Source organism: Dromiciops gliroides, chromosome 2, assembly GCF_019393635.1.
Source record: "Dromiciops gliroides isolate mDroGli1 chromosome 2, mDroGli1.pri, whole genome shotgun sequence".
Classification (NCBI taxonomy): domain Eukaryota; kingdom Metazoa; phylum Chordata; class Mammalia; order Microbiotheria; family Microbiotheriidae; genus Dromiciops; species Dromiciops gliroides.
This window is the reverse complement of record NC_057862.1, coordinates 269,497,699-269,641,877: the sequence shown is the minus strand read 5'-3', so window position 1 is coordinate 269,641,877 and position 144,179 is coordinate 269,497,699. Positions and strand designations below refer to the sequence as shown.

General features: G+C 36.8%; 1 protein-coding gene across 1 annotated transcript; it reads left to right on the top strand.

Moving 5' to 3' along the window:
* The first annotated feature begins 42,537 nt into the window (after positions 1-42,537).
* LOC122738710 (peroxiredoxin-1-like) lies at positions 42,538-117,019 on the top strand. Its single transcript, XM_043980653.1, has 4 exons — positions 42,538-42,688; positions 109,053-109,114; positions 116,443-116,753; positions 116,794-117,019. Exons 1-4 carry the CDS (start codon positions 42,538-42,540, stop codon positions 117,017-117,019), a joined length of 750 nt encoding a protein of 249 aa, XP_043836588.1.
* The last annotated feature ends 27,160 nt before the right edge of the window (positions 117,020-144,179 follow it).

Sequence of the window (144,179 nt, the reverse complement as noted above, 5' to 3'; positions counted from 1 at the left end):
CCATATAAGGTCACAAAGAGATGGACACAACAAAATTTACTGCCTTCAAGTATTTGTCTGTCATCAGAGAGTATTATGTGTTTCTGTTGATGTGAGAGCTCTTACAGGCTTTCTAATAAGAATGGCTTTATTGTTTGTCTATTCCCCCATTCCCTCTGTGTCTCTGGCTTTTTTATCTTTCTTAGTTTTTTTACTCCCAGCTTAGCAGAGCATTATCAACCTACAGTAGGGTTTGACTCCCCTGGTGATGTGGCCATGACCATGAGATAATAGTCGTTAGTTGTCTTTTTCATGTATATTTGTGAAGGGGAAGGATCTATTTAAGTAATTTCCATTAGAGAACTCTAGTATCTATGTGATTTATTATTCTTTTTTTTTTTAAGTGAGACAATTGGGGTTAAGTGATTTGCCCAGGGTCACAGAGATAGTAAGTGTTAAGTGTCTGAGGCTGGATTTGAACTCAGGTACTCCTGACTCCAGGGCCAGTGCTCTATCCACTGTACCACCTAGCTGCCCCATGATTTATTATTCTTGTGAGATTTATCTGGTCTTGTTGAGCACTTAAGTATAATAGTATACCAAAATTAGAAAATTTATTTGTTTTGAGTTTAAAACTATATGTGAAAGTAAGAAAATATATCTGAATGCCTGAATGAATATGTATGCATGTGGGAAAGTATTATATATACATATATATTATATATATACACACACACATATACATATGTGTGTGTTTATATAATTGAAAAATAGTTTTATGTGAGAAGTCTTATCATGGCTTGATCAAGTAGATTAAATAAAAAGATTTTTCTATCTGTGCCTATGGGCTATCTGTGCCTACTTGTTTTGATATCATTTGCAGCATCAATTAACTTTAACTTATCATCAGTTTTGGAAGGAGTGAAGGATGATATGATTTTAAAGAAAGCTTTCTAAACTTGCCAAATATTTAGGTTGTTTTTAGGTTTGTTTGGGTTTTTTTGCAGGGCAATGAGGGTTAAGTGACTTGCCCAGGGTCACACAGCTAGTAATTGTCAAGTGTCTGAGACCAAATTTGAACTCAGGTCCTCCTGAATCCAGGGCTGGTGCTTTATCCACTGTGCCACCTAGCTGCCCCAAAAAATATTTAGGTTTTAAAGGTCAAATTTGTAAATTTCCTCTGTTCATTCTGAATAAAATGTTCAATCAGAATAAAAAGGGCAGAAAACAGAATTCAGAGAGGTCTCTTTTCCACTGTTCTTATAAGATACTATTACCTTGAGAATGTAAGAGCTAAAATTTTGGCTATGCTATCTAAAATCTAATGAGTGGTCGCCAATAAATTACAAGCTTTAGCAAGAGTTAGACTTTTAAGCATTTATTAAGGAGTATAAGAATTTGGTAAAGAGAGAGAGAGAAAAGGCCTAGATTCATCTATCTATTAAAGGGAGAGAGCATTCCTAGCTCTGCTCCCTGCCAGAGTCCACCAGAAAGAGAGTAAGTCAGAGCGCCAGGCTCCCCCTTCTTCCTCCCACAAGCAAATGTCACTTCCTGACACCAAAAAAAAGACGCATGGTCTTGCCCTCAGAGACCTTCACCACATGGCAAGGCTTTTCTTTTCTTTTTCTTTTTCTTTGTTTCTTTTTTTTAACAACAAACATTTATTTTATTTTCCATTTACATGTAAGAGTAGTTTTCAACATTCATTCTCATAAGATTTAGAGTTCCAAATTTTTCTCCCTCCCTCCCTCCCTTTTCTCCCCCCTCCACAAGATCACAATCAAGTTATGTATGTACAATCCACAAGTGTTCTTTTTATCAGTTCTTTCTATAGGGGTGCATAATAAGCTTCTTCATTAGTTCCTTGGCATTGTCTTGGATCATTGCATTGCTGAGAGTAGTTAAGTCATTCACAATTGCTCATTGAACAATACTGCTGTCACTATGCACAATGTCCTCTCAGCTCTGTGGCGGAGCTTTTCTACAATAAGTCTCCAGCAGGTGGCGTCATTCCAATCTTACAAGAAATAGGAAAAGAAGCAAGAATTATTATTATTTCATATTATTTAATTATTGTATATTGCTTTGTAATAATGTAATACATTTTAATTCACTATATACTATATTTTTAATTTATTATGCTATATTATTATATTACTAGTTCTCTAAGAAAGAAAAATACTAAGCACATAGATTATGTAGTGCTTTAAGGTTTTCAAATCACTTTACTTTTATTACCTCATTGGAAAAGTCGCAAAAATGTTTATACATTGTGAATAATATTTAATAATTATATATAGGTATTTTTATATAACTTAAAAATTAAGTAAATCATCATGAAGTTCAGTATATATCTTTATATATGTGTGTGTATATGTACATATATATCCTTACATATACTGCATCCAAGACCATCAACAGTTGTCCTGATAAATATCTTGCCACTGAACCCAAGCAGATCCAGAGGAAAGAGTGAGGATGGTGACTTTGCACAGCCCTTCCTTGCTTAATCCAGTTCTTCACTGCAGCCACAATTCAAATGAGGGCAGCAGTTCTTGGACATGACCTGGACCTTCAAGATGCAGGTGATGATCATTCCGCCATATGACCTTGACTTTTGACCCCTGACTTAACATCGACCCTAACCTTTCAGGGACTTTGTCCTCTCCTTTTATTTTTAACCCCTTCGTAGCCCATAGCTCTCACTATTGCTTTTTGTTTTTTGCTTTTTGTTTTTGCAGGGCAATGAGGGTTAGGTGGCTTGCCCAGGTTCACACAGTGTCAAGTGTCTGAGACTAGATTTGAACTCAAATTCTCCTGAATCCAAGGCCAGTGCTTTTTTTATCCACTGTGCCACCTAGCTGTGCCCCCCCCAATTTTTGATCTTAACCAAGGCTCCCAATTTTTTTTATATAAATAAAAATGTTTATTACTTTTTTAAAAAGGGAAAAAAGGAAAAAAGAAAAAGCTTATTTAAAATAAAATAATTAGAACAATTTGGACAAATTAATCTATTCTATCACATCTGTCTATGTACCTATTAATAATTAACAATACTTATTTTGAACTTCCATTTTCATTTTCTTTCACAGAAGCCATGAATGCAAATGAATGTACACACGTTAATTATGTACAAATTTGTGTCTTTTATGCAATTTTACGGAATTTTATTTTGAATTTTAATATGAATTTGGAGTAACTGATTTTGATAATCTTCTGAAACTAACACTTTTACAACTTAGGACTTACATTAACTTAGTGGAAAGCTTAATGATTTCTATGGCTACTAAGGGAGAATAACATTTTCCTCTGTATCTACCCAAACAATACCAAAAATGTCATGTTGAATTTGCAACAGTGATTGGGCAGCAGTAGGCATATATTTTTTTTTGTAATAAAGTATTTTATTTTTTCCCGTTACATGTAAAGATAGTTCTCAACTTTTGTTTATACAAGCTTTCCAATTTCAGATTTTTCTCCCTCCCTCCCCTCCCTCTTCCTCCCCTAGACAGCAGGTAATCTTATATAGGTTATTTATATATATATATATATATATATATATATATATATATATATATATATATACACACACACACACACACACACACACACATACATATATATACATATATATATACAAAATAACATTAAACATATTTCTGCATTAGTCATAAGAGAAAAATCAGAGCAATGACAAAAAAAAAACTCAAAATAGAAAAACTACAGTACCAAAGACAAAAGAAATAGCATGGTTCATTCACCATCTATACTCCACAGTTCTTTTTTTTTTTCTTTCTGGATTTGGAGATCCTCTTCTATCATGAGTTCCCTGGAACTCTTCTGTACCATTGCATTGGTGAGAAGAATATAGTCCATCACAGTAGATCAACACACAATGTTGATGATACTGTGTACAATGTTCTTCTGGTTCTGCTCATCTCACTCATCATCAGCTCACGCAAGACCCTCCAGGTTTCTCTGAACTCCTCCTGCTCATTGTTTCTTACAGCACAATAGTATCCCATTACATTCATATACCACAACTTGTCCAGCCATTCCCCAGTTGATGGGCATCCCCTCAACTTCCAATTCCTTTCCACCACGTAAAGAGCAGCTATAAATATTTTCGTACATGTGGGTCCCTCTCCCCTTTCCATGATCTCTTTGGGAAAAAGAACCAAAAGTGGTATTGCTAGGTCAAAGGGTATGCACAGCTTTATAGCCCTTTGGGCATCATTCCAAATTGCTCTCCAGAATGGTTGGATCGGTTCACAGCTCCACCAACAATGCATTAGTGTTCCAATTTTTCCACAGCTTCTCCAACTTTTATTATTTTCCCTTTATGTAATTTTAGCTTGGAATATGATATTCTGGAAGGCAAAGGAGCTTGGATTACAGCCAAGAATCTATTACCCAGCAAAAATGTGCATTCTCTTTCAGGGGAAAAGATGAAAATTCAATGATATTGGGGACTTTCAAGGTTTCCTGATGAAAAGACCAGAACTGAATAGAAAATTTGATCTTAACATACAAGACTCAAGAGAAGTTTAAAAAGGTAAACAGAGGGGAAAAAAAGTTACTCAATTAGGTTAAACTGTTTACATCCCTACACGAGAAAATAATACTCATAACTCTTAAGAACTATAAATGTATTTGGGCAGACAGAAAGACTATACACAGAGGGTATAAATATAAATTGTCTTTGATGTGATGATACAAAGAAAATTAAGGGGTTAACAAGGGAGTCTATGGGGAGGAGAGGAAAGGGGAGGTGGAATGGGATGAATTATATCATATGAAGAGGTGAAAAAAACAAGCTATTATAATAGAGGGAAAGAAAGGAGGGTGAAAATTGTTTCAACCCTACTCTCATCAGATTTGATTCAAACAGGGAATAATGTATATGTTCATTGGGATAAAGAAACTTAGCTCGTTCTTTAGGGAAGCAAAAGGAGAAGGGAAAGGGGGCACTGATAGAAGGGGGGACAAAAGCAAGGGAGAAAAGGATAAAGAAAAGGGAGGGGGGGTGATAAAAAGGGAGGGCAGATTGGGGGAGGCAGGGGTAAGAAGCAAAACGTTGGTGAGGAGGAATAGGGTGAAAGAAGGGGGGAAGGTACAAAGGGGGTAAAGAGAATGGAGGGAAATAGACAGCTAGTAATAATAACTGTGAATGTGAATGGGATGAACTCTGCTATAAAACAGAAGTGAATTGCAGAGTGGATTAAAAACCAGAATCCTACAATATGCTGTTTACAAGAAACACATTTGAAGCAGAGAGATACACACAGAGTAAAGGTAAAAGGCTGGAGCAGAATATATTATACTTCAGCTAAAGAAAAAGAGCAGGAGTAGCAATCCTTATCTCAGACAAAGCACAGGCAAAAATAGATCTCATTAAAAGAGATAAGGAAGGAAACTACATCTTGCTAAAAGGTACTATAGATAATGAAGTAATATCAATATTAAATATGTATGTGCCAAGTGGTATAGCATCCAAATTCTTAGAGGAGAAGTTAAATGAGTTACACGAGGAATTAGACAGTAATACTATACTAGTGGGGGATCTGAATCTCCCCCCTCTCAGAATTAGATAAATCTAGCCAAAAAATAAATAAGAAAGAAGTGAAAGAGGTGAATAGATTACTAGAAAAGTTAGACATGATAGATGTCTGGAGAAATTGAATGGGGATAAAAAAAGAACGTACCTTTTTCTCAGCAGTACATGGCACATTTTCAAAAACTGACAATGTATTAGGGCACAAAAACATCATAGTCAAATGTAGAAAGGCAGAAATAGTAAGTGCATCCTTCTCAGATCATGATGCAATAAAAATTTCATGTAAGAAAGAGCCAGGGAAAAGTAGAATGAAAATCAATTGGAAACTAAATAATTTCATTCTAAAGAATGAATGGGTCAAACAACAAATCATAGAAACAATCAATAGCTATATCCAAGAGAATGACAATAATGAGATGACATACCAAAATCTGAATGCTTACATGAATAAAAAAGAGAAAGAGGAGATTAATGAATTGGGCATGAAACTTTAAAAGCTAGAAAAATAACAAATTAGAAATCCCCAATTAGATACTAAACTAGAGATCCTGAAAATTAAAGGAGAAATTAATAAGATTGAAAGCAAAACAACTATAGAATGAGTCAATAAAACTAAGAGCTGGTTTTATGAAAAAACCAATAAAATGGATAAAATATTGGTTAATTTGATTAAAAAAAAGAAAGAAGAAAAACAAATTATCAGTATCAAAAATGAAAAGGGTGATGTTACCACCAATGAAGTGGAAATTAAATCAATAATTAGGAATTATTTTGCCCAACTGTATGTCAATAAATTTGACAGCTGATTGAAACATACTATTTCTTTTGTTTTTGGTGCTGTTGTTTTTCTATTTTGAGGTTTTTCTTCATTGCTCTGATTTTTCTCTTATAACATGACTAATGTAGAAATATGTTTAATGTTTTATATATATATATATATATAACCTGTATCAGATTACCTGCTGTCTAGGGGATGGGGGAGGGAGGGAGAAAAATCTGAAATTGGAAAGCTTGTATAAACAAATGTTGAGAACTATCTTTACATGTAACTGGAAAAAATAAAATACTTTTATCAGGGAAAAAAAAAGATTGAAGGACAAACAATAATCTATATATTGAACTTTATGATGATTTACCACCAATTGATAACACATTTGCAAATGTTATTAATCTCTGACATTCTTTTCTGACAACTTTCACAGCAGCAGAAATCAGAAAATATATGAGTTATTATATTCTTTTTACTGTTCCGTCAAGGAAACATTTTGTTTCTTGAGGAACAAAAGGGGGGACTGTAATGATTGGAATGATGCCACCTACTGGAGACTTGCTGTGGAGAGCTCCACCATGAGGAAAATGCCTCAGAGGCATTGTGGCTTTTCCTTGGCGTCAGGAAATGACGTTTGCTCATGGGTGCTGTCTATCAAGTCTACCAGCCAATCAACTGGAGGAGCCTCCTATGGTCTGGGAGGAGACAGGAAGGAGGAAAGGGAGCCTGCGCAGAGAGGGCTGGCCTTTTTGGCTTCCGGACTTGATGGTGGTGGCGGGAGAGGACTTCACAGGAAATTTGAGGAAAGATAGGAATGCCAGGCTGTTAGAATTCTGTTCTCAATCTTTTTCTTTCTATTTTCCAATAAACCCTTAAAAACCTAAACTCATTTTATCAGTGATTTTTAGTCAGTTTCCCCCAAACTGGGGGAACACATTAGAATCCACATTTAGAATCTTAAATTACACAGTTTTCTTTACTGGATTTCCCCAGGATGAGAACCTAGAGAAATTTCTACTCTATCTCCACTACAATCTGTGCACTTGGGTCCAGAGCAGAGAAAGCCCTTAAAGGGTAAATGCCTTCCAAATAACCCCTGAGCCAGAACAATTGGTATTTCTACTCAGTGCTCTACTTAATCCCAGATCAGACTTTCTTTCTAAGAGAAGAATCTATTGTACATCATTGTAAGCTCCAAGACAGGCAATAACCTAAAATCAATTTATAAAATGGTGTTTCTGTGTTTTATGATATCACTATTTGGAATGGAGTATAATTCCTGGGCCTATAGATCATGAAAGGCCTGCAGTCTCTGGGAAGAGTGTTAATTTCTGAATTGTCTGCAAGCTATGCCATATGGACTTGGCAAAAGCACTCTGATTTCCTACACATAGTCAATGTTTAATTGGGGAGAGAATATAAGGAAAGGATATGTGATTTCTCCCCAGTTCAGTTGATGCAGTCCTAGAAGGGTGGTGAGTTTTTAATGTATAAATAAGATGTGTCTGCACCTTATTAGATATGAAACTATTAGACTAGGTGAAGAAAGTACAATTGGCTTAGCAAACAAGCTAGCTCTGAGAGTTTTAAATTGTTTGATAAATTTCAACACTTTCAGTTAAAGAGTTTTTATGAAAGAGTCACCTTTGAACTTCTACCAGAGAACCTAATAGGATTTCTATCATCCCCTTTCTCCTGTTAGTGGAAATCATCCAAGCTACTAGAAGAGTAAGAGACACTATATCTTCAGTGGAACAGACTGGCAAACATACCAAGAAATACCAGAGGGAGGAAGCAGCTTCAAGGAACATAGTCCCTGGCAATCTAGATTGAATATGAGTAGAGGAGTAGACCCTAGAAGCCAAGAAGAAGAACTCAGTAAAGGGAAAAGACTTCTAAGTTCTATGGTACCAAGAGTTATGAATTACTCTTTTCTTTCCTTGTGTATATCTTATATGTGTGGCTTGCTGCTAGTACATTCATGTCAGGAATGATTTGTATTACTACCTTAAGACCCAACCTGCAAGTGTGAGTGTAAGTTAAGGGAGTTCTTATATATTATTCTTTTTTTCTAATATGCTTTCTAAAATTATGAACACATCCAGATAAGAGATAGAGAAAAAATTTCAATAAGAAAACAAATCCTATTTATCATTTCACCAATTCACAATTAATCTAAAAGATATTTCTTCAAAAATTGAAGGGAGGTTCCCCCTAACCAGTGACCCTCACAGCAGCCAGCCTATAAGATGAAAGTTCCTTGGGTCTTGGAACTAGCTATTGTCTTAATCTTTCCAGAATTTTTCTATTGTTTCTATGATTCTTAGGTCTACCAATTCTTTAGGACTGAATTTTAGCCTCTATTTTCTTTTTCTGTTAGACTTATCCAAAAGTGAGAGAAACTTATTGAAGTTCCCTGTTAGTATGGTGTTACTATCTATGTCTTCTTGTAGCTCAGATCTTTCTTTTATGAATCTGAATGCTATAGCATTTGGAGTGTGTAAGTTTCTTACTGATATTGGTTTATCGATTATTATTCTTTTCAACATAATATAATTTCCTTGGAATTTTTTTTATTTTTTGAGTGTTTGTTTTTGCTTTGTTAGATAGAGTGTAACTTCTGCTTCTTTAGGTTCACTTGTAGCATGATTTTTTTTTCTTCTCCTCAGTTTTATTTTGTGGATGTCTTTGTCTTTTAAATGTGTTACTTATAAACAACAGATTATGGAGTTTTATTTTCTTGTCCTGTCTTTTGCTCTTTTTCATTTGATTTGATTACTTAATCCATTCACATTCAAAAGTCTAAGAGTTAGATTTATATTTTCCTCTATTTGTCTTTAATACGGGGTTTTTTCAGGTTATTACTTTTTCCCTTCTTTTTCTATTAATATAATATCCCTTCAGTCCCTTTTGCTACTTTAATCTTTTTTCAAAGTGGTCCTGTTCCCACTGACTCTCATCCACTCACCTGATTCCTTCCTTTTTGTTATCCTTTGTTATCCTTTTTCTTTTCAGGTTTTGTTTATTCATACCTTTTTTCTCCTGTGTTACATAATTTTTATATAATCTCCTGCTTATATAATTTCCCTTTCTATTTTCCTCTCAGGTAGTTAAGTAAATTCTCCATTTTCCTCCTTGCTTTCAACTAATCCTGTTCATTAGGTTTATTTTCTTTTTTGCACCCCTTTCCAAAAAAGAATTTATTTCACTCTCTTCATTGCCCATCTTCTCTTTCTGTTTACTCTAGGGCATCATTCTCTGAGTCATAATCCCCATAATCATCTGGCCTCTCTCTTTCTCTCTCTCTTCTCTGTATTCTTCAAATAATCAAAGCTTCCAAGGTATCCACTCTAGGCTTCTCAGAGAGGATATTGCCCCATATTAGGATCCCTCCCCTATCATATCCCTGATTATACTTCCCACGGTGATCTATTATGTCCCCTCTTACTTGTTTCCCTACATTTGCCTCAAAATTTCCTCCATAGGACCATCCTCTCTCACTTCCCCAAATACTAATTGTCCCCAGACATTCTAATTTCCATGTTTCCATGTAGGAAGAACAGACCAAATTTACCAAATTCACCAAATTCCCCAGGCCATATCTAGTGTAAGGTCCTCACCTCCCTTCAAAGACCATATCTCTTCATCCATGGTAGATTAAGCAGTGAAATCCTTCCCACCAAAATAAAGACTCTTTCTTCCTCCCCCTGCCCATTTTCAATCTTTCCCAACTCCTCACCCACTCCCCTCTAAGGTTTTTCTCTTTCTGAGAACACATAGGTCACATTTCCCTTATTGCTAGCCCTTGATTTGACCATAACACATCACACACTCCTTTCTGTCCCGAGGCTCCTCCCTTCCCCTTTCATGTGCCCTCCCATCTTATAATATAGTTTCACAAAAAATAAATACATTTATTCACCTGTGGACAGGGAATCATCAGGTTTTATCTATAATGTCCCCTGTCTGCCTTTTCACTGTTCTATCTACCCAATTTCCACTTTCATCACTGTCTCCTTGTATCTTTAGAAAGAAGTCTCTTATTGGTCTCTCCATTGTCATTCTGTATCTTGTATTTCTGTTATTTAGAAAAGTAAATAATCTACAATTCTGGTTTTCTTTCTTAAAATGTTTAAAATACCACCTTATTATTGAATATCTGTCTTTTCCATGTGTACTTAAGCTCAGATTTGTAGGGTAGGTCACTCTGGGATATATGCTGGGCTCTATTCTTCTTCTGAACACATTATTCCATCCTTCTTATGTTTTCTAGTGGGTGCAGAATAATCTTACATTATTTGAATTCCCTTTCCTTTGCATTTGAAGGTCTTTCTCCTTATGACTTACAAAACTTGTACTTTCTGCATGTAGCCACTATATGTTTTAGGATTTTTCAGTCTTGGTTTTTTTCCTTGAGGTCAACTGTGAATTCTTGCAATTGGTATTTCATTCTCTATGTTTAGAAGTTCTGGTTATTTCTCTTCTGTTTTTCCTTCATTTCAGTGTTAAGGTTTTTTATCTTATTGTGCTCTTCTGTGAGACATATGATTCTTAAGTTGTTGCTACATATCCATTCTTTGAGACCAATATGTTTTGCTTACACAATGAGCATATTTTTAATTTTATTGGTTTTTGCTTCTCTTTTTCTAGATTGTCCTTTACTTCTATTGCATTTCTATTCCCCATGTTCTCCCTTTTGTTTCTATGGTAAAACTTGCCATCGTAGATTCCTGTTTTTTTTTCTTTTCTGCCCACTATTTTTGATGTGCAGAACAGAAGTTCTGTTCTCATAATTTAAATTTCTCATTTGAATGATTCAGTGACAGCATGTTGTGGTTCCATGTTCTCAAAATACATAGGGTCCTCCGGTTCATCATGTATTCCTTTCGTTTGACATATTTATTCCTAGATGTCTGAACTCCTGTACTAGCTCTAGAAGACCATATTTTCTTCTGTTATACTGTGTGTTTTTTTTCTTGTTGATGAGTCTGTTGATGTTCAAGATCTCATAGTTTTCTTCTTCTTGAGATCCTTGATAATTTCAGTCTTGCCCCCCTCCCCAACCCTATCACCTATCACTCTCTTTCTGACTGCTCTGATTGTATTTTCTTTTTAGGATAGATGTCAAAGCATCTCGGCCTCCTCCCACACTAAACAATTCACAGTTCACCACCCTAAATCTCTGCCCCAAGTCACTTTTGGGTGGTCAAAACGAGCCCTAGATGAATGTTATGCTCTTTCAGGCTTAATAGAATGCTACAAGCCCCTCATATACACATAGTATCTAGCTCCCATTCTGTTAATGTTATAGGATTGTTGTCCTAGCTTTGATTCTGTTGGTGCTATAGGGTTGTGGCAAGCTTTTTCTCCTGAGATGTCTATCTCAGCCACCTGCCTATCTGAGCCAGGGAAAAATATGGGGGGAGAGAGAGTATTGATTCACTATCTATGGTGTCTTTAAGCATAATGTACATTCTCTACTTGTATCTTTTTATCATGCCTATTTTTGCTGTAGCTTTATTGGAAATCATCATTGCTACTTCTGCTTTTTTTTAAACTTCACCTGAAGGGTAATATATTTTGCTCCAAACTCTCATTTTATACCATGTGAATCTTTATATTTTAAGTGTGTTTCTCACTTTAAAAAAATCACTGAATTCTGCTTTCTTGTCCATCCTGCCATCCTCTTTTGTTTTATGAATTATTTAATCATTCATATTCACAGTTACAATTATAAATTATATATTTCACTCAATCCTATCCTTTTGTATTTTTCCTTTCTTTGTCTCTATCTCCTTCTTTACAAATGAAATGGCTGTAAAAGAGAAAGAATTTACCTAATACTTATAATGTATAAAAGAAAGTCTCTATTTCCACTCCATTGCCCTTCTTCTTCCTCTAGTCTTGCCCTGATCATAAAGTTGTTTTTTTTTCTTTTATACATAACAGGGGTCTGGCATGTGTGTAGCCCACCACAATGTTACTTCCCATGTGAAAGATGCTGGGGAACCTATTTCCCAAAGAGTCATGACAACATGTAATGCAAGTGGCTTGGGGTGATTTTGGAGCATATAGAGATATTTAGCAACTTGTCCTGGTCTGCTAAACACATAGTTAGTCTTTTCAGGTTGGAATGTTATTGAAACTGAGGATGCCTTCAAAAGGCCTCAGCCAATTAGAGACTTGTTTTTTCTGCTCTTGGTTTGATTCCTTAATTGGTGGTGTCTAGTGAGAAACAATGCTATAAGGGGAAAAGTCATTGGGCCTTCACCTACCAAGGACAGTATGGAACACCATAAAAATGAAGCTTGATCCTTTACTTGTGTTTGTTCTTTTGTTTTAGGTTTAGAAGATTAATCTTTAATTTATGAACGCATGGATTTTGAAAAGTCAAGAGTGTGAGCTATCCAGGCATCAGAGAATCTGAGAATTTAGGGAGTCTGGGAATCAAGTCCAAGCTGTAGATTTGTAGATAGTTTAAGCATCAATATACTGAAGAGTGAGAAAAGAACATTTGAGACAACAGTTGAGATGAATGTGAGCAAAAAAGATGGTGAGGGTCTTTAGAACTTAACCTAAAGCTAGACTCTATGTTAAACTAAAATTGTTCTTTTGTTTTGTTTTGTTTTTACTAGCTCAAGTTAAAATTCTGCTTGGTAAAGCCAATGATAAAAAAATAATTTCCTAAGTCATCTCAAAATAACTTTACATGCTCCCTCTATATTAAAAGGACCCTCTGCTCTTGACAGAGGAGGATGTATGGTTTGGATTCCATCCTAAAGTATCTTAGCCCTCTAGAGAGAGGTTCCTTTTCACATATAACTAGTGTTATGTTATATTCTACAAGGATTTTGAAACAAACATGAAACCATTTTAGCACTGCTAAATAGGCCACTCAACATTGAACTTTCCAAACAATTCCCTTTGGCTCTGTCTTCTAATCAATCAAGCCAGAAGGCTCATCCCCTGGCTTAGTTGTTTTCTCTTCCAAGAAATTTTAGGCTTCTACCCATTTTCCAAATATGAAAATAGGATATGAGTCTATTCCAAGTATTTTCAAATTGAAACAGAGTTGAAGGTTTAAAAACAGTTCAAAAATCAAACAAATATTTGTGCTGTTCAACTTTTCTCAATAAAAATCATAGAAAGCACTGAAGGAGTCCTTCCTAATTGTTTTTCCACTTGCAATTTTGACCTTCTGAAAAACAACAGTTTTGAGAGTTAAGTAAACACATCAGCGCCCCTGAGTTCTCTGATTTAATTTAAAAACACCAAATGAAAGCTCTACCCCTTCCCTACTTAAAAAGAGAGAGGGGGACAGGGTGAGGAAATGATGGAGAGAAGGCTGTGCCAATTCCTGAAGATTGTATAAAAGTTAGCTTTCATTGGAACATTTTAGCTTATATCTTTCTTCCTATAAGGGTATATAGCACACCCCAGAATCTCAGTGATTTTGATGAGGTTTCAGCATACATGGGACAATGGCTTTCTATCAAAGAGTGTCATAACACTCTATCAGAGAGTGTCATAACAAAGACCTTTCTAATTGATGTGGAGAGCTCTGCAAGGGCATATTAGCTGTAAGCGATCGTATCACCTCTTTCTAAGGAAAGGGAGAAAAATTTAAATACACAAAAAAGACAGAGATAATTAATCTCATTCTTAGCAACCCACCACTATACTGCCAGATCATTGTGACAGTTATGAAATTCAAGTCAAAATATTTAATTCAACAATTCCTTTGAGTAGTAGACACAATTTTAGGCACCCTGCAGTTAGGGTGCTGAACAAGAAAAGTCTTTTTTTTTCATCTCCCCAGCATTAGCACATATATGAAGCCATTTCAAAAGCTGGCATACAATAGAAATAAGGTCTTCAGAGAGGATAAGGTTTCTGCTATCTCCAACTCCTCCCTCTTGCTACTAAACCCTGAAAAGCTTCCTAGGATCTATATGCCCTACAGAGTATGCTAGAGACTGCATAAAGCCAGCTAACCTTAATACTAGAACCGCAACTCAAAAAAAATGGAAGACTCTGATATAGCTTATAAATGCCACAAATTGATACTTAACTAAACCAAATTAATTCAATTCCTTTACCCAAGATAAACTCTTAAGTGTATTTGTTGGGGTAGGGCTGAGAATAAGGAAGGTTGGCCAAAGGGTGAATTAGCCAACAAGGATTTTTTTTTCAATTGCCTTAAGTTTTATAGGCATAATCTTTTCTTCATTGTGACTAGAGCTTTTAGTTTTCATATTTTTATCCTTTTTTCTGAGCCTTTTCAGTGGCAGAAAACTTCAGCTTACTTTCCAGTTCAGATTCCTATCAGACCCTTCTAATCCTCATTTTTATTCTTTCTAGTTAGTTATCTAGTCTTTGATCCTTTGTAGCAGACCTTGAACTTTATTCTTTATTCAAATTGAAAACCCAGTGTCAAGAAATGTAGCCGTCTTTTTCCTGCGGTTTTTCCATGTTTTGCTATTATACCTGGAAGGAAGAAAGGAAGGCAGGAAGGCAGGAAGGCAGGAAGGCAGGAAGGCAGGAAGGCAGGAAGGCAGGAAGGCAGGAAGGCAGGGAGGCAGGGAGGAAGGGAGGAAGGGAGGAAGGGAGGAAGGGAGGAAGGGAGGAAGGAAGGAAGGAAGGAAGGAAGGAAGGAAGGAAGGAAGGAAGGAAGGAAGGAAGGAAGGAAGGGAGGAAGAGGTAGAAAGAGAAAAAGAAATATAAAATAAAGAAATAGATTGAGGTAAAGGAAATAAGAAAAAAGAGTTAAAGGGAAAGAAATAGAGAAAGAATAAAAGAAAAAGAAAAGATTAGTGTTCCTGTGCCTTCATTCATATTTTCTATAGAATCAAAGATTGTTTTTGTTTTTGTTTTTGTTTTTTATTTTAAATGAGGCAATTTGGGTTAAGTGACTTGCCCAGGGTCACACAGCTAGTAAGTGTTAAGTGTCTGAGGCCGGATTTGAACCCAGGTACTCCTAACTCCAGGGCCGGTGCTCTATCCACTGCGCCACCTAGCTGCCCCCTAGAATCAAAGATTTTTAAAGGTAGATTAAATGCTGATAACACTGATTTTCCTCTTTGGAGAATAATGTTTCATTACTCTGTGTTCTTTTTCTTGCATATTTCTTTAGCACAGCCTTTTCCCCCTCTCAAAGCTCCAGAAAACAGTACCACATGGCCTTTTCCATTTATTGATTTACACATCCTAGTTAGATTCAGGACCTGGGGAAATTATTCTTCCTCAGGCCAGTGTTCATCATTCAACTTAAGAACCCTGATCCTGCTCTCCAAAAATGTAATATGGTTAGAAAGTGGATTTGGAGTCAAAGGACATGAGTTCAAATCTCGAAGCTCACTCTACAGGTTTCATAATACACACAACAACAACAATCCACACATTCATCTGGTTCAAGATTTGAATGAAGTTAATATGACATATCCTAAAGTAACATGATGACTTTTCCTATAAGATCAACTTCCCCAGCATTTCCAAATAAATGTTTAACTATCAGTAACCACTGCTGCCCCATTACCTAACCCTTTTCAGTATGATGACCAAGATGTTTGTTCTAGGTTCATGCCAGTGTTTATGCAATGTACACAATGCCAGAATGTGCTGGAGGGAAATGAGTTCTCAAAAAGCTATCTCTGTCCACTAGATCTGCTACATTTTAAGCTATCAGTACTCAATTCATCTCTAGGTTTGTTGTCTGTATGAAGTTATTCAATTACACTCTTGGTTCAACCCCAGCACACTGGAAACTTTACCTTCTTCTATTTGTATTTCAATACACCAGTCATGTGAGTATGCCATAATAGAGTTAAACACACAAATGTGGTTTAATTGTATACACACAATCTGAATACCAAGAAAAGAAAAGGAATTAAGCTAAATAAATAACATTATCCTGAAGATTAGCTACCTGTGTGGCCATTCCTAGATTTAGATAGCCCCTAATTTGGCATACTTCGAAACCAAGAAATCCTAGTTACAGGTAAGTTACTTAGACTAAATTATTCCTACTAAAAACATCCCTGTCATCTCTTCCATATCTGTATTAAGTATTGCCCATATGATTTACTACTTATAGCCTCCTGAAGGATCAAAGTTTAGTCAGTGATGGGGTGGAGGACTTGGAACGTGAGGAAATTATTTCTTCTCTGGCCAATGTTCATCACTTCTTTTATTGTTACCCTCCATGGGCTCTTCCAAACATTTTCACCCCTCCTTCCCCCATTCTCTCAGCTAAGATCCTTGACTCATATTTTATAGAAAAAAAATTGAGGCCATTTGCCATGAACTCCCATTTCTCCCCTCTTCGTTATCTCCTATCCTTCAGAAGGCTTTTGTCACTATGTCATCCTTCACCTCTGTCTCACATAATGAAGTGATCTTACTCCTTACCAAGGCTAATCCTTCTACTTGTTCAAGTAATCCATTCCATCCCATCTCCTCCAATAGACTGACCCCTCTGTTATCCCCACTCTATGACTTATTTTAAATCTTTTTCTTCCTACTGGCTCATTTCCTACTGCCTATAAACATGTAATGATTGGAATGATGCCACCTTCTGGAGAATTGCTGTAGGAAAGCTCCAACATGAGGAGAGGGCCTCTGAGGGCAGGACCATGCGGCTTTTCTTTGGCATCAGGAAGTGATGTTTGCTTGTGGGAGGAAGAAGGGGGAGGCTGGCGTGCTGGCTCACTCTCTTTCATGTGGACTCTGGCAGAGAGCGAAGCTATGAATGCTCTCTCCCTTTAATAGATAGATGAATCTAGGCCTTTCTCTCTCTCTTTACCAAATTCTTATTCTCCTTAATAAATGTTTAAAAGTCTAACTCTTGTTAAAGCTTATAATTTATTGGCGAACACTCATTAGATATTTTAGACAGTATAGCTAGAATTTTAGCCCTTACAAACATGTCCATGTCTCCCCATTCTGAAGAAACTCTGATCCTTCCATTCCCATTGTCATCCTGTTTCTCTTCTCTCTTTTGTAACCAAACTCCTCAAAAAGGTAATATATAATAGATGCCTTTACTTTATCTCCTCTACTCTCCTCTCCTCTTCTCTCTCTCTCTCTCTCTCTCTCTCTCTCACACACACACACACACACACACACACACACACACGCACACACACACACACATACAACCTAGCTTCTGACCATACCATTCCACATAAACTACTCTCTCAAAATATGCCAGTGATATCTTTCTTGCCACATCCAATGGCATTTTTTAATCTTCATATTCTTTGACCCCTCTGCAGTCTTTGATGCTCTCCACTCTCTCAGTTTAGGGGACACCCCTCTCTCCTAATTCTCTAACATATCTGACCACTCCTCAGTCTCCTTTGGTAGATACTCATCTAGACATCTATGAAGGTGGCCTTCAGGTTTGTATCTCAGGCCCCTTTATCTTTTCACTATTTATTATATCCCATATCAAATAGGCTGCCAAGGCCTGTACATTTCACCTTTGCAATATCTCTTGAATACAGTTCCTTCTCTCTCCTCCAGCACTGCCACCACTCTGGTAAAGGAACTCATTGCCTCACACCTAGACTATTGAAATAGCCTGCTGGTGGACTGAACTGCTTTGAGCTTCTCCCCACTCCAATATTTTCAACCACTAAAGCTATTTTCCTAAAGCCCAAGTCTGATCATGTTACCCACCCATCCCACCCCATTCAGTAAACTACAGTAGCTCCCAATTCCAAAAATGCTGTTTGGCATTCAAAGCCCAGCTTAACCTCACCCTCTTGTACTTTTTCCAATCTCATGCCTTACTGTGTGCCACATACGCTTCAATCTACCAACACTGGCCTCTCTCCCTTTAAGTCACTATATGTGGTCTCCTTTGTTGTTGTTTGTCATTTTTTCTTAAAGAGGACCATGACTTCAGGAGGTGATGTCATGACTTGCAGTGATTTAAGTGAGGGAGAGCTGTGCAGAGTCACCAGGCTCACTCTCTCCTCCAGAGCCAAATGCAGATAATCCTGGATGTTTAAGGCAATCAGGATTAAGTGACTTGCATGGGGGCATACAGCCTAGTAAGTGTCAAGTGTCTGAGGCTAAATTTGAACTCATGTCCTCCTGACTCCGGGGCCAGTGTTCTATCTACTGTTCCACCTTGCTGCCACCTAGCTGGTCTCCTTTAAGTCCAAACTAAAATCCTATTTTTACAGGAATACTTTTCCAACCCATCTTAATTTTAGTGACTTCCTTTTTGTTAATGATTTCCTATTAATCTTGTTCTGTATATATGTTTGCATGTTGTCTCCTCTATTGCTATGTAAGATACTTGAGGGCAAGGACTATCTTTCGTCTCTTTTTCTATCCCTAGAACTTAGCACAGTGCCTGGTAGATAGTTTATTTGGGGCAGATAGGTGATGCAGTGGATAAAGCACCAGTCCTGGATTCAGGAGGACCTGAGTTCAAATCCAGTCTCAGACATTTGACACTTTCTGTGTGACCCCAGGCAAGACACTTAACCCTCATTGCCCCACCAAAAAGAAAATGTTTATTGATTAGAGGCAGAGGACATTAGTTTGAATGCCCCCTCCCTTTCAATTTCTATTTTATCTTCTGCTTCCAGAATATCAGGGCAATTTTCCCTCACAATTTCTTGGAAAATGATGTCTAAGCTCTTTCCTTAATCATGGTTTTCAGGTAGACCAATAATTTTCAGATTATCTCTCCTGGAACTATTTTCCAGGTCAGCAGTTTTTCCCAAAAGATAGTTCACATTGCCCTCTACTTTTTTTTTTTTTAGTGAGGCAATTGGGGTTAAGTGACTTTCCCAGGGTCACACAGCTAGTAAGTATTGAGTGTCTGAGGCCAGATTTGAACTCAGGTACTCTTGACTCCAGGGCCAGTGCTCTATCCACTGCACCACCTAGCTTCCTGCCCCCCCCCACTATTTTATTCATTTGGATTTGCTTTGTTGTGTCTTGGTTTCTCATAAAGTCACTAGCTTCCATTTGTTCAATCCTAATTCTTAGGCAATTGTTTTCATTAGAGAGCTTTTATACCTCCTTTTCCATTTGGCCAATTTGACTTTTCAAGCTGTTGACTTTTTTCTCATGTCTTTCCTGCATCACCCTCATTTCTCCTTCCATTTTTTCCACTACCTCTCTATCTTCAAAGTCCTTTGTGAGTGCCACTATGGCCTGATACCAATTAATATTTTTCTTAGAAGCTTTAGATATAAGGGCCCTGAGGTTAGCATCTTCCTCTTAGGGTGCACCTCAATCTTCCTTGTCACTAAAGAAACTTTCTATGGTCCTCACCTTTCTCAGTCTGCTCACCTTGCCTTTCTTTTATTTGACATTTAGCTCCTTAAAGTGGGGCACTGTTTCCAGGCTGCAGTATCCCAAGCTTCAGAAGTCCCAGGTGGCATGATTTAAGGAGGATCAGGTTCTTCACTCATCTAGCCTATTCCCTGGTCCATAGATGACCCCAGACCAACTTGCTAATTAACCATCTTTGTGTGTTATAGTTGTCAGCTCCAATGAGCCTGTACCCCTCCCCAACCTGGGCCACTGCTACTCAAGCCTACCTCCTGGTTCGAGCATGGGTGAAAAACCCAAGTTCTGCCTCAGCACCAGCATAGACCCCTGTAGTCTCCCCCCTTCCAAGGGCTCAGCCCTCTCACCAGACTGTGAGCTTAGTTCCAGAAGACAGAGGCTCTGGGGGTCTCCTTCTCTGGTGAGGCCTTCCTGGGATTGGATTTGTGTCAGGGTGACTGTGGAGTTGGACTCCACTCCTGTCTCAGCACAGCAGCTCCCTCCTTCTGACCTTCCAAGCCATTCTTGGCTAGAAGATGATTTCAATACATTCTTCTGTGGGTTTTGCTGCTCCAGGCACTGTCCTTTGGCATTATTTTGATGTTTTTTGGAGCAATTTTGTCATGAGTTCGAGAGCTCACTCAAATGCCCCCTCTCAATATATGAAATTGGACAGATTATTTTATCTGTAGTACCCTTCATTTTCTCATCTGTGAAATGAAGGAATGGGACTAGGTAATTTTTACTTTAATGGTGTTTGATAAATCCAAAGATCCAAGTTTTGGGGACAAAAACTCATTATTTGACAAAACTGCTGGGAAAACTGAAAAATAGTATGGCAGAAACAATGCATATCCTACAGCATATCAAGATAATGTCAAATTGAACAAATGATTAAGACATAAGGGGTGATGCCATAAGCAAATTGGGAGAGCATGCAATAGTTTAGCTGTCAGATCTATGGATAAGAGAAAAATTTCGGACCAAAAAAGATAAAGAAAATTTTACAAAATGTAAAATGGATCATTTTTATTAAATAAAATGAAAGAAAGTTTTGCACAGGCCAAACCAATGTAACCACAATTAGAAGAAAGGCATAAGGGGCAGCTAGGTGGCACAGTGGATAGAGCACCAGTCCTGGATTCAGGAGGACCTGAGTTTAAATCTGGCCTCAGACACTTGACACTTACTAGCTGTATGACCCTGGGAAAGTCACTTAACCCCAATTGCCTCACCAAAAAAAAAAGAAGAAGAAAAGCATAAGGGGCAGGTAGGTGGTGCAGTGAATAAAGCACAGGCCCTGGATTCAGGAGGACCTGAGTTCAAATCCAGACTCAGACACTTGACACTTACTAGCTGTGTGACCCTGGGCAAGTCACTTAACCCCATTGCCCTGCAAAAGAAGAAGAAGAAGAAGAAGAAGAAGAAGAAGAAGAAGAAGAAGAAGAAGAAGAAGAAGAAGAAGAAGAAGAAGAAGAAGAAGAAAGGCATAAAACTGGGGGGAATTTTTATGGTACAAATCTCTGATAAAGACCTCATTTCTCAAATATGAAGAGAACTGAGTCAAATTTATAAGAATACAAGTCATTCCCCAATAGATGAATTGCCAAAGGATATGAACAAGAAATTTTCAGACAAAGAAATCAAAGCTATTGATATTTATATGAAAAAATGTTCTAAATTACTATTGATTAGAAAAATGAAAACTGAAACAACTCTGAAATACCACCTCACATTTATCAGTTTGGCTAATATTACAAAAATGGGAAATGATAAATTTTGGAAGGGATAAGAAAAAATTCATTGACCCCGGATTAAGAACCCCTGATGTAAATTCAACCATGATTCTCTACATAATCATGTTTATAATTTCTTCTCGCACAATAATATTCCATTTGATTCATGGAACCATGCCTTATTTACCCATTTTCCACATGGAAATATACTTTTTTTTCCAGTTGTAAGCTACCACAAAAAGTGCTGCTAAAATATTTTGATGTATATAAAGCTTTTATTTTTGTCATTGATCTTCTTGGGTTATAACTCTAGCAGTATAATATCTAAAATGTGGACTTTTTAGCCACTTTATATGAATAAATCAAAATTAATTTCCACCATAGTTGTAGTAATTCACTACTCCACCAGAAATTCACTAGTATAACCTTTTTTCCCACAACCTCCCCAGTGTTTAATATTCCCAACTTTAGTCATTATTGTAAATTTTCTGGTTGTGAGGTGGAGTCAAAGTTGTTTGGACTTGGATTTCTCTAATATTAGTAATTTGAAATATTCTTTCATGTGCTTGTTAAAGTTTTCCTTTCTTTTTTTTAGAAACTTTGTTGGGGGCAGCTAGGTGGCACAGTGGATAAAGCACTGGCCCTGGATTCAGGAAGACCTGAGTTCAAATCCGACCTCAGACACTTGACACTTACTAGCTGTGTGAGCCTGGGCTAAGTCACTTTACCCCCATTGCCCTGCAAAAAAAAAAAGAAAGAAAGAAAGAAAGAAACTGTTGCTATTCTATGACATCTCTTGGGAAATGGTTTTTAGTCTTATTTATTTCCATCAGTTCCATGTACCTTAACTATTAAACTTTTATCAGAGATATTAGATGGAAAGATTTTTCCTCCAGGTGACAACTTCCCTTCTTATACCATATGCAATACTTTTGTTTGTTCAGAAGCTTCTCAAGTTCTTATAATCAAAATTATCTATTTTGTATTTTTTTATAGTTTCCTCTAATACCTTTTTTGGTTAAGAATTTATATCCTTCTGAAGCCATGAAGGATATATGAAATGCTTCTCTTCTAATTGTTATATGGTGTGATCTTTAATATTCAAGTCATATATCCACTACAGATTTATTGTGAAATATTGTGTCAGATGTTAGTCTAAGCCTAATTTCTTCAAGACTACTTTAGTAGTTTAGTTTTACTGAGAGTTCTTAATGGGTAATTGATGTGTTTTCCATTGTCTACTCTGTTCATTTACTCTTCTATTTTTTTTAACCATTATTTAATGGTTTTGATGATTGCTACTTTGTAATATAGTTTAAGGTCTGGGAGTACTATTCTGTTTTCACTGTTACCATTTCCCCCACTATTTTCCTAGATAGTCTAGGATAATTTCTCCCTCCAAATGATTTTTGTAGTAATATTTTTTGTTGTTTTGTTGTTGTTGTTGTTTTTTGGAGGGGGGGGTTTCAGGGCAATGAGGGTAAAGTGATTTGGCCAGGGTCACACACCTAGTAAGTGTTAAGTGTCTGAGACTGGATTTGAACTCAGGTCCTCCTGAATCCAAGGCCAATACTTTATCCACTGCACTGCTTTGCCCCCTCCAAATGATTTTTGTTACTTTATATATCTCTAGAATTCATCCCTTGGGTAGTTTGGTTGATAGAGCATTAAGTAAATTAATTTACCAACTATCATTTTTATTATATTTTCAGGATAAAACCATGAGAAATTAATTTTTCTCCAGCTATTTAAGTTGATCTTTATTTAAGAAGCATTTTGTAATTGAATCTATGTAAGTATTGACTTTACTTTGGTAGACTGATTACCAAATATTTTATTCATTTTTTAGCCATTTTGACAGGGACTTGGCTTGCTATTATTGATTCATAGGTGTGGTTATTATTTTATAGAAATACCATCTAGTTTATGTTTATTTTGTCTTCTGAAACTATTTCCCAATGAGTATCTTTGCTGATTCCCTAGGATTTTCAAAGCAAACCATCATGTCACCAACAAATAAGCATCATTTTATCTCCCTTTGTCCTATCATTAAGGCTCTAATGTCTTTCTCTATATTTACTGCTATAGCTACCATTTGTAGAACTATATCTATCAAATTATGATACGAAGAGTGGGTTTTACTCTGGTATTTGTCAGGACAATTTCTGTTGTGCACTAATTATGTATAGTGCTTTGGGGTTTTAGATAGATACTTTTTATCATGTTAAAAATATCCCACTATATCTATACATTGTAGAGTTTTTAGCATAAATGAGTTTTCTATTAAAATCATAAAGTTTTAAAAATTGTTTTAATATGATTATGTTCATTTTTTCTAAAATTGAATCATCCTCTCTTTCCTAGTATATATCCAACTTGAATAAAAGGAGTTTGCTTAAGTACTTTCTCAATTTTTAAATTTTATTTATTTATTTAGAATTTTTCCCCATCTTACATGGAAAAACAAATTGTAACATCAATTTTTAAAACTGTGTTCCAAATTCTCTTCCTTCCTCCCTATTCCCCCTTAGGAACTCAAGCAATTAGTTATATATGTGCAGTCATGCAAAACATAGCAGACAAAAAAAAACTTTAGAAAAAGGAACTAACAACAACAACAGAATATACTTCCATCTGTATTCAGATACCATCAGTTCTTTCTCTGTAGATGGATTACATTTTTTCATAAGTCCTTCAGAATTGTCTTGGATCATTGTATTGCTGAAAAGAACTAAGTCATTCACAGCAGATCATCTTACAATATTGCTGTTATTTTTTATACAGTACATTTCACTTTGCATCAGCTCATGTAAGTATTTCCAGATTTTCTGAAAGCGTCCTGCTCATCTTTTTTTAATAGTAAACTACATTTATATAGTACTTTAAAGTGAGATTTCCTTGCAAAAAAACCCCATGAGGTTGATTATTGCAACAACAATAATAGTGTTAAGGGCTAAAATTCTAGCTAAACTGTCTAAAATATCTGAGTGGTCGCCAATAAATTATAAGCTTTAGCAAGAGTTAGACTTTTAAGGAGAATAAGAATTTGGTAAAGAGAGAGAGAAAGGCCTAGATTCCTATCTATTAAAGGGAGAGCGCATTTCTAGCTCCCCTCTCCACCAGCGTCCTCAGGAAAGAGAGTGAGACCGAGCACCAGTCTCTTCCTTCCTCCTCCCACTAGCCCGCGTCACTTCCTGACGCCAAAGAAAAGACTCCTGGTCTTGCCCTCAAAGACCTTCGCTTCATGGGTGGAACTCTTCTACAGTAAGTCTCCAGCAGGTGGCGTCATTCCAATCATTACAATAGCTAACATTTATATAGTACCTTATACCTGACAAAGAATTTTCTTCACAATAGCCCAGCAAAGTACCACCACCATCATCATCATCTTACATTGCTCTTGCCTCTGCTTCAAACTTTTTCCCAGTTACTATTGCTAATTGTGTTTCCCTCTATCCTATTTGCTCCCCATGATATTTATTCTATTTTCTATCTTCCTTTACCCTTTCCCGCCTCAAAAGTGTTTTGCTTCTGACTCCCCCTTCTCTAATCTGCCCTCTCTTCCTTCATCCCCCCCTCTTATCCCCTTCCTCTCCCACTTCCCCACAGGGCAAGATTTATTACTATACCTACTTGAGTGTGTACGTTATTTCCTCTTTGAGCCACTTCTGATGAAAGTAAGGCTCATTCCTTCCCCCACTACCGCCTATCTTCCTCTCTACTCCATAAGTTTTTTCTTGCTTTTTATGTGAGATACTTTATTCCATTCCACCTCTCCCTTTCCCTTTCTACCAATGCAATCCTCTCCTCCCTTAATGTCATCATGGGGCAGCTAGGTGACACGGTGGACAAAACACCTTCTTGGATCCAGGAGGACCTGAGACTAAATCTGGCCTCAGACACTCACCAGCTGCTTGATCCTGAGCATGACAACCCACCCTGACTGCCCCCCCCCAAAAAAAGATAAACAAAAAATAAATGCTTTACAGATATCATCCCTTCATAATCAATTCACACCTGTGCCCTCTGTCTAAATCTTTTCCCTTCAGCTGCCCTAATACTGAGAAAGTTCTTATAAGTTAGAAGTATCATCTTACCATATAGGAATGTAAACAGTTTAACCTTTTAACCTCCCTCATGATTTCTTTTTTCCTTTTTACCTTTATATGCTTCTCTAGGGTCTTGTATTTGAAAGTCAAATTTCCTATTCAGTTCATATCTTCTCTTCACAAATTCCTGAAAGTTCTCTTTTTCATTGAAGTGCCATTTTTCCTCTGAAAGATTATAATCAGTTTTGCTGGGTAGGTGATTTTTGGTTGTAATCCCAATTCCTTTGCCTTCCAGGAATATCATATTCCATTCCCTCCAATCTTTTAATGTAGAAGCTGCCATATCTCCTGACTGTGGCTCCATGGTCCTTGAATTGTTTCTTTCTAACTGCTTGTAATATTTTCTCCTTGACCTGGGAGCTCTATAATTTGGCTATTATATTTCTGGAAGTTTTAATTTTGGTATCTCTTTCAGGAGGTGATTAGTGGATTCTTTAAATTTCTATTTTACCTTCTACTTCTAGAATATCAGGGCAATTTTCCATGACAATTTCTTGGAAGATGAGATCTAAGCTCTTTTTTTTTTTATCATGGTTTTTAGGTAGTCCAATACTTTTCAAATTATCTCTTCTGGATCTATTTTCCAAGTCAGCTGTTTTTCCAAGGAGATATTTCACATTGCCCTTTATTTTTTTCATTCATTTGGATTGGCTTTATGATTTTTCATAATGTCATTAGCTTCCATTTGCTCAATCCTACTTTTTTTTTAGTGAGGCAATTGGGGTTAAGCGACTTGCCCAGGGTCACACAGCTAGTAAGTGTTAAGTGTCTGAGGCCAGATTTGAACTCAGGTACTCCTGATTCCAGGGCTGGTACTCTATCCATTGCGCCACCTAACTGCCCCTCAATCCTAATTGTTAAGCAATTATTTTTTTCAGAGAGCTTTACCATTTGGCTTTTCAAGCTGTTGACTTTTTTTCCCTAACTTTCCTGCCTCACTCTCATTTCTCTTTCCATTTTTTCCTCTACCTCTCTTACTTTATCTTCAAAGTCCTTTTTGAGCGCTTCTATGGCCTGAGATGAATTCATATTTTTCTTGGGAGCTTTGGATGTAAGAGCATTGACTTTGTTATTTTCTTCTGAGGGTGTATTTTGATCTTCCTTGTCACCAAGGAAACTTTTTAAGGTCCCCATCTTTTTCTGTCTGTTTATATTGCTAGCCTCTATTTTTACTTTTAATTCTTTCTTAAAGTGGGACACTGCTTCCAGGATGCACTGTCTCAAGCTTCAGGGGGTCCCAGGTGGTATGATTTAAGGAGAGGCACATTCTACACTCACCTAGCCTGTGCTCTGGTCTGTAAATAACCCCAGGCCAACTTGCTCTTTTGGGGGGGGGGGGTGGGCAATGAGGGTTAAGTGACTTGCCCAGGGTCACACAGCTAGTGTCAAGTGTCTGAGGCTTAATTTGAACTCAGGTCTTCCTGAATCCAGGGCCGGTGTTTTATCCACTGAGCCACCTAGCTGCCCTGGCCAACTTGCTCTTTAACCAGAAACAAAATCCTGTTTCCCTGTGGTTGCAAGCTCTGGGAGAACCTGTACCCCACTCCCCCCTGGGCCCACCATTTAAGACTGCTTCCTGTTTCCCAACAGGAGACCCCTATAATCTTTCCCCTCCTCTCCCCCCCCCCGCCAACTGCCCAGCCCTCTCACCAGACCATGAGCTTAGTTCCAGAAGAAGCTGCCACTATAGCCAATTCAGAGGCTCTGGGGGTCTCTTTCTCTGGCACAGCCTGGGGCTGAATCTGCACACATGGCAGCAGGGCTGTGCTTTGCTCTCACCCTAGTACAACAGACCTTTCCTGTCAACCTTCTATGTCATCTTTGGCAGAAAAATGATGGTAAAATAATGGAATTTGGCAGACACTTAGAGATCCAACCTGAATGACCTAGTACTGTTTGGGAAACTGGCTAGGGATGATTGAATATGGCCCACACCTATCCTGTCCTGAGTGATGTATGCTGTTGATGTCAGGGGAACCACTTCCCAATCCAGCTTGAAGGACCTCCCTTTTGGGGGAGGGGGAGTAAAGGTATAAAAAAGAATGCTCGCTAAGGGGAGCTCTTCTTTCCAGTTGGTGAGGTTCCAGGGAGCGGACTAGAGAGGGGTTTGCCTGTTGGTTTCTCCTGTGAGCCTTTCCGGTCTACTTTCCTGTGGGTTTTTTCCTGGTAGTGCTAGCTGCACAGCTGTTTCCTACTGAGCTACAGACCCCAGGTGGTGAGTTAATGAAATGAGTCCAGCTCCTTGAATTAGATGAGCTGGAAGTAAGTTTGGGGATTGTATAGGCCTTTGCTAGAGCTAGGGAGCTCATCCATTTTTCTTTTTCTCTATTCCCTTGTCCTTGACTTTATTAATTTCACCTTTGCTGTGTATTTTATTCCCATTAATAAAACCTGATTTATTTGTGAAAAAGAGGCTATTAAGCTCCTTTTCTTTTTGGCCTGGGAGAAATAATTTTAAAAGGCAGTTCAGAGGGGAGGAAACTTTGGACCTAGAGGTCCCTCATTATTTTCTGAACCCCAATATTATGACAAGCCACCCAATTAACTCTCCCCATATTAAATTTGGCCTCTACATAACCAAAGGATTTCCTCTTGGATAATTCATGAAATCCTTTACAGTTGGAATGAATTATATGAGATCTCTATGCAGTGTTCTGTTACATTCATTATTTTATATTTTTGAAAGTAATTCTCTAGTATTTTGTGTGTTCTCAGTTTTGTTGGCATATAATATTGTATCTGTTGGTGTTCAGTTGGTTCAATTGGTCCAACTCTTTGTAACCCCATTTGGAGTTTTCTTGGTAGAGATACTGGAGTAGTCTGCTATTGCCTTGTCCAGCTCATTGTATAGATAAGAAATTGAGGCAAACAGGGTTAAGTGACTTGCCCAGGGTCACAGCTTGTTAGTTACTGATATCAGATCTTAACTCAGGAAGTTATGCCTGACTTCAGGCCTGGTACTCTACCCACTGTACCACCCAGCTGCCCTAAAAAACCGCATAGTACATAATGCATAGCAGATTTTGTTCATTCTTATTTCTTCTGATCTTGTGATTTCACCGTAATCATTCTTTATTTCATTTATTTGATTTCCTGCCATCTTTTTTAATTAAGGTATCTAAATGTTGAACAATTTCATTAGTGGTTTTTTTTTTAAATCTTTTGATTTTCTTCATCAGTTTTATAGTCTTTGGACTTTAAATTTTATCAATTTCTTCTCTGATTTTCAAGGTTTACCCTTTTTTTAATCATGGGGGCTTGTTTGTTTATTAAGTTTCTATTCTTTAAATACATATTAAGTTCATTAATCTCTTTTCCTATTTTGTTGGAATGTTTTGGGGGATTTAATGTTTGTTCTGAGTACTGTATCTCAAGAAATTTTGGTGTGTTTTCTCATCATTATCTTTGTCTTTCATATAATTTAACAATTGTTTCTATCATTTATTCTTTAAGCCTCTCATTATTTGAAATTTTAAGTATCTACTTATATCTGTGTCATTTGTTTCTGTAGTCTGAATTGATTACTATTTTATTTTTTATGATCTGTAAGGGTTTTTTCAGTTTTTTCTGACTTTTTTATGTAATTGAAAGATCTCTGTGCTCAAATGGTCAGTTTTGTTAAAATGCTTTGGGATACAGATAAATATGTATGTTCTTTAATAATCTCATTTAAAGGTGAAATAAGTCTTATTTCTGTAATTTCTCCACTCATTTGTTCAATTCTATATTTTTCCATTTGTTTCTCCTTTCTTAAATTTGACCAAAACTGAAAGAGTAACATTAGTCTGGTTGTATTATTGTTGTGTTACTATCTGTCTTTTTGTAATTCAGTTAATTTTACTCTATGATTTTAGATACTATAACATTTGAAACTTATTTTAATATTGATATTGGTTCATAGTCTATGGTTCCCTTAAACATAATTTCTTTGACTATCTCTATTTATATTGGAAGTTTTTATTTTTGTGTATTTTTTCTGGTTGCATGATAGAAACTCTTGCTTTTTTGGATTAACTTGATAGGTATTAAATTTTGTTCCAGCCTCGTATTGTTATTCTATGTGTATCTTTGTTTTTTTAATATGCTTCTTATTAGCAACAGATAAAGGGTTTTATTTTCTTGTTTATCCTATCATTTTTTTATTGGATTGTTTAATCAATTCACATTTAAAATCGTGATCTAAGTTTATATTTTTCCATTTGTATATCTAGTATTTTGTTTTGTTTTGTTTTTGTTTTTGTTTTCTGCAGGACAATGAGAATTGAGTGACATGCCCAAGGTCACACAGCTAAGTATCAAGTGTCTGAGGCTGCATTTGAATGCAGGTCCTCCTGAATCCAGGGCTAGTGCTTTATCCACTGCACCACCTAGCTGCCCCCCATATATCTACTATTTTAACTACAATTTTTTGTTCCTCTTCTAAGTCAGTTATTCATCTTTAAGATTAGTTTTGCTTAATTTACTTTAATGAAACCCTATTCCCATAAGTTCTCTTCCTCTTTCACCTTATTTCATCTACCCTTTACCTGGTTTTTAAAATTTTGCAACAATTTCTTTTTCTTTTCCACTTCTCTTTTTCTTCTAAATGGTTAGGTCAAAATCCTCCCTCCTCTATTCCCACCTTCCTTCCTTTATACTTGTTTCCCTCTGTCTTATTCTTTTTTTTTTTTTAGTGAGGCAATTGGGGTTGAGTTACTTGCCCAGGGTCACACAGCTAGTTAAGCGTTAAGTGTCTGAGGTCGGATTTGAACTCAGGTAGTCCTGACTCCAGGACCAGTGCTCTATCCACTGCACCACCTAGCTGCCCCCCTCTGTCTTATTCTAAGGGGGAATTCTTTTATTTTGTTGTTTTCATTAATTCTTTTCCCTATTCATTCATTAGAAACTATAGAAGGGAATGGAATAATATATTCTGAAAATCAAAAAACCTCAAGATACAAAATAAAATGTTATGCCCTAAAAACTAAAACCTTATAATAAATGGGGGGGGGGCAGATATCCCATAAAATAGAGACATTTGAAGCAATTATGAAAAGGATACAGTTTTGAGTTTATTTGAGGTGCAAACAAGCCAAACAACAGAAATACAAGAAAGGTAAATATGTCTACCAAGGAAAGCATAAGTAATAAAATAAATTACTCTACCTCTAGAGATAATTTGGCATGAGTATAATAAAAATAATAATAGCAATAATAAACAAGATTATTAGGCAATACTGGATAGACTTATATGAACTAATGTATAGTGAAGTGAGCAGAATCAAGAAAATGTTGTACACAGAGACAGCAATATTGTGTGATGAACTCTGAATGACTGCACCATCTAGCTGCCCCAACTTAACTATTCTCAGCAGTACAATGATCCAAAACAATCCCAAAGGACTATTGATGAAACATACTATCCACCTCCAAAGAAAGAACTGATATTGATGGAAAACAGACTGAAGCATGCTATTTTTCACTTTCTTTCATTTTTTTATTTTGTTCAAGTTTTCTTTTACAAAATGACTAACATGGTAATGTTTTACATAATTGTACATGTATAACTTATATCCGATTACCTCCTGCCTCAGGAAGGGGCAGGGGAGGGAGGGAAGGAGGGATAAAAATTGGAACTCAAAACTATAAATAAAAATGTTTATTATTTTTTAAAAAGATAATGAGGCAGAAGAGTCAGAGGGCATCTGAGGGGGAGGAGTCAGAGGCTCTCTAAAAAAAAAAAAAGAAAAGAAAAAGATAATGAGGCAAAGATGGTGGAGGAGAGACTGTGACTTCCACAAGCTCCAGATAAACCCATCCACTCATGTCCAAATAATGAGGTTAAAATTTAAAAAAAAAAACAAACAGAGCAACCTAATGCACATAAGAACAGAGTGAGACTATTTCTCAGCAAAAGAGGGCAATTCTGATCATCTACCGATCAGGCTGAACAGTTAAGCATGCAGTCCAGACCCAGCCAGGAACAGACAATGCTTCCAGCACCCACCAGAATCTTCAGCACCAGCAGCTTCTGAGGCTCTGATCATGGACTGGTGAGGGGGTTCGGCGGTAGGCTGGGGTGAAGAGGCAGTCTCTGCTGTAGTTGGGGCAAAGCGCCCTGGGTCTGAACCAGTGGGCTGAATTGAGTGGTGGTAGCCCAGTGGGGGAGGGGCACAGGCACATCGAGCTTCTGACCATAGAGAATCAGAGTTCAATCAGACTTCTGTTTCCAGATCAAAAAGAAAGTGGTCATGGTTACTCACAGGCCAGGCAGGCTGAGAAGAAGCCCAATCACCCCTGGGCCACGCTGTAGCTCAAACAGTGTGTCCTGGAAGCAGTGCTACACTTTAAGAAGGAGTTAAAAGCCAAGAAATAGTCAGCCAGGATGAGTAGGCAGAGAAAGCAGTAGAATATCAAAAACTTCTTTGGGGGAAAGGTAGACCACAATACACCCTCAGAAGAAGAAGATAATAACAGGGTCAAAGCTCCAACATTCAAAGCTTCCAAGAAAAACATGAATTGGTCTCAGGCCATGGAATTACTCAAAAGGGACTTTGAAGAGAAAGTAGGAGAGATGGAAGGAAGATTTAGAGAGATGGAAGAAAGAATGGAAAGAGAAATGAGAGCAATGCAGGAAAGTCATGAGAAAAAAGTCAACAGTTTGAAAAGCCAAATGGGAAAAGAAATAGAAAAGCTCTCTCAAGAAAATAATTGCCTAAGAATTAGGATTGAACAAATGGAAGCTAGTGACCTTATGAGAAATCAAGGCACAGTAAAGCAAATCCAACTCAAAAAAAAATAGAGGGCAATATTAAATGTCTCCTTGGAAAAACAGCTGACCTGGAAAATAAATCCAGGAGAGATAATTTTAAAATCATTGGACTACCTGAAAACCATGACCAAAATAAGAACTTAGAAACTATCCTCCAAGAGATTGTCAGGGAAAATTGTCCTGATATTCTGGAAGCAGAAGGCAAAATAGAAATTGAAAGAATCCACCGATCATCTCCTGAAAGAGATCCCAAAAGGAAAACCTCCAGGAATATTATAGCCAAATTCCAGAGCTCCCAGGAAAAGGAGAAAATATTGTAAGCAGCTAGAAAAGTGGAATTCAAATACTGTGGAGCTCCAATAAAGCTAAAACAAGATCTAGCAGCATCTACATTAAAGGACAGGAGGACATGGAATATGATATTCCAGAAGGCAAAGAAACTGGGACTACAGCCAAGAATCATGTACCCAGAAAAACTGAGTATACTCTTTCAGAGGAAAAAGTGGGACTTCGGGCATTTGTGATGAAAGGACCTGAACTGAATAGAAAATTTGACTTTCAAATACAAGACCCTGGAGAAGCATAAAAAAGTAAACAGGAAAAAGACTTCATGAGGGATATTAAAAGATCAAACTGTTTACATTCCTACATGGAAAGATAATACTTCAGACTCATAAGAACTATCTCAGTAAAGAATTCACAAAAGGCACAGGTCTGAACTGAATATGAAGGGATGATATCTGTAAAGCATTTATGTTTTGTTCTTTGTGGGGCAGGCAGGGTGGGGTGTCTTATGTCTGGGGCCAGATTTGGGCTTGGGGCCTCCTGGGTCCAGGGCTGGTGCTTTGTCCACTGTGCCACCTAACTAACCCATTATGAAATCTTTAAAATAGGGTTGAGGTGTAAGAGGAATAGACTGGGGGAAGAGGAAAGGGAGAGATGGTCTGGGGAGAGGTAGTTCACATGAAGGAGACAAGAAAAAAGCTTATGGAGGGGAGGGGATGAGGGGGAAGGAGTTGGGGAGTGAGTAAACCTTAATATCATCAGAATTGACTCAAAGAGGGACTAACATACATACTCAAGTATGTATAGTAATAGATTTTTGCCCTGAAGGAGGGGAGGGAAATAAGTGGGGGAGGGGAAGGAGGGAAGGGCAGATTGGGGGAGAGAGCAGTAAAAAGCAAAACATTTTCAAGGAAGGTGAAGATGTTCTGCATTACTGAACAAGTATGCCATATTGAATTGCTTGAATTCATAGGGAGAGATGGAAGAAAGAATGGAAAGAGAAATGAGAGCAATGCAGGAAAGTCATGAGAAAAAAGTAGGGAGGGAGGAAAAAAAAATTAGAACACAGAATTAGCTCAAAGACCTTAATCTCATCAGAGTGGGCTCAAGGAGGGAGTAACATTCACATACAATTGGGAGGAGTAATCTATTTAACCCTACAGGAAAGTAGGAGGGGAAGGGTGAAAAAAGGGTGAAAAAAGGGAGTGCAGAGCTGGGGAAGGGACAATCAGAAGTAAAACACTTTTGAGGAGGAATAGGATGAAGGGAAAATAGAAGATAGAAAATAGAGTAAATATCATGGGAAGGGAATAGGATGGAGGGAAACAGTTATGATGATTGATTATAATGGCAAAAGGTATGGTACCTTCTTTGCTGGGCTATTGTGAAGAAAATTCTCTGTCAAGTTTAAGGTACTATATATAAGTTATGATGAACAGGATATTATCAGAAAATCCTGGAAAGACCTACATGAACTTAAGCAGAGTGAAATGTACTGTATACAAAATAACAGCAATAGTGTAAGTTGATCTGCTGGGAAGCATGTGGTTATTTTCAGCAAGGCAACGATCCAATATAACCCTGACGGACTTATGAAAATTGCAACCCATCTACAGAGAAAGAACTGATAGTATCTGAAAACAGATGGAAACAATTTTTTTTAATTTTTTTTCCTCTTTGACAGTTCCTTAATCTGAAGTTTTGTTTTTTTGACTGTTTTCTCTCACAACCTAGCTAATGTGGGAATGTTTTCCATGACTACTCATGTATAACTTATTTTGGATTGCTTTAGTTCTTGTGGGTGGGGGTTGGGAAGGGAGGGAGGAAGAGAAGTTGGAACACAAAGTTTTAAAAATTGATGTCAAAATTTGTTTTTACATATATTTTGGAAAATAAAATTCTATTCAATTCAAAAAAAAGACAATGAGGCAATAACATAGGCAATAGGGAAGGGAAATATAGTCTATCCTGAATTTTTATTTTTTGATTGTTGCTCTATGTCCTTATTTATTCTATGTTTAGAGTCAATGGGCTCCTACACAGAAATAAATCTAAAGTCCAAAGCTTAAGCTTCATCTTCTTGCCATCCTTGTTTTTACTATTTTGCCTCATTCTTAAAAATATCAGCTAAAAAATCTTAAGTATTAATTCATGAGATAAGTAATGAGGATAAAAGCATTAACCCATGACTGAATCTTTTCTGTGACAAATTCTACCCATCTGCCTTCCCCATGATAACTATTTCTCCTATTTGTCACACAACCCCTCTCTGCCCCATTTCCTCCCATCCTTCTGGGTTCTTGACCCAAGAAGTTTCCATTTCCCTTCTCCTGAGGCAAAATATTGTCCAGAGAGGTACAAAATACTCTCAGAGGAAATGGTCAACCTGCACAGACAATTTCACATCCTCTCTCAGATCAGTTCTTTTAAAAACATAACTTTCTATTACAGATATATGCCTTTTCCCCTCAGGAGTATTCTTCAGAGGAATCCCATCCCACTAATGTTTCAAGACTTCTTCCTTTTCTTGCCTCTGTTTCAATATCTCTATCCACTTTTCCCATTTTTTCATAACTTCTCTCCTTGCTGGGGAACTACAGGAGTTATTTTCTCTTTGTTGTTTACCATAAATTTAATTAGAATGGGGGCTGCTGGGTGGCTCAGTGGATAAAACACTGGCCCTGAAGTCAAGAGGACCTGAGTTCAAATCTCATCTCAGACATGTTCTAGCTGTGTAACCCCGGGCAAGTCACTTAATCCCAATTGCCTTAAAGAACATCTGGGGTCATCTCCAGTCATCCCAATATATATATATATATATATATATATATCTTGCCACTAGACCCAGATGGCTCTGGAGGAGAGAGTTACATTGGTGACCTTGCACAGCCTTCCCTCACTTAAATCCAATTCACTGCAAGTCATGATATCACCCAATTGCATAGTCCTCTTCAATAACAAAAAACAACTTCCCTTCATTTCTTAATTTGATAAGAGTCATTCTTTTTTTATGTTTTTACAATAAATTATCAATAGTAGTGGAGTAATTTATTTTATTGCTTATTCTTTCTTTGGTAATTTTATTTATTGACTTTTCTTGTCTTTCTGTTCTTAGGAGCATTTGCACTCAAATAATGTTTACATGTGGATTTATTTTTTTCCAATTGCTTCAAATGCCTCTCTTTTGTGGGATGTCTGTCTTTTTTTCATTAATTATTAGATTCAAGTTTTCAGGGCTTACAATTTTGGGCTATAGCTTAAGCTTTTTTTAAATTTTCAGAATACATTATTCCATTCCTTTCTGTAGTCTTGTGTTATTAAAGATTCTTTTTTTTTTCTTTATGGATTTTTATCCTTACTGCTTGCAAAATGTTGTGTTTGTTACTGGGAGTGTCAAACTTAACCATTATGTATCTTAGAATTTGAAGTATAGAGTTGTTTTGTTTTTGTTTTTTTCTGGAGGTAATATATGGATTTTTTTCAACAGATGATTTATTTTTTGTATTTAGAAGTTCATTCCAGTTTTCTTGGTGTTTTTACACTTTGGTGTTTTGCATTTTTTCCCATATTCTCCTGGGGAACTTATGATTTCTAACTTATCTCTGTGGATCCTATCTTTGAGATCAATGTTTTTACTGATATAGCAATCAAGTATTATTTTAAGATTATAATTATTTGTTTCTTTTCTAGATTGTCTTTTATTTCAGAATATCTGTAATCTACCTAATGTTCTGTCTGTAATTTCTTTGAAGAGTTTTGCCACTATGGTTTCAGGGTTTTTACTCTGTTAATTACTTGTTCTGTTTTCTAATATTTTCTCTTATGTTTTCCATTTCTCTTTTGAACCATTCTGGAATATTCTATATTTGTGCCATGTACTCTGAACTATCATGATTTGGTTCAGCTTCCTTTGTCTTGTAATATTTACTTGGAGAAGTTTGTGATTGTTTTAATAATGATTTGGTGTTTCTTTCTATTTTGTATCATTTCTATTAATTTACTCCCTTATGCACTGCTTTTAATTAATTCTCTGCCTCTTGAAATCTTTAGACCTTTTAATGCATATAATTCCCTGTCCCTCAGTCTCTCACTCCTCCCACTTTGATGGTGGTTATAATTGCAAAGCTGCCTTAGCTTCTTCCAAATCATCTTGTGACTGTGATGAATAATATTTACAAATGCTTCTCAGAACCACTGTCTTCTCCCTCCCCAAAAAATTCAGGATATGCAGACCTCTTCTCCCATCCTCCTTCATCAGGGATTAGTTTTCACTAAAAAGAGATAAAGCTGCCTTATGAGTCCTATTGGCTCTGGCTTTACCAATGTGGTTTCCTGGTTGCCTGAAGGCATAAAAGAATATCAGCCACAGGCAGTGGGGATTTCTTTAACTTGGTGGATTTCTGAAGACCATGTGAATTAACATATCTTTCATAAATTCTGCCCTGATGACCACCTGCATTTCTATGTGGAGGTAAAGTGTGTGTGTGTGTGTGTGTGGGGGGGTGTGTGTGTGTGTGTGTGTGTGTGTGTGTGTAGAGAGAGAGAAACATCACACTTATCCTTTTTGCATAGCCTTGCCTTTTTAAACATTCAATGACTTGCAAGTGCTTCATTTCATCCCAACAATAAACCTGGAATAAGAGAGGGCTGTCATTAGAGCCACCTCTGATATTTTGGGATACTTACAGCTGATTAGGACAAGATGAGATCAATCTCTTTCTGTCTATTCCTACCCTACTGCTTACAAATATACCCATGTTTTCCCCATCGGGAAAAGATTCTCAATATATCAATCCCCATTTTAATCCCATCTCTCTCCTGTCTTTAGTGGTTAAACTTCTTGAGAAGGTCATCAAAAGGTTATCTGGGCACTTCTTCCCCACTCACTTTTCTTAGCTCTTTACAATCTGGCTTTTGATTTCAACTCTTCTACTGGAATTGTTCTCTCCAAAGTTAAGAGTAATCCAAAGTTGCTTTGTAAATCCAAAAGACTTCTATCAGTTCTCATTCTTCTTAACCTCTCTACAGCCTTTGACACTGGCAATCATCCCCTCCTTCTTGCTAATCTCCTCTCTAGATTTTGAAGACACTACTCTCTCCTGGTTCTACTATTTATCTCACTGTTTCTTTCAGTCTCCTCTGCTGGATCTTTATCAAAGTCATACCTGCTAACCGTGGGTATCCTACAAGGTTCTGTGTTGGCCACTTTTCTCTTCCCCTTTATATTATTTCAGTTAGTGACCTCAATAGCTCCCATTGATTCAATTATCATTGCTATGCTGACAATTATAAAATCTACTTATCCAGCTCTAACCTCTCTGATGACCTCCACTCTTATATATCCAACCACCATTTAGAATCTCAAACTAGATGTCCCATAGATACTGTGGGGACCAATTTTTAATTGGGGAGTGTTAGCTAAGTGGCTCACTGCAATATTGGGGCAAGGAAGGAGACCGGCAGCCTCCCTCAAAACAGAACAGGATTTATTTTAACAAGAATGAACTTTAAAAAAAAAAACCACAAACAGGATCAGTAGGATCAAGGGAAAGGAAATAAAATGGGGAAAGGGAAATTATACAACCTGAAAAAATACCACCACCCAGGAATCAGCTGAGAACACAGCAGAGTTCCTGTCACCTTCCAGCTTCCAGCTAGAATGGCGAATTCTCCTCCCCATTCCCAGAAAACCCCACATAGCCCCCAGCCAATTGGCTGGCCACTCTGCCAGTCACATGACTGCCCTCACTAGTCTTCCAAGAATTATAATTTTGCCAGGTCCTTGTAGGCATCGGCGAGTGGTGATGACGCGAGGTGCCAGTGCCATGGCAACGGCTACAACCAGTGGGTGGAGCACCATGCGATTTGCAGAGCCCCAGGCCAGTGCGCTCCAAGGAATAAAAACCTAAAATAACAATTAATTCTTTACGATACCTTAAACTTAATATATCCAAAATTGAGCGTATTATTTTCTCCCCAAACCCAACCCCTTCTAAACTTCCCTATTACAATTAAGTTCACCACCCTCCATCTAGTATACAAGGCACAAAACCCAGATGTCTTCCTTGACTTCTAACTCTCTCTAACCCTCATATCCTTTACAATATTCTACCTTTATGTCCATATACATTTCCATTTGGAGATGAGGGGGGAAATGTATCAAGAGAAGCTAAGTTACCACTGTATCCTTGTTGCATATTGTTACAAAGGATGTTAGGGCAAAGTAAGTCTCCTTTTGCTAACTATCCAATGATTTGCAAGAGCCTCATTTTATTCCAACATCAAACTTGAACTAAGAGAGTACTGGTGTTAGACTTACCTCTGACAATTGCTCTTAGTCCCTGCCTTAAGGTAGCTTCTAGGGGAACAGAACTGAATCCAGCTATATTTCCTTCATGCCCAGCATAACCACTGATAATGGCCCTTTCTCTCAGTTCTACCTGTTACTTCTTTCTTCCTCTGGCTACACTGTCAGCTTCTGCCATTTTCACAGATATGGGGGTGGGGAGGAAAGTGGGTGTCCTTTCTGAAGCCTTGTGGCCTTGTGTTTCTCTAACCTAAGAACTAATCTCTCTCTCTCTCTGTCTCTCTGTCTCTCTGTTTCTCTCTCTCTCTCTCTCTCTCTCTCTCTCTCTCTCTCTCTCTCTCTCTCTCTCTCTCTCTGTCTTTCATCAAACTAGATGACTCTTAAATTTTCTTCCAGTTTCAAATCTCTGATCCTATAAACTTCCAGTGAAGCTACTCATGAGTTGAGCTCTCTTTAACCTACTCATTATTTAGGCTTCCATTGTAAAATATGCGTTTTTTATTTATACTCCCCAAACTTATTACTATTTCTATTGTGCTATGCTCTATAAAGAATTTATTTAAAAAAAAAATTTTTAAAAAGGGGCGGCTAGGTGGCGCAGTGGATAGAGCACTGGCCCTGGAATCAGGAGTATCTGAGTTCAAATCCGGCCTCAGACACTTGACACTTACTGGCTGTGTGACCCTGGGCAAGTCACTTAACCCCAATTGCCTCACTTAAAAAAAAAACATTAAAAGAACTTATTATTCCTGCCTCTTTATATTTATTTGCAATATCTCTTCTTCTAAACAGTCGATTATGCTATAAACTTATTTTGAAATGTGAATGTATGCCAATGCAATTGATATATTAGGTAACCATTTGAGTTTAACATGAATTTCCCATTTGCTTGCTCAATCTCTGCCACTGGAAACAGTGAAAATCCAGACAACTGTACCACTTCACAATTAATTATGAGCTGTAGTCCTTCTGAGGCCCATGTCTACAAGCAAACCAGATCTTCATCAAAGTGCCATGTTTATTATGTAACTTCTGATGCCATAAGATCTGTGGGCAAAGGAAAAATGGACTGGTTCACAGATCCCTAACACTTTACACCATGGTCAAGGCCTTTGCCTCCTTACCCCTCAAGTCAAGATTTTCATCCTGTTTATCAAGAAACTATGTATTGCTTAACCATTTAACATGTCTAAAACTGTGCTACTATTTTTATTAGGCCTCAATTTTTTTTAATATGTCTGATGAAGTTTTGTGTCACTGACCCTATATTCCCCTTAAACTCTGTAGTTTTTATTGGGAAATGTTGCATAGCATGGTGCTTTTTCTTGTGTAATACTAGAACTGACTTTGCATGGTCTTTTTTGGGCAAAAGTTCTATGGTTCATCCATTTACAACCTTCAATAAATCTTTTAACTCTGCCTCCTCAATATCAATAAGTCAGTTAATAATCTTTTAATTTTCTACTATGTACTATTCACTTTACTAAGCACTGGGGAGAAAAGAAAGGCAAAAGATAACCACTTCTTTCTATGAGTTAATCATCTAATGAAGAGACAATATTAAGGAAACAAAGTACAAATAAGATATATAAAAAATTAACTGGAGCTAATACACAGAGTAAAGGCACTAGTATTAGGAGGATTAGGGATGGTTTCAGTAGAATTTGAGCTGGGACATGAAGAAAGTCAGGGAAACCAGTAGGCAGAGATAATTAAGGAAAATGTTCTAGGCATGGGGGTGAACCAGTAAAAATACTTAGAGTCAGGAGGTAGAGTGTCCTTTGCAAGGAAAAGAAAAGAAGACAGTGTTGCTGTTTTGCAGAGTATATGAAGGGGAGTAAGGTGTAAGAACACAGGAAAGCTAGCAGAGGACCAGATTATAAAGGCCTTTAAAAGGCAAACAAAGGATTTAATATTTGATCCTAGAAGTAATATGGAGTCACTAGAGTTTGCTGAATGGGGGATAATATGATCAGAATTGTGTTTTAGGAAGATCAGTTTGATAGCTGAGTGGAGGATGGACTGGAATAAAAAGAGACTTAAAGCATGGAAATAAACTTGCAGACTCTTGCAATATTCCATTTGAGAGATGATGACTGACTAACTGACTAAAGAGAAGAAAGGGAGTACATAGAAAACAACTTAGGAAGATAGAAATGGCAGGGCAACAAAGAATTGTATATGGAAAATGAAAGAGTAAAAAGCCAAAGATGATGACTAAGTTCTGAGCTTGGGCATGTGACAGTTAGAATCTGAAATGGTGGAGGAAACAAATATTTGAGCTTCCAAGCATATTGACGGATTAAGCAATGCATACAAATTGCATAACGAATTGGGATCAGGACCCTTAGCTGGAACTGGACCCCAAGTTCAGAGGGAGAGAGATTTCATGCATTAAAAGAGAATAAATAGCAGAATATAAACCAGAATACAATATTAGGTAATCTGACTTCTAATTAGAGGAAAGATTAAGGACTTTCCAATTTGGGAGGGGGATGGGCAAGTTTCTGTAGTTGAGAGGAGAGGAGAGCAAGCAGGGTACTTTTCCAAATGTGAAATAGGATGTCACTCATTTTCCATGATTAACAAGCAGATGGAATTTACAGGAAAATGAAACTTAAGTCTCAGAGTCATTTTGGTTCACATAATTCTCACAATTCTCTCATACAAGGGGATAGCAGTACTATTGACAATAGTAAAGAAGTCTGGGGGAAAAGATAATGCGTTCACTTTTGGACATGTTGAATTTAAGTTATCTACATAACATCCAATTGGATAACAGTTTGTTGTTGTTGTTCCTGTTGTTGTTTTGAACAACAGTTTAATGTGTCTTATAGGTAGTTAGAGATACTAGCTGACTAGTGGTCAAGGAGTTAGGGATACACAAGTAGGTCTGAGAATCATTGGCATAGAGATTATAACTCAGTCCATGAAAACTTAGGAGCTAACCAAATGAAAGAGTAAAGAAGAATAGGAGAGGAACTAGGACAGAACCTTAAAATACATCCACCATTAGTGGGCATGACCTAAATGAAGATTTGCCTTTGTCTTAGGAGTTGTTTCAGCATGATAGAAACATCAGACTAGTACAGTTATTTTAGTGATTACAGTTCTTTTTTGAGTATAGCCAAGTGGGAGATTTGGAGGAGGAACATCAGCAAAGTGAAAGTAAATGTGATGAACTTCTGTCTTACCCATCTTACCCATGCACAAAGGTGGTAGAAGAGAGGAAAGGGATTTCTGGAATATTTAGAGGGTAACTCTAGAAGAAGTAAGCTCAAGTTGTCTGAATGAACCATTACACAGGATTCTGCAGAGCCTCTCTTTATATTAGGCAGGTGGGCAGGGTTCACGAACGTTAATAAGGACTCATGGTGGGAACTAAGGGAAGCCCTCTAATTATGGTTTTGGGGTTTTGTTTTTGTTTTTGTTTTTTTGCCTAGTCATGGCTCAGAAGGTTTGATTTTTTCTAAGGGAAAGAAGGCATCCAAAGATCCAAATGGATCTAGAGGACCACAGGAAACACTCTCTAGGGTGGTATTATCTTTATCTTAAGGCAAGATCAAGCAAAGGAGACTGACAAGGACTGGAAAGAGCAGTGTCATGTAAACCTTAAAATAGGAAATATCAAGAAGAAAGTGGTCGAAATGTCAAAGATTTCAGGGAAGTCCAGAAGGGTAAGATGTGAAGCCATTAGATTTGATAATTAGGAGACCATTTGAAACTTTGGAGAAAGCATATTAGTTGAATGATGGAGTTGGAAACCAGGTTGCAGAAGGTCAAGAAGACAGTGAAAGGAAATAAAGTGGAGGAACTTTTTGTAAGCAGTCTTCTCAAGAAGTTTAACCATAAAAAGAAGGAAAGATTAAGGGAGAGTTTTTTTGAGGATGGAGGAGACATAGGTATGTTTTTATGCAGTAGGGAAGCAACAAATAGACAAGAAGAGTTTGAAGACTGGTGAAAGAGCAAGGATGGTAGAGGAAGAAACCTCCTGGAGAAGACAAGATGGAATAGGACAACTTGAGTGTGTAGAGAGCAAGAAGAAGGGCTACTTATTTATGTGATACAGGGATAGATAGTAGTAGAAGTCATCTGAGTGATAAGAGATGTAGAGGAAAGTAAAGGGAGCTCCAGATGAATGATCTCAATTTCTTCAGTGAAAAACCTATTCTCTCTATGGGAAATTTGAAGATAGATGAAAGATTTGTAAAAGCTACTGTGCTAAGTAGGATAGTGAATTGACTGATGAGTGTCCTGTTGTGTGCACGAAATTGAGGTTATGTAAATGTGTAGTGGACCCATTCAGTCTAGTTTTAATATTTTTTTTCCATTTTTATTCGCTATTAAGAAATGTTTAATTTAAAGGCTGGCAGTGACCTGTATTCACTTTGAAAAATTGTTTAGTGCTTTAAATGCTCCCAAGCTTCTCCATTTTCTAACATCAACATCCTAGTGATGCTATCTGGCTGAAAATAATGGAATCTCATTGAATCTTTATAGTGCCTATAGACTGCAACATATTACCAATTCAATGAAGAACAGTGTTAAATATAATATCCAAAAGATTAATAACCAGAAAAGAAGGTGGATTGGCATCAAGAACAAAAGAAAACAGAAACACATTATCCGTGTAATGTTGAGAGATTTATAAAAAAGCTTCCATTATATTGGGTAGACATCCTCTAGAGGTTTTATGAGATTGAATGGTCATGAAGTTAATTTTCTTAAGTCCATGCCTTGCTTGACATGAATATTCCTATAAAGTAGCAATTCCTTTCCATATTTTTAGGATGGCTAAGGGGCAGATCAATTTTTTTCTCAGGCTATTAAGTTCCTTAAAGTTTTAATCAAATGTCCAATTTATTTTATTCTGAATTATTTTTTAAATTAAATTTATTGAAATTTTTAAACCAACAAAATTGACTCAACAACTAGTCATATCTAAATTAAATAACTTCCTTGACTAAACAATGACATCTTTTCCATGACTCCTTCTAACTCCCCAACAAGATTCTTTGTCCATTGATTCTCATTCATTTTCATTGTAAGTAAGTTTTCCATTCTTGATTGGTTTTTTTTCACTTTGCCTTATTTTGTAATTTCCAGATTTCTTTGTATTCTTTGTATTTGTTGGTCTTGATGATTTTATAGTATTCCATTAAATTAATGTACCTGAATTCATTTAGCCACTCCCCTACCATTGGTCATTTAGTTTTTTGTAGTCATATATATTTCTATGGGCAGCAAGGTGACTGAAAAATTCATCTTCCTGAATTTAAATCCTGCCTCAGTCACTTACTAGCTGTGTGACCCTGGGCAAGTTGCTTAAACCTGTTTGTCTCATTTTCCTCATCTATAAAATAAGTTGGAGAAAGAAATGGCAAATCATGCCAATATCTTTGCAAGTAAAACTCCAAAGGGGGTCAAAAAGAATTAGACAGCACCAGCCCTGGATTCAGGAGGACCTGAGTTCGAATCCAACCTCTGACACTTGACACTTAATAACTGTGTGACTCTGGGCAAGTCACTTAACCCTCATTGCCCTGAAGAAGAAAAAAAGAATTGGACATGATGGAAAAAGAACTAAACAAAATAAAAAAATTATATTTCTAAGAAAGCATTTGAAGATATAACTATTTTTATTGCTTTGTTTGATAAGTGATTTCAAAAGATAGAATTATTATGAAAGAACATGTGTAAGGGGCTAAAATTCTAGCTATACTGTCTAAAATAACTAATGAGTGGTCACCAATAAATTATAGCAAGAGTTAGACTTTTAAGCATTTATTAAGGAGAATAAGAATTTGGTGAAGAGAAAGAAAAAGGCCTAGTTTCATCTTTTAAAGGAAGAGAGCAGGGCAGCTAGGTGGTACAGTAGAAAGAGCACCGGCCCTGAATTCAGGACTACCTGCATTCAAATCCGGCCTCACTTAACACTTACTAGCTATGTGACCTTGGGCAAGTCACTTAACCCCAACTGCCTCACCAAAAAAAATAATAATAATAATTTTTAAAAAAGGGAGAGAGCATTCCTAGCTCTGTTCTCCGCCAGAGTCCACAGGAAAGAGAGTCAGAGCGCCAGCCTCCCTCTTCTTCTTCTCACAAGCAAACATCACTTCCTGACGCCAAAGAAAAGACGCATGGTCCTGCCCTCAGAGGCCCTCTCCTCATGTTGGAGCTTTCCTACAGTAAGTCTCCAGCAGGTGGTGTCATTCCAATCATTACACATATTTATTTTTGTAATTTTTGCCACATACTACCAGATTGCTTTCCCAAAAGATTCTACATTTTACCATTCCCCCAGCAATGATTTTATCCTCATTTCAATTCAGATTAGGATGTTCTGATGGCAATAGTTGCATTATAGAAAATTATAGATCAAAACTTAGAAGATGAGCATTATCGAGAAAGCATTTAGAAAAATAAAGAAGTGCCCATAATTTTTTAAATAGCACAATAGTTTTATATGTCCATGATTTTAAAAGAGAACCTGAGTTTGGAATTCCAATGGTTCTAATTATTACTGTTCACATCACACTTTGTTGTAGCTCTTTAGGATTTTTACTGGGGATTTTTTAAAACACCCCTTTATTCTGTGGCTCATCTGATAGGATATTGTTTGAGAACTTATAGCAAAAGAGTACCTGATATTTAAATAGAGGCAGTCAATGCTCATGGCTAGACTGTAGTAAAAATGACAATATTAATCTGTCCAAGTCTATTTCAGATGTTTTAGGGACTTGGAGGCCCTCATAGATGAGATGAAGCCAACCAGAAATGATAAAGATATTTTTATTGTGAGCATTTTAATGCACAGAAAGGAAATTTTGAGTCACTTGAGACATTCAGGAGCATAGGAAGTAAAAGAGTAGTCTAGAGCAAAAGATATGTCTAGATATCAATTACTAAAGAGACAGGGATACAGATGGGACTCAGTCACAGGAGGGAATAGGATATATCAAAATTTCAATAAATCAAGAGACAATAGTACATGAATGCCCATTATTGGGTGTTGATATTAAGTCAGGGGATCAATGATTTCATTAGAGGTTACTACTTGGGCTTGGTACATTCAGGTAATTTCAAGCTCTTACCATCCCTAATTGTTTGATTAATAGGAGACCTGGGTCCTTTGTCCTTCACACAGCAGAGCAGCTTGACATCCTAGGATGGCCTATACACTATGATAGCTTCCCTCCTGGGTAATTAATGCATAACAGGGAATAGGACATGAGTATGTTTTGATGCTATTCCTGGATTGGGAGAGACTGGATAGTTGGCCTCCAGGATCCTATAATGGAATGTAATGGAAGTACATTAGAGACACCTAGTGAATGTGTAAACATTCTGTAACTTATTCTGTTCAGCTTGCCATATGATGGACAGAATTACAATTGAAGAACTACAAATGGGGAGAACCTTCAAAAAAGCTTTAATTGGCCTTGGCTTCTTTGCTCATGATTTGACTTTTTGCTGATAATGCAATTATAAACAATTAGAGATTAGAAACACTGTTCTAAGGAGAAAAGTAAATCTTTCTTTATAACTCTTGATCCATTCTAAGTCTGCCTGCTCCAGCAAATTGCCCAAATATCATCCTTATTGTCTCTTTAATCTTCTATCTCTCATCATCTACTCACTCTTTCATTGCTGCCAACAAAAATACCCTTTGGACAACATCCTTAAAAATCCTCACTTAATCTGAGTATAACCACTAGCTATTGTCCTATGTTATTCCTCTCCTTTTAGGCCAAACTCCTTGAGAAAGCCTAAGTGCCTCCTCTTCTTCACTCATTCACTTCTAAACTCTTTACTATGGGGTGTTAGATCTCATGATTTAGGGGGCAGCTAGGTAGCACAGTGGATAGAGCACCAACCCTGGACTCAGGAGGACCTGAGTTCAAATCCAGCCTCAGACACTTGACATTTACTAGCTATGTGACCCTGGGCAAGTCACTTAACCCTCATTCCCCCACCAAAAAAAAAAAAAAGAAAAGAAAAGAAAAAAGGGAAAAAAGGACCTCATGATTGAAATGAAACTGCTCTCTAAAATTACCACTGATGATAATTGCACAATCTAATGCTCCTGGGGCAGCTAGGTGGCACGATGGATAGAACACCGGCCCTGGATTCAGGAGTACCTGAGTTCAAATCCGGCCTCAGACACTTGACACTTACCAGCTGTGTGACCCTGGGCAAGTCATTTAACCCCAATTACCTCACACACACACAAAAAAATCTAATGCTCCTTTCTCAGGCCTCATCTGTGTTGGCCTCTGTAACCTCTGTCTCTTTTGATCACCCTCTTCTCCTGTATACTCCGGCCTCTCTAGATTTAAGTGGCACTACTCTCTCCTGGTTCTTCCCCTACCTGTCTCCTCCTTTTCAATCATTTTTGTTGGATCTTTGTTGATCACACCCAGAAACTGTGGGCATTCTCCAAGGCTCTATCCAAGGTTTTACTCTCTTCCTTTATAATATCTTGCTTGATTATCTCATCTTCTTTCATGCATTCATTCCATCTTTTTGCAGATGATTTCAAGATCTATATATCTAGCCTTAATCTCTGAGCTCTAGTCTCAAATCAAAAAACTGCAATTTGGATATCTTGAACTAAATTTCTCATGGGTATATCTAAAATAGAATTCTTTCTTTTTCCCTCCTACCCCCAACCCCTGTCCCTTTTTAGAACTTCCTTATTTCAGTCAAGAGCAGCACCATCATCCCATTCATATAGCTTCATAGCCTTGGAGTCATGGTTGACTCTTGTGTTCATATCCAGTCTGATTTCAAATTTTGTCTTTTCTACATTCACAACAGCTCTCAAAGTGTACCTTTCTCTCCATTAAAACAGCCAATAGTCTGCTACAAATTCTTATCACTTTATTCTTGGACTATTGTAAAAAGTCTTCTGATTGGTCTGAAGTCGCTCTCCACTATAACTCATTCTCCATTCAGCTGTCAAAGTGATTTTCCTGAATTCCTATTGATTTATTCACTGACTAATCTCTCACCTGGTAGCTTCTGAGACTCTACTAAGTTATCCTTGGGAGGAAAAGCAATTACTTCTTCCCAAGAATATCTAGCTCTCTCATCTTTTGAAAAAGCCTCAAATTTAATTTTAATTTATAATTGTACAGATATCCTTTTTCCTTCCTTTTCTCCCTACTGTTATACTCTTCCATTCTTCCTTATCCTAACAAGGGTAAAATCTCTTCTCTATTTTTGACATCACAAGGACAGAGCATGCAGGCTGTCTACTTGCCATGTGAGAAGCCTATCTCTTTTTTATTTTTGTCCATATATTTCTTTGATAACATCCTTATTTCATAATTGTTTTGTTGCAATGTGTTGCAACCTCAGTGGCTGAACTTTAATTTCAGTGCTTTGGGGAATGTAATATTTCATGACTCACAATCATAGTAAACAATATTGGTACTTTACTATGGGGACCATTGGTTCATGAAGAAATTTGGAGTTATTAAAAGGAACTTCCCATGTAACAAAAAAACATAAATAAAATTAAATATAAAAAATAAAATAAATTAAAGAACTTCCAAATTTTCCAAAATCAATCCAGCTTGCAGGCTTCTGAATTGAGTCCAACTCATTGATCATTTGTCTTTCATATATTTACATGAACATCTTTATATTTATGCATATATGTATCATTATAGACATGTATATCATATATTGACATATATATGCTGTGGAATGAGCTCAATCAATTGCCCATTTAATGTATATCATAATATAAACAATATGCATTCTTCATGCATTTTATTTATAAAAGGCTGTTTATTCAGAATGTTTAAAATTAAAGTGCATTTGCCATATTTTTAATTAATATAAAATATATGTACATATATATGAGTTGCATAATATTTGATAAATACAGGCAAATCAGGTTGTTAACTTCTCTCAGTCACTTCTCCAGATTTTATAAATAAATTCAGTGTTGTAAGTTCCCTAGATACCATCCCCAATATAATCCTTTTTTCATGAGGCCCAGGGTCGCACACCTACTAGGTGTCAAGTGTCTGAGGTCAGATTTGAACTCAGGTCCTTCTGACTCAGGGCAGGTTCTCTATCCACTGTGCAACCTACCTACCCCAATCTTTTTTTATTTTTAAATAAATTTCTATTGATGTCTTTTGAAGGTTGTTTTTAACATCATCAAAATTTTTCCCAGTACCAAGAAAGGCATCCCATCCAATATAACAAATAATATTTTAAGGAAAAAAGTTAAAATTAATAAAACTAATCAGTACACTGAGAAAATTCGAAAAATGTACAACGTACCACAACCATCCAGAACTGCTTCTTCTGCAAAGAGATGATTTGGAAATGTCTTCTCATATTTCTTCTTTTGAACCATGCTTAACCCTTACAATTTCATGATATTAACTTTTGATTATTTTGTGATCCTACCTTGTTATAGTTATGGTACATATTGTTTTCTTTACTCCGCTTACTTCACTCTGTATCAGTTCATGTACATCATTCCGTGTTTCTTATAGTTTTCATATTTGTCATCTCTTCCAGCTCAGTAATATTCTATGAATTCATATACCACAATTTATTTAGCATCTACTTTATTTCCAGTTCTTTAGTATCACAAAAAAGCACTGCTACAAATATTTTGCTAAATATCATTTTGCTATTATATATAGTGATTATGGAACTTCTTATCAATGGCCTTTTTGAGTCTAGTAGTGAAACCTCTAGATCAAAAGGTTTGAACATTATAGTTATTTTATTTGAATAATTAAAAACTGCATTTGAAAATAATGGTACTAATCCATAGCTTCAACAACATAGCATTAGTGCAATGTGTTCCTACAACACCTCTAACATTTACAATTTTCATCTTCTGTCACTTTTTTTGTTTTTGGTAAGGCAATGAAGGTTAAGTGACTTGCCATGGGTCACACAACTAGTGTCAACTGTCTGAGGCAGGATTTGAACTCAGGTCCTACTGAATCCAGGCCCAGGGCTTTATCCACTGTGCCATCTAGCTGCCCCCAACCTTCTGTCATTTTTACCAATTTTCTGAGTGTGAGTGTTCCTCTGATTTACATTTCTCTTACTATTTAGAGATTTCTTATGGTTGTTAATAACTTGTAATTCTTATTTTGAAAGCCATTTGTTCTTATCCTTTTTCTACTTATCTATTGGGAAATGGCTTTTGGAAAGATAGATCAATAGATGCATGAATATATACAATTATAATAAAATAAATATGAAATAAAACTTTAGAGTCACAAGAAATATTTTTATTACTGTTTTTCTTCAAAGGTGTAATGTGCTGTGTATGATTGATAGTTTAGGTTTAATATTCAAAGAAAATGAGACATTTGTAAATCATTCATTAGTTAACTGAAAAAGATTTATTTGGTGATAGCAGGAGGATATTTCAATTAGGGCAAGCATTCAGGACCCCTAAAATTGATTTGGTTGAGTGAAGTTTCCTTGCCTCCATTACCCTTGGTGTTCCGCCAATCAGAACAAGCCCTGGAAAAAATGCAAATCAATCAAGTAGCATTGTATATTAAGAAGATATTTTTATATAAAAAAGTATAAGAACTGAAAAGGGAATGGAGATAAGTTGGAAGCATGGTGAAAAACATTTGAGTTAAGAAAAGTAAAGGTGGAAACAGAAGTGATACTGTTAATAAAGTAAACATCCCTTAGATAGAAAGTTAAAATGATAAGGTGTTCAGGAATCAATTGCAAACACAATGTTTGCATGATATAATCTTAATGAGGGACTTCAATTACATAGATATTTGCTAGAGGTCTGTACCTTCCAAAATCAGAGAATTTAGTATTTCTTGATTTAATTATAATTTCATCATTCACAAGGTGAAGGAGAATTATGTTCTGTATCTCATTCTCACCAATATGAGGGAGCAGAAATTATGGAACTATTAGGAAGAAGTTACTATTCAGTATTCAAATCTGTGATAGAAAATGAGTGGAAAGCCAGACAATGTCACCTATGTACCCTGGAATTCCGTGAGCCAGACAATGTCAGATATGTACCCTGGAGGTAGTTGGCCCAGAAGGAATTAAATTCTGAAGACAAAAAAGGAAATAATTCCAATGAGGAGGAAATGGGAGTGTCGCATAAAGAAAACACTGTAAATTCACAAAAAATTTTAAAAGTCATGCAGAAGATGAAAGCTAAGGCAGGTAGGGCAAGATGAATACATAAGTGTGGCATTGTTTTATAAGAATAGTGTCAAGAGTATTAAATCTCAAAATGATCTGAGACCAACAAAGAAAAGCTAAGGACAACAAAAACAGTTTATGTGAAAAAGATCTAGGAGTTTGAGCAGACTTCTGGCTCAATCTACCAAGAATAAAGAGGTGATAGTTCCTCTGTACTCTGCTTTGGAAAGACCACATCTATATAATTTTGTTTAGTTCTGGGATCCACAGCTTAGAAACATTACTGTGTCCAGTGGAAGGGCAATCAGGATGGTTGAGGGCCTTTTCCATGCCATTTGACTATTGGTTGAAGAAACTTTGGATATTTAGCTTGGAAAAGAAAAGACTCGGTGGCATATCATAGTTGTTGGGGTTTTTTTTGTGTTTTGTTTTGTTTTGTTTTTTGTTGTTGTTTTGGGGGTTTTGGGGGGGCAGGGCAATGAGGGTTAAATGACTTGCGCAGGGTCACACAGCTAGTAAATGTCAAGTGTCTAAGGCGAGATTTGTCCTCCTGATTTGTCCGGATAATGTCCTCTTGAATCCAGGGCTGGTGCTTTATCCACTGCACCACCTAGCTGACCCCTTTATCATAGTTTTTTAAAGCTAGCTTCTTAAACTGTGGGCCATAACTCCATATAGGGTCACATAACTAAATCTGAGGGTGGCAAAAAAAATTGGCAACAGTAAAAAGGTTATGTATACCTATTTTATGTAACCAGGGTCACATAAAAATTTCTCGGGTGAAAAGGGGTCACAAGTGAAAAAAGTTTTAAAAGTCCTGTTTTTAAGTAATTCATTTATTATATAAAAGGGGGATGAGATAATTTATGCAATTATAATATTATAGAAATTTTGAAAAACTTCAGAACTCTGATCAATGCATTGATAGTGCAAGAATGAAGATGATATATGCCATTTCCTTTCTGACAAAAAGGCAACGATCTTAAAAAGTAGAAAGATGCATATATTTTGGACAAAGTTAATATGGGAGTTTTATTTTGCTGAACTACATAGCTATTTCTTGAGGGATTTGGTTTTGGGGTTTGTTTATTTTTAAAATTTTCTGAGGGGGATAATAGGAGAAACATTAATAAAAATGCTAATTACTCAAAAAGTGAAAACATTTTTAAAAGAAACTAATCAGGGGTAGTTAGGTGGCACAGTGGATAAAGCACCAGGCCTGGATTCAGGAGGACCTGAATTCAAATCCAACCTCAAACACTTGACACTTACTAGCCGTATGACCCTGGGCAAGTCACTTAACCCTCATTGCCCCACCCAAAAAGAAGAACAAGAACAAGAACAAGAACAAGAACAAGAACAAGAAGAAACTGACCATATTATAAATGAGGTTCCCCCTTACTGAAGATCTTGAAGTGAAGACTGGATTGAATATACTGTAGAACTAAATTATAGTGGATATTCATTTTCTAACTAGATAGCTAATAAATTCATTACTACCTCTGAAATTTTGTGAAATTGTGACACTATAGTTATTATATCCGTTTTGTAGATAACAAATATGAAACACTAGTAAATGTTAGAAGTAGGATTTGAACCCAGACCTCTCTGACTTTAATTTCACTAAACATGTTCCCATTATTTTTCTGCCACAAAATAATAGTCTTTAACCATTTTAATAATTTGATATTCATTAACTATATAGCTTTGTTTTAATTCTTCATTTTGGTTGCCTTTACAAGATCTTCCTTCTGAAAGATGAAAATCATTGATGTTCATGCATCATTAGTCTTTATATACCCTAACAGAGTATCAAACTCAGATTTGATAAAGGCACCATAAGATTAAAATATAATTGGGAAATGTTTAAGAAAATAAATTAAAATATAATGCAATATATAATGTTAAATTGTGGTTTTCTAAGTCAATGTAAAACTTGAAGATATCCTTCCAATTTGAATTTGACACTACTGCTCAACAACTAATGTCGCCACTTCTATTTCTGAAAAGTTGAAAGAAGTGCCCAGCAAGTGGTGGTTTCTAGTGTAACAACTGCTTAACTGTTCAGGGAAAGGGACATATTATTTGCCCATTTTAGTTAATCACTGCTTTGATGCCACAGATATTATCTAAAAAGAAGGAAAACAGTTCTGTCAAGCAGAATAATTGATAATAGTTGAAAATGATGTTTTACAGAGATGATGTTTTTCAGAGAACATTCCAAATGATTATGTGAACCCACAAATGATGATCTCACACTTAAACCAGACTTGCCCTTTCTTATCTAACATTTTAAATTTTATACCATAATGATAAAATTGGCTTCTTAAGGTTACCTAGTCTAGTTTTATTCCTCTAGCCAGAAACACATCCAAGGCACCGACCAAAAACTTATTATCTAACTTATTTTTAATGATATTTAATGAATTTTTTTTTATTTTCTTTGATAATAGAGTCTAATAACACTTATTGCCATGGCACACTGCCATTACTGTTCTCCCATATTTCTCTAAGAGGGTGCTTCTATCATATGTGGACAGTCTTGTTCATTTAAAAGGGCATAAATAAGGACAGTTGTGAAAGAACTGCTGAAAAAGCAGCTCCACCAACAGCACTTAGGTAAAAATGGTTAAAGTGTTCTCAATTTCTCAGCATCTAATTTGCATACATCTAACATAAGGACTCTGACATTAATAGCTGGTAAACCTTGATCTCTAAAATTGTTTGGTGGCTATTAAATGGATTCATATTTCCTGGATGTGTATTGTCTGGCAGAAATTGGGGTTCTGATCTATTACCATTCAATGAAGTCATCTCACTTAAAGAGATTCTGTTTCACAGGAGTGGAGTTAATCTTATGGCTCAAATAAGAGTTTAGAGCAGAGATGACCTCAAGAAAGATCTTTGGTCAGATCTAGGAAAGGATTTCAGAGCTTGCACTCTTGGAAGAGCTACCTGGATGAAGAAGAAGACTTTGATTTTGCTGCTTGGAAGAAAATACTAGAAGAGGAAAAGTTATATCTTTGTCTTTCTCTGTGCCACCTCTTACTGCCTGAGAAGTTGAAACCCCTTGGAGCCCTGCCAAAAAGCAAAGAGTTCCTAAATTCCTCCCTTGTCCATAAATCTGACAGATAGACAAATCCATACTCCTTTAATTTTCTTATGGTATCATCCTTTATGTGTAAATTATATACTCATTTTGACATTATTTTAGTATACGGTGTGAGATGTTGGTCTATACCTAATTTCTGCCATACTGTTTTCCAGTTTTCCCAGCAGTTTTTCTTAAATAATGAGTTTTTGTTCCAAAAGCTTGGATCTTTGGGTTTATCATATACTACATTACTATTGTCATTTACTATAGTGTTGTTCCTATCTATTCTATTCCACTGATATACCTCTCTATTTCTCAGCCAGTACCAGATTGTTTTGATAAATACCGTTTTATAGTACTGCTGGACCACCTTCTTCTTTATTTTTTTGATTGATTTGCACGATATTCTTGAACTTTTGTTTTTCCAGATGAGTTTTATTATTTTTTCTAGCTCTATAAAGATATTTTTGATAGTATAGAACTAAATAAATTAACTTAGGTAGCATTGTCATTTTTATCATATTGACTCTGCCTACCCATGAGCAATTAATATTTTTTCCAATTTTTTTAGATTTTGTGAAAAGTGTTTTGTAGTTCTGGTCATATAGTTGCTGTGTTTGTTATTTATAAAACAGTTATCTACCTGTATTAAAAAAACTGCCTGTTTAAAAAAAAAAGGGAAAGGATTTAAAATACTGTTATATGTACTTGAATATATCTAGGTATATCTAAATGTAATAACATAGAAAATATACATTATATGTGTCATATATGTGTGTATATTATATCTATGTTTGATATATATATATAATTTAATTATATATAACAAATAAAATAAAAATAAACAAAAAAAGCAGAGAGCTTCTGTTTCATCTTCAAAGAGCCAAGATCATAGATTTGGAAAAGCTATAGGGGAGACCCCAGGCTTAGAGTTCCTGCTTTTACTGAAAGTGTATAACATTACCTCAATAGTCCAGAAAAACAATGAATTTAGTGGAACAGTTATTATTATAAATCATTTTGTAGACAATACCTGAAGGAGACAGAGCACAAGATCGTGTACATTAAAGTTGGGAGTTGCTTTAGGCCCATATATACATATACATATACATATATACATATATACATATTACTTATTGCTATTGTTCTGTAAATTTGTGCCCTCTCTCCCACAATGGACATCATGCTTCAGTGTAAGAATGTGTCCTCGGTTTGCTAGTGGACTGTTATGTTAGTACACTTGCTTTGCCTTCTTTTTAGTGAATGTTTATGATTGAGAGTGAATAGGGTGACTTGGTCAAAGAAATCACACCAATGAGAGCTCAAAAGTTACAGTAGTTAGAATGCATTCCCCCCCACTACAATTACCTCTAGAACTCTGAGAAGGGAAATCATAGTAATGTGACTAAACTTACAGGCTTAGAGTTCCTGCTTTTACTGAAAGTGTATAACATTACCTCAATAGTCCAGAAAAACAATGAATTTAGTGGAACAGTTATTATTATAAATCATTTTGTAGACAATTCCTGAAGGAGACAGAGCACAAGATCGTGTACATTAAAGTTGGAAGTTGCTTTAGGCCCATATATACATATACATATACATATACATATATACATATTACTTATTGCTATTGTTCTGTAAACTTACTAACCCTGCATGATACCTAATAGACCCAGTGCTTAGCAGCCCACAATAGATTCTTGGAGCTAGCCTAGTGTAATGGAAAGACCTCCAGTCTTAAAGTTCGAAAACTTGGATTTTACCTTTTAGTGAGCTCCATTTTCCTGGTATATGCACTGGGAATAACAATGCATTCACTACTTATTTCACTGTGTTTCTGTGAAGATACTTCTAACATATAAAAGGTATGATCATATTTATTTATTACCTAATTACATTGCCTCTGATTTCTATCTTCTTTCCATTTCTAATGAGTCTCTCTTGTATGTATGGATTTTTTAAATCCTTTTTTTCTAAACCAACAGTCTCACAAGCTAACATATCCAAAGCTGACAAATTTTCCAGTGTCGCTAGAACAATCTACAGTAAAAAATGAGCAATACTTCAAAACTTGTTACACTGGAAAAGAGATAATCAATGACTATCCAGGATTTAGCACTAGTCATCTTAGTTCCCATTCTACATGAACAGGATTCCCCAAGATTAGAACTATGAGTACTGGTCCTTTAAACATTCTGAATGTAAGGGAAGGAAGAAAAATGGGAAGATCCTAAGATCATAGAGTCTTAAACAGCCAGAGATATCATCTAGAAATATCATCCCATACTCAAGGGATGAGAGTCATCAAATTACACACCTTCCTCTCCTCCAGGGTTTGGAAACCATCAGTGTATATGTTTTCCTCTCATCCCTTAACCATTTAATCCAAACCTGAATGGTACAGGATGTATTGTTTGAATAATGTTGAAATACCTTTGCTATAATCTTAGATAAACATGGCACAATACTTACAGAGTCAAAGTACCTGAGTTCTATTACTACTTCTGACTTTTACTATCAACATGACCTTGATCAAGTCATTCAACCTCTTTTGATCTTAGTTTCCTCATTTATAAAATTAATGGGGTTGAATTAAATAGCCGTGAGGTCCCTTCCAGCTCTAGATATAGGATCCTATTATTTCACTTCCCTGGGTTTCATTGGGAGGCAGTGTGGTATAATAGAAGGAATTCTGGTTCTGGATTAAGAAAAACTAGTTCAAATCCAAGCTTTTCCACTTATTACTTGTATGACCTTGGGAAAGTTACTTAAGCACTCTGAACTTCAGTTTCCTTATGTCTAAAATGAGAGAGTTGGAAAAGAAGGCTTTAAAGGTCATTTAGTAGTTTAAATCAAAGAACCTAGGAACTCATCTACCATAGTTTCTTGAAATTAGGACAGGACTTTTTGATGCTTAGGAAAAAGAAATTATTTGGGGGAAGTATTATAGATTGTCTTGCCGACACCTTTAAATATTAAAAAATGCAATAGTTGCAAAAGTGTACCAGCCCCCTTTTACTAGTAAATGCCTGGAAAGTATTGCAATTTCATCTAACTAAGAGAGGCTGCTATTTCCTGGACTCTAATCAATATCCTCCAGGGAGCCTGAAAGTTATGTCAATTGTGTAAGTGTGCCATCTGCTGGCCCAAAAGAAAGTATCCAAGGAATTCAGACTTCTTTATAGTTAAAATTAATCCTTGGAAGCTGTTAACACTGTTCCTTGACCTAGTGCCAATTATCTCCATGAACTTCTTTTCCAAAATGTTATACAAAATAGCATTTATGTCAAACGGTCCCTATACTGGCATTAGAAGGAAAGAACCTCAGAACATTCTTCATTTTACAGATGGAGAACCTGAAGTCCAAAGAAGTTATTTTACTGGCTAAAATCTATCTCAAGAACACAGGTCTCCTGATTTCTAGGCCAGTACTCTTAATTTCTAGAATACTCCTATTCTTCACTCTATGAAATCAGTTAAGGTAGACTGGAAATTCCTTTCACCAAAACAAAGCCTAGACCAGACAAAAAAGCAGTTACCTGGACTTGCTGTATAAACCTGACTGGATGGGCATTTTTTTTCACATACGGTTTACAGAGAACCTTAGGATCTCATCTTGTTAACAAAATACAAAATCTGCTAACTGCTCCCATTTCTGGTAATGTTCAAGTAAAAAGGCAGAACTGCATTATTCTATGTTGGATAGCAATGTATCTTGAGGGAGAAAGTGAGGGACAGAATGGGGTTTAATGTATCTGCCCTGGGGAGTATTTCACTTCCTGGAAAGGTGGAGAGGTCTAGCAGTGTAATCACAATAGTATCTGTCAAGCCTGAAACCTTACAGGTACCAATCACATTACCACGGAAACAACAAGAATAGAAGTTAGGAGCTTTAATGCTAAAAGTCTAAGCCTCCTACTGATTTAAACAGAAAATTTTCTGAGCTTGCACATTTGAACCACAGAAAATTCATTCTGATCCAAGCATTCACTGCAGTCTATCTTCCCTGATCGCCTGCTTGCTTCTGTCAGGGGACCCCAACTTGTTCACAGGTAGTAATACATGCCAATACTATCCAATAGAGGGCAGTGACACACATAGGTTAACAATTTACTCATCCTTAGCATTAGAAAAGCTGTGTAATTACTTATTGGCAATCTGAATCTGATTTGAGAGTGGATTTAGCTCTTGCCTGAGGAAAACCCTGACCTTAAACCACATGCTCACTCTTAAAACATTATGCTATATTGCTTTTTCTCCACCCAAGCTTCCAAGCTCATCCCTCTACCAGCGCCTTCCAGATTCCAAAATTTGCACACTCCATGCAAGGATGAGCCTTATCTTCACTGGAAAGCAAGATTGACAATCCTCCCACCAGCCAATAAAATGAAAAACACCAAAGTCCAAAAATCCCCCAGGGAAAAGTGCTTCAAGAATCTTGAAAAGCATACCTAGCTTTGTTTGTAACATATGAAATTATTACAAGTACATTCACTATGAGGACTATTGATGGATGACTCATAGTTTAGCTAAATTCAATGAACCACACACTGTGCCTATCCCAGTAGGTGACTCATGCATTTTTTATTTCAAGTACCAAATGTTTGCCAAAAACAGTATTTTTTAAAAATAATGAAAATTGTTCAAAAAGAGTGCATGAATAGGTTAGACAACCCACCAACAGCCTCATTTGTGCCCTGACCACTTACATGGGATTTGGTAGGACTACTGTAGTAACCCTTGTTAGAAAGTGTTTACCACAGGAAGGGCAGTCTCAGGAAGGGCATATTTGTTCTGAGATGCATTGTTGCCTCCCTTTAAATACAAACACATATCAGTAGAGATTTGTAGCCTTTTGGAAATGCCCCAGTATTACAGAGTAAAAAACAATGCGGGGGGAGGAATTGAAATCTTTCACAAAATGGCTATTTAAACAGAAAGATGCAAGGTAAATTCCTGGCTCTCTTTTCATACTTCTTTAATTAAAAAAAAATAAATCTAAAAGAATGGAGAGGTAAAAATTCACCTGAGGAATTAGAAAAACAAAGTTCTTGGTCAGGGAAAGTTAAGTTCACATTAACTATTCTAACCATTAGCATTTCATACTGCAGTTAATAGTGATTATTCATAAAAGCCTCAGCAAGATCTATCCTTTCCAGTACATGCTCCTTCGATCAGCTTCCAATGCAGTAGCTAAATGAATATTTTGGAGATATATTCATTTTCTTTAAAAGGAAAGGAGAAAGAGATAGACAGTCAGACAGAACTTGGATAAATTATCTCATCTAGCTCAGAAAATTTTGAATATTAACCTGTATTGTGAATAGATATTTCTCATCTACAGGATACTTTATTTTTACTCTGTTTTTTTTTTTCAAACAGCAAAAAATCTGCCCTCTTTCCCTTCTACCCCAACACTCCCTCCCCATCAAGAACAAAGGAAAAAGAAAACCTGCTACAAACATGTATTATTGTCAGGCAAAACAAGTTTTCAACCTTATCTGTGTCCAAAAAAATATTTCATTCTGCAACCTTGAATCTTTCGCTTTTTTGTCCAGAAGGGGCTAGCCCGTTTTTTTCTTAATCCTCTAGAAGCATAGTTGGTCATTATGCTCATCAGAGTCTTTCAAAGTTGATTACCTTTGCCATATTCATGTCATTGTATAAATTGTTCTCCTAGTTCTTTTTACTTACCTCTGCATCAATTCACACAAATCTTTCCAGTTTTCTCTCAAAATATCCTGTCATGGGGTACAGAGCACCCCAGAAGTTTTCTGAGGCACATCAAGGAATCTTCTCCTTGAGAAACTAAACCAGAGGACAGATACACCTAGAGAGATAAGCGGAACCAAATCAGACTGAGCTAGCTTTTATCTCCACCCTTCATTCTGGTCCCTCTTACCCCTGGGGAGATAAATTTGGGTGTGGCTGCGGCCTTTGTGTCCTGAAGAGAGATCCATAGCCACCCCTCACCCAATTCCTCTAGTCACTACCAGTAGGGGATGGTCCTCCCTCACTAAAGGAACTTTCCACAGGCAGATGGTCCACCCCCATCAGCCCCCTATAAAAGTACCTGCCTGTCTCCTGCTCAAGGAGATTGGTACCTCTGAGCCACGTGCTTTGTGCCTATCTTCCCATGAGAAGTCCAACTATTTCTTTCATGGTTTCCCTTCCCTCCCCCCTTCCCTTCCCTTGCCCCTAAATAAACTACCACCTTATTCTAACTACTTTTGTGTGCAAAAGGGCGTAATTCTTTAAAGAGGAATTCCTAAGAACCCCAACCCCTAACCAAACCCCATACCCCATTTGCCTCCCATATCATTCTGGCGCCCGAACGTTGTAGGGACGTGGGATTTTCCTCTTTCCTCTTAGCACACAAAACTGGGGGGTGGGAACCTCCCTTCTGGGTTTCCTTTCTCCCTCTCCCGCCTGACTCAACCTCCTGTTTGAGTCACAGAGAGGTAGAGAGAGGGTCAGCTTTCCCACGCGACAGTGGAGGGCAGCCTGAGTCTCCCTCCCTCGCCGAAAGCTCAAAAAGACGTCTGGACCACGCTTGGCACAAAACCTGGAGGTAAGGCCCTACCTTCTGGGTTTCTCTTCTCCCTCTCCCACCGGACTCAACCTCCCATTTGAGTCACAGAGAGGTAGAGACAGTCGGCATCTGCACAACAGCAGAGGGCAGCCTGGGACTCCTAGATGTCCAAACCACGCTCGGACCCTCAGACTACACGTTTCTGGGTAAGAACTCTTATGCTTATGTGTCTATCCCTTGGCAGTGCTCTGCTCTTGGTTCAGACCATTCTCCTTAGACAGTAGTTATGGGACAGAGAGGGAGCGTTCCAAAAAATTCACCTCTAGGGAGCATCCTAAAAGACTGGAATAAACTAGAACTCACAAATTTGAGAAAGAGATGCATAATACATTTTTGTAATGATTTATGGCCACGTTATCTGCTAGGAACTGAAGGAAACTGGCCTGTACATGGCATCCTTAATTATGATATGGGGAGAGCTGATAGGAGAAAGCACGTGGGTCCTTAGGATTCCTCTGTAAAGAATTACACTCTCGCACAAGACCTAATCAGGAATAAGAGAACAGGTTTATTGGGGTACAAGAGAAACCGGCCGGGAGGAAGGGTTTGCCAGAACAAAACGCTTCCCCCCAACTGACTTGTGGGGTGCCATTTTATAGGGTTTCGATGAGGGGTGGGTAAGAGTCTCTTATTGGGTGAGGGGCTGGTGGTCTTCCCACGTTGAGCTGTGGTAGGAAGAATCCCTCGTGAGAGATCTGGTGGTGGGTGTCAACTTTGTCCTGATGGGTCTAAGCAGTCTGCTGATGGGCGGTTCCAGGTGGTCTTCTCCTGGATTACCTCATCCAGATGCTTAGGAAGACTGGAATGTGGGGTGATGGTCCTGGAGCATGCTCAGTTCAATCTGTGCCGCTTATCTCCGTTAGGTGAGTGTGTGTGTCCTTGATTGTGTTCAAGGAGAGGCCTACTTGATTTCAAGGGAAAACCCCTGAGGTTTCAAGGAAAAGGTTCCTTGAACCCCCCAGAGAATTGTTGGGGTGACCGGGGCCCATAATCCTCCCATGACAATTATAATACCATTTTGCAATTGGACAAGTTTTGCAAGCGTGAAAGTAGATGGACAGAGATTCCATACGTATCGGCTTTTATGACTTTAAGCCAGAAGTCAAAAGGAAAGGATGAGGTCCCCTTGCCGGTTGAGAATCACTGCAAGTCCAAGGAATTAGCTAACCCTTCGGGCACCTCCTGCCCCTCAAACTCATTCCCTACCTGTTTCTCGTTTCACTCCTTCTTCCCTGACTGCTTCCGTACCTATGGGTCAACCACTGTCATATCACTCTATGACTGAGACCTCTCCTTGCCCACCGGCTGATCTCAGAACCAATTCCCTGTGCCCTCCATGGCCGAACTCCAGCCACACTGAAAGTGGATGTCAGTATCCTTCTCTCCTGCTCTACCCCATTTACAATCTGGGGGAACTCCAATATGTTCCCATTTCTCCTGTTTTTTTCATTCAGCAGCCGATCCTATCTGCTTTTTACCTAACCTGAAGTCACCTACTATGCCCATCTCCTTTTCCCCATCTCTACCCACGCTGCAGCCAAAGACTATTTCTCACCCCCCCCCCCAATGGGCCCTCCACCCAATCCTCTGTCTCGGCCTCCACCTGAGCTATCTCCCCAACCAGCTTCACCCAGGTCCTTACCGGCATTTCCCACTGCTTCCCTGCTTCCTTGTTTCCATTAAGGGAATTTTCCATTGGGAAGGGCACAACATTAAGGCATGTTCCTTTTTCCATAAGCAGGTTATCTCAGATTAAAGAGAAATTGGGGAACTACTCAGAGAACCCCACAAAGTCCATAGATGGCTTTAAGTCTGTGACACTGGAGTTTGACCTTTCCTGGACCGATGTGCAAATTATTCTTGCCAGCTGTTGTACCCCTGACGAGAAAAAACAGATTTGGGACCTGGCGGTACAAGTTGGGGATGAACACTCGCAGGTTGGAAATTGGGTTGGGATCCCTGGATTTACAGCTGTCCCAGTTGTAGAACCAAGATGGAACTATGATAACAGGGAAGACAGAGCTCGTAGAAATCACATGGTCACCTGACTGGTTGAGGGAATAAGAATAGGGGTTAAGAAACAAGTCAATTATGGAAAGGTGAGGGAGATAACACAGGGGTCTGATGAAAATCCTGCTGTCTTCATGAGCCTCTTAGCGGACTCTCTGAAGAAATATACCAACCTAGACCCCCAAAGAGATGTAGGAATAACTGTCCTCAATATTCATTTTGTCAGCCAGTCTGCTCCTGACATTAGGAGAGAGAGAACTCCAGAAGTTAGACTGGGGTCCCCAGATCCCATCCTCACAACTTCTTGATATTGCTTTTAAGATTTTTAATAATAGGGACCTTGCAGTAGCCAAAGAGAGAGAAAAGATGGCTTGTGCCCACTCCATAGACCAGGCTTCTATGGCAGCAGCCATCACCACATCTGCTACCAGCAGAACTCTGGCTGGCCAAGATTCTGGCAGCTGCAGTAAACCAGAACACAGAAGTGGAGGACACCACATGAAGGTGAGGTCATCTCTCCTACCTCTTTGTCCCCAGGGCAGCACCCAAGAGATTGGCTTAGCAAAAATCCAGCACTCTGCAGCTTGCTCTCCTGGCCAGCACCTTGTCAGGCCCATGGCCAAGCTGGACATAGGAGGCAAGCCTAGGAATGGTTTTGGGGTGACCTCTGTCTTACTCTCTGGTTCAGGTCCTAGCATGCAATCAAGGCACAAAGTTGGGATGGGATAAAAGGACTCTAAAATGTAGACAGACACTGCCTCACATAGAACTAGGCTTTGATCTGATTACTTAACTTCAGTAAAGCAGGCCATGCCCTGTCCTGCATTCAGCCTTTCCAGCTTCCACTGGAAAAAAAGCAGTCACACTTTACTCCTGATCTGATAAAGTCCCTTTTCGTTTTTGCTCTGGTCAGTTTTTAATTTTTTTTGTTGTCTGTTCCATCTAGGCGCAAGGATTCATGACACTGTGCCTACCTGTCGCCTCTGGATCCTCTGGGCCCCTCATAGCTCCGAGCATTCCAGTCCTTCTCCACTTCTCTCCCCTCCCCCTCCCTTGTGCCATGATTTTATTGACCCTTGGTCAGCATGAAGCAGTTTCAGAAGAATCTTCTTCCCCTTTCCTTATATATAGAGAAGTGGGGAAATATCATGGGGTACAGAGCACCCCAGAAGTTCTCTGGGGCACAGATACGCCTAGAGAGATAAGCGGAACCAAATCAGACTGAGCTAGCTTTTATCTCCACCCTTCATTCTGGTCTCCCTTACCCCTGGGGAGATAAATGTGGGTGTGGCTGCGGCCTTTGTGTCCTGAAGAGAGATCCATAGCCACCCCTCACCCAATTCCTCCAGTCACTACCAGTAGGGGATAGTCCTCCCTCACTAAAGGAACTTTCCACAGGCAGATGGTCCACCCCCATCAGCCCCCTATAAAAGTACCTGCCTGTCTCCTGCTCAAGGAGATTGGTACCTCTGAGCCACCTGCTTTGTGCCTATCTCCCCATGTAATTCTTTAAAGAGGAATTCCAAAAACCCCAACCCCTAACCCAAAACCCGTACCCCATTTCCCCCATTACAATCCCCTTCACTATTTCTTGTATAACAATAGTATTTCATCACATTCATACACTGTAGCTTCTGATTTGTTATTGTTTAGTCATGTTCTACTCTTTGTGACTGTATATGGGGTTTTCTTGGCAAAGATACTAGAGTAGTTTGCCATTTTCTTCTCCACTGGATTAAGGCAAACACAGGCTAAGTGATTTGCCCAGGACCACATAGCCAGTGTGTCTGAGACCTGATTTGAACTTGTCTCTCTGACTCCAGGCCCAACTGATCCACCTATCTGCCTCTATAGTTTGTTCTACCATTCCATCATTTGTGGGCACCCCTTCGTATTCCCATTCTTTTCCACCTCAAAAAGAAGTATTAATAGTTTTCTAGATCCTTAGTTAGAGTTTGTTTGTTTTAGAATTAGTCTTTTCTTTAATCTACCTTCTCTCTAATTTCCTCATTTCCCTTTTCTCTCCATTTCCTTGTTGAATGAAATATATTTCTGTACCCAATTCTGCGTGCATGTTCTTCCCCTTTTGACTAGTTCAAATGAGAGGTTTATGTGGCCATCACTCCCCCTCCACCTCTTTATCCTTATCCTTGTCCTTGTTTAATTTCTCACACTGATTATATGACATATTTTTTTTAACTTCCATTCTCTTTCCTCCCCATTTTATGACCCCTGATGATTATAGGATACAGAACATCTCCCTATTTTTTAAAATGTAAACAGTTTTATTCTTGTTTAGTCTTTTATGGTTCTTTTGTATATGTGTATTTACATTTTTATGTTTCCCTTAATTTTTTGTGTTTGAACTTCAATATTTCTATGCAGTTCTGATCTTTATTAATCAGAAAAGTTCTTAGAAGTTCTCTATTTCATTAAAAATACATTTTTCCTCAGTAGAATTATAGTCTGTTTTCCTGCCTAAGTTATTTTTGTCTGTAAGCCTATATTCATAGACTTATAGAATGCAGTATTCCAAGCTTTCCACTTCTTTATAGTAGTGGCTGTGAAATCATCTGTGATTCTTCCTGTGGCTACTCCGTATTTTAATTCTTTCTGGCTGCTTGTAGGATTTTGGCTATAATGTTCCTGGGAGTTTTCATTTGGGGATTTCTTTCAGGAGATGACCAGTGATTCTATTTCTACTTTGCCCTCTGGTTCTAAGAGATCTGAGCAGTTTTCTTTTAAGATTTCTTAAAATAGGCTCTCTAGCTTCCTTTCTTAGTCATGGTTTTCAGGTAATGCAATGACTCAAATTTTTTTCTCTTCAGTCTTCTTTCAGATGAGTTGTTCTTGTTATGAGATACTTTACATTTTCTTCTTTTTTTTCAATCTTTTGATTTTGTTTTAGTATTTCTTATGGCTTTATGGAGTCATTGTCTTCTTTTTGTTTTCATTCGAATTTTCAGGGAGTTTGTTGCTTGAGAAAGGTTTTCTATTTTTTATGCCAAACTGTTAATTCCCTTTCAAATTCTTTCTTCTACAGTTCTCATTTCTTTTCAAAATTTTTTTCTCTAACATTTTCATTTCACTTATAGAAACAATTTTTTCATTTTATAAATTTTTCAAAATTTTAATTTCAAATTTTCTCCTTTCCCACATGCCCTAAACCCAGCCAATGAGAAGGCAAGAAATACAGAGCACATTAAAAATATGAAGTCATGCAAAATAAATTTCTTCATTAACCTTCCCCCACCCACCCAAAAAAAAAGCAAGAAAAAAGAAAGAGAAAAAATATGCTTTTATTTGTACTCTGAGTCTATTAGTTCTCTATCTGAATGTGGAGAGTATTTTTCATTATAGGAATTATGGTGCGCCACTGTGTTGAGTAGAATTACAGTCTTTCCCAGTTGATTATCTTTATAATATTGGTATTACTGTATAAATTGTTCTCCTTGTTCTATTCACTTCATTTTGCTTCAATACATATGTCTTCCCAGGTTTTTCTTAAACCATGTCTTTCATCATGTCTTAAAGCACAGTGGTGTTCCATCCAATTCATATACTATCATGTGTTTAGCCATTCTCTAATTGATGAGAAATCCTTCTTATTCAATTCTTTGCCATCATTAAAAGAGCTGCCATAAATATTTTTGTACCTGTGGATCTTTTTCCTCTTTCTATAAAAAAAGGTTTTAAATTCTTTTTAAATTCTTGCTTGAAATTGCACTCAACCTATGTTTTTCTTTGAAGATTTTCTGGTAGATATTTTGGAGTCACTAGATTTGTGTCTTGAACTTCCTTGTCATTATAAAGCTTTTTTTTAAAAGATGGAATTCTTTTTTTAATTTGCTTTCTTTCAGCCTATTTCTTGACTTCATACATAATATTTGGGTCAGCTTCAGTGCAGTTCTAGAGGGAAGGTCTGGGTTGATCCTGCTTTTTTGAGGTATTGATGTTGTTGTATTCTGTGATCTCATGACTAGGTCAGGCTCAGGACATTAAAGCATTCTATAGTCCCAAAATAGTCTGATCTAGGACAAAATCTTTTTGCCACTACCCTCCAACCTGATCTAAACTCCTATCAGCCAGCTAACAAGCTCTACTGGTTAAGAATAACAGAACTTCAGGCTCACCATTCAGAGTCTGAGGCTCTTGCCCTGTTTATTCTTCTTACAGGTTTCAGATTGGTCTAGAAGCTGAAACCCAGACCTTCCCCTGCTCCTAGGGTCTGAGTCATACCCGTCTTGCTTCCTTTTGAACTTGTTCCTTTCTTCATATACACCTGAAAATAACCAGCCCAATAGCCTCTGATCCAGAACATCATCTTTGGGTGTAGGTCTCCTCTTATTCTGCCCTGGATCTGTGTCATGGGCAATACAGTTAACTTATTCATATTGTGGTGTCCCAGTATGGGTCTGGGACCTCCTCTTACTCTGATGTACAACCTCTCCCTTGGTTCTGGGGTACTCTATGCCCTCAGACCTCCAGTCCAGACTCCATCCCCTGTCTCCATGGATCACTCTAATTTTCTCTCTATGCTGACTTAAACTAGAAAAAAATTACTTGCTGTCATTTTTTTCTCAGATTTCTCCATCAATATTCAGCCTGGTGTGTTTTCTAAATCTATTTGGAAGTTTTGGAGGGAATGGTACTATACTTCTTACTCCATCATCTTGGCTTTCACCACATACACACACACACACACACACAAACTCACCAAAAACACGCATTCATCGAAAAAGAAAATAACAAAAACAGAAAACACCATCATTGTTCCTTCAACGAACTAAAGCAAAGAGAAACTGCAAGAATAGCACCCCCTCTGGGCTAATCCTCCAACTTGCACTTATATTCCTGCTTATAAATTGGCTCCCCAGAGGGTGGCTACTATGTTAAGTTCAAGGGGTAACCCTATGAGTGGCTACTCTTACTACTATAACCTCCATTACTTCTCATGCTTCCAATTAACAATCAGTAGAGAATTAACATTTAGCAAAGACATTTATCAATGTAATGTAATAAAAAAAATTGGTACAACTTTGGTATACCATCCCCAAAATACAGACATCCATGGGAACAGCAGGCTCAGTCTTAATGATAGTAGAAGACATATATAGGATACATGTGTGGCAAAGGGTAACCAGAACTCTAGTACTACATGGCCTAGATGTGCTTTCTCTCCTTGTAGAATTCAGCTTAGCTTAACTCAGCTTCCTGGGTTTATCTTTTCTTCTAGGCTGGTGGTTACTCAGCTAAACTCCTAGAGTCTGCTTTTCTTGCATCCATAATCAGATCTCTTCTCTGCCTCAAGGGGTCATACTCCTTAAAGCTATTTCTTCCCTCTGGCAACTATCTCTGTACCTGTCCCTGCCCTTTGATCTACTCTGCTTATGACTGGATATATTATCTCCTACAGGTCCAGAAGATTTGATAAGATGATCATTGTGATGAGCAGGGGAAAAGAAAAAGTTCCCTCCATTCCCCATGGGAATCTTTCTGACAATGTGCTCCTGAGCCTGGACTCTTAAAATAGAACTTATAATGCCAAAATTTATCCAAACATGGTTAGTTTATTTGCTCAGCTCCCTTCTTCACTCAATCACCTGCTGCTTTTGGGGGGTATTTTGAGTAATGTGAAGTAGATAGTAAAACACAAGTCATATATTGGTAGTAACTTATGACTTCACAAGCACAGACATATCCAACCAGAAACCAGAAAAGGCTTCCATGGTTGCTAAAATATTACAGAAGTATTTCCTACTAAGATCTATTTGGAGCAAGGCAGAAATTTTGAAAACACACTTCTGAAGAAGTTAGCCTTGGTTGGCACCAGAAAGTATAGAGTAATACTTTATCATAAAGGGATCCACACACTATGTCTTTCCTATTATATGCATGCAATTCTACCAGGTTTGATGCCACCATATTTAGACCCTACCTGCTGATATTTGGGCATAAACAATGACTACCTATTAACTTGAATTTTGAAGTCCCTGAGGATAAAAAATGAAAAGACTATGGATACTTACAACCCATATGTTGTTATTGTTGTTGTGTTGTTGTTTGTCCTTCATTCTTGAAAAGGACCATGACAGATGTCATGACTTGCAATGAATTGGATTTAAGTGAGGAAGGGCTTTCAAAGTCATCAGCTTCACACTGCCCTCTGGAGCCATCTCAATCCAGTGGCAAAATATATTAAGGCAACTGGAGATGGACCCCCAAGCCACATGTATTTATGCTCAGAGAGAGGTTGACAAAAACTTACCACTTAACTACAATTTTAGCTCAAAAGAAAGATGAAAAATAATGACATGAAGCCCCTTTCATTAACAAGACATTCAACAAGGGGGCAGCTAGGTGGCGCAGTGGATAAAGCACCGGCCCTGGATTCAGGAGTTCCTGAGTTCAAGTCCAGCCTCAGACACTTGACACTTACTGGCTGTGTGACCCTGGGCAAATCACTTAACCCCCCATTGCCCCGCAAAAAAAACAACAAGAAAAAACAAAAAAAACAAAAACAAGACATTCAACAAGGTTAAAGAATTGTCCTGAGAACTCCAAGTGGTAATGGAGTACAAATCAACAGACCAACAAAAATCTACTCCATGCCTACTTGTAAAGGGACTGTTTACAAAATAGTCCAAGAAACTGGGCTAATAACTTGCTGATTGTGTTAGTTAGTTAACTAATGAATTAGATTCCCTGATGGATAGGTTGGGTTTGATGGATATTAACTTCAGCAGAATCTTAAGTCAAAGAGACTACCCTGCCAGTTATGCAAAGACTGCCTGGCCCAAGCAATAGCTTAGAAATAGATATTTCAAATGAAGAAAATTGTGTACTATACCCCTAGTCTATGTATTAATTTATTTTCTCATATTATTAGGAATATTTAATGAAAGACATTTGATTTCACAACATCTACTGGAACAATACTCTCATAATATTTCTTTTAATAATGTATCCACCCAAGGTGACCAAGAATTAGGGACTTTTATAAGAGTCTCTTGTAGGGGACAGCAAGGTGGCACAGTGGATAAAGTACCGGCGCTTGATTCAGGAAGACCTGAGTTCAAATCCAGCCTCAGACACTTGACTAGCTGTGTGACTCTGGGCAAGTCACTTAACCGTCATTACCCCCCCAAAAAGAAAAAGAGTCTCTTGTAACTAAAAAAACATTTTGTTTCATTAGCAAATGAATTTCCTTCAAAACTTAATCTTACATATTTTAAAAGACTGAATATTATTCAAAAGAAAGAAAGAAATCACCAAAAGGCTGTTGCAGAAACAGAGGGGAAAGATCTATTAGACAGATCACTTAACCTATTAAAATAATTATATAATTGCTTAATTATAAGAAACATAATTATATGTTCCTAATGTCATTAATTGTGTCAACCATATTAATTAACATTAGATGCTGCCAGTGAAGTGCATTATGCTTTAAAGTTTAAGGAAAAACAAAATGCTTTCATTTCAAAATCCCAATAAAGTCAAATATTCCAAATCCCAGATTTACAGTTGCCCTAAGGATCCCTATCTAGTTAAAAACATAAATTATTATTCAATTCTAGGTTTAACATCATAGAATTGTGTGTGTGTATGTGTGTATGTGTGTGTGTGTGTGTGTGTGTGTGTGTGTGTGTGTGTGTGTGTGTGTGTGTGTGTAGAAAACTAGAGTTTGGTGAATTATCCAAGGTCTGAGGGCAGATTTGAACTCAGATCCTCCCAACTCTAGGGACAGTATTCTATCCACTGCACCACCTAATGGCCCCAATTCATAGAAATTTAATTATGAGAGAGCACTGATAGCTCACTGATCATTATGAAAATGTGTATAATGTTCAAGTATAGTTGCTAACTGGCCTCTATTGTTATTAGAAGGTCAACCCACCATCTACTGTCCTTCAATTCTGCCTCTTTGTGAAGTAGTGCTGATTCATTGTTAAAAGGAGTGTAGATTTCTGGATCTTCACAATTAGAACTTAGTTCTTAGCCTCCTCTCACTGGTCAAATTCTAACTTCTTTTCTGAATTTTCAGTATTTCAGTGAGCAAAAGTCATTTCCTACCTAGAGAAACAGATACATATGCTTGGTTACACTAAATGTAGCATTAACTCAACATAGAATTGTTAGGCAAATAGACAATAAATACAAAGAAACAATAGGCAACAAAACAATAAAGCATCTACCAAACATTTGCAAGGCTACTTCAGTCCTAAAATTCTAGAAGTCCCCCATATATCCAGATTCACAGTTATCTAGGTTCAAGAATTCTAGGAAATGTATAATTTGAGATTATTTAGTTCCTTACATCTGTGTCCCTGTGAGTAGGTATGGTAGGAGAAATACTATTTTGTGCAGTGTTCTGGTAAATATATAACAACTGGTTAACTGAAAAAAATATATACTATTTATGTCATACTTTTAAATTTAAATTTAATCTGCTTTATTAACATATTGTCAGGGTGGCTAGGTGGCGCAGTGGATAAAGCACCAGCCCTGGATTCAGGAGTACCTGAGTTCAAATCCAGCCTCAGACACTTGACACTTACTAGTTGTGTGACCCTGGGCAAGTCACTTAACCCCCATTGCCCCACAAAAAAAAAAAACATATTGTCTATCATTTTCTTAAGTCCTGATTTGTAGCATTTGTTGATTTCCAAGACATAAATGCTTATCCTAAAAAAGTGTGGTTCCACTAAGCCCCTTGGACCTGGTTCCCTGTCCTGGCCTGGTCCTTTAAAGGTGTGGGGAGGCCAGTTTGTTTCCCTAGTGCCTGAAATATAAAAGACCTAACCGAAAAGAAGTTGGTGTTAAAAGTTTCACCTTGCTTCTTGCCGACCTGCAAATACATTCCTATTTGTTTTGTTGATTCCAAGGAAGAACCTGAATAGTGTTTTATTTTAACTTAGTTTCTTTCTTTTTATTAAGTGAGGCAATTGGGGTTAAGTGACTTGCCCAGGGTCACACAGCTAGTAAGTGTTAAGTGTCTGAGGTCAGATTTGAACTCAGGTACTCCTGACTCCAAGGCCAGTGCTTTATCCACTGCACCATCTAGCTGCCCCTAACTTAGTATCTTTTTAAAGCATTTTATTCTAACTACTAGTTAGAAAAGTAGTTTTTAATTGGTCTATGGTCCATGAATGCTTTCCCTATTATCTTTGAAACTGAGCACTGAATTCGCTTACTGTAGATGTGTTTTCTCAGTTCCTGTCATCACTCCCAACCAAATCCCAACTAATACTCATGAAAAGGGAGAGCAAGAATGAAATAAGTTTTCTATTGGGAAAAAAAAATGGAACGGGGCAGTAGTAGCTCCAATTTCTTTGCATTTCACAAAGCTTAATGCTATGTTCAACACATTCCTGCTCATTCAGATATAAATAATGACTATAGAGCTATTGTATTCTTAGTAAGGACTGACTGAACTTGGAATCAAGAAATTTGGGTGTGAGTTTTGAAACTCACTGTGTTACCTTGGCCAAGTCACTTAAACTCTATCAGTCTCATTTTCCTCCTCTATAAAATAGAGTTTTATCCATTTCTTAGAGTAGCTAAGGAAAATTATATAAACATGCACACATATACATATACATATGTAAATGAGAATTATTATAAATACTGTGGTCCAGGATTATAATTTCACTAGGTCCTCTCACATTGCTTTGGAAATTTCAGTTAAGGATCACTACATAGTTTTCCTGTACTTTAAATTTATTTTCATTCTTAAGAGAACAACCATGACAGGCAAATTAATTGGGACAAAGTAAAAATAAATTTATTGAAATACAACAAACTTCATAACTTTTTACATATTTTAAAAGATCTTATGTTAAATCTCATTTTCCTAAAGTAACTTGTTTTACTTAATTTGGCATTAATATTTTGACATATTCTTTATTCATCATGAAACTACAGATTGCATTGGATATTAAGTGTACCTTTAAGAAGTCCATTTTCCCCAAAATATCTTTATTTATAGCTTATAGCTTTTCTTTCCTTTGTAAGTTCCTCTCTTTTTTCAACCTTTCATTCCTTCCACAATTGGTGAAATAAAAGAAATATAAAACCTTTATTTAGAAAAAAATCATTATAAGGCAAAAAAATTTTCACAATGGCCACATTCAAAAAGAAGCATATTATTTTATATATTAGTCCATCACCTCTGCCATGGGGTGGACAATGTTATTCTTTCATTCTCTAGAATTATGGATAATCCCATTGTATTAATCATTGTTCTTAAATCATTCAGGATGATTTATTTTTACAACGTTGATATATAATGAGAATTTTTCTTCTGGTCCTGCTCACTTCATTCTATATTAGTTCATACAGGCTTTCCCAACTTTCTCTGAAATAATCTTTTTCATCATTCCTACAGCACAATTGTATTCTATTACATTTACATGCCATAATTTGTTTAAACATTTCCCAATCGCTGGGCACCCTCTTAGCTTCCAGTTCTTTGCCACTACAAATAGAGCAGTTATAAATATTCTTTTATATATAGGTATTTTGTTCTTTCTTTGATTTCTTTGTAGTATAGGTCTAGTATTGGTACAGTTGTTCAAAATTTAGGAGCTTTCAGGACATGGTTCCAAGTTGCTTTACAGAATGGCTGTGCCAATTCACAATTCCACCAAAAATGCATTAATGTGCTTATTTTACCAAAGTCCCTCTAGCAGTCATTATTTTCCTTTTTGTTAATTTTGTCAATCAAATAATTATGACTTTAGAGTTGTCTTAATTTGCATTTCTCTATCAGCAATTTGGAGCATTTTTTCATGTGGTTATTGATAGCCTGCATCCTCTGAAAACTTCCCTTCAAATGCTTTGACTATTATGTGGAGAGTGGCTATTATTCTTATCAATTTAATTCTATTCTTTATATATCTTGGAAAAGAATATTAAGAGAAATTTGTTGTGAAGATTTTTCCCCATTTACCTTCTTCTCTTATTTGGATTGGATATATTTATTCAAAATCTTCTTAATTTTATGTAATTAAAATTGTCCACTTTATCTCTGTTGTTCTCTTTATAACTTGTTTTATGAACTATTTCCCTATCCTTATATCTGAAAGATGTTTTCTTCCTTGTTCCTGTAGTTTGATTATGTGATCTTTTATATCTAGGATACATATATACAGAGTTGGGGGGAGGAGGGAGGGAGAGAGAAAGGAAGGAAAAAGGGAAGAAAACAAGGAAGGAAGGAAGGAAAGTACACACTTGGTAAAAGGGCAAAAGTAGAATTCCGATAGAACTGACTAGATTAACAGACCTGAAATATCACAGACTAAATTTCAGAACACACATAGATGAATCAATTATTTTTGTAGGGCTAAACTGCAGAATAGGACACATTAAAAAGGGGGAAATGTAGTATACTCTAATAAAACCAAAATTAGCTACAAAGGAGAAATAATTCCTGCAGTCTCTCAGGAAGAAGCGGGTCTACAGATAAATGCAGAAGAGAAGTTTAAACAAGACAAAAAGTAAGGGAGAAATTTCATTTCACTGGAGAGATGGAGTCCCACCAAAGAATGCTACCATGGTCTTAGGGGGAAAGAGATATTTTATAATGGGAGATGAGGAGCTTATAATGGATATAATCTAGAGAGATTTGGGGCTTAGAAAGACTACTACCTATGAGAAAACATTGTGTCTCCATGGACTGCTTCTTAGCCTCAGGAGAAGGGGAATCAGAGCTCCTGGAGGCAAATGACTAACGAAAGAGTAAGGATATGAATCCAGGGAATATATTTTGAGGCAAATGAAAAAAAACTGAGTACTCAATCAGGTGTCATTAGTAATTGAGCCCCCTTCTCATCTAATGCATGCTCTGGAAGCAATGCAGTTTCAGGTCAGTGACTATGAAGGGTAAGAGAAATGCAATGCCCAATAGAAGAGGTAGAGAGACATGCTGAAAGGCATTTATACACACACATAAATACATACATACATGCATACATACACACACACACACATATGAGCAAAGATACTCTCCAGGGATACCCACTAGAAATTATGTTGATACCAGTATATCTAAACCCCTATAGAAAGGAAAAAAGGGGGTGGCAGAAAAGAAACTGAATTTACCTTAGAATCCACTGTACAGTGCAGGAAGCAAGAATTTCACTAATCAGTGCTTTAAGTTTGTGGAGACTATGAATTTCTGATGAAAGAAACAGCTCTCCAGGAAGGACTTAGTCCTTGGCTAAGCTCAAATAGGCATACTCTTCATAGATATCCTTCCTGTCATAAATATACCTGTTTTATATGTGGCTCTATTTATTTATTTTGCTTTTCTGCATTTGTTTGTGAGGTTTTATGTTCCAATACAAGATCAATTTTTGTGAAGGTACCATGCATGGTTGTGAAATAGGTATACTCCTTTCTTAAACTATTTTCCTTCTTATTCCCCCCTCTTCTTTCCCTTTCTGTCCAATTTCCCTATTTGGTAAGAATTTTTCTGTACTCAATTATGTGTACTTTTATTTTTCCAGTTTGGATGAGAGAGAGGTTCAAATGTTGCCCATTCCCCTACTTGTACTTTCCCTTCTTTATTGGATAAAATCCTCTTTGAATACCCTATTTATGTGACATTTTTTTCATATTCTTCCTCTCCCTTCCCTGTTTTGCCCAGTGTGTTTCTCTTCCCTATCTTTCTGTTCTTCTTTTGAGATTATCAGAATGTAACAATCATTTTCAGGACCTCTGTCTAATTAGACTCCCTCTATGACCCTTGATGATTATGAGTTCTGAGCACCTACACGTATCATCATCCTATATAAAATTGTAAATGGTTAATCTTATTTAATCCTTTATGATTGCTTACTCATGTTTACCTTTTAATACTTTTCTTGATTCCTGTGTTTGCATATCAACTTTTCTACTCAGTTCTAATTTTTTTTCATTAGAAATGATTAGCAGTCCTCTATTTCAGTAAAGGTAAAATTTTTCCCCAATAGGATTATACTGTTTTGCTGGGCAAATTTTTCTTGTTGTAAGCCTGCATCTTTTGTTTTACTGTGGCTTCTTGATGCTTGAATTCTTTCTTTCTGGCTACTTGCCATGTATTTTGCTTAACCTTGGAGTTCTGAATTTTTATTTTAATATTCCTAGGAGTTTTCATTTGGAGGTTTCTTTCAGGAGGAGGTGACTTTCAATTTCAATTGATTCTTTCAATGTCTACTTTTTGCTCTAAGATATTTGGACAGTTTTCTTTTATGATTGCTTGAAATATGTGTAGGCTCTCTTTTTTTTTGGTTCATGGCTTTCAGGTAGTCCAAAAGATTCTTAAATCATCTCTCCTTGATCTGTTTTTCAGGTCCATCATTTTCCTATGAGATATTTTACATTTTCTTCAATTTTTCAGACTTCGACTTTATTCTATTGTTTCTTAATGTCTCATATGGAGTTATTACCTTCCATTTGCCCAGTTCTAATTTTCATGGGTTTTTTTTTTTTGGGGGGGGGGCAATGAGGGCCAAGTGACTTGGCCAGGGTCACATAGCTAGTAAGTGTCAAGTGTCTGAGGCCAGATTTGAGCTCAGATCCTCCTGAATCCAGGGCTGATGTTTTATCCACTGTGCACCTAGCTGCTCCCCACCCCCACCAGTTCAAATTTTCATGGAATTATTGTCTTCAGTAAGATTTTATACCTCTTTCCCCAACTGTTAATCCTTTTTTCATCTTTCCCCCTCTAGCTCTTGCTCTTTTACCCCATTTATCTCTACTGCTATAATTTGGATTCTAAAATAATTTTTAGCTCTTTAAAAATTACTTTAACTGTTCTAGGAATTCTTGGTGGATTTGTGTCCAAGTTGAGTTTTTTCTTTAGGTTTTTCATGTAGATTTTTTTTAAAAATGTTTTGCATGTTGATTTTAAGACATTTTCTTCTTTGGTGTTGGTATCTTGAAGTTCCCTGACACCATAATAGTGCTTTATTTTTGGTGGGGGAGGCGAGGCAATTGGGGCTAAGTGACTTGCCCAGGGTCACACAGCTAGTAAGTGTTAAGTGTCTGAGGTCGGATTTGAACTCAGGTCCTCCTGAATCCAGGGCTCGTGCTCTATCCACTGCGCCACCTAGCTTCCCCCATAATAGTGCTTTATGATGGTATTATTTTTTATTTGTTTGCTCATTCTTCTAGCCTACTTTTACACTTTGGACTTTATGTTAGTTCTGGGCTCTGTGAACTTCTTGGGAGGATGTTGGGTTTGAGCTTCTGTCCTCTTATGGCATTTTGCTACATTTATGACTCAGGTGGGGGACTTGAAAGCTTTCAGTGCCCCTGAAGCAATATGATCTGGGATGAGATCTGTTCACTGCCCTCCTCATCTGAACTTCCTGATTTGCAGTTTGGGGTCTATTGACTTGTCCTTGGTTGGGAGTTAATTAACAGAATGCTATTGGACTAGATCACTATTAGCTGCTGGGAGGATCTGTGGATTCAGATAAATTGAAGTGCTAGTTTTTCTATGGTCTGGGACTTATATTTTGATTATTCCCTTGAAGGTTTACATTTGGGGCTAAAGGCTAGAACTAAGTAACCAACATTCTGCTTCTGAGATCAGACCCGCACAGCTATGGGGTTTTTTTTGTTTGTTTCTTTGTTTGTTTTGGTGAGGCAATGGGGGTTAAGTGACTTGCCCAGGGTCACACAGCTAGTAAGTGTCAAGTGTCTGAGGCTGGATTTGAACTCAGGTACTCCTGAATCCAGGGCTGGTGCTTTATCCACTGCGCCACCTAGCCGCCCCTACACAGCTATGTTTACAGAACTTGTTCCTTGCTCAGTGCACAATTAAGGTCAACACTTATAGTTGCTACTCTCTACCTTGGCTCCATTACCTGGAACTGGGTAATGGGTAACAGAGCTGCTAGTACCTGTGCTTGCACCCAGAAGTACTTCAGGGATCCTATGGGATCACTTTCTGTCCTGGTGCCTCTTGCTCTGTCTCATCCCTCTTCCAGTCCTTGGGACCTGGAATGCTCTTCATTGCATACATTTTTTGTCAGACCCCATCCCCAGTGTCCACAGCCACTTTAGACTGGAAAATTACTCACTGGCTTTCTTTATTAGAATTCAATCTGGTACATTTTCTCAATTATTGTGGAGAAGGTTTAGTGAGGAGATAGGCTGTACTGCTTCTTCTTATTCTGCCAATTTGGACTTTGCCTATCTATTCTATTTTTAATATCATTGTTAGCCTGACACTTGCAGAAGAGGTTAGAGATCTTTTAAAAATACAAGGCAAGATTCTCATTTTCCCATGGGAACCCTGGTTGGGAAAAAATGATCCATTGAGGCCATTATTTATGAGGCCCTCAACACAAAACCTGATTTATCTTAGAATTGAGGATCTGAGGTCATTCCATATGATTTAACATTAATATGTAAATATGTATACTAGTGTATGAAACTAGTGATAACTAAAATATTAGCATCTATGCTAGATTTTCTTCAGTGATAAGATCTTTTACACATGGGGGAAATTGTGCTATAGCATCTACCTTCCATTCCTTCAAATCAACTCAACAAACATTTATTAAGCAGCACACTGAGCTGGTGCTAGGGATACAAATAAGAAAAACCATATAGTATATAGTAGGATGGCTTATGTTGGAAGCATGATTCTAATCCTAGCATCCTCTTAGTTCAGTGTCTATTTGGGGTTGAAATGAGGTACTTGTAAGTCATTGAACACTTAACAAAGGTTGATGAGAATATTCAACAAGTGGTACAACTTTTCTTGAAGTGGCCCCCTATTCTCCATCTGGAAATGTATCTCGTCAGTAAGAAATCAGAGTATGATGACTTACATTGTCTCAGGAACCCACCAAATGTGAGAGGACCAGACTACACATGGCTGGCACTTTTATGCCCCTAGACCAGAAAACTGCATCAGGGAAGCTGGAACAATCAGGTTTTCAAGAGGGCAGGGAGGAAAATTGCCTCAGAAAATCTGGGGCATAAGGAAGTTGCTTTAGGAAAATACTCATCCTTTTACATTCCACTCCTTGGTGGCAAGGTCTGAAGGATTTTCTAGAGGACCTTCTACCATTTAAATGCTTCTGGCCTTTTACTGTACTGTCCTCCTGTCATGGGATAGCTCATCTGATCCTCAGAAGGAAGGAAGGAAGGAAAAAACAAAGCAAAAGGTTGTAGCATCCAGTGAGCTACCCCTCTGCCTGAGTGGAATTCTGCTCATGGTCCCACAGAGAGCCACCCAGTTTAGAGGGCTCTGGTAACTGGGAGCCAGGTAATCTCTACCAGATACTCATGCCACCCTCTTCCTCTGTATTTTCAGAGTTCTTTCCACAACTCAATTGTGATGTAAGCTATGAGGCTATCTCCTCTTATCCCAAAATGTCAAGACTGCACCAAATAAAGCCAGTACCCTCTTAGTTCAGTTTCAGTGTTGGGATAAAATGAGGCACTTCCAATTCACTAAACATTTAAGAAAGGAGGCTTAGTTTACCCCAACACAGTTCCTTCTGGAAACTCATCTGGCCTGTAAGCCATCAGAGTATGTTGACTCACATGGTCTCAGGTACTCACCAAATTAGAGAGGCCCTGATTATGTGTGTGTGGAGTTTTTTATGCCCCTAGATGAGGAAACTATGTCAGGGAAACTGAGACCCTCATGGAAGCTGTGGCTGAAGAAACTATCCTGGCCCTTTCACACACAAATACACACATATATATACACATGTATATATTATACATGTGTATATATATGTATATCTTTTTCTATATGTGTATGTATATTTATCTATATCTGCTTTTAGACAGTTTGTTAGAAAATTATTAAGGCCATACCAAAGTCAAACAGAATGTCTGTAAAAATACAGGAAGGAAAGGTAAATTACTAGCAGGGGATGAGGGAGGATAAAAGAGAAATCATAGAGGAGCTGACACCTAAGATGGGCTTTGAAGAGGTTGTCAATAGGTCAAAATAGGGGATCTCCAATCTAGGTGTGCAAAAGCATGGGGGCAGGAGAGGGTCAAATATGGGAACCTGCTTGTAAACAGAGGGGAAGTATTCAATAGACAGAGAAAGATAGAAGATGATTGAAAGAAGGGGAATAAGGAGACAAGAAAGGATGGGATCAAAGATGTAGAGGTTAACTTTATCAAGGCAGAGGGTCACTTCAGTTCTCTGAGGCTTGTGGAAAAGATGAGAAAACAGAGAAGGTTTGAAATGTGGAAGAATAGAAGAGAGGAAGTTCAGATCAGATGACTTCAAATTCCTGTCCTCCAAAAATCCAACTTTCATGCTGCAATTTTTTTGATGAAGCAAACTTAGCTTGGCTGTCTGCTGATTTCTAAGCTAAACTTCTCCATTAGAAAGAGGTTTTGCTTCAAGAACCCAAATATCCAACTGATTGATAAGGGAATTTTACCTTAGAGAAATGCACAAATAAGTCAAAATATTGCATTTGGTAACAGTCAGTGTTTTTCTCAGATTTGTACCTGACTAGATCTGAGTGCAGAAAAATAGTGTATGAAGATTCAGGAGACAAAATATTCCTTCATAGAACAGGACATTTTCTTGCTCACAAAACTTCAAAATTAATGTCCAATTTTATGCTTTCACTGCTAATTATTCACTTTTCAGACTACTTCTTTGGCCAGCTATATATGAAACCCAGTTTGAAAAGAAAGGACCAAGTGAAGCATTGGTTATGGACAGACTTTCATTGTTATTTCCCTTTTATCAAAAACAAGAAAAAATAATTATTTCAATATCTTTAAGACCTACCACCTAGTAATAGGATCATCTTATTTATGTAAACCTGTAGAGCTCCCTTACACTGTACTTGTGATACATCTGGAACATGTTTGAAATTGTAATACTTATACAATTCAAAGGGAATCAAGAAAACAGTGTAAATGAAGATAATGTGTCCTGTTCTATTTATAAAATGCTATGATTCTGCTTTATAATCATAAATGTGATTCTATGTCATAGTTAGGACTCTTTTCTTTTAAGAGTTCTAAAATTATTTATTGCATTTTCCTTTTTATTATTTTGAACATAACAAACATTAATAAACAAAAACCTTTCATTGTAGCAAAAACTGACTGGGCCTACAAGGGCCAAATTATGGAGCATGCACCAAGATCTCCACTAGAAACTTCATGTTATTACAATTACTCATTGCTAGGGCCTTTTGGGAGTTATGGAATTCTCAACTGCTTCTGGCCATGTTGTGGCATGATGTGAAAACAACTAATGTTTTATAATGATGTCAAAAATCCTGAGTGGTCTCTTGATTGTCCTAACCACCACTACTCATGCAATAGATGGGGGGAAAGAGCACCATATATATTCTCACCTCCTTAGACAGGGGAGTCAAAGAAAAGAGTGCACAACTTCCCACATGGAAGAGTAACACTCTAGAGGACCTAACAGGAAATAATTCTCTTTTTTGAGTTTAAAAAATCATATTATTTTCCAATTACATATGAAGATAGTTTTCAACATTCATGTTTGTAAGATTTTCAGTTCCAAATTTTTCTCCCTCCTTCCCTTTCCTTCTTCTTCCCCAAGACAACAAGCAATTTGACATAAGTTATACATGGAAATACTTCTTTTAACAGGTACATACCCCTATCCCCTGACAACTGTCACAGGGATAGAGGTGGCAAGGGCCAAAGGATCATTCATATGGGTTTTCCATATCATCATAAAATGGTGACCAGAAAAAGTCAGGAAGTCAAACATCTCCCAAAGGAATGAAACTGAATCTCCACTAAATAGAAGTGTGATTCAAATTTCTCTTTCTGTACATCTTTCTGCTATTTTGTTAATGATTCATTGATGTTCCTCTAACCATCCTTACCATCTCCTCCTCTACCTTCCTCTGTCTAAAAATGTATTTATCATTCTGAACTTCTAGTTCTCACCTTTCTTCTATGAGGTGAATAGTGTGATTCATTATCATTGCTCTTGAACCAAGACTAACTATTGCATTAATTAAGTAATTTGGAGGTTATTGAAAGCATGATGCAATTCCCCATGTGGACTTTGATTCATCAGCATATAGTTTATGACTCCTGTCCATTTACCAAGTGGTGAAGAAAGGGCCTTCTTGATTGGCTACAGAATTGAAACTGAGTTTGCATATAAAAGACACCTATGGGGGCCAGTTGATCTTTCTTTTTCCTTGTGGTAAGTAAAACAACAATTACAATAACCTTCTGAATAAGGTGAGAAGGAGGGAGGGAATGGAATAAGCATTTATTAAGCACCTATTATGTACCAGGAATGGTGCCTACGTGCTTATAAGTGTCTCATCTGATCCTCATAAGGAAGGAAGGAAGGAAGGAAACATGCTAATATTATGTCTAATATATGCCAGGCACTGTGCTAAGCACTTTGCAAATATTATCTCATTTGATTCTCACAAGAGCCTTGGATGGTATAATCCATATTTTATAGTTTAAGAACTGAGGCAGGGGGGCGGCTAGGTGGTGCAGTGGATAAAGCACCAGCCCTGGATTCAGGAGTACCTGAGTTCAAATCTGGCCTCATACACTTGACACTTACTAGCTATGTGACCCTGGGCAAGTCACTTAACCCCCATTGCCCCGCAAAAAAAAAAAAAAAAGAACTGAGGCAGACAGAGTTTAAATGATTTGTTTAGGGTCAAACAGATAGTAAGTGTCTGAAGCTGGATTTGAACTTATATCTTCATGTCTTCAAGCCAGCAGTCTCTGCATTGTGCTACCCAGAAGTAAAAACACTAGTGGCATACTCTCACTACTTCTGTTGACAGGAAACCATGAACGCATGACCACACTCTTTTTCTTTTTTTTCTTTTTTTGCCTCTTTTGTGTCTATTCCTTCTAGCTCTGAAATGAACATATGTTAGAGATAGATATAACCTTGTGAGTTAAAAGTGAGCTGCCAAGAGTTTCAGGAACTGGATTCCAAACCATAGTTTTCTGGCTGAGCTCAGTGAGGAGCATCTTATAGCACTGATACCAGAATGAGACCCAGTAGCCAAGATGCCAATTTCTGGAGTCATTTTATCCATCAGCCATGATGCATTCCGAAATGAACTTATTGGGATACATGCTTTGTAGCAACTACCTCAAGTTTGAACTTATTCTCCCCAGGGACCAAGGTAGTTTATGTACTCTTGATTTGGGTTAAGAGAATATGTTTATACCCAGTATATATCCCTTTTGCAATAACTGATTGATTTTTAAATGGTTAAATAGTACTGAGGAACTAACCAATGGTATTAATAATACTGGCATTTTAACTAGGTAAGAGGATATTAAAGAGATAACTGATTATTGATATCAAAAACAACACAATGGAATGGGGGCTTAGGCTGATAGAATTATGAAGAGAATCCAACACCCTGGAGCCCTGGGAGGGGAGAGCTAGCTATTTAGTATTTCCTCTAGGCATCTGACTTGTCAATGCAAGTAGGAGTTGGCATGAGGACCTGCAGAGATTGTATAGGGTACAACATCACTGAAATGTGTTTAGAAAGATCCTTTATTTTCCTATTTTTTGCAAATAGTTATATAATATTATAGTTAATTTCTCTTGAATGTCTGATAGAAGCAATTTATAAATCCATCTGGCCATGGGATTTTTTTCCTTTAGGAGTTCATTTGTTTATTTTTAATTTTTATGATATTGGGCTATTTAAGTAATCTATTTCTTATTCTGTTAATCTGGATAATCTATATTTTATCAGTTAGTAATTTTGTTTGCATATAATTGGGCAGAATACTTTCTTATTGTTTCCTTTATTTCATCTTCAATAATTATGAATTTTCCCTTTTCATTCTTAAAAGTAAGCTTTTATTGATATATTTTGACTTTATATTACCTAAATTTCTCCTAGTATCCCTTCTTTACCATCTTACCAGGGAGCTATCTCATGTAACAAAGAGTATTTTCAAAGAAAAAAGAGCAGTAGAAGAGAAAAACCAGTAAAGTTGATCAATGCATTAAAAATTTGGAACACATATGCAAATGCTTCACATTCATGCACATCACAATTCTGCAAAGATGTGTGTATTAGTATATCTTCTCATATATTTTATTTGGTCATGCCTGTTCTTTGTAATTCTTCAATATTCACTTATAATTGTTTTGTGTTTTGTGATTCTCCCTCCTGTCTGTTCCCCCAATTATATTGTTGTAGTCATTGTTGGGAGGGAGGGAGCTTTTGAATCCATTCATCTAATTCTTTCCATGTTTTCTTTATTTTTATTTTTTTATTACAGAATATTTAGAATTTTACTTTTCCAAATTACATGTAAAAGCAAATTTTGACATCACTTTTTAAAAAAACTTTGTATTCTAACTACTCTTCCCCTCTCTCTCCTCCTCCCCAAGAACTCAAGCAATTCAATATAATTTATACATGAGGAGTCATCTCCATATTAGCCAGATTGTTAAAGAAAACAGACAAAAACAAAACTTCAGATTAAGGAAATATCAAAAAAAAATATGCTTCAATCTGTTTTCAGATACCATCAGTTCTTTTTCTGTAGATGGATTGCAACTTTCATAAGTCTTTCAGAGTTATCTTATATCATTGCATTGCTGAAAATAATCAAGTCAGTCACAACAGATCATCTTACACTATTGCTGTTATTTTGTGTACAGTACATTTCACTCTGCTTCAGTTCATGTAGGTCGTTCCAGGTTTTTCTGATAGCATCCTGCTTATCATTTTTTTTTTGTTTCTGATAAAGTAACTAACAAAAAAAATTATGTTTCAATACATATTCAAATACCATCAGTTCTCTCTCTGTAGATGGATTGCATTTTTCATAAGACCTTCCCGGTTGTCTTGGATCATTGCATTGCTGAAAATAACTGAGTCACTCACAGCAGATCTCACAATATTATTGATATTTTGTATACAGTTGATTTCACTTTGCATCAGCTCATGCAGGTCCCTCCAGGTCTTTCTGATAGTATCCTGTTTATCATTTTTTAAATAGTAAACAACATTTATATAGTATTTTAATGTTTTTTTTTAAGTGAGGCAATTGGGGTTAAGTGACTTGCCCAGGGTCACACAGCTAGTAAGTGTCAAGTGTCTGAGGCCGGATTTGAACTCAGGTACTCCTGACTCCAGGGCCAGTGCTCTATCCACTGTGCCACCTAGCTGCCCCTATATAGTATTTTAAAGAGAGATTTCCTCATAATGAACCCATGAGGCTATTGCAATAGCAGTAGATAACTTTTATATAGTATCATAAACTTGACAAAGGATTTTCTTCACAATAGCCCAGCAAAGTAAGTACCATACATTTTGCCATCATTATCCTCATTCAATCCTCAACATTGTCAATCAATCCTCATCTTCATTCAATCCTCCTCCTCATCAATCGGTCCTCATCTTCTTTTTTTTTTTTTTTTTTGCGGAGCAATGGGGGTTAGGTGACTTGCCCAGGGTCACACAGCTAGTAAGTGTCAGGTGTCTGAGGCCGGATTTGAACTCAGGTACTCTTGGGTCCAGGGCCAGTGCTTTATCCACTGTGCCACCTAGCCAGCCCCCGGTCCTCATCTTCAATAAATCCTCATCAATCAATCCCCATCTTCCTCCAATTATCATCAATCCATCCATCAGTCATCATCATCTTACATTACTCTTGCCTCTGCTTCAAAATTTTTTTCACAATTACTATTGTTAACTGTTTCCCTCCATCCTATTCCCTTCTCATGATATTCACTCTGTTTTCTATCTTCTTTTACCCTATACCTCCTCAAAAGTGTTTTGCTTCTGACTTCCCCCTCCCCCACTCTGTCCTCTCTTCTTTCACCCCTTCCCCTTCTACTTTCTTGCAGTAGATTACTCAACCCAATTGAGTGTGTATATTATTCCCTTATTGATCCAGCTCTGATCAGATTAAGACCATTGAGCTAATTCTGATGAGTGTAAGGTTCATTCACTTTCTCACTTCTTCCCCATCTCTCTCCTCACTCTGTAAACCCTTTCCTGCTTCTTTTGTGTGAGATTTCACCCCATTCTACCTCTCCCCTTTCCACTTCCCCCAGTGCATTCCTCTACCCCCTCACTTTTAACCTAAAGAAGTCATCATGGGGCCGCTAGGTGACATATTAGACAAAGCACCAACCCTGGACCCAGGAGGACCTGAGGCCAACTCTGGTCTCAGACACAAGACACTCACTAACCCTGACTGCCCCCTCCCCCACAAAGAAAAAAAGATTTAAAAAGATAAATACTTACATAATAAATTCCCATCTGTGCCCTCTGTCTAAATTTTTTCCTATCATCTGCCCTAATACTCAGAAAGCTCTTATTTAGACATATCATCTTCCCATGTAGGAATGTAAACAGTTTAACCTTTTAACATCTTTCATTATTTCTTTTTACTGTTCACCTTTTTATGCTTCTCTAGGGTCTTACATTTGAAAGTCAATTTTCTATTCAGTTTAGGTCTTTTCATCATAAATACCTGAATGTCCTCTTTTTCTTTTAAGTCCCATTTTCTCCCCTGAAAGATTATACTCAGTTTTGCTGGGTAGGTGATTTTTTTTTGTCCTTTGCCCTCTGGAATATCATATTCCATGCCCTCTGGTCCTTTAATGCAGAAGCTGCTGGATCCTGTGCTATCCTTACCATGGCTCCACAGTGTTTAAATTATTTCTTTCTGGCTGTTTGCAATATTTTCTCCTTCACCTGGGAGTTCTGGAATTTGGCTGGAAGTTTTCATTTTGGGATCTCTTGCAGGAGGTGACTGGTGGATTCTTTCAATTTCTATTTTACCTTCTGCTTCTAGAATATCAAGGCAATTTTCCCTGACAATCTCTTGGAAGATGATATCTAAGCTCTTTTTTGTTTTGTTTTTTTGGTGAGGCAATTGAGGTTAAGTGACTTGCCCAGGGTCACACAGCCAGTAAGTGTAAAGTGTCTGAGGCCCGGATTTGAACTCAGGTCCTCCTGAATCCAGGGCTGGTGCTCTATCCACTGAGTCACCTAGCTGCCCCTAAGCTCTATATTTGATCATGGCTTTCAGGTAGTACAATAATTTTCAAATTACCTCTCCTGGATCTGTTTTCCAGGTCAGCAGTTTTTCCAAGCAAATATTTCACATTGCTTTCTATTTTTTTATTCATTTGGATTTGCTTTATTGTGTCTCTGTTTCTCATAAAGTCACTAAGCTTCTATTTGTTTAATGCTAATTCTTAGGCAATTATTGTTATCAGAGAAATTTTGTATCTCCTTTTTCATTCAGCTTTTCAAGCTGTCGACTTTTTTCTCATGACTTTCCTGCATCACTCTCATTTCTCTTTCCATTTTTTCCTCTACCTCTCTTACTTTATCCTCAAAGTCCTTTTTGAGTGCCTCTATGGCCTGAGACCAATTCCTATTTTTCTTGGAAGCCTTGGATGTAGGAGCCCTGACATTGCCATCCTCCCCTGAAGGTGCACCTTGATCCTCTCTGTTGCCAAAGAAACTTTCCATGGTTGGCAACTTTCCCTGCTTGCTCATCCTGCCCAACTTTTATTTGACTCCCAACTCCTTCCCAACATGGGCCCCTGATTCCAGTCTATACTTTCCCAAGCTTCAGGGGGTCCCAGGTTATATGACTCAAGGAGGGGCAGGTTCTTCACTTAACCTCAGGGCAACTTGCTAATTAACCAGGCAACAGATTTTTATTTTTAGTTTTTTTGCTGTGGTTGTTAGCTCTGAAGAGCCTGTACACCTCCCCAACCTGGGCCTTCATGCTCAAGATTTTTTCTTGGTTCCTGGCAGGGGTAGGACAACCAAATTCCCCCTCAGTTCCTGCAGACACCCCTGTAGTCTTCCCCCCAGCCAGACGTTTAGCCCTCTCACCAGACTGTGAGCTTAGTTCCAGAAGGTGCTGGCGCTGCAGCTGATTCAGAGGCTTGGGGTAAGTTTTTCTGGTGCAGCCTGCCTGGGGTTGGATCTGTGTCAGCATGACTACGGGTTGGGTTACACTCCCATCCCAGTACAGCAGAATCCTCCTGTCAAAATTCTAAGTTGTCATTGGCTGAAAAATAATCTCAGCCCATTTTTGTGGGTTCTGCTGCTCCAGGGGTTGTCTTATGGCTGTGTTTGTGGGGTTTTGAGTAATTATGTCAGGAGCTCTGAGCGTTTAATGCCTTTCCTCCACCATCTTGGCTCCTCCCATGATTTTCTTTTCTTTTTTTTTTTTTTGGTTGGGCAATGAGGGTTAAGTGACTTGCCCAAGGTCACACAGCTGGTAAGTGTCAAATGTCTGAGGCCAGATTTGAACTCAGGTCCTCCTGACTCCAGGGCCAGTGCTCTATCCACTGTGCCACCTAGCTGCCTCCCTTGATTTTCTTTAAGAAGGAATTTTCATTTCTTTTTAAGGCACAATATTCCATTATATTCATGTGATATAATTTGTCTAGCCATTCCCAAATTGATAGGCATCCATTTTTAACAGTCCTTTTCTGCCCCATAAAAATGTGGTGAGATATAGATAGATAGATAGATATAGATATATATAGATATGCTTTCTTTGGTCCCACTTCTTAAATTTATTTAGGGATATAGTGATTTTTTAGCTTTCAGTTTTGTTAATCGAACCTTCAGAATTCCTATTTTAATGCATATTTTTAAAAAACATTATTGCTTTTCTAATTTTCTTTAAATTGCATGGGCAACTTTTTTGATTTGTCTTTTTTGGGGGGGGCAGTAAGGGTTAAGTGACTTTCCCAGGGTCACACAGCTAGTAAGTGTCAAGTGTCTGAGGCCAAATTTGAACTCAGGTCCTGCTGAATCCAGGGCCAGTGCTTTATCCACTGTGCCACCTAGCTGTCCCTGTCTCTCTTTTTTTTTTTTTGAAGTGATTCTAGATCTATTTCTTCCTCTCAGTATGCTAATCTACACCACAAGTTTTGGTGTGTTTTCCATTGTTGTCATTTTCTTTGATGATATTTTCTATATTTTTTCTTTTATCTACCTTTTTTTTAGATTAAGCTATTTAGTTCCTAATTTATTTTTAATCCTCTCTTTAACAGCTTTTAAAATTATATTTTTATTACATTATGGTCATTTATGGATACATTTAAAATGTTTGCTTTGCTGTATTTTTTGTGAAGTTTTTACATGCCAACGTATTGTCAATTTCTGTAAATGTCATGCACAACTGAGAAATATGTAAACTTTCTGTTTCCATTCAGTAACTGCAAGACATCTATTTTATCTAAATTTTCTAAAGTTCTGTTCAGGTCCTCAAATTCTTTCTTGTTTATCTTTTTCATTGTTCTATTTGTCTAGGTCTGTTTGAAAGCTGTTAAATTAAAGTCCCCTACTATTATAGTTTTCTCATCCATTTCTCCATGAAGTTCAATTTCTTTTCCCTTTACATTTTCATTTGTCACACTATATATATATATAAAGTTTTCATGTTGGTTTGTTATCTATTGAGACTAAGCATAATACGGTATTGTTATAACCTTTTTACAAAATCATGTTGCTGGTTTTTTTTGGGGGGGGGCAATGGGGGTTAAGTGATTTGCCCAGGGTCACACAGCTAGTCAAATATCTGAATCCAGATTTGAACTCAGGTCTTCCCAAATCCAGGGTCAGTGCTTTATCCACTGCACCACCTAACTGCCCCAATCATGCTTATTTTTACTATAGTCTTTTCTGAGATCATGATTGTACCTCTGTTTTTTTGTGTTCACCTGAAGCAAAAGAAAGTTTTTTCTATGTGAATCATTATGTTTCAAATGTTTCTTTTAAATAACGTATTGTTGAATTTGCTTTCAAATCCATTCTGGAACCCCTTTCTATGTTTGGGTGAGTTCATGGTTATAACTGTTAGTTTTCTATTTCTTTTGTTCTAAAAGTACAAAAAAAAAATGAAATCTCTCTTTGTCTCCCAACACCTCTTTATAGAGAAGGTGGTGAAAGGTGAGTATGCTCAACATTAGTGATCTCTATAACTGATCTTTTTTCTATTCCATTACCACTTTTCCTGCCCTCAATACAAGATTTTCATTCTCTTTATTTCCTTTTAATCCTCATCACAACCCATCCTCTGATGCTGCAGTTCCTTTAACTTGTTTCTACTCCCTCAGTGATCCTACTGTTTGTATGAACCCCCCTTCTTCTTTCTCTCTGTCACCACATTTTCCTCTATTGAATGAAATGTTTTATACACCAAGTTATATGTATGCATGCTTAACTTTCCTTTCTCCAGTTTAAATGAAAGTGAAGTTCATTGAATGCCTCCCTTTTACCTATGTACACACTTTATCTCATGTGCCACTATTATGATGGAAGCTAGGTGTTGCAGTGAATAGAGATTTCGATCTGGAGTCAGGAAGATTCATCTTTGTGAATTCAAATCCAGCTTTAGACACTTATTAATTGTGTGTCCTTGGGCAAATCACTTAACTCTGCTCACCTCAGTTCCTTATCTGTAAAATGAGCTGGAGAACCAAATGGCAAACCATTCTAGCATCTTTGCCAAGAAAACACCAAATGGGGTCACAAAAAGTTGTACACAATTGAAATGACTGAACAACAGTAACCCCTATTATGTGAGACAGGAAATTCCCCCTTCCTTTTCCTTTTTTCCTTCTACAGTTCCCTTTCCTTCTATTTCTTCTCTCAAGAATATAAAAATAAAACAAATCTATGATGACACCTTGTATTTAATCCCTTTTATGACCCTTGAAAGCATTTGCATTTTGAGAAGATACTTGTTCCTTCTTACACCACAGTTATATAATTATGTATTATAATTATATAATAATATAATCTTGATTAAATTTTCATTGATCAAATGTACTTTTATTTTTCTTGACTCATATCATTGCATTGAAGTGACTACTAAATTTTGGTCTTTTCAATTAGTAATGATTAGAAGTCCTCCATTTAATTAAAAGTCAATTTCTATCCTTGTAACTTAGTGTTTAGTTTTGCTAAATATATTATTCTTTTAAAACCTTTATATTTTGCTTTGGGGGATATAGTTTTCCAAACTCTTCTATTTTACAGTGATAAGCTGCCAATTCTTGTGTCATCCTGATTGTAGATCCTTGGCACTTAAACTCTTTTATTCTTTTTTTTTTTTTTAGGAGAGTGGTTGGGGCACAGATTGCAAGATTTTTTTCTTTAACATGGGAGCTCTGGATTTTAGCTATGTTGTTCCTATGAGTTTTGTTTTGGGGTTTCTCTCAGGAAGTGAATGGTAGCTTTCTTCTATTTCCAGTTTTCCCTGTGGGCCTAATAGATTTGGGCATTTTCTTGCTTAAGGTTGAAATATAATGCATTGTAGGTTTTTTTAAATCATGATTTTAAAATTTTAAAATCAGACTACTGTCTGATGATTCTTAAATTATCTCCTCTCCTGTTTTGAAAGTCAGCTGTTTTTCAGAGCATATACCTTTATTTTCTTATGTTTTTTTTTCTAATCTTTCAATTTTGTTTTAATATTTTTCTGTCTCATGTAGAAATTGCTTTCTATTTGGGCTCTTTTTCATTCTCAAGATTCAATTCTTGAGTAACATTTATCACTATCTAACTTATTAATTCTCCTAGTCATTTTTTCCTTATTATCATTTCATTTAATATTAAATTATTTATCTCTTACTTCAATTCCCCCCAGGAATACTTATCATTCTTTTGACCAGGAAATTCTTTTCTCAGGCTTGTTGTGTAGTTATTCTCTTTTTCTAGGTTCACCTTTTGGGCTTCTTTAATCCATAGTATTTCTTTCTTGGGTATAGCATTTTATTCTTTTTACAGATATTTCTACCCTTAATTTCTAGATTGGATCTTTGTACTTGAGCCAGGCTCTATTCCCTCCCATATTCTTGGATGCTATAGGCAGGATGTGCTTCATTCTGGATGTACTGGCTAAGACCAGGTTCTGTCTTCTATAGAATTCCTTGGGTTTGGATTCATTAGCATGTGTAAAGGCTAAAATTCTAGCTATACTGTCTAAAATATCTAATGAGTGGTTGCCAATAAATTATAAGCTTTAGCAAGAGTTAGGCTTTTAGAGCTCCCGAACTCATGACATGATCGCTCCAAAAAACATCCAAATAAGGCCATAGGAAAATGTCTGGAGAAGCAAAACTGAAATCATCTTCTAATCAACAACGGCTTGGAAGGTCAGAAGGAGGGAGCTGCTGTGCTGATACAGGAGTTGGGCCCAACCCCACAGTCACCCTGACAGAGATCCAATCTCAGGAAGTCCTCACCAGAGAAGGAGACCCCCAGAGCCTCTGAATCAGCTGAAGCACCAGTGTCATCTGGAACTAAGCTCACGGTCTGGTGAGAGGGCTGAGCCCTGGACAGGGGAGAGACTACAGGGGTCTACGCTGGTGCTAAGGCAGAACTTGGATTTTATACCCCTACTGAGAACCAGGTGGTAGGCCCGAGTAGAAGTGGCCCAGGTTGGGGAGGGGCACAGGGTCGTCAGAGCTAACAACCACAACACACAAAGCTGGTTGATTGGCAAGTTGGTCTGGGGTCATCTAGGACCAGGGAACAAGCCAAGCGAGTGAAGAACCTGATTCTCTTAAATCATACCACCTGGGATTTCTTAAGCTTGGGATACTATAGCCTGAAAACAGTGCCCCACTTTAAGGAGCTAAAAGTCTAGTAAAAGAAAGGCAAGATGAGCCAACAGAGAAAGGTGAGGACCATAGAAAGTTTCTTTAGTAACAAGGAAGACCAAGGGGCACACTCAGAGGAAGATGTCAACATCAGGGCCTCTATATCTAAAGCTTCCAAGAAAAATATGAATTGGTCTTAGGCCTTACAAAAAATATGAATAGGTCTTAGGTCAAAAAGGACTTTGAAGATAAAATTAGAGAGGTAGAGGAAAAAGTGGAAAGAGAAATGAGGGTGATGCAGGAAAGACATGAGAAAAAAGTCAACAACTTGAAAAGTCAAATGGAAAAAGAGGTACAAAAGCTCTCTGATGAAAATAATTGCCTAAGAATTAGGATTGAACAAATGGAAGCCAGTGACTTTATGAGAAACCAAGACACAATAAAGCAAATCCAAATGAATAAAAAAATAGAGGGCAATGTGAAATATCTTCTGGCAAAAACTGCTGACCTGGAAAATAGGTCCAGGAGAAATAATTTGAAAATTATTGGTCTACCTGAAAACCATGATCAAGAAAAGAGCTTAGACACCATCTTCCAAGATATTCTCAGGGAAAATTGCCCTGAAATTCTAGAAGAAGAAGCTAAAATAGAAATTGAAAGAATCCACTGATCACCTCCAGAAAGAGATCCCAAAAAGAAAATTCCTAGGAATATTATAGCCAAATTCCAGGTCAAGGAGAAAATATTGCAAGCTGCCAAAAAGAAAGAATTCATGTACTGTGGAGTCCCAGTCAGGATAGCACAAGATCTAGCAGCTTCTACATTAAAGGACCGGAGGGCATGGAATATGATATTCCAAAGGGAAAAGGAAATAGGATTACAACCAAGAATCACCTACCCAGCAAAACTCAGCATAATCTTTCAGCAGAAAAAAATGGGACTTTAATGAAAAAGAAGACTTTCAGATATTTGTGATGTAAAGACCTGAACTGAATGGCAAATTTGACTTTCAAATACAAGACCCTAGAGAACCATAAAAAAATTGGAGCTGAGGGACAAATACCTGGGGTTATACAGTGTCCTGTGTCTGAGGCTGGGTTTTGGCTGGGATCCCCCTGGGTCCAGGGGTGATGATTTGTCCACTGTGTCACTTAGCTAAGTGATAACATCTTTAGAGTTAAATTGAGGGGTGAAGGGAATTCACTGGGGGAGGGGGAAGGGCAGAAGCAAAATCCTACATGAAAGTAACAGGAAAAGCCCTATGGAGTGGGGGAAGAGATGGGAGAGGAGCAGGGCAGTAAAGGAATTTTACACTCATCAGAAAAAGTTCAAAGATCTTAAACTCATCAGAGCTGCCTCAAGGAGGGACTAACACACACACCCAACTGGGTGGAGTAATCTATTTAATCTAGGCAGTAAATGAGCCTAAAGCTCATCAAAATTGGCTCAAAGACCTCAATCTCATTAGAATTGGCTCAAGGAGGGAATAATGTACACACTCAATTGGGTGGAGTAATCTCTATAATCCTGCAGGAAAATAGGAGGGGGAAGGGATAAAGAGAGAGGGGCAAAAGAAGGAAGGGCAGAGTGGGGGAGGGGACAGACAGAAGCAAATTCCTTTTGAAGAGTGATAGGATGAAAGAAGATGGATAATAGAATAAATATCATGGGGAAGGGAATAGGATGGAAGGGAAAGAGTTAAAAATAGTAATCATGAAAAAGAGAAAAGGGGGGAAAATTGTACAAAAAATATTTTTAGCAACTCTTGGTGGAGGCTAAGAATTGAGAATCAAGGGAATGTCCATCAATTGAGGAATGATGGGAAAAGCTGTGTTTTATGATTGTAGTGGAATGGTCTTGTGCTACAGGAAATGACAAACAAGATGATCCCAAAAAAACCTTAAAAGACTAATGAACATCAATGTATAGTGAAGTGAGCAGAGCTGAGAGGACATTGTGCATAGTGACAGCAGTATTGTTTAATGAGTAGTTGTGAATGACTTAACTACTCTCAGCAGTGCAATGATCCAAGACAATCCCAAGGAACTAATGAGGAAGCTTACTATGCACCCCTATAGAAAGAACTGATAAAAAGAACACTTGTGGATTGTACATATAAAACCTGATTGTGATCTTGTGGAGGGGGGAGGAAAGGGAGGGAGGGAGGGAGAAAAATTTGGAACTCTAAATCTTATGAAAATGAATGTTGAAAACTACCCTTACATGTAAATGGAAAATAAAATAAATGTTTGTTGAAAAGAAAAAGAGTTAGGCTTTTAAGCATTTATTAAGGAGAATAAGAATTTGGTAAAGAGAGACAGAAAGGCCTAGATTCATCTGTCTATTAAAGCGAGAGCACATTTCTATCTGCCTTCTCCACCAGTCTTCAGGAAAGAGAGCAAGACAGAACGCCAGCCTCCCTCTTCTTCCTCCCACAAGTCAATGTCACTTCCAGATGCCAAAGAAAGATGCATGGTCCTGCCCTCAGAGGCCCTCTCCTCATGTTGGAGCTTTCCTACAGTAAGTCTCCAGCAGGTGGCATCATTCCATTCATTACACATGGTAGCACAACTTAGATTTTGACCTTGACTTCTTCTCGTTCTTTCTCCTTGTACACTCCTTATGTTGGAGTTACAATCATCCCTTATAGTTACACCAATAATTTCCAAAAATATATTGGTTATTTAATTAATAAAAGAGTACTGCAAGGCCCCAGGGGCTTTGGTTCTCAGAAAGTGTTCTTGTCCTTTCTTCTGCCGTGGCTCAGGTTTCCTTTGCTTGAGTTCTTAAGGTATTGGTCTGGCCTGGGATCCAGTTGTGGTTTGTCTATGGACTGCCTGAACACTGATCTGGCTGTTTCTGGCTATGGGTATGGTGGGGTTTACTTTGGTGCTATGGTGCCTATTTGCTAATATGACTCTGTTTCTTGCTGTTTTTCAGGGCTTGATCTCCTAGTTTCTTCCTACTGCCAACACTGTCCCTACCTCTCACTTCATTTAAAAAATACTGAGCCTCAGTAGGACCTGGGACCTTTCCATAGGATGACATTCTGATAGTCCCTCAAATACAAATACAAGGACTTGGTCAGGTAGGGTGGGGGTATGACTAGATGGTATCTTTTGGTGATGTCCTAAATTTTGGCAAGGCAAAAGGACCCTTACCTCCCTTGCCTTAGATCTCTACTCATATCCCTATAAGCTAACTATAATTTTTTTTTACCCCATCTTTCTTTCTTTTTTTTTTTTTTGCAGGGCAATGAGGATTAAGTGACTTGCCCAGGGTCACACAGCTAGTAAGTGTCATGTGTCTGAGGCCAGATTTGAACTCAGGTCTTCCTTAATCCAGGGCCAGTGCTTTATCCACTGTGCCACCTAGCTGCCCCCTTTACCACATCTTTCAAAAACCACACTTAGAGATTCTTATGGAAAAGTGTATCATAACCCTCTAGATGGAGGGAATAAACATTTATTAAGTCCCTCCTATATTCTAAGCACTTTATAAATATTAGCTCATTTTATTCTAATAACAATCTTGGGAGGTAGGAGCTATTATTAACCTCATTTTACAGTTGAGAAAGCTGAAGCAGACAGAGGTGAAATGACTTGCCCACGGTCACACAACTAGGGTCACAAACACATTTCAAGTCTTTGAGGCCAGATTTTCTATCCTTCATTAGGGATATACATTAGGGCTATACAGAGAATTAATCCTTATGGGGCCAAGTATTCAGAATCTCTCTTTTTATCCCCCTAAAAAGGGACAAAGAACAATTTCATATAGAACATCCACTTGACTCATCTGACTTTGTAAAAACAAATTTTGCGTAAGTTATCCTAGCCCATGGAACTCTGAAACTAAAACCATTCTGAATCTCTCCATTATAACACACATCCATATGGGAGGGGGGAGATATAAATATACATCTCTATCTCCATCTATATGGAGAGAGAGAGAGTTTAGCCACATGAATTACGAGAATCTTTGAGAATGGACTAGGGAGGAAATAATGAAAGAGAAAATTTATACCATAGAAGAAATGGTGGGAAACCTTATCTAAGAACTGAATGCCATGAACATTAGAATAGTCTAATCAGAAAACAACAACTCAATAAGACAATAAGACATTTTAAAGTAAAAAAAAAATTGAAAAAAATAAAAGTAAATGTAAAGACTATAATAGAAAAAACAACTGACCTAGAAGAGAGGTTAAGACAATATCATATATTTGACTATCTGAAAATCACAACCAAGAAAAAATCTTGGACACCATGTTTCAATACATCATAAATAAAAACTGCCCAGATATCAGATGAAATGATCAAAGACTTTCAATCCTGAGAGGAACCTTAAAATCCCCAAGTGGAAAACTTCAAGAAATGCCATATACAAATATAGAGCTTCCAGATCAAAGAAAAAAACAACACAAAACCAAGTATACATGAAAAAAAAAAATGTTTAAGTACCAAGGAGCCATAGTTAGGATCACACAAGACTTGGCTTGGAAGCTGTTACCACAAAGAAGAAAACTTTCAATATGATATTTTAAAAGGCATACAATAGAGGACTAAAAACATAAATAACTTAAGTATGATCTATAGGAGACAAATGGATCTTTGTTGAAGTAGAACATTTTAAACATTCCCAAGTAAAAAGAACAGAACAGAATAGACATTTGAAAGTTAAAATGCTGTCAAAAGAAACAGAAAGGTATACACATTGATTTAATTGGAAAGGACTGTATGAGGATGAATAGTAAGGAAACACAGGAGACTATATTGAGAATGAAAGGAGGAGGAAGGAAATAGAAATCATTACCACATATAATACAGTTATATACTTAATTATGCAAGGTAGGATGAATAGGCATCACAAGACCCTCACTTTCTTCTGTACTAGATAAAGAAAATAAAACACAATTATACCCACCAACCAATTCCCACCCCCACCCTCATGTAGAAGATAAAGGAAACTATATTATGCTTAAAGGGAACATCATGAGTTAAGAAATTTAAATATTTCTTAGCCATGCATTGACATTTAGCAAAATTAAAAAGCAAAAATAAATCACCTCACAACCAAACAGCAAAGTAGAAATTCTAAAAAAGAAAGGTATTAATAAAATTGAAATGGAGGAGGAAGCTCTTATCAAATGCTTCATTTTTTTCTGTAAAGTGGGGAGGTGCTCAACTGAAAGAGTGGGGAGGGAGTAGGGTGATAGACTTGAGGAGATAATAGAGGGTTTGGAATAGTTTCTGTGGGGAGTGTGATAGGAAGTTAATTATGAAAGAATAAAATATTTGCTTTGTTGTACTAAGGCCTAGCTTCTTAAACTGTGGGTTGTGACCCCATATAGGGTCATGTAACTGAATGTAGGGTTTGCAAAAATTTTTGCAACAGTAAAAGGTTATATATACTTATTTTATATACCTATATACCTGGGGTCATATAAAAAATTGTTGGACCAAAAGGGGTCACTAGTGGAAAAAGTTTAAGAAGCACTGTACTAAGGGACCTATGGAAGTTAGATAGCATACATTTGTAGGGCATTCAGTTAGTCTTGTTAAATGATTTTCACCAGTTCCATTCCATAATTTTGAATGAGAGTGTAGAAGGAAGATGAGGACAATTCAAGTCCAGGATTAGGCAAAAGATGAGTAATGATAAAATAAGAAGGCAAAGAATTTGAAAACAGAGGAAAGCATAGTGTTGAATTATATAACTATAGTCAAGGACATTTTGAAGGGAAGAAAATGAAGTCAGAATAAAGATAACGCCCAAAGAAACACTGTAATGTAGAAGTCGAAATTGGGGCAAATAATAAGTTTAGGAGATGAGAGGCATAGAAGGGATGGATTGATAGGACACTGTGGTCAGAAAAAGGATGTCAGAGGTTTTATTTTCATTAAGTGGAACATTCATGAGTAATGGTAAGATTCAGGGTATGACCCTGTGTGTTTGGTTGAGATGGAGTGGAGGAGTAGGCCATAGGGTGTGAGGCAACTGAGAACCCAGGAAGTTAGGGTGCTTGAGGGTTCATCCACATAAATGTTGAAATGCCCTTATATAGGCAACAATTTGATAGGAGATGAAGATATAGTGATCCAACAACAACCACCATTTTCATGTGAAAAATTTTAAGAGTGAACTTCAAAGATGTCCTGAGTTAAGGCAAGAAAGGGACTGTCTGGTAGGGGCAATGAGGAGCAAGGAATATTCTGACTCCTCTTCCAAGATTATTGTGTTGTGAGACATGGAGGATTATAAATGAAGGTACATCTGGTAATAGAGAACATTTTCAGGGATGCAGTGTCATATGGGAGAAATAGGAGATTTGTGAGAGAAAGCAGATGTAAGGAGCATGGAAAAGATCCACAGGGAAGGGACTTTTGTTCATTGGATCTGTATAGGCCCACACTGGTTCACGTACGAGATGTGAGGGATTTGAGGAGATTAGGGTGGCAAATGGTTAATTGTGAGAGTTGAGAGTTAAATATATCCTGTGACTCAATTCTGGAGCTTTCCATTCAAATATGTGTCTAATTCAACTTCTGACTTGTGAGAAAAGTTTATTGAATTGTGGAAATTAGGAGAAAACCTTATTGTATTGTCTGAACATAGTCCTGCAAGGCTGGGAAGCTGGACCACGTATTCTTGCTGCTTAGATACTCTTAACCAAGGACTGAGGTTATACTAACCATAAGCTCAGTCAGATCCAAAGAATGATGGAAGGAGTTTTCTCACAATTATACATCTCAAGAAACTCATGTGTCTTATCTGAAAACTGGCTCCCAACTGATAAATCAGTTATTGTTTCCATTTTCCCTTGATTGTTTATAGATATATGGGGAGTAGAATACCTCCTTTTCTGAATTCAAGGAAATACACCTGTTCACTCTTCCTCTCCCAACTTGGAAAGTCCTTAATCTTTCCTCCAATTAGAAATCAGATTACTTAAGGTAGTATTGTTTCCTTTTAATTAATTGGCCACATTGGATTGCTTTTAATATATAAAATTCACTCTGTATACTCTGTACACACTCTGTATAAAAGTCTCCTCATGTTTTCAGGGTCCAGCTTTAGGGTGTAGAAAGGGCCTGGTCCTAATTTGTTAGGCAATTGCCATACATTGTTTAATAAATTGATATACTTGAAAGATCAAGCCTTTGTTTTATTCAGTCATTTCATCTTTCACCCACCAAAGGTAGAATGCCAAGTCTTAATGCTTATTTACATTTGTCGATCCATTAAACTTTAAAAAGCTTTGTGTGCATTAAGACAAATTGTCCCTTTTTGCTATTCTGCATCTGGGCATCTTTAATCACATAGATTTGAGTGAGGTCATTCAGTGATTTAGTAATGTTATCATTGATCTCAAAAATTTGAGATAACTACCAAATCCTAGAAAGTCTTTAGATCTTGAAAATTCTGGGGAATGTGGTTAATTGAAGAGTACTTTTATCTTAATGAAGGCTCTGAAAGACTGGCACTTGTGTGTCCATTGCCAGCTTCAGAATATAATTATGTAGCTAATTCAACACTTTCAGGGGTATTTTGTCATGTTCTAGTGTTTTTTCAAAGACAATAAAGTCACCTAAGAGCACAAACCCTTTTTGATAATTCAAATTTCCTAATATCACCTGTTGAAAATTAGAAGGTGCCCCAGATATGCCTTGGGAAAAACATTCAATTGGTAAAATGCAGAAGGGCAGATGAAAATCATACTGTCTTTGTCTTCCATTTTCAAGGAAATCTGATAATATATACCATATAAATCCAGGACTGAGAACCACCAGCTTCCTAGTAGATGAGTTAGGGCATTTCAAGCCTGCAGCAGTATACACTAGTCCACTTTATTTTGTTCCCAAGTTAGGTGGTCTGCAAGCATTAATATATTTACATTCCATTGAACTACCAATGAAAGTGATACAGATGAACTCTGTAATAATGCCATTCTTTCAGATGGTTGCTGAGGTTTTCTTCACAAGTAAAAGAATCTTCAATAGATCATTTCCATAACATTTGGGAGTTGGTGAACTGGATCCCATGGGTTTCACCTCATGTAAATTTCCAGTTTTATTTACAGAGTGAGGACATATCTTTCTTCTCATTGAATTTCTATCTCCATCAATTCTTCCACTCATTTGGTACTGGGAGTCACTGAAGTCAAATACTTCAGGTTCTATTCCTGAGATCGAAGATCCAAAGCTATTGTGATGTATTTTGCCTCTATTCTCTTGTAGGCTTCTACATAGACTATACAGGTTGTCAAAGTGTGAAGGTATTGGGCCTCAGTGTGTTACTTACAAGATAGTTGCATTTTTTAAAATACAATTTTATCAATATATTTCTCACATTTTCATAATTATCACCCCTTCCCCCCCAGAGTCATTCCATGTAACAAGTAGTAGTGTTTGTTTTTAAAGATGAACACATTGAAAAGGTCTGAAAACATGTGCAATGTGTAATGCCTGTGAACCTCCCACTTCCACAAAGGATGTTTTAGGGATGTCCTGTCATGTCCCTTAATTCATTCAAATCATGCTTGATCTTTGGAATTTTGTTGTTGATTGACTTTTGATTTTGGGGGGTTTTGGTTGTTCTTTCCTTTTACATCTGTTGTATATAATGGGTTTTTGTGGCTCTGTTTAACTTTGTTCTCCATCAGTTCATGAAGATCTTTACAGGCTTCTCTGTATTTGTCATATCACTTCTCATACATTATATTCATTATATTAATATACCACAATTTATTTAACCATTTATCAATGCAGTGGTTACTATACTTTAATTCTTTGCTACCACAAAATGCTGTTATAAATGGGGTATAAGCCCAGTAATGAAACCACTGGTTCAAAGGGTATGAACATTTTAGCAATTTTATTTTCATAGTTCCAAATTGCTTTGCAAAAGAGTTGTACTATTTTGCATCTCCACCAACAATGTATTAGTGTGCCTATCATATAACTCTTCCAACATTGATTACTGCCATTTTTGCCAATTTGCAGGTTGTGAGGTGAAATTCAAGGGTTGTTTTGATTTACATTTCCCTTAGTGATTTAGAGTATTCTTTCATATGGTTGTAAATATGTTGCAGCTCTGGTTGGAGATCTTTTTGTTCATATCCTTTGACCAGTTATATATTGAGGCATAGTTATCAATCATATGTATGTTTATTTTTTATATATTTGGATACCAAACTTTTACCAGAGAAATGTGATACTAAAATACTATTTCCCATTTCACCACTTCCCTTCGTATTCAAAGTGAATTGATGTTGTTTATGAAGAAGATTTTTAATTTTATGTAATTAAATTTATGTAATTGGGCTAGATGTAATTAAATGGGCTACGTGTAATTAAAGTTATCAATTTTATCTTTTAAATTTGCATTTATCTTTTGTTTAGTTAAGAATAAACCCCTATGCCCATCAATTGGGGAATGACTGAACAAGTTGTGGTATATGATTGTGATGGAATACTATTGTACTATAAGAAATGACAGGGCAGCTAGGTGGCACAGTGGATTAAAGCACTGGCCCTGAATTCAGGAGCACCTGAGTTCAAATCAGGCCTCTGACACTTGACACTTACTAGCTATATGACCCTGGGCAATTCACTTAACCCTCATTGCTCAGCAAAAAAGAGAAAGAAAGAAAGAAAGAAAGAAAGAAAGAAAGAAAGAAAGAAAGAAAGAAAGAAAGGAAGGAAGGAAGGAAGGAAGGAAGGAAGGAAGGAAGGAAGGAAGGAAGGAAGGAAGGAAGGAAGGAAGGAAGGAAGGAAGGAAGGAAGGAAGGAAGGAAGGAAGGAAGAAAGAAAAGGAAAGAAATGACAAGAAGGATTCTCTCATAAAAACCTGAAAGGACTTATATGAACTGATGCAAAGTGGAATGAGCAGGACCATTGTACAAGTAACAGCTATATTGTATGACCAGCTGTGAATGACAGCTACTCTCAGCAATACAATGAATGATCCAAAACAATTCTAAAGGGCTTCTGATGAAAAAATGTTATCCATCTCCAAAGAACTGATGTTCCAAGAATACTTTTTAAAACCTTTTTCAATTTTTATTTTTTGTCAGCATTTTTCCACAATGTGACTGATATGGAAATATGTTTTGCATAACTGCACCTGTATAACCTATATCAGCTTGCTTGCCTTCTCAATGAGGAGGTGAGGGAGGGAGGCAGGGAGAGAATTTGGAACTCAAAATTAAAAAAAAAATTGTTAAAATTATTGTTATATTTAATTAGGAAAAATTAAATATTAAATAAATATATTGTAAAAGAAAAAATACATCCCCTAATAGTTTTAGAAAATTCTGGGAAAACTTGTAATACAAAGTGAAGTGAGCCAAACCATAAAAACAATGTACATAGTAACAATATTGTAATGATAATCAACTGTGAAAGACCTAGAAATTCTGATCAATACAATGATTCATGACAATTCTAAAGGATTCATGATATTTTTTCTTTATTTATTTTTCCTGCTTTTTCCCCTTAAAATGATTAATGTAGAAATATGTTTTATATGACTTCATATGTTTAATGGGTATTGTATTTCCTGCAATAGGTGGAGGTGGAGGGAGAGAGAGGATTTGAAATGGAAAGTAAAGCTAAAAAATTAATAATAAAAGAATACATTAGCTATTTCATAGCCATGGGAGGGATTGATCTGTTTTTCCTATTTTTAATAGCGTAATCTTTAATATTAAGGTTGTATATCCATCCAGAATATATTGTGCTTTTTCATGGCACTGGAAAGAGGGAGGGGAGACCAAGATGTGGTGTTTGATTTTCTTGTAAGTTTGTGTATTTAGCTAGTGTAGCCTCACTACCAGCAACAATGGTGGCAGTTGGGAGGGGTGCTGGGTGGACATCAGCTCTTTCTTAATACCTTCTTTTGGGTTTTTGGTATCTAAACTATGGAGACAACCAGAATCACAACTTCAGTTACTTTATTGTTGACACATATTTTCTGTCTTGGAGAGGTTTGGGAGGTTGTGGGTATCAGAAAAAATTCTAGTCCTCCATCTTAAAGGTCTCATAACCCAGTATTCCTACTTCTAGTATTTAGAATGGGCTAAAGTTGGTTCCAATTAATGCTTATGCTTCAGTGAGAGTTAGTACATTGAATGTCCTAGAGCCAAAGCATCTACTTCCTTGCTGGCACCAGCAGTGTTCTTGGTATGGATGGTCTTTCTCACTAACTACATGTAGTTCAAGGCCTTTCATCAACTCTAAATGTATATTTCTCAAATGTCTTTATGGAATGACTGGTATATTGTGGTCACTTGTGATCTACTGTCAAGGAGAGCAGTGTAATTTACAAACCCAATTGTCATCATTGCTTCCATGTGGGATCCTTTGAGTCTAAGTGTGATAGACTCATTAAGAAATTGAGAATTAGGTAAATATTCTTTTTTCTTGGATGACTTTAATGGTATCCAGGATGATGTATCATCCTTGGATGGATCTTGGATGTATTCATCATCTATCAAGATGATAGATTATTCTCAGAAGATCCAGGATGACCTTTCTTGTAGTTACCTTTTACTTATTACTTTTACTTATCTTGATCCAAGAGATTTTGGAACCAAGACTATGTTCCATTCACTAATGCTTCTAACATTTGTATGACCATTTGTGATTGGCCACAGTTTCCTCCCTCCCCTTGACTATGTGATAGTCCAGGGTTTTCTTCTCTCTTTGATGTTGAAGGTTAGGCTAATAATTTTCTTAAAATCAAAAAAGCTATCCACAAGATTTGATTGCCACAGGGAGCAAAGGAATCAAGGAGCCTAGATGGTTAAATAGTTTCCTGAAGGCCTGAGGTCAAATTTATGTGGCTTCTTGTTCACCTATGGGAATAAAAGACCCATTCTTGTAGAGTTAAAGGACACAATACTTGACAGATTTCCTAAAGACATTAGACTTATCTTACGATGTCAGATGTGTTTTCATATGGAGGCAATTGGGGTCCTATCATTTAAAGCTGAATGCTGTATCCTTGTTGAATATCATAGTAAACTTTTTATTAACTGTCAAATGACTTTATCAGACTGAAAACTACCAGGGAACAGGCATCACCAACCATATCCATCTAATCCACAATTGTAGCAGAAGATGGATCTGTTTCTTTGATTATGTCCTGAGGATGATATACTTGTATCATACTGTCATGACCTCCATTACCTTGGTACTTTAACTTTCCAAAGAGACTTATTTTGTCTTCTTTCTATCTTTTTTCCTTATGTGAGATCCTGCCTTTGAATCTGTATCTGTACAGTGGCTCCCTTTCTTTGTTTCTATGAACAACAGCTCAGAAGATATTTCTGAGAAATCCAACATCAGGACATTCTTTGCTGAAATACTGTAGTTCCCCCATTGGGGCAGCTAGGTGGTACAGTGGATAAAGCACTGTTGGGAGGACCTGAGTTCAAATCTCACTTCAGACATTTACTAGCTGTGTGACCCTGGGCAAGTCACTTAACCCTGATTGCCTCAAACATCTGGGGTCATCTCCAGTTGTCCTGATGAATATCTTGACACTGGACCCAGATGGTGCTGGAGGAGGGAGTGAGGCTGGTGACTTTACACAGCCCTCCCTCACTTAAATCCAATTTGCTGTAAGTCACAGTATCACCACCTGATGTCAGGTTCCTCTTTGAGAATGAAAGACTAACAGCATTAACATTAACATTAAGTCCTGCATTTCTCTTAGTATGTGCCCTACCCTGGCTAACTGTGACTCAAGATCAGTGATACACAGAAACAGCTAAGGGTTGGGCGTACATATGTCTGCTCCATCTGACACCCTATCTGTTTCTTCACATGCTATTGTGGCTCTATAATGGTCTGTAACTAGGGATCACACTAACTATTGAGTCAAAAGGTGTTTCTCTTTTTTGTTGAAATAGCTTATGCCTTCTGTCATCTCACCACCATTTTGAAATATAAATTTAATAATCATCTTTAGTTTTTGTTGCTGTTGTTGTTTTTTGAGGGGCAATGAGGGTTAAGTGACTTGCCCAGGGTCACACAGCTAGTAAGTGTCAAGGGTCTTAAGTCAGATTTGAACTCAGGTCCTCCCGAATCCAGAGCCATTACTTTATCCATTGTACCACCTAGCTGCCCCCAATAATCATCTTTGTAATGTAATTATAGGCTATGTGGCCTTTTTACCCTGCACAAAGGAAATAGTTTTTCCTTTAAGATTCTCTGTCTTACTTTTCTTTTCTGACTGGAGTCTGACAAAACTATATAGTATCTGATACCTAATAACTAACTAATCCAAGTTTTCTATGATTGCTCCCCTAAGGGACATGGTTCCTCTTGTGGCGTTTAAAATTATATGTGGTCGCCTTATTTCTATCCCAAGTTTAGGGAAAATTAGCTGGGGGTTCTAATATATTTGTTACTTATAAATAAGAAGCTTTAGCATCAGTTTGGGGCATTAAGCATTTATTAAAGCATACCAAATATTAGTAAAGAGAGAACACTTGGCTCAGAAAGTTAAGAAGCCTATCTAGCCCAGAGGAGAGATAAGAGCTCAGTCTGGCCTCCTTCCTTCCCCAAGTCCCCCACCACCCGCCTATCTGAGAGCGTGTCTCAGTGTGGAAGCTTCCTCTGGGTCCAGAGGAGAGGAAGCCCTTCCACACTGCTCAAAGCTAATTGGCTAGCATCATTCAAATCTATTGGTTTACTGGACTTGAGGGTGGTCCATGAGCAGATGGTGCTGAGGTCAGAGTTCAGAGAACACACCCTCTGAGGGTCAGACTTTCAGTTAGGTGTGGTTTTAATCCCTATTTCTTACACTGTCCCAACAAAGATTGTTAATTTGGGGTTGTAAAATCTCTCTAGCACAGGAGATATAGCCTTGTCTTACCTACATTTCATTTTCAGTTTTAACTGTGACTTGATTTCTTTTGGGGCATAAATGCCTTCTTTTCTTAGAAGAACTCCCAGTTTTCTAAGAAGCTCCACCTAATCAGAGAGTGGCCTACAATTATACTATCTCCTATTGTCAGTACAAGAGAGATATTTGAGTGATATGGAACATGTAATTCAGAGAGTATTTCCTGAGTGAACTTGCCTGACTTTGTGTTACTATTTATAACTTTGTAATATTCCAAGTCTTTCATAGTCCTTTGAAATATTTCATATTTCTATTTTTATACTCTATTTTTATTCTTAATATTAGGTTTTTATTATTTTAATACCTATATAATAAAAATACATTTCAACCATTTCAGTGCTCATTTTCTAGAGATTGCTCTATGTTCAAAATCATTTTTAAAGCCTAGTAGCTTTAACTTAAGTATTAAACATGCCAAGTAATACCACTGCAATTCAATTAAAAAATCATATGTAATTAACATATAACAAATAAATAAGTAAATCCATGTCATCACAAAAAATAAATTTAAGATCATGAAGGGTAGTAACAATAATTGTTTTCATATACCAGAATTGAGAAAATAATTATGTAACCAGTAGTCAGTAAGTCAAAATACTCGTTCATGTTCATAGACATATAAATATTGTCTCATTAATACAGTAAAACAGTCATTAGCATGAACAAAATATTTTGTATAGCTGTACATTCATGTTGATAGCTAAATGATTATGGTACAGAGAATTATCTCTATAAGATTGAAGAGAACACTTGACAAAATTGAAAATAAACTAAATAAAATGGGAGTGTCCTAGAGTCTAAACTGTAAAAATTATAATTGATAACCAGACTGTGTAAAAAATTAAGTGCCTCTAATTGGTGAAAATAAATGGGAAATTCATTCAATAGAATCAAAATATAGAAAAAATAAAGAAAAATAAAAATTTCAGAGTAGAGAGGGGAAAATACAATTGGAATCAAAACAAAACAAAGAAAAAATAAAGCAAGACACAAATCAAAATAGGATGTAAAATGTCACAATGAAAAAACAGAAATGAATAAACCCAAATATGTTTTAAACAACTGAGAAATAAGGGTCCAAAAAAATGAATCAAAATTTCTTCTAGTCAACATCAACAAAAGTTCAAAACTCAAAACTGGCATTAAAAATTCCACTCACAAGAGAAGATTAAAATGATATTTAAAGAAATCCACAAATCCCAATAATAGTAAGGAAAGCAAAAATAAGAAAGAAAAAGTCTTACAAAATTAATTCCAAAGATTAAGAATGGGTGTCCTACATCTGAGAATTGGGGTAGAGTCCTATCTGTAATAGATTGTGACCCAGTGAAGTATGGTTATAGTGTCATTGAATGTGGCACCATCCCTCAACTATCCCCAGGAGCCATCTCCATTTTTTTCTTTCTCTGTCAGTATCTCTCTCCCTTCTCTCTCTCCCTTCCTTCCTGCATCCCTCTACTTCCCTTGAGGTAGCTAGGTGGCACAGTGGATAGAGTGCTGGACCTGGAGTCAGGAAGACCTTACTAGATGTGTGATCCTAGGCTAGTCACTTAACTTATGTCTGCTTCAGTTTTCTCAATAATAAAATGGGGTTGATTATAGTATCATTCACCTGCCTGAGTAATAGTGAGAATCAAATATTTCAAAGTGTTTGGCACATAGTGGGCACTAAACAAATATTTGTTTCTTCCTTTCCTTTCCTTTCCTTTCCTTTCCTTTCCTTTCCTTTCCTTTCCTTTCCTTTCCTTTCCTTTCCTTTCCTTTCCTTTCCTTTCCTTTCCTTTCCTTTCCTTTCCTTTCCTTCCCTTCCCTTCCCTTCCCTTCCCTTCCCTTCCCCTCTCGCATTCAATGTACATAGTAAATTCTATGAAAAGAGTGGCCCACAGAAAGTCCTAGTATAGTAAGACACACATGCAGGGAATACATAAGTCCAGGGCAACTCACACCTCTAGAATTATATGCTTTGGTGTCTTCTTTTTGTATCAAGAACTGTCCATAAATGTTCCTCAATAAATGTACCTTCTGCCATGCTGAGCTGATCCACAATGTTCCTGATGAAAGGAAAGGAAAGGAAAGGAAAGGAAAGGAAAGGAAAGGAAAGGAAAGGAAAGGAAAGGAAAGGAAAGGAAAGGAAAGGAAAGGAAAGGAAAGGAAAGGAAAGGAAAGGAAAGGAAAGGAAAGGAAAGGAAAGGAAAGGAAAGGAAAGGAAAGGAAAGGAAAGGAAAGGAAAGGAAAGGAAAGGAAAGGAAAGGAAAGGAAAGGAAAGGAAAGGAAAGGAAAGGAAAGGAAAGGAAAGGAAAGGAAAGGAAAGGAAAGGAAAGGAAAGGAAAGGAAAGGAAAGGAAAGGAAAGGAAAGGAAAGGAAAGGAAAGGAAAGGAAAGGAAAGGAAAGGAAAGGAAAGGAAAGGAAAGGAAAGGAAAGGAAAGGAAAGGAAAGGAAAGGAAAGGAAAGGAAAGGAAAGGAAAGGAAAGGAAAGGAAAGGAAAGGAAAGGAAAGGAAAGGAAAGGAAAGGAAAGGAAAGGAAAGGAAAGGAAAGGAAAGGAAAGGAAAGGAAAGGAAAGGAAAGGAAAGGAAAGGAAAGGAAAGGAAAGGAAAGGAAAGGAAAGGAAAGGAAAGGAAAGGAAAGGAAAGGAAAGGAAAGGAAAGGAAAGGAAAGGAAAGGAAAGGAAAGGAAAGGAAAGGAAAGGAAAGGAAAGGAAAGGAAAGGAAAGGAAAGGAAAGGAAAGGAAAGGAAAGGAAAGGCCATCTGAGCTACTTCTACTTCTATTTTTTTTCTTACACACTATTAACTAGATTTATGCCATGAAAACCATTATAATATCTATAACTTCTAGCTTCAGGCTTAGCTTGATACCTTCAACTGAAGTAGTGTTATGTTGTCTTAATTTTTAGCAGTATTGTCAGATGCCTTCAACAAAGATGAAAATGACATAAGATCAGCTAATGCACTGACGGTAAATTATTTAACTTGAAAAGGCTATAAGCCAAGACTAAAGTGGAGGGAAAATCGGTGCTCAACAAGAAAACAGAGATTCTCCACTAGCCAGCACTATACCTTCATACATGGAACCATCAATTACAGCAAATGTAGAAATTTTGAATGTTGTGGATAAGTTCACTTATTTTGGCAATATACATTCCAGGAATGTACACATCATTATCATGATGGTGGTGGTGGTGGTGGTGGTGATGATGATGATGATTAGTATTTGAAAAGTGTGGAAAGAAGAGGTATTATACTGCCTACCAAACTGAAGGTCTACAGAGCCATTGTGCTGACCTTATTGTTGTATGCCTGTGAAACTTGGACAGTCTACTAATGTCATACCGGAACACCAAATTGCCTCCATTTTAATTGTTTTAGGAAGATTCAAGATTAGTTGGTAAGATAAGGTACTGAATATTAAGGTCCTTTCTTGAGCTGAACTGCCAAGCATTCACACTCTGCTGTGGAGAATCCAGTTCTAATGGGTTGGCCTCATTGAATGCTAAATGTACACTTGCCTAAAAGACTATTTTATGGAGAATTCACACAAGACAAACCCTCAAACAGATGTCAGAGGAAGCAATAAAAGGATCCTCTCAAGTTCTCTCTAAAGAACTTTGGAATCAATTGTGGGACATTAGAGACACTGGCACAGGAATGTCCAGCATGACATTCCTACATCAAAGAAGGTGCTGTGCTCTACAAGCAAAGCAAAATTACAGTAGCTCAAAAGAAACAAATTTTGAAATATCTCCATTCCAAAAGGACTATTTGTGCCTAGCCTGTGGTAGAGCTTTCTGAGTTCTAATCAGACCACATTGTACATTGACCCTGACAAAGTAATGTCATTTTATTCTTTTTTTAGTATGAATGATGACAACAACAAATAGTCTCTTAGAAAAAGGCAAGAAGTTTTATCCTCAGGTTGCCAAAATCACTAAATATTCTTCTTTGCAGGATTTTTCCTTCTTCTCTCTACATCATATGGCAATGCAAGGAAATATTTATTTTCTTTTTTTTCTTCCTCCTCCTTTCTCATTAAAAATCCCTATAGAGAGCATAATATACATGGTGTTTCAAAACTCTTATTGCAGTTTTAAATTATACAGAACCACAGAATTTGAAAATTGTAAGAAATGGGTGACATTTAGCCCAACCATAAATGAGAGAAATCACCACTATAACATACTGGATGAATCATCCCCCTTTGCTTGAAGTCTTTCCAGGAGGGGAGAACCACAACCTATTCTACTTGTAGGAAGATTATTCCTGAAAAAAGTCAAAATTGGCCTCTTTTCAAATTCGACAAATTGCTTCCAGTTTTGCCCCCCTGGGACCAAATAGAACAAGTCTAATTCATGCTCCACATGACAACCATTCAAATACTTGAAGATGGTTATCATGTCCTCCCAAATCTTTTCTCAAGGATAAACATATCTAATTCTTACAACTGATACTCATGTGACATAGGCTAAAGGTCTTAGACAGTCATGGGGCCCCAAACTGAACAAAATGGTCCAAATGAATTCAGGAGCAGAGCATAGCAGAGGCCCTTCTTAATGAAGCCCAAGTTTGAATTAACTTTTTGCCTTCCACATCATATTGCTGAATCATTGAACATGTGGTTAACTAAAACTCTCAAACATAACTCCCCCATATTACATTTACAAAGATGACATTTTTTGTCCCCAAGTGCACACATTTTACATTTATTGTCATTGAATTTCATTTTATTAAATTCAGTGCAATGCTTTAGTTTCTCAATATCCTTTTGAATCTAGACTTGATCATTTACTGTATCAACTATCCCTCATAGTATTATGTCATATATAAAATAACACAACATATTATATATTCTTTGTCCAAGTAACTAATGAAAAATGTTAACTATCACAGGGTCAAGTACAGATCCTGGGGCACTTCACTGGAGATCTTCTACAATGAATGTTTCCATCCAAAAGAAATTTGTTAATGGTCTTTTTGTTATTTTGCTGTTGTTGCTATTTTTGTTGTTAACTCTACAGATTTTATTTCCTTTTTTGTGGGTCATTTCATTACTAATGCCTTCCTTGGTTGCTCTATTTTTTTATACCTTGATTGTATTTCTGTCATCTGGGTAGCTTGCAAAGCAATTCATTCAGGTTGCGTTCTTCTTACAAAACTGCCTCGAATTTCTCTCTTTTACTGAATATCCATTTTTTTGATTTGATGACTAGGCTGAGGTTTACAGAATAGGACATGTTGGGCTTTTATTCTCTTTAGAAGACATTATTCCATTCCCTCCTATAGTTTCTAGTAAGTGAAGAATAATCTTGTGTTAATTGAATTTCTCTTCCTTTATATTTGAAGGTCTTTCTCCTGGTCCCTTGCAGGGTTTGCTTTTGTCATTGAAATTACTATACTAACCACTATTTGCCTTGGAGTTTGTAGCATAAGGTTTTGTTTTGGTTTTCATTTTTCTGGAGGTGATGTGTGGATTCTTTTGACTACCATTTTGTTTTCTGTGTTCAGAAGTTATGGGAAGTTTGCTTGTATCATTTTCTGTATTGCAGTGTTCAGGTTTTTTTACTTGTCCTATTCTCCTAGAAGATCTAAGATTCTTATATGATTTCTACTCATCCCATCAATTTGTTTTCCCTGTACAGAGATTATATTTTCCTTTAACATTATTGTCTTTTAATATTTCAGGACATCTATGAAGACTATGATGATTGCAAATAGATAATCTAGAAAGCCATATTCCCTTCTATTATTAACATCTTCCCTAATGGTTTAAATAAACTTGTACTCAATAACAAATAATAAGCTTAAATTAAATTACATTAAATTAAACAAACTTGTGCTCAAGGTCTTTGAGTTTTCTTCTTCCTGAGATCTTTCATAATTTGTCTTCTTTTTTCTTATATTATCCTGTTAATCACTTTCTGACTCTTTCCTCTTTGATTGTAGTTTACCTGGGGGCTGAGCCTCAAATCTGTACCAGCCTCCTCCCACACTGGGCAATTCACTTTTTGCCAGCAATAGTTTCTGTCCCAAGTGATTTCTGAGGACACAGAACTACCTTCAGCTGGATTGCCCTCTTTAGGCCAGCAGAGTCGTACACATGCACTGTTACCCTGCCCCAATTACCTCTGCACTCTTGTAGCACAGTGCCACTGTCATCCCAGACAGAACAAGATTCTGGCTTTATACTTTTCTATGAAGATGAGGGTGAAACTGAGGGTGAAGGCAGATTTGAGATCTATTGCAAGCCCATAGGTCTGTTTATGTAGCTCTGCCAGAGTGTGATGGCTAGTTGGGGACTGAGTATTGAGTGCATGCATTTAAGATTAGGATTTAATTTTCTTTGTTGTTAATTCATTAGTTTGTTACCTTGTTTACAAAATAACATTGGATTCTTGTGGTCACAACCATGAAGAGAGCTAAACTTGTTTCATTTTTTGTGTATAATTCTTATTTTTCAGAGGTTTGAGAGATTGTAGGGACCAAAGAAAATGTCTAGTCTTCCATCTCATTGGTCAATTGACCCAAAAGTGATGTGATGGTTTAGAAAGAATAATTTTCCTTTGTGTCAGAAGATTAGTCAGCTGTGTATCTCCAGTGGATTTGTATGTGTGTGCACATGTGTACATCCATACTCTGCTTAATTTCTTCTACTTATTTGTAGGATTTGAAGTCATGGAGTTGATTCTCCAGCTGATACAAAATAAGAGACATTAGAAATTCTCATTTCCCTGAGTGGAAATCACCCAAAGCATTATTTTTATGTAACAGACAACCTAACTACTTTTCCTAGTTGTAAATTGATCAGGTGAAGTGTTTAATTTTGCCTCTGGAATCATTTCAAGTCTTTAAGAAATGACACAAAGAACACATTCTATAAAGAACTGGCTTTTCTTCACTTGGAACCTATCATACGAAAGTCTCTGGAAGCAATAACTCAGCTGCTTTAAAATTTTTGTGTTGTTTTGTTCACCAGAATCTAGTGAGTTTTACCAGAACTAATAATTCTCTTAAGTATCTAAAGAAATCTCTTTCTGCTTTTATCCTTCCTGCAGAGCCAATTATCTCTATTTTTAGTGAGGTGGTCTAACTTCTCTCAAGTCAAAGATCCCTCAGAAAACAAAGTTTATATGACTTTTGTGGGGAGGAGAGGATTGATAAACAAAGAGCACAGCTGGGAATTTCTCTGGGATCACTAGGCATTCTTTGGTACTTCTGTTTTGGAGGGACCACAAAGAGTAAATGAAAATCATTAGGCATCTTTTAGAAATTGCACTTTGAGGTTCTGTAGAGATCTGGGGAGCCCTTGAGTTGATATGCATGGTAATAAAGAGGAGAAAAATAATGAAAGCCAGGTGTCTGTGTGCTAACCCAAAAATTGCTTTCACTTACCAACAAATTTGTTGTTATTGTTTTTGAAAAGCACATTACATCCTCTGTGTAGAAATATACCTGAACAACCTATGGACTTGATTGGACCACCACTTAAGAGCTACCTTAAAACCCGATAAAATCTGTCTCTGTTAGAGATCCTATAACTCTGCAGTAACTCATAAGCCACTGCCCAGATCTGTGGGGCAAAAAATTACTTTTTAATGCATACCTGAAAAAAAGTGAAGGAGGAAAGTGTTGGGGAAAAGAGAGAACAAAAATCCCCAAGTTGTGATTTGAATTCTTTGTTTCAGTTAGTTTTTATTTCTATTCACTTTCTATAACAAAAGTTAAAAGTGGGTCACATTTTCTGAAGGTCTAAGGTAAAATTCTACCTCAGGCATATACAAAGTTGTAGTATTCATTAGCTTTTTTTAAATACCTCAAAATTTAAACATATTTGCCAAAACTTTATGAATTTGATTTGAAATTATCCTCAAATTCAAAAAAAGTTGAGATTATAACCACTATATCCAGTCAGAAATATTCAGCCTCTCAAACCACACACTCATTTTTTTTAGTCTGGGAAGTTATTCTGCTAGGTTTTTTATCTTTTTTAAAAAGCCCTTAAAGTTAGTATTAAAAGCCATTGAAATGTGTCTCAATAGCCTAGATACAGTTTTGTATTTTTTCACTCCATATTCGGGCAGTGTATATGGTGGGGGCAAACCCCATCATACATACATACATACATACATACATACATACATACATACATACATAGGTAGTTTTTGCTGAATAAACTTAACATCTACTTCTTTAGTAGCAGTACAGCCAATATGTAAAGTATAATTTTAAAAATCTGTCATGAAATACCAATTTTCATTTCTCATAGAAATAGTTTAAAGAAATGTTTCAAGTAATCAATACACAAACATTTATTAAGCACCTGTCTGGCATTTGGCAAAGACCAAAATGAAAATATTCTTTGCTTTGAAGGAATTTGCAATCTAGCCAAGCAAGAAAACAAATGTAATGCATATATAGAAGGATGGGCAAAATAGATACATTGATTTAAATAGAAAAGCATTTAGTAGATGGGGTGGATTAGAAAAGCCTCATGTAGAAAACCTTGAAGGTGAGGCAGCTAGGTGGCACAGTGGATAAAGCACTGGCCCTGAATTCAGGAGGACTTGAGTTCAGTTCAAATCCAGCCTCAAACACTTGACACTTACTAGCTGTGTGACCCTGGGCAAGTCACTTAACCCTTATTGCCCTGCAAAAAAAAACAAAAACAAAAACAAAACAAAACAAAAAAAAACCCTTGAAGGAAATTAAGAATGATGTCAGGGCAGCTAGGTGGCGCAGTGGATAGAGCACCGGCCCTGGAATCAGGAGTACGTGAGTTCAAATCCAGCCTCAGACATTTAACACTTACTAGCTGTGTGACTCTGGGCAAGTCACTTAACCCCATTGCCTCACTAAAAAAAAAAAAAAAAAAAAAAAAAAAAGAATGATGTCATGAAGAGAGTATAGAGAAAGAAGAGAAATGGGCCCAAGACAGAGCTTTGGGATTTAAGTACAAATAATGTAGTTACTGATACAGTAAAGGACACAGGATTTGCTGATACAGTTAGGAGAAAAACCAAGAGGGAGAAATGTTATGAATAGTTAGGAAAAAGGAGAGGACAGTGAAGAGTGTCAAACACTGAAGACAGGTCAAGAAGGATGAGGATTGAGGGAAAAGGCCTCAAATTTGGCAATTAAGAGATCATTGCCTATTTTGGAATAGCAGTTTCAATTGAGTGATCAAGTTGGGAGTAGAGGATTTAGAAAAGAAAGTAGAAGAAATGAACATAGAGTATTATCAAGGAATTTGGCTGAAAAAGTAGGAAGAGATTTAGGATGACAATTTGCTGGTGTGGCAGTATCTAATGTAAGAGAATCTAATAAAATCTAATAAAAAAGGGGTGCCAGATAACAAGGTGTTAAACTAAGTATAAAAATATGGCCAAATTATCCCTTCATGAGGTATGAATGAGTCCCTTGAATGAATCAGAAATAGAGCTGTGCCATTGAAGATGAATAACAAGTCATTTTTCTGGGCCATCTTTTACAATGAGTCCAGGAAAGAGACTTTAAGTAGATAGGAAGAAGATGCATAGAGCTAGAAAAAACTATAAAAAGATATGTGGCTTAGGGAGAGTAGAAATGTAGGCAGAGGCAACTTTCACAAAAGAGTCCACAATTCTGAGAAAGACTGCTGAGCTACATAAGTAAATTGCATATTGAACATAAACTATGGTCCTGGGCAGCTAGTTGGTGCAGTGGATAAAGCATCAGCCCTGGATTCAGGAAGACCTGAGTTCAAATCTGGCCTCAGACACTTGACAGTAGCTGTGTGACCCTGGGCAAGTTATTGCCCTGAAAAAACAAACACTAAAGATAAATAAATAAATAAATAAATAAACTATGGTGCTGAGTCATCACCTAGGGACCCTACAGTAATCTAACTACCATGTCTTCTTTCTTCAATTGAGTTCTTTTGTGGGATCCTAAAGCTTTTCCCTCTTGGCATGGTGTGGTTATGTTTCTTTGTTTTAAATATTAACTTTGCATCTATAGCATTAAACTTCAGAATTTAGTAATAAGGGTATACATATTAGGAATACAATTGAACTGAGGCAACCATGTAGGAAACATCCCCAGAGAAGAGATAGTAAGAGAATTAACATTAAAATGTTTTGCCAGAAATGCTATCTCTGGTAGGAGGTTATAAACTAACAAAGAAATAAAGAGAATTATGTAGCCTTTGATACTACTTTTTGGAGTAAAGGAGCATTCATACCATGAAATCTATCTTGAAAATGAATCATTACATTCTCCAACTGCTGCTTACCTGTTCATGTATCCTCCAAGTAGCCTTTGCAATGCACAGCTGTTTCTGTCAGCGTGTCAACAGGAAATAACAGGATTGGGTACCCAGCCCCCCATTTTAGAACTATAGCTGCTATGACAGATGGAAAGTTCAAAAATATCAGCCTTTCTAACTACAAAGGGAAATATGTCACATTCTTCTTTTACCTCTTGGACTTCACCTTTGTATGTCCTACAGAGACTATAGTATTCAGTGATCCACCTGAAGAATTTGAAAAACTTAACTGCCAAGTGATTGGTGCTTCAGTGGATTCATACTTCTGTTACCTTACCTGGGTCAACACTCAAAAAACAAGGTAGACATATTTACTACTCTGTCTACCTTGTTTTTTTGAGTGTGTTTGTGTGTGACCCCAAACATATCATTGTTCAGGATTATGGAGTCTTAAAAGAAGAGGAGGGAATTTCATTCAAAGGTCTCTTCATCGTTGATGAGAAGGGGATCCTTCATCAGATCACCATCAAAGACCTTTCTTTGGGCCACTCTGTGAATGAGGCACTATGGCTAGTCCACTCCTTCCATTTCATAGACAAGCATGGAAAAGTATGCTGTAATGGCTAGAAACCCGAGATGAGTAAGGAATAGTTCCCCAAGCATCATTGATCTGCTCTCTGCCCAATATCAAACCCCTGGGAGGCCTGGAGACATACCTAGCTGTTGTTTGGAGGTCAAGAACAAATGAATGCTTGATCATTTCCCCAAGCTTTCAATTTCAAGGCCTTCACAGATTGTGTCAACACCTGTGTTGTATCTGGAGATGTCCTCTCCCCTTGGGGACTAATGGAAATCATTCCTTCCTTTTTCCCTCAGTCAGGGCAACAGCCTGGACCTTGGCTTGAGCCTGCTGTTTCTTCCTACTTCTGAAGACCAAGTGCTGTGTTAACAAAGTCTGTACCATAGTCAGCCTTTGGGTCTCAAGGCCATCTAACATTTTTGCAGTTCTTTAACTTGACCTTAGGCAAACAAAAGTAAATAAATCATTAGGAGGATGGGGAGCAAATAAGAGTGGCTTGCATATTTGTATATATGATCAGATAACCACCAAAATCATTCCCTCTCCCTATCAATTGTGTTGACAATCTGATGAAAAGATTGAGCGAAGACTAGATCTAGGGTACACTTAGAGAGTCTTGGAAAACCTATGAGCCACTCTTTTAACAGAAATTGTAATAGCAGTGGAGAGAATGGGAGGTGATGTCAAGTGAATAAGCCAGAGATAGCTACCATAAGATGCCAAGGAAACAAAGTTTTCCCCTAAATAAAAGAGTATATAAGCAGATGCTATCATTTATATAATACCCCTAGACCTAACAAAGATAAGTCCTTCAAGAAAATTAAAGCTGAGGCAGGACCAGCCTAAGAGGGCTGTTGGGGAATGGATAGACTACTTTGCCTGATAATCATCTCCTCTTCTTTAACCCCTTTTGCCCCATTTATTGCCACTATAAGCTGGCATGTGACATCACCTACTTTTAGTTGTTCAGTTGTTTCAGTTGTATGCATTCTTTCTGCCCCCCTTTGTGAATTTCTTGGCAGATATGGGAGTGGTTTGCCATTTTCTTCTTTAACACTACCTACTACAAGGAAACATTTTGTTACTGTCTTCCCATAAGCCTATAACATCAGTAAAGTATGATCTGTAATTGTTGGTGATGTATGTAGGAGATTTATGGAAAGGAGAGGAGGTTTGGAACAGCTGTTGTAGGAATAGAATAGAGAATTAATGAGAAAGGAGTTGCTTTGTTACAATGAAGGGTCAGTTAACATATGATTAGTGGTCTCCAAAGTGGGGGTCTATGGTCTCACCCCTAAAGGATGAGTGAGTGATCAACCAATTTGGAGAATGGGAAGACAAGTCACATCCTGTTTCATTGTAAAAATCAATCATGAGACTTGTCTCAAACATAATCACACCCCTCCTTATCTTCCAACTTTCTCCAACTCTTGTCTCCTTCCTCTTCTGTGCTGGTATCCAATCTTCCTTGTTGTGAGCCAGGTGTCAGTCCATCAAGGCAGTTAAAGCCTAAACTAAATGCTACTCAGATCAGCTACACACATACTGGGAAAATTCCATGCCATCCCTTATTCCCAGATCACCTTATGATTATGATAGGCACCACTCAAAAAATCATCTCAGTACTTAAATGAGACAAAGTCACAGAATATGATTGAGCATGGATGAATTGTGTTCTAGATCACAGACCCCTTTAGATCATATCTTCATTAAAACTGTGAAGGATACCACCAACCTTCCTGGCACTCCTATGTCATATTCAACTCCTCATTTTAGTCAATAAGCACTTATTAAGCACCTACTACATGTCAGGCACTGTGTTAAGTGCTAGTGATACAAAAGAAGGCAAAAGACAGTGCCTGATTTTGATGAGCTCACTATGTACATTGTGTTGTCTGATGTACTTCTAGAACTTCACTGGGTTGATTGGGGCTGGAGATTGATCCAGGATCCTGTACATCTTAATACAAAACCATCTGCCCACAATTCTTCCCTGGTTCTTCTTCTTGGCTAGCAGTATGACCTTTGATAATTTACTTAATATTTCAGAATAGTCATTGGGAATGGCTTTTCAGAGTAAGGAATCATGGTTCTGTTGTTTTAGTCATGATTTTTAGATTTTCTGTCTTTGACTTGTTTTCTAGGTGAGTTGTTTTTGATAGTATATACTTTACATCTTCTGTTATTTTTAGACTTTTGGTTTTGTTTCAATATTGCTTGTTATCTCATGGAGTGGTTGCTTTCTCTTTGACCCATTCTACCTTTCAGAGTTCAAATCTTGGGTAAAGTTTACCATTGTCTGTTCTAAGCTATGCTATCGAGATTTAATTCTTTCCTCCTTAGCTATCATCTTGTATCTCTTGTTTTATCTCTTCCAGGTACCCTTCTTGTCCTTGTAGCCAGAATATTCTTTTCTCTGAATCTCTACTTGACCTTGTTAGGGAATTACTCTCTTGTTCTGAATTTACCTCTTGAACTTCTCAAAGCATTTCTTCACTGAGCTCAGCATTCTCTTCAGTTTAATCTTATTTCTAGCCTGTTTCTGAATCAGGGCTTTGTGCTTAGGTGGAGAAGACTCTGTTCTACCATATACTCTTGTGGATGGTGAGACCAGAGGCAACCAGAGCCTGGGCTCTGACCTTGTTTCTTAGTCCCTTTCTTTGTTGCTCACACACTTTGCTTTCTGCTACCCTGGATCATCTCTTTTTGGAGTATCTGCAAGATTCTAACAGGCTTTTGTGCAGGGCTGAACTGAGTAGACAGACTTATAGCTATTTCTCTTCAGTTTTCTTTATCATTGTGCTTTCTGGTGTAGTTTTAGAACTTTACTGAGTTGTTTAGAGCCGGAGATTGATCCAGGGTCTTCTAGGTCTTAATGCAGAACAATCTGCCCACAATTCTTCCCTGGTTCTTCTTCTTGGCTAGCAGTATGACTTAGAAAATTTACTTTTTTGTAGCCCTGGTCCAGAAACCAGAGGGTTCTCATATAGGTAAATATATACTTATGAAGAATTCAAAGACCTAGGAACATCTTCGTTCTGTTTCATGCTCTTTAAGTTGATAATTAAAATGTTGAACTTTTTTTCATTTTTTATTTTTATACTGAAATATGTATTGAGTGTGGCAGAACTGGGGGCTGACCACATTTTTTCTATGACTTTCTATTTGCTCTTATTAGGGGAGAAAAGGCTAAGAATTGGTTCAGTGGTCATGTAAAAATGTAATTGTAAATCAAGATATTTTAGTCTGAATATTAATAATGTGTGGTTACAAGTGACTGTAATATTTTGTATAATCACTTTGTTTCCTCATTAAACTGAAATTCCCCATGTTTGCTTCTTTACCAAGTCCTGAGAAAATGCTTTATCTGTTTCTGGACAGCTATGAGAGAGAAGAGGCTTTAAGAAGCTTCCTCTGCAGGGAGTGTAAATCTAAGCAAAATTGGAAGCAAACAATACCCATTTCCTCTTGTACCCCCAAAACCAATTCAATAGGGCCTACCACAGGGTGAGAACAAGGAGGCGCACCTGCACATTTATCTGGAGGTTAGAATCTGCAATGAGGAGTGAATTACTAGTAAATTATGCACGATGATTTCTGTTTGAAAGTGACTGCGTCTGTGCCACCTGTTGATGACATGATTGGAGCATTAGTCCTTGCTCAGCCTCTGCACTATTGATAACTCTGCTTAACATCACCACAGGGGAGGCTTTGTTAGATGCTGCAATCACTTTGCCTGAGCAATGGTGTACATTGGCTCCCCTGTTCTGCCCCTCCTCCTCCCCTTTTTTTCTAACATTAGCACATTTAAATGGGCCACCAGTGAAGCTATTCACAGAGAACATGCAACTGGGGCTTCTGGGTGGCCTAGGGCTGAGCTGAGAATTCTTGTTAATGGACTGCAAAGTCTTAGCCTATTGAGGTACATGAACTCAATGACCAAAGAAAAGTGAGACAAAGATGTCCCTCATAGGAACATGTAGGTCAAAAGTGGACAAAAGCAGACATGAACCAGTCAAAGATATGTGATTACTGAACTGAAAAGGGAACACCTATCACTGTGGGAGAGCTACTCTGACTGAATTGACAGAAATCTTTAAAATACCCATACACCCTGAGAATGAGGCATTTACCAGAATTTCAAGGGAGGGGGGGAAGAGAAGACATGAAGTTATTTTAAAATTAGCTTGATGTTTTTCTTTCCTCTTGTCTTTACAAAAATTTCATATTTTGCAGTAAAAAGACCCACATGACTAGAATGTAATGAAAAGGTGGAAAGTTTGAATTGCAAAAAGCTAGCTTATTGAAAAGTAAAAGAAAATGCTGTCTATGAGCTCTTTTCTCTGCTAATACAGGACAAATCAGTTGAGCAGGTTAATCCCAAATGCCCTATGCAAAGTAAATGCTTCTTTTGAACCCCTGAGCTTGCAAATTCAAAATCACAATTTTAAAATGATAATAATAAAAGTTTTTCATTTAATTTCCCCCTATAAAAAAGGAAATAAAATAAATCAAAAAACAAATATTTTAAAAGACAAAGGAGAAGATCCAAATAATTAACAAATAGTAAAAGTTTGGCTATAACTTTGGATATAACTCATCAGTAACATGAATAAATTTGATTAGCTCTTTGGTGGTACTTCTCACTTATATATTCTCTAAAATAAATGAATGTAAAGAGACGATTCCAGAAACTAAACAAAATGACTGAATAAATTATGGTACATGAACATAATAGAGTATTACTGTGATATAAAAAATTATAGAATATAATGAATACAGAAGACTTTAAATTTTACTTGATATTTTTTATTTTTACATTACTTACATTTTTATGAACACACACACACACAGACAGACAGACATATATATGTCTATTTGTGTGTGTGTATTCTCCCTCCTTCCTTCTCCCAGAGAGCCCTGATAATAAGGATAAGGATGGGACTTGGGATTTCATTGATATAAAGAACCCTTGGATGTTAAAACTTCTTGTATCAATATATTCTTAAAAGAGTTGCCTGGGATACTAAGACATTAAGTGACTAGTCCAAAGTTACACTGATATATGTGAGAGGAAATATTTGACCCCAGATCTTACTAGTCCTAAGGCTGACTTATATCACATTGCCTCTCTACCTCTTACAATAAATAATCTAAAAGGGAGGAGGGGTAAAGATAGTTAAGCAAAACTAACATATTGAAAAAGTAGGCCAAGCCTACCCATATGATATATAATTATGTTTTATGTACAATACAAAAATATGTAATATATAACATGTTATATAATTGTAATTCTATTATAAAAAATGATGTTACTGCTTAAAATTCATTTGACACACCAATTATTACCACCACAGCAATGAAACTACCAATGAATTGCTTTATAGAGATAGAAAAAAAAATTTAAGAAAATAATAAGAAAATTGTTAAGAAAATAATAACATGGAAGAACAAATGGTCAAAAATGACAAGGGAAATAATAAAGAAAGTATGAAGGAAAGGAGCCTGGCAGTACCAATTCCTAAACTATACTTCAAAAAAAGTAGCAATCATCAACACAATTTGATACTATGTAAAGAATAGAAAAGTCAGTTCAACAAACTTGGCACAAAACATGCAGAAACAAACATAATAGTATGGTGTTTGATAAACCCAAGGACCCCAGAAATTTGACAAAGGACTCACCATTTGACAAATTCTTCTGGGAAAACTAGAAATCAGTCTAGCAACAATTAGGTATAGACCTGTGCAGGGCTTCACACTATATACTCCTTTGACATCAAAAAACAAATTACAGGAGCAAGAAAGAAAGTAATTTTGGGATCTCTGAATAGGTGAAGAGTTCAAGTCCAAACAAGGGATCACAAAAAATAAAATGGACATAAAATTTAAAAGTTTTTGCACAAACAAAACTAATGTAGTTAAAATTATAAGGGGCACAGTTAACTTGGGGGGGGGGGTATTTTCAACAAGTTTCTCTAAAAAGGGTCTAATTTCCAAAGTGTATAAGGAATTATTTCAATTATAATTCAATTATAATGGGCCATTCCCTTCTAGGGAATGAAATAAGCATTTATATAACACCTACTATGTGGCAGACATTGTGTTCGGGGTTTTCTGTGGGGTTTTTTTTAATATTTTCTCATTTTATCTTGAAACACCATACAGGGTAGGTGTTATTACTATCCCCAGTTTACAGTTGAATAAACTAAAGCAAACAGAGGTCAAGTGACTTCCCCAGGTTTATACAGCTAGTAAGTTCTAAGACTATATTTGAACTCAGGTTTTCCTTTTTCCAGACCCAGTGCTTTATCCATTTCTCCACCAATAGTTAATCAAAGATTATTTATAGGCCTTTTTCAAAAATCTAAGTTATTAAACACTAACTGAAAAAAGCTCTATCAATAATAATGAAATACAAATTAAATCAATTCTGAGGATCCACTTTGCTCCCATCAAATTGGCAAAGATAACCAAAAAAAGGAAATGACGATTGTTGAAGAGGCCGTGGGGGAAATAGGTATCTAAATGCACTGTTAGAACTGTGAATTGGGCCAGCCACTCTGGAAATCAGTTTAGAAGTATACCCTAAAGTCACTAAACTGTGCCCCTTTGCCCTGATGATATAGTTTGATAGTATGAAAAGGACTTTCCTCACAACAACAATCCTATGAGATAAGCAGTGTAAATACATTTTACAAATCAAATGACCAATAGTGACTAGACCTATACTCCAAAGACATCAAAGAAAAAGGAAAAAGAGCCATGTGTGCAGAAGTAGTGTGCTCCTTTTTGTGTTGACAAATAAATAGAAACCAAAAGGGTATTTACCAGCTGAGGAATAACTGAGCCAATTATGGAATATTAATATAATGGAATGTTTTGTGATTTAAGAATTGGTTAAATGGATGGTTTTAGAGAAACTTAGGAGATTTATATGAACTGAAGAAATACAAAGTAAAGGTATAAGAACCAAGAGAATAACTGATACAATAACAGCAATATTTAAAGACAAACAACTTTGAAAGGCTTAAGAGCTCAAATTAATATACTACAATTTGAAAGGACAGAGAGCTGATTGACTCAAGATGAAGAATCAGAGATGCATTCTTCAACGTGGCCAATTTGCTTTGCTTGACTATCCATATTTGTTTTAATTTTTTTTCTAATTTATGGAAGGGTGGAAAGAAAGAGAAAAAGTGTTTGTTAACTTTTAAAATAGATTAAATTACAAAGAAACAGTCTTGATAGAGCTTTAAATTGGTTCAATCTTTCTGGAAAACAACTTAGAACTATATCCCCAAAGAGAGAAAGATTGAGAGTGGGAATGAAGCTAAGGACAAACAAAAGACTGCAAATGTCAGTTGTGTCCATAGTAGCATGAACCATTCTAGCCACTCTGTATCTGTGCCATGTATCTTATGTATCTTCTGTACAGCTTAGTCTTTCTCTTAGTATCTCAGCATTTTCCTTTCTTTACATAGTTCAAAGTCAAAGTGATGATGTTAGCAATGGCAGCAGCAGTGCTCCATTGTCCTACTACATTATGCAGTCAGAAATGTTGCAACCTTGCAAAATCAGCTTTGGTGCATTTGCAATTATACATCAAAATATAACATGATAAATAATAGCCACAGTAAACATAGAATAATGTAAAGTATTGGTGAATAGACTGATTCAGTGACTACAGGTCTAAATTATAAGTTGAACATATTATATACATGTCAAGTAGTACTTGCATATACATAGAATGCAAGCAATGCATTAGGGAATATTTGTCCCCCAGGTCAGCAACAGCTCCTATCTTCCCATTCATGCACTATCTGCGTCCTTAGGTAAGCTGACGGCAGTGTATGTATCACAAGGTTTTACAAGGAGTAGAGCAAAGAAATAACATCATGGCTAAAGGGAATTTCTTAAGTACCCTATGAATGGGAGAAAAAGACTTCCAGGAACCATGAACTGTGATTTACCCCTTTGCCACATGTTCACTTTAAAAAAGAGCCTACTTTTCATTTTAATCTGTTTATACTTGTGGGAAAATATGTGACATGTTTTGGGAAAGTTTAATGCCAACTGTTACTATTATAAATATCCTCTTTCTAAAGACTATTTACACCTGTCTGACCAAATGATTCTCAAGTGACAATATTGGTGGAAAACACAACTAGTGAGGACTTGAGCTGATGACATTAGAAAATAACCCCTTATGTCTCAGATGTGTCCCCATCCCCATCCCCCCAGAGCCCAATGGAAAGCTGTATCTAAACCAGTTCTAGGGATCTGACTCATCAGAAGGATAAGGACCCTCAGAGTTAATATGGACTACAAAAACTGCTAATCTGATTTTTAAAAAGAGAGGAAAACCAAATTTCAAATATTAAGAATGAAAAAGGAGGATTCACATCAAATTTAGAGGAAATAAAATAAATTATTAGAAACTAATACTTTATTATTATTATAGACCTTTGACTTATCAGACTTATGAATAGGCAAATAATTTATGAATAAACAAGAAGTAGAGAACAGATTATATTAAATTAAAAAGAGGTTGCACAAATAAAACAAATGTAGCCAAAATCAGAAGGAAAGCAAAAAATTGGGGGGGGGGGAGATTTTATAAACAGTTTATCAGATAAAGGTCTCATATCACAAACATATAAACAACTTTGTCAAATATATAAAAATATGAGTCATTCCCCAATTGATAAATGATCAAAGAATATGAATAGGCAGTTTTTAGATAACTTTTTTTTCATTATAGTCATATGAAAAAGTATTCTAAATCAGTATTGATTATAGAAATGCAAATTAAAACAACCTTGGGATATCATTTTACATCTATAAGATTGCCTAAAATGATTTAAGGGGAAAGTGACAAGTGCTGGAGGGGATGTGGAAAAAATTGGGACACTAATTCATTTTTGGTGGAATTATGAAATGATCCAACCATTTTGGAAGGCAATATGGAATTATGGCCAGAATTATTAAACTACCTATATCCTTTAACCCAGCAATATGCTAATACTAGGTCTATTTCCAAAGATAATTGTGGGGAGGGAGAACCTATCTGTTCTAAAATATTTATACCAGCCCTTTTTGGTGGCAAAGAAGTGGAAGTTGAGGGGATGACCATCAACTGGGGAATAGATGAACAAGTTGTAGTATATGATTGTGATGGAATACTACTATGCTATAAGAAATGATGAGCTCCATGATCTTAGAAAAACATAGTGTCTGAGGCCGGATCTGAACTCAGGTACTCCTGAATCCAGGGCCGGTGCTTTATCCACTGCGCCACCTAGCTGCCCCGCAATATTGTTTTAAGAACAACTTTGAGTGAATGTCATTTCCACTATTGTAAATTCCCAAATTAACTACAAAGGACATATGAAGGAAGACACTATCTCCATCCAGAGAAAAAACTTATAAATAGAAGTATATATAGAATGATATACACACGTGCACACACACATACAGCAGTAGCCATCGGGGAAGAGGGAGTGCAGAGAGGGAAGAAAAAAAAAAGACATTTACATGATAATTTTATTATATATTTAAAAGGAATTGCAAGTTTTACATAATAGATTTGCAGTTTCATGTGCAATCATCTCTTTTTATTATACCATATTATAGAAATGCTTGTTTTAATCCATAAATTTAAATTTTTTTTAAATAATTTTTTTAAGAAGAAACTATTTTGCCCAAGAAAAGTGATCATGAGTTAGCTAGGTGACATAAGAATAGAGATGTGAGCCTGGAGTAAGGAACACCTGAGTTAAAATCTGGCTTCAGACATTTAATAGCTGGGTGACCATGGGCAAGTCACTTAGCCATTCTTTGCATCAATTTTCTCAACTATAAATAAAATGGGGGTGATAATAACTCCTACCTTCCAAAGTTGTTGTAAAGATCAAATTAAATATTTGTAAAGCATTTAGTACAGTGTCTGGCAGAGAATAACACTTAATAAATCTGTGTTTCTTTCCCTAATTAAAGAAATGGCTGAATATTTACAAAATTATAAAAACCCAGATTAACAATTAAATTGTCTCTTTCTAATAGAGAATTTAAATACTCAATCAAAGACAAAACAAGTTGAGCAATCCATAAAGAAACTCGAACCTCAAAGAAAAAAGATCCAGATAGATTTACAGGAGAATTTTATTTAAAATTTTAAAGCAATTCTAAATTTATGAGAAATATTTGCTGGGGCAGCTAGGCAGCATAGTGGATAAAGCACTGACCCTGGATTCAGGAGGACCTGGGTTCAAATCCGACCTCAGACGCTTACTAGCTGTGTGACCCTGGGCAAGTCACTTAACCCTCATTGCCCCACAAAAAAAATAATTATTTGCAAAAACAAAGGAATATTAGAGGCCTTTACCATAAAATCAGGAAACAAAAATATCACTTTTGCTGGAATATGGTGGATTACTTTGAGAATCATAAAAATTAAACTAAAAATAACTTCAGCATGCAAGAAGAACAAAAAAAAAACTCCCATAAATCATCAGACTTTGGTATATTTTTGGTATATTTTCAACAAAATAAAGTAAGGACAGATAAAAATCCCTTTAAAATATTCAAAGGTTCATCTTTCAAGATATAGGAACAAACCATACTTTATAGAAATAAAGAGCAATTATTTTCCTGCTCCTATAATTTGTTCATGATGGTACTTTTTATACCTAGATATTTTATAACTACTGACAGGGTAAAAGTGATTGACCAGTTGAAGTGGGGATAAAAACAGGAGATAAAATGGACAGATTTGATTGGCCATAAAGTTGAAAAGTTTTGCACAAAAAATGAATGCTATTAAAATTAGAAGGAAAATTGCTAGCTAGAGGAGGAGTTTTTGCAGCAAACTTCTTTGATAAAGAAAACTGATTTTAAAAAATATATTAGAACAAATGGTATTCCCCAAAACATAAACAACGATTAGGAACAGTCAGTTTTCAAAAGACAAAAATTAAGTTCTGAACAATCATATGAAAAAAATTCTTCAAATCACTACTAATTAGAGAAATGTAAATTAAAACAATCTGAGGCTGTGCCTCACACCTATTAAATTGGAACAGTTGTCAAAGGAAGATACTAACAATCATTGGAGGAAATATGAAAAGACAGGCACACTAATGCAAAATGTTGATGGAGCTATGAATTGGTTCAACCATTGTGGAAAATAATTTAGAACTATACTCCCAAATTTATGCAAAACACTTTTACCTTTTTACTTCTTATTGCCTTCCAGAATGGCAATATTAATTTGAAACCTCTCCTATTATTGGAGAGGGGCAGCTAGGTGGCACAGTGGATAGAGCACCGGCCCTGAAGTCAGGAGTACCTGAGTTCAAATCCGGCCTCAGACACTTAACACTTACTAGCTGTGCGACCCTGGGCAAGTCGCTTAACCCCAATTGCCTCACTAAAAAAAATATTGGAGAATTCTTTTGGGATTGTCTTGGATTATTGTATTGTTGAGAATAGTCAAGTCATTCATAGTTCTTTATCAAACAATATTATAGTATAGTGTTCTTTGGTTCTGCTCACTTCCCAATACATTGTTTCATACATGCCTTTCCAAGCTTTTTTGGAGTCATCCTGTTTGTCATTTCTTACTGCACAGTAATATACCATTACCATCATATACCACAGTTTGTTTAGCTATACTTCCATTGATGGATATGCCTTTGATTTCCAATTTTTAGCCACAAAAAGAGCTGCTATAAATATTTTTGTACAAATACATCTTTTTCTCCTTTTGGGGATGTCTTTGGAATATAAACCTAGTGGTATTGCTGGATCAAAGGGTATGCACAATTCTATGGTCTTTGGGGCATAGTTCCAAATTGCTCTCCAGAATGGTTGAATGAAAAGAACTGATATTGATGGAACAGACTGAAGCATGCTATTTTTAACATTTTTTCAATGTCACAAATATGGTGATTTTTTTCATGATCATATGTGTATAATCCATATCAGATTGTTTGCTGCCTCGGGAAGGGGGGAGGAGAGGGAGGGAAGGAAGGATAGAGTTTGGAATAGAAAAATATAAATAAACTTTTTTAACCTGAAAAAGTGGGGGAGGGGTTTGCTGAGAAGGGAACAGGATGTATATATGTATCTATATAAACACACATAAATATATATGTTGTACATATATGAGTTATTTAGGTCTCATATATATAGTAATTATATTTAAACAAGTTTTTCATATATTATTTATATAAATTGATATGTATATATATTTATAAAATAATTATTTACTTGTATAAAAAAGGAAGAAAACTGCCTGTTTATTAAAAAAAAGATGAAGGATTTAAAATACTAAGTTATATGTACTAGAATATATCTAGGTATATCTAAATGTTATAACATAGAAAATATACATTATATATGCCATATATATGTGGATGTGGATATTATATCTATGTTTGATATATGTATCAAATAAAATTATATATATATATATATATATATAAGTATTCCAGCCTTTCCACAACCCCTCCAACATTGAGTAACCCCATCTTTTTTATCTTTTCTAATATAGGGGTATGAAGTGAAAGCTCAGGATTGTTTTGATTTATATTTCTCTCACCTGTAGTGATTTGAAATACTCTTTCAAATAATTGAAAATAGTGTACGATTCTTTTGAGAACTGTTTGTTTATATCTTTTGGAAACATATATTAGGGAATGGCATTTGGTCTTATATATTTCCATAGGTGGCTATATGTCTTGTATACCAACACCTTATCAGAGATATTTAATATAAAGATTAAAATAGAGGAAGATTAATTTTCTCTTTGAATGGGAGACTTTAAAATCAAAGCTTTCTCACCTGTTAATTCCTCCTCAGGAAGATATTTAAAGGCTAGATTTAAAGTTTAGATAAATCACTTTCCCTAATTTGGGATGGCACTGTTTTATACTGTACATATCCTTCCCTAGGATGTGCTTACTAAAGCAACTGACATATTAAATGTCAAAAAGCCAGGTATCTGGCTTTTTGTTGACTATGGAACTGTTGATTACAATTCTGTCTGGTTTATTCTTTTAGATAGATGTTATTTCTATTCAGATTCTGGACAGGAACAAATGAGATTGGAAAGTCTAGGTAGACCATGAAAAATGTCACTTAAATTTTTGTGTTTATATAAGTATATACATGAGCCTACCAGAACTGAATTCATTCATCTGTAAGGCAAGAAGGATTATTGGGTGGGGGGGAAAGAGGGTATGCCTGGAGATCATAAATTTAAGAGCCAAAATTCTCAGGCTTTTGCCAGTCCTAAACTAACTTGGATTGTGGTCCTTGCTGAAAAAGTACAGAAGTATTCCAGCTTTTAAAAAAATCACTTTAACACTCCAATTTACCACCCATCTGATCAATCAATAAACATTTATTAAGCTCTCTCTATGTGTCAGACACTGTGTTAAATTATGGGAATAAAAAGAAAGTTAAAAACATAGTCTTTGTCCTGTAACTCATATTCTAATGGTGGGAGACAAAATGCAAACTATGTACATACAAGATGGACACACTATAAATAGGAGGTAATCCCAAAGGGAAGGCACTAGAAGAGATAAGGAAAGGTAGTAAAAGACTGCTCTTTCTCATCAAAGAGAAAATCCAGAGAGTCCAGCAAATTGACCCATACAGTAGAGAAGCTGCATCCTATGAAGATCCCAGTGTCAGAGTTACCTGCTCACTTCCCAGGGGCAGTGATGAGCCTGGTCCCATATGATAGCAGCAATAAATATCCTTATCTTAGTCCATAAACCAAGCATTCTGATTTGCCCAACCCAGAAGGAACTAATACTAATGATAATATATTTCAGGAGCTGAGTGACATACTTAGTCCAGGCAAATCATGATCCAACTGAGATACTACAGACTATTAGAAGTAAACCCAACTGAGAGATCTGTACAAAGTAAATACCATGCCCTTTGAAGAGTCAGTTCAACTCTGTAGTGGAGTGACTCATCCATTATTGATGCCATACCCTGAACAAACCATGCAGACTCTCAGGAGGAAAAAAAAAGGATATTTGAGTCTCTATAATTCTATAGTTGTGAGTTGTTTTGGTCATGTTTATTCTCTACATGTGTCACTTACTACCACTGTATTTGAAGTTTGTGTCCCCTCTTCCCACACCCCTCATGGGTTCTGTGCCTATTTATGGGGGGAGTATATACTCCAGGTTGGGGATGCTCTTGCTATGCAATTTAAATAAATTCCTTTTCTAAAGAGCCATCTGAGCCTACCAGCAGATGGTTAAGGGGAAGCATATTGGTGGAGGCTCATGAGCTACAAATTAGGAGATTAGCCACCCAAAAGGTTACCCTAGAAAACTGAAAGTTTTACCAGCTCCCTTCTGAAGACCCAACCTACCACTACCAGTGCATATTGGGGAGTGAACCCACAACGAGTGTTACATATACATTTTATTTTTGTCTCACCAACCAACTTAGAACCATTGTGAATGTCTACGCTAGCATAATATTATGGCTTGTATCATGACTAAAACAATGACATCAATGACCTCTCTAAATCCTGAATGTGCATGTGTACATGGCTGGGGGAGAAAGGTATAGAGGAGAGATTAATCACAACCTAATGAATGTCACTGGGAGAAATATATATATAAAATAAATATATATAAACAAAAATATATATAACAAACATATATATAAAATATATATATATAAACAAAATAAACAAAAATTAAAAAGAGAAAACTTTGCATGGTGATTTTTACTGCTATAGATTGTCTATGTGAGCCACATCAAATAACCAGGCTAAAAAAGATCCAAGTATCCATGGTTCCAAACCAATAAGCATTTATTAAATGTCTAATATGTACAAGGGACAATATAGGTGCTGGGAATATAAACATAATACAAACAAACAAAAAACAATCCTTGCCCTCAAGAAGCTTGTATTCTACTAGGGGAATACAGCCCTTAAACAAACAATATGTGTGTGTATAACATACATATATGTACATGTGTGTATTATATGCATGTGTATATTTGTATATATGTGTATATACACACATGCATACATATATATGTATATTTAAGGAGGAGAGGAAGAGGACTACCAAACAAGAGGAAAAAAGAGTAAACTCAGACCTTTAGAGGAAAAATCAGATATTTTACTTGAAGACGATCTGTGATTAAAGACAGAAAACTAACATCAAGCCAGCAAAAAACCTTAGGCCTAATGTCCTCTTCAAAATCCAACATTAATCATTAAGCCAGAGATTGTCTGTGCTGCTGAAGTTAGTATCTTGATGATCAAGTCATACTGAATAAGGTGAAATGTAGGACAAGGGAAAGAGAACTTTACGATAATACCGTTAGTCTTTAAATTATTGTCATTAAGTAATTTTAAATTACTAACCAATGGTCACAGTGATTTTTGATTGATTGATTGAGTAGTTATAGTGATGTTAGAATTTCAAAATATATATCTGGTCTCTCCAGGAATCCAGCTTCATATAGTTTAGCATTGGAGACAGTGATTGCATCTAAGACTTATTGAAAAATTCACTACTTAAACATGTTATACTTTGCAAGTATGTCACTCTATTTCTATTTCTCTTCTTGGCCTCTTTCAGGGTACTTTTCCCAGCAGGTAACTGAACAACTTTTCTCAGGAGAATTAAAGTGCCATCCTTCTTAATTCTTTAAAACACCTTAAAAATCACCCTCTGTTATACAACTCGATTTGCTCCAGAAATACATATATTTTTTGTAGCCTGCAGAGTAACATACTGTGTCCATTACACATAACAGCTACATAATTTATATCCTATAACCTTTAGGAGGTTGGAGTAGCAGCTTATTCAACTTGATTTAAATTGTATGTAGTACTTTTTAAAGGACAGTTAGGCAGTTAACTGGTCTCAAACTTGGATTATTTTTAAGTTGTGTTAATGTTATATTTGAATACCTACTTACTATTTAATTTATATATTTAAAGTGATGACCATATCACCAAAACATAGCTAAAGCAACACTCATCATTCTATGTAGTACTACTGAAAGTAGCTTAGCTAAAAAAGCTGGTTTTAAGTGTTTGGTCATTCCCCTCTGTTACCCCTGGGCTAAGACAGTTAAGAAATAGGAGGAATAAGGATTACTGCCTTTTCCCATTCATATTTATTTATAGGAGCATTACTCAGAATAAGAAAATTCTCCTTTCACTTTGATTATAGGGCATTTCAGAAAGGAGGATATGCAGTAGAATCAGAGCCAAAGGGAATCAGACACTAGAGAATAGTTGTGTGTTCTCTTTTGTCATTTTAAAAAGATGGTCATGGGGCAGCTAGGTGGCGCAGTGGATGAAGCACCGGCCCTGGATTCAGGAGTTCCTGAGTTCAAATTCGGCCTCAGACACTTGACACTTACTGGCTGTGTGACCTTGGGCAAGTTACTTAACCCCCATTGCCCTGCCAAAAAAAAAAAAAAAAAAAGATGGTCATGGGGCAGCTAGATGGCACACTGGCCCTGGAGTTAGGAGGAACTGAGTTCAAATATCACCTCAGACACTTGACACTTACTAACTGTGAACCCTGGGCAAGTCACTTAACCCCAATTGCCTCACCCCCCAAAAAATAAAAATATGGTTATCCTATTCTGAAGTCATAATCACATAGAGAGGTAAGGAATGAAATATGATTTGTATTGTCCTAAAAAAAAAAACCATCATCCTTTTATAAAGGAGGGGGAGATTAGACTAGATTTCTAAGGTCTCTGAAAAAATTATGCTGGAATAAAATATTAAAGTAATGAAGATTTCATTCAAAAAGAAGGAAAATGGGGGCAGCCAGGTGGTGTAATGGATAAAACACCGGCCCTGGATTCAGGAAGACCTGAATTCAAATCTGGCCTCAGACACTTGACATTTACTAGCTGTGTGACCCTGGGCAAGTCACTTAATCCCCATTGCCCCACAAAAAAAAGAAGGAAAATATATTCATTTCCCCAAGGTAAGACATATTTAGTACTTTAACTTGGAGTAGAAATATGGTCTTTTAGTTCCCAGTTCTTTTCCTCTTTGCAGAAAGAAGGTAGATGGGCAAAGTTAGTGAATGGGGAGAAGAGTTGGGTAAGATTCTATTTTTGCAACTGCTTTACACTGCCAATTTCCTTTATACTTTTTTCTAATGATATGATCAGGATGTGTGACATTTATTGTAGCATGAGATTGTCATCCAACCCACAAACAAAGAAATTCAATGTGTGTCTGCTATGTACTCAACAATGTGCCATGGGGGAATGTGAGGAAATAAAAGAAATTATCCCTACCTTCAACCTTCAAGGAGTTTACAATCTAGTTAGAGGGGGAATGAGAAATATGTTCGCAAAAAATGTAATTCATAATATAAACTGAATTATGTATCAAATGACTGGTATAGATCATAAAAACTATAGGAATTGAAAAAGCTATTAAATAAATAACTATGCTCAGAGAAAGTGGAAAAAGACATAATGAAGAAATATTATTGAACTCCTGAACTCTTTCTATCAAGCCATCAGTTAACAACTATGTCAGCTAAACCATTTCATTTTGGCTTTTTCACTAAATCCCTATGGCCTGTAGAGTGCCTGATAAGCTTCCTGGTTTTTAAATAACTTAGCTATTCTTAGCTTTCTTAGTTTCAGGCATTTTTAATGTGCTTTCAATAATAGTCTAATGTTAAAGTTAGTATCAGCAGCAGCATCCTACTATTATTAATGCTACTACCTCTATTAAATAACATTTTGCAGCTAAAAAAACTGAGGATAGTGAAGGGTTTGGTACATTAGAGCTGAACTCTTCTAGAGTAAAATCAATAGTAATAGTAGCACATAGCAATCTTGCTATATGGCATTGCATCTTGAGAACTGACTAGCCTAATTTGTAGAGGTCTGTTGATCTAGGTCAAAAACAGAGGTGGGAATGGGAGCTACCTCTGAGTTCCCAAAGTTTTAATCTGTTGATTTTGAAAACATTTGTATGTGTTTTAATGAACAGTAAAATAGTAAAAAAAAAATCTGCTAAGTTGCTGCAGGAGAATATTTTTTAATTCTTTTTTACCACAAGTATTTTTTATTTTTCCCTTTTGACCATTCTTTTTTTTTTCAATTTTTAGAAAAAAATTTTTTAAAGTTTTCAATTCTAAATTATATCCCTCCCTACCTTACTCACCCCTCCCAAGATGGTAAACAATCAGATATAGGTTATACATATCCAATTATGTAAAACATTTCCATATTAGTCATTTTGTATAAGAAGACAAAAAAAGTAAAAAAAGAAAGAAAGAAAGAAAGCGAAAATGGCATGCTTCAGTCTGTATTCAATCAATAGAAGTTCTTTCTCTGGAGGCAGATAGTATGCTTCATCATTAGTCCTTTTGTCTTGGATCTTTGTATTGCTGAGAATAGCTAAGTTATTTACAATTCTTCATTGAACAATATTGTTGTTACTGTGTACAATGTTCTCCTGGTTCTGTTCACTTCATTATATATCATTTCATGTAAGTCTTCCAGGTTTTTCTGAAATCATCTTGCTTGTCATTTCTTATAGCATAATAATATTCCATTATAATCATATACCATGGTTTGTTTAGCCATTCCCGAATTGAAGGGCATCTTTTTGATTTCCAATTCTTAGCCACCACAAAAAGAGCTGAGGTAGATAGATAGATACATAGATACATAGATACATACATAGATACATAGATACATAGATAGAGATAGATGTGTATAAGTGAATATAAATGTGTGTGTTTGTACATGTGTACATATGTATGTATGTATACTCATACAAATAGGTCTTTTCCCCTTTTTTAATGTCTTTGGGATATAGACCTAGCAGTGGTATTGCTGGATCAAAGGGTATACACAGATTTGTGGCCCTTTGGAATGTAAACAAACTTTAAAGAGATAAGCTTTGAATTTAACGTATGTTCTTCCAAACAGAGAGTAGGAAAGAAAATGAAAAATCACCAAGTGGCATCATAAGTTTTGCCAAATAGAAAGTTCAGCAATGACTGACTGTTTTTCCAGTCATTTCTTCTTGCATGAGTCTCAGGCTTGTCTCTTGACAATCTTGACTATTGTGTCACCCTTGTGATTGGTCAAATGTCTTAAATCCTACCCACCTTGGTCCATGTTCTAGTCTCTCTCAGAGCTCACCCTCGTGCCTACCTACATATTGCTTCTATCAAAAGTTCTCCTCCAGGTTGAGAAGGTAATGCTGTCTTGTTAAGGTACAATCCTTCTCTAGACAGTGGATCAAAACAAACTGAAGATTTCCATCTTAACCAGTGGGCTTCATCTCTGTTGCGCTAAATCAGCTAGGCAGTGCAGTGGATAAAGCAACTGGCCCTGGATTCAGGAGGACCTGAGTTCAAATCTGGCCCCAGAAACTTGACACTTACTAGCTGTGTGACCCTGGGTAAGTCACTTAACCTTCATTGCCCAGCCAAAAAAAAAAAAGAAAAAATAATAATAAATCCTTTGATAGAGGGACACTATACTTAGTTGCTGAGCTTTTTTGAGGAAATTTTAGTGACTTATCTTTTGACTTACTTTGACTTTTTTCCTCTGCCTTGGATATTCTGGGATATTTGACAACTTGCATGAAATACTTTAAAAATCTTTTTTCCCCTTTAAAAAATCTAGCTATGGAATTTCTTTCTATATGAAGATAGAATCTTGGTTAAAACACTGATAATAACACAGATTTCAGCACTCTTGACAATCTTGTATATTTTATATTATCCAGTATAACAGGATTCAGTTAACAGCAACTTCTTGAGGATGTATTTGCTATCAAAGTGCAAAACTGCATTTAGATATGGAAGTCCATTTTTGGGAGGTTATTATCAAATAATAGAAGAGGGTTATAATTTCTCTCTCTTCTCTCTTTTGCTTTTCTCTACTTTGGACCTAGGAATGAACTCCCCTAATCCCCCAGTGGTCTTAGAAAACAAGAAGTACACTTCAACTACTTCTGTTGTGAATAATCTATTGAAGCCAAAGAGTATTATGCTAGCTCCATCAGTGTTCACACAAAGGTCATATCCTTACATATTTCTTTGAATTTGTGGGGCACATATGGTGTGCCACTTCTATAGAAGGAATATTTTCATTTTAGAATTCAACTTTTGCAACCTTTGGCAACACATAGTATCAATGGCTCTTTGTTGTTTAAAAAAAAAAAGTAAAACTGTAAGCTATCCCCAAGGATATGCAGTGTGTTGCTATAGCAACAGAATCTGCCTCCCAGCCCCAGAAACCATGAATAAAAGATGGTGTTCTAAGGATAGCAGACTAGAAGAGGTTGTTTCAATCCCTCTAATACCTGAAATTTGCTGTTATTTTGTTAAATGTAAAATAAAAATCTTGGGAAAGGGCCCAGCCTGCTAAAAGGATGAGTTTATATATTGCACTTCAGATGTCACAGGGGAAAACACATGCTTTTTGAACTGAGCAAGCTCAGGATAGAGAAACCAGAGGAGATCCAGAGTATTTGATTTATCATTCTTTTCCATTTGGTTTATTGCCTCATCTGAAAGTATTTAATGTCAGGTGAGTTGTTCTGACAAAGAAGAAATGAGAACATTTTGAATTCTGTAGCATCATAGTCTTCTGGCTCTGTATTTTTATATAAATCCATAAAAAGGAAACTGTAATATAAAACAGTGTCCAAATTTGAAGTTATATTGCCTTTTCTCTATCTGGATATATCAATAGCATTCTCTTTTGATTCCTTGATACCTTCTTCCCATAGCCAGCCCACAGGATTTTATTACTTATGCCTGGATCTTAAGGGTTCTTTGTGCTAAAATTATAAGATATTTATGAATGGATTTTGATACTCTGATATTTTGATGGATTTATGATCTCAATGTGGGTGAGTTGGAGAGTTGATAAGAACACTCCTGACAAATTGATTTAATTCCAGCCCAGTAGACTAAATCACAGAATATATGCAATAGAAATAACACACTTACATGAAATATAAATTCTTGTCTACAGTCTGTTACCACTTTATAAGGTATAAAGTTTTTTATCAAAACTGTTGAGATTAGCAGGGCCAGCAAAGAATTAGCATCATCCCTGGTGACCCTTTTAAAAAAGCAAAACACACTTCCTATGGACGAAATTGAAAGTCAAAGCAGAAGATGACTTCAAAGAGTGTGATCTTCACAAGTTAAGAGAAGAGTAAGTCCTGGCCATTAGGAGATTCACTGCAGGGAGGAACCAGGGAGTCTCAGAGAGCCCAACTAAGACACCCACTCTGAAAAAAAAGTGCTGTACCCAGGAGGAGAATTGTGACAAAAGCATGAGAAAGGAAAAAACAACCAGCACAAGTGCTGGAGGGGTGAGTTACCTTAGCTAAATGTGTTAACTAATGTGTGTGTTCCTCTCTACTAGACTACTCTAAGTGTGTATGTATGCACTTTTCTAACTGACACTCTATGTCATTGTGGAGAAGTGAACCCCAGGTTTATGGAGGAAATGTTTTGTTAATATTACTTTTATAAGGGAAAAAATATTACTTTTACAGAATGATACCGTCTCAGTTAATGTTTTTGCTAATTGTGTCTACAGGCTGATAGGTGCTTGCAAACCATTGTTTTAATAGGACAGCCACAAAGAGTGCATTGAACTTGACATGGTTGCTCCCCTGAATGCCCAATCTGTGAGTGTGAGTTGTGCAGTTTGTAAGAATTACTGTGATTTGGGGACCCCATCTTGGCTAAAATTAGAAAGCCTCTGGCACACCCCACAAGGCTCCCTCCACTCTGTTCATGGCGGCTCGGGCCCACCCCCAGTGCCCAGCCAGGGTATGCAAGGAAACCCCATGCCCCAGCCGGCCTTGAACGCCGCCCCTAGGGGTGCCAGCAAATTAGCTTGGGGTGTGTGGGTGGTCAGCCCGGGTTTCCTGTGAAAGAAGGTTTTTTTATTCTTGGGGTAGAGAATAGAGGGGAAGTAGAGAAGGGGACATGGAGAGCAGAGATGAGGAGATGAGAAGAAGAGAGAGAGAGGAGAGTTCACAGTGGCAGGAGAGAAAGTTAAACACGGATGCGCAGGGGGTAGAGGGAGTTAAAGGCAAAGCAGCTGAGTCCAGTGGGTAAGTTCACAGGTTGTATTTCCTGCTTGTCTTTGTTCTTATTTCTAAATTTGTTCCCACATCAATAAACCCTGTATTTTGTGTTTATTTGAAAGGAGGATTTTTAATCTCATTTCTTATCAGTCTAGGAGAAATGATTGGGGAGGGGGCAGTGTGGAAGAGATCCCACATTAAATTTGGTCCTTACAGATTGGTGGCCTGTACGGGGCTTAACGAACCTGGGGGATCTTTAAAAAAAAAAAAACTTACAAGTTAGGGTGCTGTACATCAGAAGCATCAAACTCTTAGCCCATAAAACTCCTGAGTAGAGCCCAAACCAGGTTACAACATAATTGGAAAATGTTTAATAAAAAAAAATACAATACAACATAGATAATGTTAATTTGTGGTTTTCTAAGGCGATATGCAGCCCACCATTTCTATATGAGTTTAACACCTACAATAAATCATTAGTATAAGTACTTTCTTCATTGGTAAAGATTGTAAATACTTTTTCATATCTTCTCATCTTGTGTAATTCTTGTTCATGTCCTGCAAATCCAACACAGGAGCTAATCCAAAATACTGAAACCTTCCATCAAGACCTCTTGACTTTTTATACAAATAGAGTTGTCCATCCATCCTCCTTTACTTTCATTCCTTGACCATCCCAATTAGTTTTCCAGTCTTAGATTTCTCAGATAATACAATACTTCATTGCTAATATACTGCATATAGAGGCAGAATGGAGTAGTGGATAGAATATTGGGCTTAGAGTGAGTAAGATCTAGGTATAATTACTAGTCATATGACTTTTAACTAATGACTATACCTCTGTCTATCCTAAACGACTCCCTAGAATTTATTTATTAAGTCATTGATAGTTTGCAGTGTCTGTTGGTGGGAGAGTTTCCACAATGATAAAATCGCTGTGCATTTGTTTAAAACAATATAATTTACTCACTTCTACCAGAAATCTGTACTTTGGGTGACCCACAACTCTAATTCTTCAGAGAATATGGTGTTACATGACTTAAAACCATACAAAATCACCAGAAGAAAATTATTATTAATATAGAATATTGATAGGGAGCCATGAAGCTATTTAATGAGTTTATGGGAAAGTGAGGTTTTGGTCTTTGTAATTTTATCTTCTGCTGTTGGCTAAAGACACTGCATGGTGTCTCCTACAGAATGAGTGGTGATGAGTTAGTTGGATCAGAATAATATGGAGTAGAGCCACCCTTTTGTGTGTGAGCCTGTACAAAATGTGATGAATTACACAGTTTCTCTTTGTTTTCAAGATCCTTAGAGAAGAACCAATGATGACTTAAGAGTCACTGTCAATCTAATGGTTTTCCACACTACCTCCCAGGAACTAATAGCTGCCATTGGGGTGAGGATACATGGAAGTCTTATGTGTTTTCACCCATGCAAGCTGAGAGGATATCTAGTTCCTAAGTCCTGGTCCCAACCTTGGGAAGACAATGACAGGAGTACACACGCTCTCAAATATACAGCAGTCATAAAGAGCAGAATCACATGGTTTTAATGATGATTATTTCTGAGCTCCATCTTCCTGGAGATAGAAAAGTAGAGTTCATGATTCCAGAATATAGTCTAAAGAGAAAAAGGAAATTCTTGGGTGACACCAGCAAGGGAGGCCCAAATTTGAGAGTTCTCAGATCCTGCCTTATAAGAGGAAAGTTCTTTTTCTCCAGCCCTTTGGAGAAAAAAAGAGGATCATACATATGTATCCCAAAGCTAGAAGATCATAAAAGAACAAAAGGTGGAGTCTTTACCCTCCACTAACATGATTTTGAGATTCCAGCAAGGAGTTGTTTATCAGTCCTAAATGCCTTTTTCTTCTGAGATAGGAAGCCCAAGGTCTGTCCCAAGAATCCAGGAAATTAAAAAAAAAAAGAATAAAAAGCCTAGATGCTGTTCTGGTGTCTAGAGTGAAATGGGACTCACAGGAATTAGGGGAATTTCCACAGAAATTTCATATTCATTTCGCTTCTGAGCAGAATCCAAACCACAGGGTGGTGCTATGAGTCTGCTGCACTGGGGAAAGGAAGGCCTCACTGGAAAGGAAAAGTATAAATTATTTATAGGCTACTTCTTTATGTGTTTTCTGCATTTTTTGTGGAGTGGAAAAAGAGGCTCTCCCATACCTAAAGTGCATTATCTTGAGTTCTTAAACTTTTACCCAAAATCTATATATAAGCTCTGTTCTGAGAATTTTTAAAGTTTTTAAATTTTTAAATACAGGAACCAGAAAAAAAGAGCTAAGGAGAAAATGATTGGGAGCAGAGGGCTAACATCAAGATTGTACTTGATCTATGTGATCCCAGAGCTTGTAGTCTTAAGTCATAGATTATAAAGAAAAAGAAAAACATTTGCACCAGAGAGAAATTTGAGGTCACTAAAAGCATTGAACAATATCCCAACTGCAATTCAGCCCATTTTCCTATTCAATTCCTTGAAAGACACAACAATGGAGATAATTTTATTTGCCAGCCCTCTAATTATTAATATCAAATAAGGCACAAAACTGATTTGCACATACTCACCAAAATCATTTACCAGCATCTTGGAGGATGTCCAGCTCAGAATCCAAGAGGATGAAGGATTCTATTCAGATGTTAAGGTATTCTAGATATTCTTACAGAACCATAACTTGTAAGTTTGGTGCCTAAGAAATGCTACAGTAAAGGTATCCTCAAATCAACTGTGATTAGGGAGAGACCATGACAGTAGTTGCATGGGGAAATCCCAGGGCATTGACCCATTAAGAGGAAATGTTTATGGGACACAAATCCACTGTTGGTGGAGTTGTGAAAAGATTCAACCATTCTGGAGAGTGATTTGGAATTATAATCAAAGGGCTATAGAACTGTGCATACCCTTTCATTCAGCAATACCACTGCTTGGTTTATATCCCAAAGACAACCCCCAAAAAGAGAAAAAGATTTAGTTGTAAAAAATATTCATTGCAGCTCTGTTTGTGGTAGCTAAGAACTGGAAGCTAAACAAACTGTGGTATATGAATTTGATGGAATATTATTGTGCTAAAAGAAGTGACAAACAGGATGATTTCAGAAAGGCCTGGAAAGACTTATATGAACTGATGTATAGTGAAGTGAGCAGAACTAAGAGAACATTGTGCACAGAGAGAGCAAAATTGTTTGATGAAGAGCTGTGAATGACTTAACTATTCTTGGCAATAAAATGATCCAAGACAATCCCAAAGGACTAATGATGAAGTATATTATTCACCTCCAAAGAGAGAACTGATATTGATTGAATATAGACTGAAGAATGTTATTTTTCACTTTCATTTTTTTCTTTTATTTGAGTCATCTTATACAAAATAATTAATATGGTGATGTTTTACATAATTGCACATGTATAACCCACATCTGATGGTTTACTGCCTCAGGGAAGGAACAGGGAAGGGAACAAAAGAGGATAGAGAATTTCCTCCATGATGAAGCACCAGAAGAAGGAATTAAAAGACTAAAATCATACTTATAGAATTCTATACTTGGGGGCAGCTGGGTGGCGCAGTGGATAGAGCACCAGCCCTGGAGTCAGGAGTACCTGGGTTCAAATCTGGCCTCAGACACTTAACACTTACTAGCTGTGTGACCCTGGGCAAGTCACTTAACCCCAACTGCCTCACTAAAAACAAAAACACACACACAAAAAAAGAAGTCTATACTTGGTAAGATGAGGAAAATGAGTGTCAGAGAGATGAAGTAACTTACCAAATATTATATAGCTTATTTGTACAGAATTAGAGCTAGATCTCATTTCTTGATTCTTTGTTTTATATTCTATATTATGCTGCCTCTACATGTTATTTATTCAAAATTCAGAGATAAACATGCATGATTATTAGTTGATATAACAATCACAAAATAATTTATTAAACATGCAACATTAACATTTCTTACTCTCTTAAAATATTTATTATGGTTTACTAGACTAAAAAGACATGAATATCAACTTTGAAATATTTCTAGGGCTTTTCCTTTCCTGGTGTCACTTGGGTTATACATATAGCCCAACATAGCAATGACCCCAAACTCATTTGAAGTTCTCTCTCTTACCAGGCTAAGACTAGCTTGCTCATTCATCCCATCTTGAACAGGCCAGAGTGGTGTTCCCAGAGACAAAGTCTCTGCATTAATACACAAATTCTCGGGGTACAGTGATTAACCATGATGTGAGGGGATATATTCCTACTACTATTACTAGACACTCTAGCTCCTCACCCCCTATCAGTATGCCTCCTATTTATACAAAATAAGTTACAAAGGCAAACTTAGCTCTGATACATTAAGCATTTTCTAAATGATACATAAAAGTGAGGGGGAAATCATAATATTTATTCAGTTAAAGGCAAAAGCAAGAATAATTTAAACATCACGGTCTACCCATAAATTTGAGGCACCCTTTCCAACCACTGAATGTGGTGTTCATGGAGACAAAGTGGATACATATGTACAGAAACCTAGCTGTAAGATGTATGAATGGGAAATTTCATAGGCCCAGGGAAACTTAGGCCTTGGTATCCTTTATTTCTTTAGGAAACAGTCTGCATCACATATCACCTCCTTGGTAAAAAATGCTTCTCTGCTACTTGTTCCTTTCTGGTTCTCACAGTTCTTCTACTGTGCAGGTTGATTTTAGTCATTCTTGGGCTGCTGAAGCACATGGTCACCCTTGGCAGGGATCTGAGAAATTGTTAAGCTCTCCCCCTCAAAAAAAAAAGGAACCACACTGTCTTTCAGCAAAACCTGTCTTTCTACTTCTCTTTTAACTATGTAATAAAGGCAATAAAGTGCAATGCTAACACTCCTGGGGGTGTATGGGGTATTCAAGGAGGACTAGTGCCTCTGGTGTGAGGGCTTGCCAAGCCCTTTTTAGGGATGCTCATTCACCTTTGGTGTCCACCTGTGAGTCTACCAACTCTCACGTGTGGTTCCAAGAAGCTGTAGCATGTACAGCAGCCACACCCCAATAAAACTGTCCCAGCATACAAGCTAAACCAGGTTAAGGGCAATTGACAGGTCTCA

Coding starts and splice junctions, on each gene's coding strand:
- LOC122738710 (XM_043980653.1), top strand. CDS start 42,538: ATGGAGTTGGAAACCAGGTTGCAGAAGGTCAAGAAGACAGTGAAAGGA. Junction 42,689..109,052: donor TGAGGATGGAGGAGACATAG/GTATGTTTTTAT, acceptor CTTAATTTTTAG/CAGTATTGTCAGATGCCTTC. Junction 116,754..116,793: donor GTCAACACTCAAAAAACAAG/GTAGACATATTT, acceptor TGTTTTTTTGAG/TGTGTTTGTGTGTGACCCCA.